General features: G+C 41.5%; 1 long non-coding RNA gene across 1 annotated transcript; it reads right to left on the bottom strand.

Moving 5' to 3' along the window:
- Positions 1-21,731: 21,731 nt before the first annotated feature.
- LOC110368866 lies at positions 21,732-79,192 on the bottom strand. Its single transcript, XR_004931976.1, has 3 exons — positions 78,587-79,192; positions 44,246-44,304; positions 21,732-26,490 (listed from the first exon to the last, which is right to left on the bottom strand). It is a non-coding gene; the product is annotated as an uncharacterized LOC110368866 (long non-coding RNA).
- Between the last annotated feature and the right edge of the window lie 29,953 nt (positions 79,193-109,145).

The following is a 109,145-nucleotide window of genomic DNA, read 5'->3' as shown; positions in this document are numbered from 1 at the left end:
GCATTATGGCCCAACAATATAGTGTTTCTGTATCAAGATTGCCTCAGATGCCTTCTGATTTATTTACATGCAACTTTACAAACTTAAGCCATGTTTCCCTGAGCCTTCCTGGCAAGCTTTTCAAACAAGTCATATACATTCAATCCCTCCATTATATTTCCTCGCCTACCCATGCAGGGGTTGCAGGGGCGGGGTTGTTTCCTATCTCCAGCAGTCATTGGGCGAGAGGCGGGGTGCCATATTTATTCAGATCTGTCCTAATCGTACTACCGTGAAATTAACTTATTTATTTTTTAAACTGAGACCTGTAGAGTCTGCTTTGACCTTCGGGGGACAACTTTTTTTGGTGAGTAATCTTTAATAATATGAAACTATGGACTTTAAACTGTGCAAAAAGGCATCTTATAATTTTTCTTCCACAGCAGTTCCTTCTCCAAACTCATTGCTGCTGTCTTGGCATTCAGGTGCGTGATTGCTCCAGTTTAGACCAGCAAAGTGCTAAAACTCCAGCTTTTACAGACCTGGTTATACCTGCTGGTGATCTGCTGGTGATCAGCTGGTCACAGAGTTAGATTCACAGCACCCGACTCCTACATCCTCTGTCATTTCAGCAGCTAGCTGTAAAAGTGGAGGCAGTTTTTCTAGAGTTGCTTCTGTGTTTTGGTAAGTACTAATTCACAGTGTTTAATATGCCATGTGGCCCTGTTCATGTGGGGCTTTATTCACCATAAATACAATTTATTTTTCCATAATATAAAACCCTTGACTTTTTAGATTGCTGCTGTGACAATAGAAGAGACCACGGGTTTCTCTGATGTACACTTTAAGTGAAATCTGACTCTCTATTTCCTCCCAGCTCAAAAAAGAGTTGTTTGTACTCATTTAATCTATTTCACACCACTGAATATTATAGTAACCCTTTAGTTCCTCTGTAGGCCTATGATCAGAGGGCTAATAGTTAAAGACTTGGAGGTGAACACAACCAAATACATTCCTCATAAAAGAGGTTCCATCGCTTTGTTCTTTCAAGGTTTCAGAAGTAAAAGTCATACTTAATGATCCAAACCCAGACCTTTTGCAGCACTGAACAGCATCGGACTCCGAAGCTGAAAGTTTGAGGATTTGTTATTTATATGAAAGCCGACTGACAAGGCTCATCATGCTGACTGTCTTGAACAGGTCTGATATTCCCAGAAGGCTCACTAGGTTTGAAAGTAAACTTAATTAGTGGAGCAGTGCCAGAAGGCTTCACAGTCAGCTGTCTGTCAGATTTACTGCAAATAAAGACATGCAGCTCCATCTGCTGCAACAGCATGTGAAGTCAGGGGGGGGGGGGAGATTTTTTTATTTATTTTTTTGACTGTGCTGTTATGGATGTAAACATATAGGAATGTTGTGCAAGATATTTCAGGAAGTGCTGATCTGCTGGGATTTTCACAATTTTCTCTCTTGTTTTCACAGAAAAGTCAAAAATTGAGGAAATGTCCAGCACATGGCATTTGTGTGGATAAAAATGCCTGGTTGATGTCAGAAGTCAAGAGAGGATGGACAGACTGGTTTCAGATGAATAAAAGGCAACAGTAGCTCAAATATAAGCATCTGAGACAACAAAGATGTGAATACCGTCTCTGATTGCATAATATATCAAACGTCAAAGCAGACTGGCTACAGCAGCAGATAACCACGCTAGCTTTCTGGTAAACAGGAAACTGAGGCTATATTCACTCAGGTTCTGAAATGACTGACTGGTCTGAAGAATCTCTATTTCAACTGCAACATTCAGCTGGTGGGGACAGAAAGTAAGCAATATAATGGATGGATCTATTCTGCCTTGACCCAGTTCCTGTCTTGTGGTTGATGTGTAATAACATAGATACTTTCTTGACACACTTTAGACCCACTGTTCCCTTGAAGCTGTGCGTTTGTGCAATTGCGCGCTGCAGCTGGATTCAGCGCGCACACAGCACCACTTACCTGACTCCGCCAGATGGATTTGCCCCGCATATCCATCTGGAAACCTTCCGTTGAAGTAATTTTGGGAAGGGGCGAAAATACTGGTTAGCTGATTGGCCTATGTTGGTGATAGACGGGCCAAATAAACCAATCAGATCAACGAAGCATATGACGTACTCGTCAACATGCTTCGTTGTCGCTCGTAACAGAGCGACGACCACAAGCCAAGCTGCTCTTGCTGCTGCAGGAAAAGGCTCGTTAGCTCAGCAAAGAAATACTCTGTAATTCCGATAAAACTTGCTCGATAGCCACGCTAACGCTAGTTACATCAGCTGAAGCCGCCATGTTCTTTAGACTGAACTGTCGCGCTTCTCGTTGCGTCACACCTCAATCCGCCTCAAAGCCAACGCTGATTGGACGTTCGTTTGGTGAACGGCTCCAAATTTTCTTTAACGGAGAGTAGCCAGACTGATCTGCAAGTGAAACCTTGAAAGCTCGCGAGATCAGGATGGTCTCACGAGGCTACAGCACCACATGCTTATGCTAAATCTCACTGCAGAAATGTAAATAATTTAATGGCAATAAAACTTGAACTGTGAAAGATGTGCATGTCTCTCAGTTCTTTAGCACGACCCCTACTCTGAAATAAAGCATACTGTACAGCTCTTAAAAAAGTCCAAGTTTTGCGTCTTTTTCATGTAATCAGGTTTAACCAGTTTTATCTAAACTAAGTAATGTAAAATAAATTATTGCTGTAACTTTATTCTTTTAGTAAGCCATGTAACTTGTTAGAATCTCAGGTTTTGGGCCATGTAGCCTCAGTGTGCACGTGTGATGTTGCTCACAGAGGTCAAGTGAATGCTCAGGGAGTTTGTGAGTTTGCTCAGACACATGAAAAATCAGGGGGGACATTTTTAGACCCCTTAAGGCCCCCACATACACGGGTGTACCTGACTCTGCGGAGGTCCGAGCGTACTCGAGGCAGCCTCGAAGCGGACGTCCGCCGGAAAGGTCCGCTCAAAGATCAATTTTTACAATCGCGTACATTTACGTGGTGTCACACAATAAACTGCCCGGCAAGAAACGGTGGTCACATCAAACTGTTTCATATGTGACACCAAGCTTGATACACTGAGCTGCTCCAAGCAGGCGGTCTCCAGGACACACAGCTTCACAGTCCCTCTCTGTTCTCACTGACAGGTGGGAACCTGCTGGACATAAACAGCTCTAAGTGCTCAGCTAGCTAATCACACATTTTACCATCCATTCCGCTGCTTCGTCCCACTGGCAGAAAGTGTGGGAATTGTAGGAATTTGCTAAAAGAAATGTAGGCAATAGTACGCTCGACTATAAAGAGTAAAATGTCTGCGGAGAATCAGTACGGAGAGTTGGCTTAGAGTCCACGCAACTCACAGTATGCGCACAGACACCTAAGTTTGTGGGAGCCTTTAGTTCCCAATTGAGGTTTCCTTAAATCTCACATTTTAATTGTTCAAGACATAACAAAGGTATGAGGAAATAGAAAAGTTGTGGAGACTCACAACCTCATTGGTGCTAGTGGTTATTGTTTGGATTTGGAACTGCAATCCCCAAACTGAGGACTACATCAGATTCTAGGAACACCCTCTGAGATCTCCGTCCAGAAGAGTGCAGGTCTAGGAACAGCTAGGGCCTCTGTTAGATGACCCAAGATCCAAGTGGAAACGTCCTGGTAGACAGGACAGCAGCAAAGTTATATAGACTTCTGTGTCAAATCTAAGAAATCTTTTTTTTTTTTCATATTTCCAGACGTTTTATAGGCGTCCATGGCCCATACAGTTTTAGGAGTTCATGTCTGATTTTAGATAGGAGTCACAATTTTAATTTCAACAACTTTTCCTTTAATTTTGTCATTCCAATTGCCCTCGCAGTAGTGGTGTGGGAATCAGACTATCAGTTACATCAAGCAGTCCCTTTCTATTGCAATGGAAGCTGGTGCTGCAAGTCAAGTCTGCCCCGTCGTATTTTTACTACGCCCGTTACTTAACGTAGGATCAGTGCAAGCTGTGCTGTGTTACTCATGTCTGTCTTTTAATCCACCATAACAAAGACAAATTGTGCTTTATTAACTCCCCTTCTAGGTTTCTTCTCGCATCATTAAATCAATAAAAGAAATCAGGTAATTTTCTATTACTCTACGTCCCACTAAAGACGTTATGAGTGGACTTATGTAGTAAGTCAGTCCTGCTCTCAGCGCCACATAGTTTTCTTTGATTTTGGATCCAGAGCTTTCATTGTGTCCCCAAAATGAAAGTTTCTGTTTACCAAAAATATGACAGTCTTTTTAAATGTCCCCTATTTTTCTTCACCTTTTTGTTGTGGAGCTCCATTTCCCCAGTCATCTGCATACTCAGCTGTAGATCCACTCTGGCTACAAAAGGTTCTTTCATGCGCAATGAACACACAACCATATTTTTTTGGATGTGTGTTCTCTCCTAATCAGAGTAGCTGTGGGCGGCAGCAGCCCTCAGTAGCGGCTGACAGGCAGAGAAACTGAAGCAATCTATAGAAACCTGTGGAGTTTATTACTGTTGTAGATAAAAATGACGTATCAAAGCATCATTTCACATGGAGGTATTCACTACTGAAACAAGACCAAACTAATTTGAGCAAATGAAATACAGGAACAATGATACGTGCAAAGGCAACAAGACTGATTCGATGTTCAGCCTATTACATCTGTCCTAATTGAAACGGATTTACTCTTAATAGCAGTCTGAATTAAGTCTGAATCTAAAATAATATGTAGAAGTATGGCAGACTGTGGATTTTTGGTTTTAATTAATTGCTGCTCAGGAATATTCCTCAGGAAAACAAAACTTGTCATAATAATCTTGATCAGTTTCCTTTGTAAAAATTAGATCTTTTTGATGGTTTTGGGGGTTTGCATTAATCAAATAGAACATGTAAAAAGTGCATAAAAAGTATTTTTCTAACAGCTAATTTTAGGGTGGGTCCTAGTTCTGTATGACACTGAAATTGTATGTACAATAAATGAAATTGTTACATTTAATTCATTGTACTTTACTTTTTTTCTTGTTTTAATCCCTCTTGTCTGTTAATTTTCCTAATAGGTATCACAATGACCAGCGCGTGGAAATTAATGAGTCTGGAAATCAAGTGAAAAAACATGTCCAAGCAGGTTGGAATGGGTGGAAAAAAGGGCCAGGTGTGTTGTGTGATCATGTCAGCAAGAATTAAAGGAAAGGTGTAGAAGACAGCGGTGAGAACAGCGATGCTGAGACAAGAGGTAGCACTGGAGGTAACAGAGATGAAGGTGATGCAGTTTTCCTTTGGGAGTGATGAGGGTAGATAGGATCAGGATTGGCTTCAGAGAAACAGCTCATGTTAGATGTTTTGGAGAGAAAGCCAGAAAGGCCAGAGTGAGATGATTTGGACATGTACAGAGGAGGGATAGTGAGTCCATCGTTAGAAGAATGCTGAGACTGGAGCTGCCAGACAGGAGGCCTAGAGGAAGACCAAAGAGGAGATTTATGAATAGAGTAAAAGATGGCATGTTGGTGGGAAAAAAGAAGATGTTGAGGATAGGGTTAGATGGAGACAGATGGCTCGATGTGGCCACCCCTGAAAGGGGGTGGCCACATCCCCTTTCAGAAAATACCTGTGAAAATGTTATAAAACTTGTAATGCAAGCATCATATATATTCAGCTATCTTTAGCTTAAATAAATGAATACAAATTAATATAAAAAATGTTTTTCATTTAAATTATTAATAATTAGTTCATACATATTTTTTACCTCAAGGACCATGTGCTGCAGACATCGTAAATTTATACAATCTCTCCACAAATACAAATCACACAGAGGAGCTAAAACTGAGATGGTAAAGTTGTTAGCCCACCAGGGCAACATAGGGAACACAGGACAAACAACCATGCCCACACTCACCCCTAAGGGCATTTTAGAGAGAGCAGTTAACTTTACAGACTGTGGGAGGAAGCCAGAGCTCCTGGAAAGAAACCACACATGCACAGGGAGAACATGCAAACTCTATGCAGAATCATCCTAGGTTGGGATTTTTGCACAGACTGTTTATTCATAACATAGTGGAAGTTAAAACCAGTAAAATGGGAGTGTGTTAAGGAATCTTATTATATAGACATTCTGTTTTGAAGCTATAGTTGGTAATCCAGTTCAGAAACACTTTTTGTTATACTGGGTAAAATCGTCCATCCATCCTGAAGGTAGTTAATACATTATGTATTCACACAAAGGAGGTTAAAAAATAGATCCCTGTGGGTGCTGCAGGCCAGTAAAAACTAATCCCTGCTCTTCTCAACAAAGAACAAACACGCAGATACATTTCCCTAACAGATTCAAACCCAGAACCTTTTTGCTGCAAGGCAGCAGTGCTCCCAACTGCGTCACTGTGGAGCTCTGCATAACAACATGTTTATCCATTGGTATTTTAATTTGTTTTTTTAAGTACTGCTTGCACCCATACAGCCATCGACTCTCCCCTTGTCCCAGTAATTCAGTATAATAAGCACTCAGGTGGTAACTTTGACATCACATTGTCTTCTAAAAGGAAACAAAGTGAAATCTAAGAAGACCTGAGCCCTCCTGGATGTAGAATATCCTCGAGCCTTTCATTCTCAAGCCCCTGCAGCAACGTAACATGTGCAGAATATAAGCCCACATGGAGACTGTGTACTTTGCTATGAATGGAAATCCCAGCCTTGCATCCCTTTCTGACTGTAAAGATGATTTAAATGAATGACAAACTCCTCCTGCTGACAGACTAGAGCTGTGTGCAGAAGCTCTGCCAAGCTGAGTATGGATTCTTGAATATACTGCCTCTCTTAGAGCTGTTCGGTCATGATTCCTGACCTTTCTGAGACTATTCATCCTTATGCTGTAAGGCTACATTCACACTGCAGGCCACCCTCATATGTGGTCCTAATATGGTTACACCTTCTCTGAATGATTTTTGCACATTTCATCCAAATTTTACATCACTGAAATGCAGAGGTGTCAAAAGTATTCACATCTATCACTCAAGTAGAAGTATAGATATTAGGGTTTAAAAATAATTTTGTAGAAGTATCAACTCAAACCTTTAAGTAAAAGTATAATAGTACCAGGTCTAAAACTATTTAAAGTATTAAAGTAGAAGTACCCCTTACTGTGATTGTATAGTATGATGTTACTATTAAAGGTCCATATAGGTGCAATACTGAGTATCAACATGGGTTTCATGTTGATGCGCCACTAAAGTATAAATAACCAACATTTTTACTTAAGTAAGGTAACAAAGGATTTGTACTTAGTTATTTGAGACCTGCTGAAATGTGACAAGCGTCACCATTTTGCAGCAGATGGGGCAAGAAATGTAAACACTGGACTAGAAATGCATGGGAGACACGGCAAAAAAATGTGAGCATTAAGACCTGCAGTGTAACTGTAGCCTTAATGTGTTAGTTCTGAGGACAGATATCTATTATTTGACATCTGCGTGGTAGCAGATCTGATAAACGTTTATTCACAGGCTGGCTGATTTACTCAGGATTCTGCATCTGTAAAACAGGTGCAAAGACGAGCGTTCTCATCTAGGCCGCAAACTGTATAGGCAGATTAATCAAATACTATATACCTGCAAAAAATGTAAAGCAGTTCCACCAGGGCAGACAGTAAGGCGGTATACAATTCAATAATGTAGCTTTTACTTTAAATGCTCTGATATTTTTGCTTCTGCTTTGGCCTTGCCCTCTCTTAGAGCAGCTCTTAGTGTCACAATGCTAAGGTATTTGATTATTATTATTTTAGGTTCTGTGGATTGTGCATCTTTCAGTTAATTTTCTGTATAGTTTCCTCTTTCAGTAAGCCCTCATTCACACATTTTCCTTTACCCGTGGGATCTCCGTTACCTCACAAATAAAAGTCATTCTAGTCAATGGGGCAGCACGGTGGAGCGATGGCATGACAGAGAACCCTCCTCCGAAGGGTCAGAAATAGGGATCGAGTCTATTTGTGACGGTTGACGAGCGAAATGCGTCAATTTCGGAAAACCAGATGAGCCAGAAGTCAGATGCAGGAAGTGCAAAATGGATCTGGTAAAATTTCAAAATAAAAAGAGGGAGGGGGCGGCCTTTATGGATGCATGGACGGATCCAGTTTGGATTGCTACGCGGCACATTTTGCAGTGAGCGGACAGTGCACACAAGGAACGAAGTAGGTATATAAATAAAATTAAACTCTGATTGTTTTTTATGTGCAGTAGACTGTGGCTCCAGCAGCAGCATCCTTCTCCATTGAGAGAGTGATAACTTATTATATCTAAAAATGTATTGGCTGATTGTGTCATGTGATGTCAAATTTGAACTAAACTTTTCCCACACAAATGCTAGCTGCTTTTGTCTGCTAACTACCAACAATGAAATGTGGTAAAATAACGGATATTTTGGCACAGCGGCAGCAAAAGTTATTGAAACTGCAGCTACTGCCACTGATGGACCCCCTAGGGAGGCCTCGAATTCAGAAGAAAGGTTAAAATGTTTATTTGAATTTTTTAGAGATTCAGTGCACCTCAATACCACAAAAAGCTTGAAAGTTTATTACTTTAAACTACTAAATAGTAATACGCAATTCTAGACCTCTGCTCTTCTGTAACAGCGCCATCTGTTTCCCGATGAGTCGTAAACTATTCAAGCTAATTAAAACACTGATTTGAGTAGTTTAGAGATCTTGTGCACCTCATACCAAACAGTTTAAAGTTTATTAAAAGATCGTTTAACACAAATACGTTATGCTGACACAAACATTATATGATATTCAGTGGGGTCTCAGACATGATAAGTTAACTGGGGCACAAAAACTCAACACCTATTAGCAGCAACTAATTTTTTTGTGATGCATACAACCTGACTTTGATCAATTTTAAATTAAACAGATAAATTAGTATAAACCAACACACTATAAAATCCATTTTATACAAGTTAAATGTAAAGGCTCACACATATTGTTCCTTCAATGAGCTAGCAAGGACAACCAACACTAGTTGCATACTATCTAGCAGAATGTGTGCATTTCCAGTATTTTGATTGGATGATCCGAGCTTGGGGCCACAGGATTTGTGCCCCGCCGCTGTCAAATGAGTATGCGCAGAGGTTCAGTATTTAAACAAACCTTGGTGGGCCGGTCCCAATATCAAGACGCTTCAAGAGGATTTAGACTACTCAGCTTGTCGGTTTTCTGGCAGACTTAGATATATAGACACAAATGTGAGCTGAGCAATCCTGTCTCACTTATTATTGCGAACATAAAGCTAGACAGCGACATATGGTGGGACCTGGCCCCAAATGGTGTGTGTGTGTGTGTGTGTGTGTGTGTGTGTGTGTGTGTGTGTGTGTGTGTGTGTGTGTGTGTGTGTGTGTGTGTGTGAACCTTCGTACCCTTCAGCTGATAGCAGGAAAGTCTGGTAGCTTTGAGATCTACAGCCTTTGTGTCTGCTCTTTCTGCACAATCATCATGAGAAATGTCAACTCTGTGCCTAAGACTGAAGGAGGTGAAGACAGTCTACATGATCATAATTCAAATTCAGCAAACGATTTTGATAAAACATGTATACACATCATTTCCATGTAGTCTTATTCACAGCTTCTACTACTTTATGAAGTTCTCTGTGACATGAATGCCAGGATGCACACTGAAACTCCTGATGTACTTTGTATTATAATAACATCACTTCATGGAATAAAGCATGACTTCAGACATGTGTCCCTGATGGATTCAGAGGGATGTGGTAGAGACACTGAGTAATCTCAGGTCATGTGCTTCATGGCACCTGGCTGGGTTAGAACATTGTGGTGGACAGCTCCTCTGTTCAATGCAGGAGAGATTTCGAAGATCCTTTTATACCTGCAGCAATCAGGCTTCCTTTTTTATCCTCATCCGGTTTGATCCCTTTTAAAATCAAAATGTAAAATCCAAATTAAATTGTTGGGTGCCTAAAAAAACGTTGAACACACTAGCTGAAACCTGAAATTTAATAATTTGTGGTTTACTTTCTTGTTAATGGCAAGCTGCTGTTCAGCATGATCATTATTTTTCTTTTATGATTTGATCCAATTATAAATTATTTTCTTAATATTTATCAGACCCAACTCTGGTACATCAAAAATTCACACTACACAGAACCCATTAAGAAAATATATGAATTTCTGGTCTGTGGTGTCCAGTTTTAAGTTTTGTTTTGAGAGTTTGAGACAAAAACAGTGAAACATTGAAGCAGTTTTAAATGTTTTATTAAAGGCCGAAATCCCACAGCAGGTATGTCTGCAGAGGGAGACAGAAAACATATCACATAACTGAAAACACAAACTGTTATGGGGTGCAGGTGAGAACCCAAACACAGAGTAAAGTTCCTGTGAGATTTTAATGGAAAAACAAATTAAACTTACAGATGGAATCCAAAACAACAAATGATGCAAAAATAACAGCAGACAGGAGGAGTAAGGAACAAAAATCAGCAACAACCTGAAAACGAAACCAGTGCCCGTATTCACAAAGAATCCTAAGACTAAAAGTAGCTCTTAGTAACGCCATTTTAGGAAACAAATCTTAGAATTTCCTGAATTGTAAAGTTTGTCTTAGAATATTTCCTCGCCAAGATAAGTTATTAACTAAGCATCTTAGGCCTTCAGAAAGTGACACAACGTTAGCAGTAGTGAGGAGGACTTTTAATGAGCCTAATGGTGTCTGAAGCAGGAAGATGGTGGAAACAGAGAGAGATGATTGGCTGATCCACAACCTAAACAGTGGAGGATATGAGCACATAAACTTCTTTAACAATCACACAATTATTATCTAGATAAGATAAACATTACCATCCCCAAAGGAGGAAATTAATCAGCTTCAGTGGCACCACAGGTTAAAGGCACGACTCTAGTAACGTAATTTTAATGAGGATAAATAAATAATAGTGATGTTGGATAATCATGAATAAAAAGGGAAGAAATTTACAAATAATAAATATAAAAGATGTGAGAAAGTATTTTTTGTATTGCATGATAATGTCAGTAGCCTAAATGCTCAAGTTCGCTTGTGTGATGCCGTCTCCTTGATTGCTGCATGGAATTGCTTCTCACTATCCAGGCTTGTGCATAAAAGCACCGGGAGACGCAGAGAAAACTGATCTGCAACAATATTCTTCAAAGTCTGTGTATTTGCTCTATGATCCAGGGCCCAATTTACCTTTCAACACTCCTGTTTTCCCCTCCCTGAGATGACTGGACAGATGTGGTACTGTTCAGTGTTTTTTTCCACCTTTTTTTCTCCATTTTATGCCGGTCGTCCTGTCAAATTCTGCCACTTTATACAAGCAGGCAATCTCAGTGAAATACTGACATGTGAGAGCATATTAATATTAAAGTGATAAAGCAGTAAAATGACTGCTGAGTAAACATTACAGTAAATAAATCAAAATAATGATGAGGATGTAAATAAGGTGCGTTCAAACATTTTCATACTGTGTTTTCATCATCAAGTCACACATTTCTTAATCCAGTCTAATCAGACTAATCTAAGACTTTTCCCTTGTACCATCAACCAATCACAAGTCTCAGAAGACAGCATCACACCTAGCAACATGGTCAACCACACCTCCTCACTAAGATAACAATTTCTGCCGTCTCCTATCTCAGAGTCGCTCTCAGCAGCATCTCAATCCCTCTGAAGCTACGACTCCTAGGTAGGAATTTTTAAGCTAAGATAGGAGATCTCTGAGACACTGAGAATCTTTGTGAGTACAGGCACATATTTGCTTAAATGCTAATAGGAGAGGGAGAGAGAAGGCATGAGGAGCAGCTGGAGTGAATCGAGAGATTAGGGCACAGGTGGAAGTGGTGAATACTGAGCAGAGAAATGAATCTAAACATAATACAAAAATCCTAATAAATATAAAGATTCAATAATAAATAAACCTACTAATGAGCTGAAGAGAAAGGCTGGAAAATAGGGATCTAAAATGAACTACTTAAATCATAATGAACAGAATACTGACTAACGATAGGAAATATATTTACAGATAATAAAAATATTAAGATGTGAAATAAAGAGATCTGCATGATCCCCAGGATCCTTAAACTAACAATAAATCAACCACCTGGGGATTGTGACAGAAACACTTTTCTTAACACGTAAACACCTAAACATTCTGGAGAACAGCGAATTCTGTACATTACCTACATACCTACCATTTCAACAGGGCTCCATTTCATCATTTGCCTCTCAATTTTTCAGCAAAACGCCTCCATTCCACTAAAATTATGAAGGCTGGACCTAACCCTAACTTACCTTAGATAAACTTTTATCGTCAATATCACCATAAATGGTGTTAAAAACTCATCACAACAAACCACAATTTAATTCTCAGATTAAAGACAACCATAGTTTGACGGTATTAAATAAACAATTGGATTTAAGTTTAATACTCACTTTCTCGTGCAAGACGAGGGGGTCTAGATCTGGATTCTCTATTAACACTACCAGATTCTGACATGTTTGCCAACCTGTCTCTGACAGTGTCAGTGTATTAAATATACTATTCTTCACGATGACTCTGCATCGCTCTTGCTGCACTTTGGATCCACAACCTTTGCAAATCATGACACTTAGCCGCTAATCTGGATTTATCGTAAACAAAGATAATGGGAGGGTTATCTACAGCAGGTCAAATATTAAGCTTTTAACAGAACATCACATTAACCTTGAATTATCTTAAAAATGTTATGTTGTTTCTTGAAACCTTAAAACTCAAAGTCAGTTTGAACAATGTTTACAGCATCTGTGGTGGTTATTCTATTTCCTGAAAGATAGGTTGCATTTTCATGACGTCAGGCACAAAAATATCATTTTTTTTGTTCATATTAAATTCACAAAGTATTCAAGTTATTTTTTTAAATTGAACAGAGACAATGAATTGTTTCCCTTAATTTGAACATTTTGATTTCAATTTTGCAGTCTTCAAAGCTTTATTTTCCCTGTTTCCAGAGTTTCTTGATAAGCTCAAATAACCTGCTGCCTCTTCCAGCTTCATATTTAACTGACAGACACAAGAGTGGGATTTGTTTTTCCCTTCCAACACCAGACGATGACCTGCGTTTTGCCTGACCAGACAGTATGTGTAAAAATCAAAGTTTTAACAAGCTACACACAACAGCAAACAGGCTTAAATAGGAGGCAACTGTATTTTCATTCAGTTCTTTCTGAAAACATTTCGACACCTATCCAGGAGTCTTTGCCAGTTGTGGTGGCTCACACTTGAGCAACCTGCAGTGGGTGCGCTGCTGTTTTTAAAGGACATGGAGGCACATTCTCAGTCAGATGCAAGTCAGTGACCCAGACGTCACTGTCCTGGATCATCACAAGCTATTGCTTGATGTGAGTGGAGTACTGGGTCCCCTGATCATGACGACACTGCCAATGTACTGGAAAAACTGAAAGCGATCAATTGCTATTATCAGCTTTACCCAGGCGAGGCCATTCTATGTATACATGGACTTCCAAAAAATACACAAAGAAGGGGTGCCACTCAGACCCATTGTGATCAGCATTAATTCTGCCACATACAACATTGCACAACATCTTGCAACAATTTTGGCTCCATTGGTTGGAAACACTCCACACCACGTACTCCACAGACTTAATTTCCAAAGTCCGACACCTGAGACTGGCATCCTGGGAAACCATTGTTTCATTTGATGTCACCTCTCCTTTCACCTGCATTCTGACATCAGAGACAGTGAGCACTGTCAGGACTCAGCTGGAACATGATGAGTCACTAAAAGACAAACCAAATTTACACCAAACCAGATTTGTGACTTGTTGGACCTCTGTCTCTCAGCCACATATTTCAGTACAGAGACAACCTTTACAGACAGAAACATGGGTGTGCCATGGGCTCCTCAGTGTCACTTATTGTGGCCAATTTGTACATGGAGGAGGTGGACAGCAGGGAACTCAGTGCTTACAAGGGAACACCACCAACTCACTGGTTTAGATACATGGATGAAACTTGGGTCAAATCCAAACCAAAGCAGTTGAGGCATTCACCAACCACATCAACTCAGTGGACAGCAACATCAGGTTTACCAGAGAGGATGCCAAGAACAACCCGTTGCCTTTTCTGGACTGTGCAGTACAGCCTGAGGAAGATGGGAGTCTCAAAATTGAGGTTTACCGGAAGCTCTCACACACATGCATAATATCGTTATTTTTATTCACATCACCCACTGGAGCACAAACTCTCTGTTATCAGAACTCTGAGTTATTGTGTGACAACATTCTCTATGCCACAGAGGAGAACGGAAAAGAATACAAGCACATCAGGAAATCACTGCAAGCTTGTGGTTACCAGAAATGGGCCTTTGTTAAATCAGCCAACAAAGCTGGCAGAAAAAACAACACCACGTTGAACACAGAGGAGAAAACAGAGAGAAGCATGAACATTGTCATGACAGATGTGTCAGGAGTTTCTAAGAAACTCGGGAGAATTTTCTCCAAACACAGCATTCCAGTAAATTTCAAACCTAATAACCCTCTCAGACAAAAATGCGTTCATCCCAAAGACAGAACACCCAAACCACAGCTGAGCGGCGTTATTATGCGGTCCAATGCAACGAGGACTGCTCAGACTCCTACTTAGGGGAAACTACACAACAGCTACATAGAATGGCACAGCACAAGAAGGTCAGCAGCTCTGGGCAAGACTCGGCAGTCCACTTGCACCTCAAGAACAGAGAGGGAGGATTTTACTTCCACCTCCCCAGTGTTTACAGTTCAGTCCTCCAACACATTCAAAGAGATTCCATCAGCAGTCTCATTATCATTTAGGTAACCAAGCAGTGTCCGAAATTAACTTTGTTATTCACCGGCCAAGTTGGCCGGTAGATGTAAAAATCAACCGGCCAGGCATATTTTTTACCGGCCAAAATATTAATTTTGACCAGACCTCAACTTTTATAAAAATTAAGAGTGAAATTATGTTAATTATGGGGGTGTGGTTGGGGGCGTGGCTGACTGGAACCTGGAAGAGAAATCTTTGTTTCCTGAATTAAAAATATATATATATTGTAGCTGATTATAAAAGACACAATATGAATTATCAGATTCACATCCAGCCGATAAAAAACACTACAGATTATCATTATTCTATCCATGTTGGCCTTATTTGTGAATGAGGCAGAGTTTCATCAAGCCTGTACGGCCAGTGGGGGTTCTAGACCAAATTTAGCAGGGTGGGTCAGGGTGGGGCCAGTGTTTTTTCACAGGGGCACAGAACAAAAGATTGGGGGAGGGGGGACTTAACAGGTCAACATTTCATCGTTTAAAATATTAAGTAAGCCAAAGAGCCAATTGTGGCTCTGGAACTGCAGGTTGCAGACCCCTGATCTTTTCTCAATACAGCGGGAGCTTAACATGAAACAGCTTGATTTTAATTATTGTTATTTTTTTTATATTTATTTTTTAATTATTTTGTTATTTTATTATTGGGTAAAACCATAAACGAAAAAAATGCAACTGATCCAAATGACCAGTCAGTCACGTTATCTTTGTCAGCATTTATCATCCTAAGAAATTTAACATCATGTTTTTAGTACAGGGGCCATAACAGGGGCCAGGAACAGTTCTACATGGGCATAGGCCCCTGTTGGCCCCTGTTCAGAACCGCCCCTGTGTATGGTTCAAAATTTTCCCCTCAGCTGCAGCACTTAAAGCACTCAGGGTTCACGCTGCGTCTTTACGCTGATCTCGCTGCTGGATTTTACCCTCGTGCGCTGCGCCCCCGATGTTACAGGTTACATGTAACGTAATTTTGCGCACCTGAATTCAAGCGCAACGCACCACGCCCACTGAAGCACCGCTGGTCCTGTGTCGTTAAAAACAAAAGAGCATGAAATACAGTTACCGACTCTCCTACTGACTTTAATTGGGACATTTTGGTACGAGTGGAAGGACATTAAACGTAGCGATTCACGTTTTGAAGGCTGGCCGCTGATAAAAGCACCTTGCTCCGAGAGGGGGCGGGGGAGGCGCAGTAAGAGCGGTGAAGCACAGAGCCGCAGCGCAGGTAGTTAAAAACAATCAGAATAAATAAGAACGAAACTTATAAACAGACTAATTGGCGTTTTAGACTGAATCTGGTTAGCAGATCTGTTTTCTGATCCAGCGTTCAGCCATGACTGGTTCTGAATGTGAAAGAAGCTGAGCCAGCACCGCAGAAGGCGGGTCTAGACTGAGCTCTGGATGGACAGAGCTGTGAACGGATCGTATGGGTTTTGTTATTTTTATGTTACTTTTATTTTATTTGGTACAAACATTTACTCGCCATGTGGCAGCTAGCCCTCTGAAATTCACTCGCCAAACGGGAAATTTACTCGCATTTGGCGACTGGCGAGTGTTAATTTCGGACCCTGTAACCAAGTACTCCACTCACACCAAGCAATAGCTTCTAATGACCCAGGACAGTGACGGGTGGGTCATTGATTTACATCTGACTTAGAATGCGCCCAGGAGGATGGTCCTCCATGTCCTTAAAACTGCTGTGCAGCAACTGCAGATTGCTCAAGTGCAAACCAGAATTGACAAAGACTCCTGGGTAGGTGTCAAAATGTTTTCAGAAAGAACTGAGCAAAAGTGTGGTTGCCTCCGATTTAAGCCTGTTTTCTGTTGAGATGACCCAGATAACTGAGGATTTGCACAGGCATGCTACACAGTTACTTACTACATGTAGCTGCCTCTTGCTGTCTTCCAGAAGCTTCTGAAGTGATGTGGGGGGGGGGGGGATTCTGTCTGTCTCTGGACCCAAAGACAGACGTGTCTGAACGTGGGAATGTCTGTCACTTCTCCTGTTTGCTTTGCCGCTTTAGGATGGTGTTCAAAGGTTTGGCAGCAGCTCAGATTTTACAGGGTTGGATTGCTTGTGTTTTCTCTCCCTAGGATGTGAAAAACTCCAACCTTTCCCACATTAGACGTTTTTAGTTCAAATATACACACAATCAGTCTGATTTACATTATTTTTATACTAGCTATGATGAGAAAGCTGAAACTGGTTATAACCATGAATGTTGAAAGTAAAAGGCAACGATGACACCATTGATGTCTGCCTAACAACCACAAGATGGTGCTAGAGGTCCTTGTGGAGTCAGAACAGCCCATCAGGTCCCCAGGTCACCATCTAACAGTGCTCTAATACTAGAAACACTGTGGACTCATTGTTCCAGGATAGATTTTGCTGTATGAAGCAGATCAACGTGTGATGAGAACATGTGCTACGCTGAACATGTGAAATCTGTTTGGACCTCTTTGCAGACTGTCACATGTGTTCTTATTTATCCTCTGGAGCGAGAGGAGCTGTCAGCCCCTTTCCCAGCCTGAAGGATACCCATCTCTGGGCTGAAGCTTGAACACAGATGATGATGAGGATGGTGATGACGATGCACTGTCTCCTTAACAGACAGAGAACATGCCAGCTCTGTCTTCTCTGTTCCAGCAGCTGATTCTAAAGCCAGATCTTCTCTTCTGCGCTCGTTGATGTCAGTGAGAAGGAGTGAAACGGCTGGGCCCTGCGTGTGAGCGCTGACGGACGCGTGTCTGACAGGTTGCTGCTGCAGCCGCAGCGCTGTCTCCAGGCACCAGTGAGCCCGTGAAGGATGGAGACATCTGTATGTCTGGGCTCCCCTCTTCTGCAACGGCTGCTCAGCGTGCATGACAGGACATGAGGAGGTACACGCTCGCCTGGCTGCGTGGCAGGCCGTGGCTGCCATCATTGTTGTGTGAGTGTGTGAAATAAAGATGAGTCAATAAACTGCAGATATACATATACATGGCTGTGCGTAAAGCAGACAGCTGGAGCACAAGCCTCAAACGCTGATCTTGGAATGGTTAAATGAGCCAGACTGAACTGATCTTCACGCCGCAGATATTTCGGCTTTCTGAAGTTTTCTGTGAAGGTTTCTTTGATCAAGAGTCCAGGCTTTGTTCCTGAGTCTTTTCACCAAGGTTTGTTTGTTCACTGGTCTTCAGTTTGATTTTTGGTCACTTCAAACACAATTTCTTTGCACTTCTGTAGCTTATCCATTGAGAAATACCAAAAATAAGAGTCACAGTCAGAAAATGGGGACTGAGCTCCTAGGTGGTGACGCCTAAAGGGCTTCAAGCTGAAAACTTAGAATACTCCATCAGTGGTTTTCAGTTCCAGACCTCAGGACCCACTGTCCTGCATGTTTTAGGTGTTCCCGTGCCTCGACACCTGACTTAAATAAATTGGTGATGAAGAGGCCTCTGCAGCCCTTGATGGCTCCTGAAGTAATGCAACCATTTGATTCAGGTGTTCTGGAGGAGAAACACATCTAAACCATACAGGACAGTGAAATGAATTAGCATTAAACCAGTTCATGATGACCACATTAATAGCACCAAGCATCTCAGTACGACTACCATAAATATATCAAGTATTAAGTCAGTCAGTTGGCTGCACTGGTCTACCACATTCTGAACAACAGCATTGCACGCAGACATCAGGACATCAGTAGCCGCTAGTTCAGACTCTGGTCAACAAAGCAAGCATGGTTGTTAGAAAACGCTTGAAAGTACGGCTCCACTTTCCAAATTGTGCTGCAGATTACGCTCACTGCAATATTTGTCGCACGTGCATGGCCAGCGGCGGGAAGATGTTTAAATCTGAGGAAGCACCCGGTCACTGCTGCTAGCCAGGGAATTTCTCATTGTATTTAGCAACTTTTTTTTTTTTTTTTTTTTTTTTTTTTTCAAAAGCGACCAGCGAAAAAATCTAGCAGCTTCTGTGTTACTGGTAAGTTCTCATGAAAGCAAAAATGCCCAGGAAGCAGTGAGTGCTGCTGTGAATTTGATTCACACACAGCTTCAATCCCTTATTCACCTCGTTCACTCTGTGTGCCTCTGATAGCTCTTGTTTTGGTGAAAATTTGTTTCATGTAGTGTGGATTCAGGCAATGTATTAAAATTCATAAATTATTTCATAAGGTTCATTTCTTGTTGAGAAATAAATATGTGGAAGAGAGATTTTATTATTAAAAATGTATTACTACATAAAGACACAAAAGTACCATAAATATGTACCACTGAGTATCGGTACCGATACCCAGTACATGGGAATCAGTATCATTAAAATGTGACAATGTGAAAGGTACCCATCCCTACTGTGGAAAGTTTCTGTTGACTCTCACCTTTCCTTTGTTTGATGTCTCCAAGTCCATCTTCATGTTTGAAAAAAGGGTTTTGCAACATTGCAGCATGTCAGCAACACACAGACGTATTTCTTAGATTTTAATTTGATGATATATTATCAAGTGCAGCCTCGTGTCCAGTGGAGCATGTGCCACTCAAGCGGACCTGTGCTTCTCCTCGTGCTGCTTTGGAACACAAGGGAACGTGTAAAATAAGCCTCTGACTTCCCGGGTTTAAAGCCGTGCCAGGCCCGTTCTGTCCAGTCTGCTGGAACGCAGCTGCTGCTCCGAGTCTCCTGCTCGCTTCCAGTCACTGATTGTTTAAACTGCAACCTTTAGCTGCTGCCAAAAACATCTCTCAAAATGTCAACAGAATTTCACCGACGATGCTGCCTCGCATCTCCAGGGGTGTAGCATTTTGCATCGGGCTCCACTTGTTCAACCACTGTTTTATTAGTGTTTTTAATCATTGATAAAACTGACAGATTAAAGAAAGTAATTAAAATAGGTTTAACAATTTGATTATGTTTTAACTGGTCGATTGTGAATATTACTGAATACAAATCATGTGGTTTTAACAGCTAAAATATGCTAATCTAAATTAGTTAAATTGCAGTTTAAAGGCTAATTCCTGTGCATGGAAAAAATAAGACTTTAAATCGTTTTCAGAACAGTTTATTCTTGTTTAGTTATGTCATTATTTACATGCTTAATGTGTTGTGTTTACATGGCCTTTATGAAAAAATTGGTTAATCAAAAATGTAAAAACCCTCCTGAAAAAAATTGGATAAAGGCAACAAAGATGACCTTGAGAAACATAGCAGCAGTAAAGCACAGAATTGACAGGCTGAATCAAATGTAAACTTTAAGTAAGTCTGGGATTTATAAAAACATTAACTGTAGCAAAGGTTAGCGTTGGATGAAAACTGACCTCCCAACAAAAAGTTGATCCAGAACACACATCCAGCAGGATAAAAGTACAGGTTAGTGAAAGTCACGTCCACAGCTGCATCATCAGGGGAGTCTTTAGAGGGAGCTGAAGACCAGAGAACGATAAAATAGCCCCGACACAGCTAACCTGAAGATCGGCACAGAGGAGCGGCCTCCAACCCCCCTGGAGATGTCCAGATACGGTTATATTAGCTGAATTTCTTCAGTCCACAATGAAAGATGTTCCCTGTCATTATTCGTAAAATTATTGTATATAGGACAAATGATAAAATAATACACAGAACTTAATAGAAACATACAGTTAAAGTTCATGATATAAAGGTCGACATCAGAGGAAATAAAGCTATTATCGTTGGTATTGTTGGTCCAGACTATCAAAATCTGCTACTTTGTCTCTTAAAGCTCCTTTGACTTTATTGACCGCATCCACGAAGAGACATGAAGCATAAATCTGAGTACCCAGAGGTCTTTGCTTTTTCTAGGAATTACAGGGAAATCCCAGCTTCTACTCACTTGAGATCAGTGGATCAGGTTTGCAGTCATTTATCTGTTCCGACATTTCACCCATCATCAGAAATAAACAACACGTGTATATGGAACACTACAATGAAATATGCAAAACATAAAAATTTACTTTCCAGAGCAAAATATTTATTCCTTTTTCACAAACTTTATTTCCATAATAACAGTGGCTACTACTTATTTTACACGTTACATACAGTTTTCACAGAAATGACTCAGCCATCTAGTCATTCAGAAACATAATAATAAATTTATAGCATTGGACACTGGAAATGGCTTCAGTCTGACTGATCTAAGCCTGCCTGTACAGTTTAGTTTTTGGTGCCACGCTGAACTTGTACTGTTGTATGTTCTGTTCCATCTGCAATAACCATTCCTCTGAATAAAGTTAAACACGTCCGTGATTCATGCAATAATTTATATATTTTATCTGTCCATGTATCTGCTACATTGCTTTTTCTGATTTAAACCTTTTTACCATAAGTAAAGATTTTACATGCAATAAATCATCGTTTAAAAATAAAGTTTCCTCTTTTATCACAATCATGGTTTCATAATTGGAGTAAATCAGAAGTAATTACTGCCACTGCCTTTCAATGATCTGAACTCTTTAATTTGCAGAGCTTTTCACACATAAATTTTGTATAAATTTCTGACTCCACCTAAATTTATCAAACCATGAGAATAGCCCGATATTAACAATAATGAAATCCAGTCCTTTGCTAAAGTATTAACACCCCTTGAACTTATTCACATTAAGAAAACCAAACATATATATACTTTTCACAACTGTGATCAAATAAAATAGAAATTCTCAATTGGCTGTATGTCTGTACTGTGATTGAGCCATTCTAATTCCAAAATATGTCTGTATCCAAACCACGCAGTGGTCGCTGTGGCTCTATGTTTAGGGTCATCCTGCTGAAAAGTGACCTTCCTCTCAAGCCCTTCCAGATCATCAGGTTTTCTACCAGGAGTGCCGTGTATCTACTCCCCCCTAATTAACTCTGAACAGGTTCCCTGTCCTTTAAAAAAAAAAAAAAAAAGAATTCCCTCAGTGTGGTGCTGCCACAGCCATGTTTCAACATGGGACAGGGTTTTCAGAATGATGTAAAGTGTTCGTTTTCCTCCTCACTTTGTTTTATTTATAGTCCAGAAAGCTTCATTTTGGGCTCATCTGACCAGATGAACTTTGTTCACATGCATTCTCTGACAAAATTCTGAGGCCTTCACTGAACAGCTGTATTTATACTGAGATAAAATCAAAAGAGATCTCTGGTAATTCGTCTGCTAATTAGGGAGCCTCCGAAGGCAAGGGATTTTATTTATTGGTTTCTCCTGAGTAAAAAGGGGGCTTTTAAATTTATAAAAAATGTTGAAAAATCATTGTCTTTCTACTCCACAGTTACAGTTAAGCCCAGAATTTTTCCTCTCACCAGAAGATTTAGGTCAGAAGCAATTTTACCAACGTGTTTGTCCTGACTGGAAATAATCCTGAAGTTTTGGAGCGGCCCAGTCAAATCCCAACTTGTCTCTGCTAGAGAATCTATGAAAGGAGCTAAAAGATCGTTGTTGATGGGAAGGAGGCTTTCCGAACTCAAAGCTCCATGTCTCACATCAATCTTTAAGATATCAGAAAGCAGGTCTGTAACTGTAAGCGTTTGATTAAAATTGTTCACATTGTTTTAGTACCCATTGAAAGATGTCTGTTACTGCAAATGTGCTATTTTCAATAAACTGTTTTTTTTTTTTTTTGCAGTGACGTAAAACACATGGAAAAATATATTTAAAGAGAATGAAATACTTTTATAAGTATTAGGAAAAATAATGAATCTAATCTAATGGGTTTTTAACTTGTCACTTTTTTAATCTCTGTTATTTTTCACCCAGCTAAAAGAATCTAGCTTCATGTTTTTACAGAGGTGAACAATTAAAAGCCAAAGAGCCATTTACTGAGGGGCTTCCTCCTACTCCCCCCACCCCAACCGGTTTAATACAGACACTAGACTATGTGCTCTAAAGCCTCATTTGATAACCTTGCCGTATTTTTCCCTTCCGTCAGTGTGAGATTCCCGCAGGCCACTTAGAGAGAAACCCAGTCAGCAGATTCTGATAACATGTATGAGCATGATGTTTATTCTGCTTCACAAATCAAAGTGGCCTTTGTGCTCAGCTCAGAGTTGGTTCTCAGGCTTCTGAGAAGGCGTTTAGAGCTCAGCGTAGCGTCTCCTAGCCGAGGCTGAATCACTGTCACGGGGCCTTCAACACAAACCCCTCCAGGAAGGGGAGCACCTGAACGCAGCACGGCAGGACCGCAATGTGGAAAGGTTAATTATAGAAAGGCGGCTTATTTCATGGCTGCTTTTGAAAATGCTCTTTTTTTTATTAGTAGGTGCTATTGATATTTGCAGACACATGAGCTGCGTGGTGTTTATTCTGTGGACTGGCACAGGCACGGTGGCATACAGACACCATTCCCGCTGTGTGGCATTAATCCCTCATAGGAGGATGCTGAAAGACAAAAGGCTCAAGCTGTTTTTAGTCCCATGTGAGGAAGCCAGGAAGTGACTGGTTGGTATAAACAGCGAAGACGCGTTCGTGGTGCTTTGAAGCTGCAGTGCCACGGTGACTGCAGCTGTCTGGAAACGAAGCTCTTTCACATGTGCGCTCGGTTCAGGAGTTCATGTTTTACAGCAAGTTAAACATAGAAATGTAAACCGCAAATGACAAATCCAGAGAGCTGTGAGCGCCACTGCTATTTTCTCCATGTCAGGAGAAGACTGAGGTCAGGCAGTTCTTTTTGGTTTATTTTCTTTGCCATGGATGGATCATGTGACTAAACACAGATCACCTTTTCTGAAAGAGAACTCCCAGAAAATGGCTGAACCTTAATCATGTTGCAGGCACAAAACTAGGTATTTTTATTAGGATTTTTTGTGAGACCAGGCAGCATCATTTAGAAATGTACAGAAAGATGCATGGACTGTACCCCTCGTGTTGCAAAATTACTTTAACTTATAGATCAAATGTTTGAAATTCTATTTAGAAAATATAGTTGCTTTGAGCGGTTTGTTATTGCAAACCAGAAACATATGCCTTGTTTAAATCTCATCAGTCAGTTGCTTTTAGCAAAGTTTCCCAAAAGTATACAAGTGGCATTTTTGAGTGCATTGTACACTTGCAAATAAGTGAATTCTCTTAAAATATTGTTAATGCCTCTTTATAAATCAGTAATGGCGTAAAAAACGTTTTGTACCAGGAACAAATGGAAGGTCCTGGGTTCCACAATGGTACCCGGCTCCTTGCAGCGCCTCCCACCCTACGTGTGCTGATCCCTCCTGCGTGTCCTTCTGAGCCGTTAATGCTGAGCCAAGCGTGAAAGCGGGCCTCCTCTGTGCGTCTTTGATTACAAACTTACTTTTCAAACTCCTCCAGCAGACATCCAGACCCCTCTGTAGGCCGAGAGCAACATTAGCCTGGAATGTTTGTGTGAAGAGGAGAACGAATCCCCCAGGAATCATTAAAATTGATTCTTCACATTTCTGCAGTCTCAGAAAACTTGCTGAGCCGTTCCTGAGCTTCTCCGAGCAGGAAAGAAACAAAGCTTAGCCCTGAAAATGTGTGAATCAGCTGATATGCAAGAACTGGAAAAATAAATAGAATCTAAATTAATAATGAATTAATGTCACTCTTACATAATAGACTAATCTAACTACATTACTGCTTTTGTACGTTCAAATGCATGATGGTTACTCTAGGCTGTAACTATCAAAGCCACAAACCAATCAGAAGAGTATTATTCTAAGTGAGGCATGTTGGAGGAAACTTAAATACTGTAAAATGCTTTGAAATGTGTGAAAACAGCTTTACAATAGAATTTGTCATGGCTAACAAGAAGCCGTGTAATCCCCTTAAAGATGCTTTACGAGGACCTCATCGTGAACAAACCCCACCACTCACACAAGGACGAGTCGGTGGAAGAAGCTTCTGATCTGAACTGATTTATGAAAAGATACATTTTCACATGACGTGTCCAGCCTCCCCTGTTTAAGCCCAGCGCCGTGCTTCTCTCCTCTTCTGCTGCCGTCTCGCCGCGGCCACTGGATGATGGCAGCTGATGGGAGTCGCAGGCTGCAGTGGCCCGGGCTCGGCTCTGCGCTTTGTTCCCAGATTGTGGGGTTAATGGGTTTGCGTGCTGGGTGGTGAGGGAGGAGAAGCACAGCTTTCTCCAGCCTCCTGCGTTGCAGAAAAATTAGGATGCAGCCGTCGTTGCCGGAGCTGGGGAGCTGTCTGCTGCTTTCCCAGCAGCCCCTGGGCCGGTGACAGGGAGATGGATGATATCTGCAGCCTGGCTGCACTGCTCCCCTAACGCACACGCACACCAACACAGAGAGAGCGAGAGAAGTAAAGCAAATAAACACACATCTACAGTCTTTCCTCTCTCCTTTCCTCTTCTCATCTTCTCTTTTCCTCAAACACACATACACACAAAGTATGAATATTTGTCTAATACGCCTCTGTCACTGTTGCCTTTGGCAACAAAACTCATATCCTAGATATCAGGGGGAATGAAAATCTTCCATGTGAAAACAATGAAAGTGTTTGGCGAGAAAACTGCAGAATTCCTCCTTTGTTTGCTTACATGAAGTCAAACATGATGCGTCAAAAGGACCAAACATAGACATCGTGTTCATACAGAAATGTTTATTAAATTCAGCATTTACAAGAGGAAGAACAGGACACTGAGGACTGAGCTCTACAACACCAAGACTTTCACTGGTGAGAAAGTTGAACATCACTTTGATTTTACATCTGCAGACTGAAGCGTTTGGTTTCAGAAATGATGGACAGCAGCTGAACTTTAGCTCATCTCAGCAGACAGCAGCAGGGAGACTAGTTCAGAGCATTTTAGAAAAGAACTCCATCGTTATTCCTTCCTTTGTCTCCTTCTCTGGCTCCCATTGTCCTTACCTGGTGTCCTTGTTTCCTGCACTGCTCCTGCAGTTGGGACCGACGCCAGGGGCCCTGTCACCTGAGCGACACCGTGTGCATCCTAATGCGAAGCTGGGGGTGGGGGTGGGGGGGGCGGCAGCGTCTGGGTACGCTCTGACAGGTAGGAAACACGTCTAGCGCTGGGTTTAAACCCCACCTCCTCCCCACAATTTTCCTCCAGCTCTTCCCTCTCATCACTATGGAGGAAGAGAGAAAAGGAGGTGGTGGGGGGGGGGGGTTAAGATGCAACGAATGGCAGAGAAGGGAGAAGGAGAAGGGACAAATAAGGTGAGAGTGGTGTTGAAGCGGGGTGGGGGTGGTGAGATGAGAGAGGGGGATGCGGGCGGCTGGGGAGCAGGCTGTATGGAGGGACATCCATCACTGTTCTAAGTGACTGCAGTGGGATGGAGCTGAGTAAAAGGTCGCCTGGTCTCTCCTGGTGAGCACTGGACACCTGGGCAGAGCTAAGCTGCCTTCAAATGACTCCGGGCTAATTATCTCACACAGACCGTCTGTTAGCGCAGTCTGACACTTTTACGGACTCTCAGGTCTTCTGCAAATAGGCAAACAAAATGGGACAGTGGCACAAGCCCAGCCCAGCCCCTGCCTTCATCTGCCACCAACACGGAGAGCAGCGCCGCGCCGAGGAGCAGCGCCGCGCCGAGGAGCAGCGGCTCGCCGAGGAGCAGCGCCGCGCCGAGGAGCAGCGGCTCGCCGAGGAGCAGCGGCTCAGGGAGCGTCCGTGTGCTGCTGGGGCCTGCCTTACCTCTGAGATCCACGGGACACGAGGGACAGTTACCAGAACTCCTGGACAAAAACAAATAGTGACAGCAATGTAGTCAATAATGTTATGAAGGATTTGGAAAAGTCAGTTAGCAGCAGATATTCACCAGTGGTTGGGAACACAGCAAAAACTTGATTAATTTATTTAATGCTCACATGACATTGTGTTTGGAATAAAGACACAAACAGTCGAGTCCTGCCTAACCCTGACAACTGAGATGAAGGAGCCTAGAACACGGACATAAGGAGGACCCACTGAGGTTTTAGGCCACACCAACAACTCATAATGATATTAATATTTAACAAAACTGACATTTCTTAACTTTCACCTTCCACCACCCCAACCAATGCAAACAAGGATATAAATGAGAGGTCTTTAAAAATGCAGGAATCTTCTGAAACGATCATGAGTGAAGTAAACACAGTGCTGCCTCTCTGTATCCAGACTGGTTCTGCTGAACTTCAAACAGGAACTGGAAAAGTTACCTCAGACTAAATGCTCCATCTTTGATTAAAAGATTAAAAACCAGCTACAAATGTACTGGGAGGATTTTTAGGCCAGCGATGATTTAACCACAGACATGTTTGTTTCTCTGAATTCTCACATTGGTAATCTAGTTTTTATGGCTACCTGTTGGTGCGGCTGAATTTTGGGCACCAGTTGGTTTTATTAGAAGCACAAAAGGAGTTTAAAAGCTGGGGCCTCGGTCTCTGAGCAAACTCTGTAAGAGAAACATGAAACAACCAAAAACCTTTTTTTATGCTAAACTGCAAAGAATTACTGTGATTACATCAACAACAGGATATAAATCAGTGAAAATATTTAGGAAGTCTGTTGATTCTCAGTTGAAGACATTGATGTGTGGCTTTTTCAGAAAACCTTATGGCATCATCAGGCTGAGCAGTGATCTTTACCCAGTCCCGTCCAAAACCGTGCCTTTAGGAAGGAGGAGGCCGTCCATCACCTGTAGTCGTTGGGCTCCAGCTCATGTCAGAATAAAAACACATCAGAGTTCAGTCCTGCTGTTAGACTCACTGCTGGTGAAACTAAAGTCTGGATGATTTGATTGAATTTGACTTTGTAAAGAGCCTTGAGACGACGTGTGTTGTGAATTGCTGCTTAATAAATAAAATTTAATTGAATTAATTATGCAGACTTTTTGCTTGTTTAGAAAGAAAACATTTGAAGTATTATGGGTTGTACCAGTGTGTAAGGCTTTTCTTTATTGCCATGTATCACTAAGGTTTTGTGCCGACAAAGGCTCCCATCGTCTTTGCCGTGTCGTTTCTTTCCAGTAACTACAAGATCAGCTCTACTTTTTCTACCACATGAAACATAACATTGGCTGCGTCCTTCGCAGCGCATTTTGCTGCCATTATTCATATTCCGTTCTAGTCAATGAAAATAATTTAGCATGTTAAAGTGGACGTCAGCCAGCAGTAAAAATGCTGCACTGAAATATCCAAAAAGAGGCTCACAGTGTTAACTTTGATTAGAAAACGGTCCAACTGTGAGCTGGCCGAGGGGTTAAAAAGCCTTTGGCGAGCAGTAACAATGTGAGGCCAACTATAGGTCACTTTTAAGTCCAAGCCACTGGACAGCCAACCGGCAAGATAGAGGGTAATTATCCCAGCCGGTTACAGTTCAATAACTCCATCAAGCTGTTAGCCAGATAGCAGGTTTCCCTGGTAACGCCTACAGAGTGAATCCCAGCCTGGACACAGAGGGCCAGATAACATGGGACCTCTGGAGGAAGTGGGGCCAGAGGAGACCCCCTAAAAACAACACATCTTTGCAAAGGCACACACAACAAACCGTGCCAGAGACCCTTCCATCTGGCTGTGCTGAGACCTCCGGCCTGCCGGGCTCACAGCCGGCTTCCTTTCAGCTTTACTGTTTAGTTTTCAATCATCGGCCCCATTTTCCAGGTTCCTGCTCTGTACCCACAGGCCCACTGTGACAATCCGCCTGTCTCAGCGCCTTTAAACAGACACCCCCCACCTCCCACAGCACTCCCTGTAATCTGTGAACATTAATGGAGTTTATCTCTCGTCCCCGTCGCCCCGAGAATAATAAAGAAACTTTTGTGCTTTTGATGCGCAGGGATAATTACATTACAAGTGGCACTGTGATTTATACCCCCTGATTGAATTAAAAACTAAATGAAATTGCTTGTGTATAGGCTGGGTGTGTGTGTGTGTGTGTGTGTGTGTGTGTGTGTGTGTGTGTGTGTGTGTGCGGGGGTCTGCACACGCTGCCATCAGCACACTTTCCTGCCTGTGTGTTCAGGTGACTGTCTGGCCTCCTGCCGCAGTGTCTGGAAACAGACGCCGCCCCTCCGTTCTGCACCCCAGCAGCCATACCTATACCCCCACCCCAACACCTGCGCCCCCCGCTGTGAAAACAGAGCAGCTTCAGCCGACACCACGGCCTGAAAACCCAACAGAAAAGGAAGATCCCTCGGATGTCAGCGTCAGCTCCAGCCTAAGCCCAGACCTGGTGGACAAATATTAATCTGTCCTTACGGCCTTTATCAAACAGCCCACTGTGTTGCAGGAGCACCTCTGAACAATGGAGTGCAACCTCACACACACTCTGGAGCCATTGGTGCAGCGACAGCTAAGGGGGCGCCAGATGAATCCCTACAGAAAACAGAGAGCACGGCGACTGCTGCGTATGAGCGGAAAGTCACGGTAAAAGGGCGACATTAAATGAAACGCGTTCATTTGCATCGTCACCGGATTTTCGTTTTGTCAGCTGGATCTGCTTGGGGGGAACAAGTGATTGTTGTCGGAGAGGATACAACGAATCAAAGACAGTCAGGCAGGGCAATATGGACCAAAAACAATATCTTCATATTTTTAGGCAGAAGGCTGATATACAATATTTATCTCAATATGTTTTTCTTTTCATAAATTAAATACAAAAAGGCATCTCTGAATCAAAGCTTTATCCTATATGTCTCACAGGCACATTTCTTAAACAGCTGTAGATAAATATGAGAAACACCTGAAAAATAACCTACCAGAAAACAAAAGTAGAATTCTAACGCAAAATAAACCAGCTCAATATGAACAATATAGTCTCATCTTATATCTCTATATTTTTTTTTTTTTAAATCTCGACATATTGCCCAGCCCTACTGCTCCAATCAGGCTTCTCCCAGCAGACACCAAATTCTGTTTCTTTCCTTGTTTTTCGGGGCTGATCGGTCAATAAGTTTTTTTTTCTAATGACTATAAATTATAAAACACAAAAAATGTGGGACACATTCTTTATACAATCTGCCTAACCATTAAATGATTTTTAGTAAAATCACAAAATGCATGCTAGTACGTTTGTTTTGGGATTTCCTAGTTGATGCATTTAATCAATAGTAAAACAAGACATAATTTTAAGTGCTTAACCTGCTAATGACTGATCAGTGTCAATTAAATGAAACATGGGGAGACCCGATCTCTGATTCACTGCCGCATCTCTCCAACTGTGCCGCAATGAAATCTTGGCCAGTAAATCAAGAATGACATTATTTGAATCATCATGAACCCTTCTCATGGCTTCAAGAAGCGGGTATGTCACTGAAAGAAGCCCGCACTTTGTCAGATCCGTCATCAATTAACACACTTTAATAATTAGGTCCTGCAGAAAGAGATTTGCTGTTTGTAGCGTTTCTCTGAGCAGCTGCTGATTTGATACGTCGAGCATCAGACCCAACTTGTTTGACTTTGAACAAAGTTGGTTCTCCCCATGCGCCGCAGCTTCAACCTGGCCAGAAGCTGATTTTTACAGGGTGATATTTATTGGATCCTTAGTGGATTATTCTCAGCTTGCTGCTTTGTTACTGCTCTGTGTGTGTGTGTGTGTGTGTGTGTGTGTGTGTGTGTGTGTGTGTGTGTGTGTGTGTGTGTGTGTGTGTGTGTGTGTGTCTCTGAGGATTTGATCAGTGGGCTCAGTGCGCTGCCAGACTTTGCTGCGTGTCAGACGGCCCTAATAAAACTGTCTGGCTGTTTTGTGGGCACCGGTCTCGTTCCGGTGGGTGTGGGCGCTCAGCACCGTCGGCGCGCCGTGCCGGGCTGTTTGGTATTCACGGGGCACGGCGCTCTTTCAGCTGTTGCTAGGAGCGCCGTGGCACAGCCTCACACTGATTAGTTGGCATCCGTGTTTTTCACTGTGACCCCAAACGGAGGTACAGGAAGTGGAGTGGAGGGTATTAGGGTGAACCAAGGGTTGTGAGATTCCTTCCTAAAGAAGTCATTTAGAAGCAGCTCAGTTTTCAGAAAAGCACCATGTCTTAGGAAAAACCTGCAGTTTCAGAACCAGGTCAAGGCGTTGCATTGAATGTGTTGGTGTAGGGGGCCTGCACCAGGACAACTACCACATTTATCCCCATCACACTTCTATTGTCGGTGTCACAATGGGACGGTTTGATTCTGCGTCCTCCTGCTCAGTCTCGTCTCAGAGATCCAGTGTCTGCCTGAGCTGTCCTCACCCACCAGGTTCATGCTGATTTAGGTCATGAACCAGTTCAGTTGGGATGCCTCACAACCATGACGGCACATTTGAGCAGAAAAACCGGAACGCCTGGAGGAGAAATCCAAACTTTTAAATGTACAAACACTGATTATCAGATTTAACACAGTGAGCAATTTCTGTGCTTCTGCTTTCTAAACATCTGTAAGCTTTCACTTATTCTTTAGCATCCACAGAGTAAAGATATTTGAACAATTCTAGTTATTGTGGAGAACAAATGTCTTCCCTTCAACTAGCTGCTTTTCTCTTTGTCCAACATGGATTTTTTTTAAAGCAGGACTGGTGCCTGTATTTCGGAATAAGCTCAAATCTGCATAAGCTTCCTGCAGCTGATTATCAGAAGGTAAGTCCTGATTTTAAAATCCGCATTTCACCTTTCCACAGACTACGAGTTCGCTCAGAGATGCGGCACCGAATTCAGTGGTGCGTGCGTTAAAACAAAATGAACAAGTTTAGATTTCTAAGATTGAGGAAGAGACTTATTGCAGCGCTGAGAAAAGCCACAGTGTGCATCAGGGGGCTGTGCTGAAAACAGCAGGAGATAAAGAATACGTCTCATCGCGCTCCTGAGACGGCCGCTGGTTGATCAGTACAGCGTCTGGACCGCGTGGTGTCCTGCCATTTCTAATCCGACCGCATCTTACAACAACGCCATTCAAGCACGGATGCTGACACAAAGATTAAGGTGTTATTTGACAGCACAGTGAAGCAGCCATAAGCTGCAATCATCAATTCTATCCAATGCTTGGCTGTTTTTATTTTTTTATTTTCAACAAAAAGATGTGAGGAAAATAGAAATCATGCACATTGCCTCATGTCCATGCAACAGCAGCACTGAGATGCACCTAAAGCTTCTTCAAGGTTGTAGCGTACCACACATCTGCTCTGCTGCTAATTTACTTCGGTTTTCTCATTTACGTCCGTTGCCGCTTGATTCTGACTTCACCTTTTGGAATATCTGATAGAAAGTCGATTGTGCCCTCCGCCCGCGTCCCAAGAGCCTAACCCGTGATTTTTTATCAAGAGAGCTCACAAGTTAGGGTCTCAGGGAGCAGGTGAAGTACGACAGAGTCTACTGAGGAGCTGCAGTCAGCTGCAGGGCAGTGAATGACACCTTTTTCTCCTCCTCACTCACAAATGTACACACACACGCCGCCTCTTCCCAAAGCACTGACACTTTAAAGCGCCGCCGTTTTAGCCCAGAGGCACCCAGAGCCAGAAGGTATCTGTCTGCCGTCATAAAACCAGACGGCTCAGTCCTGCCAGGAGAACGGCGCTAGATGCTCCCGGAGCCTCATTGCCTCTTCTGAATATTACTCATTTTGCTCGCAAGCCTTTATACCTGTGCACACATAAATATGCAAGGGTGGAAACATGTCCAGACGTAAGCTGACATCAGCTTAATAAAACCGCGGCAGAACGCAACAGCAGGCAGAAAGAAAAAACAGCAAATTTGTTGGACAAAGCAATAAATTGTGAGCGAGGCAGAGCGAAACGATCTGGACCACAGATGCAGCAGAACAGGCTGGAGCAAAGAGAGAAGCCCGACCTGCCTGCTCTGGGCTAACTAGCCTTTGTGCTGGAAAAGGAAAAGCCCCCTTGGTCAAGCGGCTTTGTCCCAACGAACATCTCCAGGCGACAGTTCTTCCTTCCAGGACGGTTTGAGCAGAACCCCTTCGGTGGACCGTCCCTCCCTTCCCGCTGACCGATAGACGCAGAGAGCCATGCGGCAGCTTCTGGCTCGCCAACAAAGGTGCAAATACAATCGGGTTCAGTGAGATATTCAGCAGGAAAGACCAGCCCCGCAGCTCTGCTTTACCAAGAATGCAAGTACGACTCCACGCACGGAGGCGCTTTTTAATTGACTGCTAGAAAAAATGAGCAGCCTTGTCCCCAGCGCAGGTTCACAAGCTGTCTCCTAAACCTGACCCCCCCTCCCAGTTCACTTTCCGTCACTTTCAAAGCCAGTGCCTAGCAGGCGAAGCATGCGGCGAGCTTCAGCCAGACATAAAACAGCTTCCATCTAAATAAGATGCAGCACAGCTGGAGGGAAGACTCCACACAGAAACTGCTAGAAAATGACAAATCTACATTGAAACATTTCAGTCCTTTTTTGGCTACTGTTCCCCCAAACACACCACTGTTACCCCCCCCCCCCCCCCCCCACAACACACACCACCCAACCACCTTATAACCCCTCCCCCTCAGATAGATGTCTTTGACTTCTCTCTGGGGAACGCCAGGCAAAGTGGAGGCTTCCGCACCACCTGAGGCGCTGCCGTGGCCGCTCATTCCTCCGTCTGCCGCCGAGGACTCCTTTTGTTGTCCACCTCTGAGCTGAGGATGAGGAGGAGCAGACTGAAAAAGGGCAGCAGGAGAAGAAGATGTGGAAGGAAGAGATGCAGGGGGCGCTGCTGAAGCTGATGTATCCGTGGGAAGCAGCAGCCAGGTCAAAGGCACGGGACGCCCCCCCACCCCCCACCCCCCACATCCATTCTCCTTAGTACGGAGCATTGCTCCATCCATTTGCCCTGTCAGCTCCATCTCAGCATCCTAACCCACCCCTCCTCCTTCAACACAACTCCTCCCCCCTCTCCCTGCCAGACAGGGGGACATCAGCCAATGTCGCGATACTGTCATCTACACCCTGTTCTGGTGCTCTGCACTCCTTCCTTCTACTAACGCAGCACAACGCTGTCACCGACAAACAACAACAAACAGCCAAGAACATCGCTCCATAGCAGCCGCCGCAGCTGCCTCGCTCTCACCCGATCCCCTCCTCCACCTGACCCCTGCGTCCCGAGCCCTGCCTCTGCTGCCCCCAGCCTCCACGCCCTCAGCCCACGCCCGTCCCCTCCCCTCCCACCACGCCAGGTCTGTACCTGTCTGCTTGTCTCGCTTGTCTGCAGCTGCTCGCCCAAAGTGAGATACTGCAGCAGGAGTCTGCAGCGACAGCCCGCGCTCTATCTCTCCCCTCTTTCTCTCTCTCACAGACACATATACACTCCCTCCATCCAGCCTTTGCTGGTGAACACGTTCCTCCCTGTGCTGATCAATTTCTCCCCCTTCTAGCAGCGTCCACACACACACACACACACACACACACACACACACACACACACACACACACACACACACACTGCAGTGAACTGGCTGTCCATGGCAGCAGATGCACTGTAACAATCCCAATGACTTGGACTGTACCGTCACAAACAAATGCCCTCTTGGACGCCAACGAAGCCTAACGAGCAGTCGCCCAACATTGGCGTTCAACTGAGACGGACCCAGACAACAAAAAGGATCAGCGCTACAGCTGCACCGCCCAACCATCTCACACGCACACAGTGACACGGTCAGCACAGGAGGCATTGTCACAATATTGTGACTGCGGCTGGAAAGCAGCAGTTCAGTCACACACTTCTCTTTGCACTTGAGACGACTTTCAAAGTCAAATCCCCGCGTCTGCAGACGTGGGAAGCGGTTAGAAAACAGCGGGGCTTTTGTTATGTGGACAGGGTAACTCATACTTCCAGAGATGCCACCAAGATTTGGACCTGTAGACAAATATCTGCACACTTCTAGTAAACGCATAAAATTCACAATCAAGCCGCTGAAATAATTTCTAAAGATTCACACCAGAGCCTCCCTTGGTGTCACCTTTGGTAACTAGTGCTGGCTTTGTTTTTCAGATACATACTCAGCACACATATCATATGGTTGCTTCAGTGTTAAATAATCATTATTGTTGAAGTTATGATTCCAGAGATGGAGCTAAAAAAATCATCCATAGGTTGGGACCTGCCAGTTTTTTCTTGACTGGCCCTGATCCGTTACTGGCAGGTTAAATTCATGCATTCTCTTTGTTAAACGCTTCAAAGCAAATAACTCCAACCATTTTCATTTTCAGTCTATAAACACATCAACTAGCATCTTTGTCCACTTTTGTTTAGTTTCCTAAAGAACAGACAAAGGTTGGGTACATACGTTTTGATGCAGAAATGTAAATAAGCCTTTAATTCTTTCATTTTCTGTTGGATTCAAAACTCCTTCCTATATTATGAAAACTGCAGCCATTATTTCTCTAATGTGTGAAATCAGAAATGAGAGGTCAACCTTCAAAGAAAACTAGATATGGGGATCAGTGCAAGGAATGACATAAACACAAGCAGTTGGAAACATTTTAAAAGGACATCTTCCTAACTAACCTTCTCCCACAACCAGACTTGCCCTTGGCAGCTTGTCCTAATCCCTGAGTTTAATCACCTTCAGGACCCTTAGGTAGATTAGGGTTATGACCCTGCTCCACAGACGCGGTGGGGGCAGCCGGAGAGATCTGCAAACGTTATCATTGATTGATTATTAATTCAGATGGACGTCTGGGGCTTTAGGAGGACAAGACGACGAAGCTTAAACCAGAAAACGTCTCTTTATCAAACAGTAAGAGCTTTGCTACGCTTTGGTATTGTAGAATCAAGCTGAAGCATGTCGAGTTAAGCTCTAGTTAAGGATGTGAATAAATAAATCCTGCAGCCAATGTCAAAACCGTGGCCAGGTTGAAGTCTATAGGGGGAGGGTTGGCTCAGTGATGGTGTCTGTGACGCAGAGACTGCTGGGGGTTGGGAGTCCGTCGTCTGCTGAAGCCAGCGGGGCCAGCAGGCAGCAATACAGGTGATCAATCAGCTCCATTACAGCCGTGTCACTGCGGAGTCTGGAATCGTCGCCGCATCTCACCCCTCGCCCCTCCTCATACAGCTCCACACAAACAAACACCAATCCCCCCCACCCCCATCTTGTTTCAGCTGCAGACTGAAAACCGAAGTTGCCAGAGTGCGGAAATGAGCCCACAGCCACAAACTCATCCAGGCTAGCACTAGGCTGACATCCAGTCTAGTTGTTTCTTCCTACAAGCTGCTTGTGCTGATATCCTTCTGGACTGAAAATAATACAGAACAAATGTGTCAAAGCTGAATCTATGGGACTTGATTTAAAGCATATCGAACACAGCTTTTTATAGAATCCCATAAAAAGTACCGCTTCGTTGTGACTGCTGAGCAGGATGAGGCACGGGAGTCCAGAGACGTTACTCAGCACACATCTGCAGCAACACACTGGCTTTTCTGCAACATTCTCTGCTCAGCCTCCATGCAGCCTGGCCACTGAGAACATTAGAGTTAGGAGCGAGGGAGGCGGCGGGTTTGGGGGGAGGCGAGCAGCCGGCAGAGAATATGTGATGCGCAGTGCCTCACCAGCCAGCCAGCCAGCCAGCCAGCCAGCCAGCGGGACATTAATGACGATCATGTCTTGTCACACTGGCTGTCGGGGCCAGTCAGCAGATCCTGCCCTTGTCCCTGCCCTTCCCCAATCGATGCTATTGATCTGTCCCAGGGGTCAAGGGGCAAGAGCGTATCAATAGGGGGAGAGTGGCTGATGCAGCAGGAGGAGAGGGGCTGTCTCCAGACAGATCGATGACACCCCCGTCTGCCATCGCTGTGTTATGATTATTCATTTGCCATTAAGCAGACCACACTAGAGGGGCTACGGTTCCTTGGGAAGGAATGGTGCTCGCCCCGGCCCCTTTTTTCCCAGGAGAGTAAGATTTCGTGACTTGGTGGAGCTGAGAGGGCCATTCTGGCCTGAAATGTCAGTGTTCTGATCTGGGCCAATTTGTTACTAAGGGTTCCTTCTGTCCGTGACGTCGGGTATGGGAAGCCAATCACTGTTCTAGGAACTGTTCCAGATCAAGGTGGTAAATGGCTGACTAAACATTTCTGAAATCTTTCTCGGGTACTCCCTAAAGAACATGTGGAGGTAGCACTTGTATCAAAGAGTATTTTATCTGTGATATTAGAGAAAATTGGAAAAGGCTGCTTTGTTGGAAATCTGTTTCTTTGTTTTCCTAACTATATATAATATTTAGACATTTCCCTTGGTTTTCTTTATAACATCCAAAATCACTTAAGTTCTTATGTCAATAGCAGAACAATCATTTCCAAGTTTTCTTTCCTGTCATTTTAGTCCTGTGATACACACAGGAGTTAGTACTGGACTCCATAACCATTGTTTCTGAAGACTGCAACCAAGAAACAAGGATGGTTTGATCATTTATTTTAATGACTGTATAAGCTCTGAGGCAGTACCATTTTTTATCCTTAAGTCTTTCTTTGTTCAGCTGTAAACCTTTGTTTCATCTGCTTTTGTAGGTTCTGGGTCTGACTTGTCAAATCTGGATTGTATTATCATAGACTAAATACAAGTTTGAGTAGTATGTATTTAAGACTTTTAAGGCCACTCCAGTTTAAATTTAAGACTTATAGCTAAGCTAAAAATGTATTCTTAACCTTGGCAGATTCAGATTTAAGGTAGTATTTTACTTTTACCAGTACATTCTTTCTGACAGGGAGCAACAACAACAATTTTGAGTGGCCCAGTCTAGGGCCCGACTAACATCCAACCTTCATCACAAAAGATGGATATTCCCAAATACAGGTGGAAAGATACAAAATATATCATTTTCCATAAATCATTTTCAAAATGTCATTTTTTGTTAGTATCACAGGGAAAATTATTTTGAAAATGTACACCCCTTGTCCATTGTCTTATTAGTTTCGGGTGAAACATTGGTTGAACGAAAATAACATTAAAGGGGCGGAGTCATGTACTATGAGTTTTAAAATTTTTGGCCAGTAGCTCACTCTGGTTGCATACAAAGGTTTTCCAGTTATATTATCATGCCCTGTTGGCTTATTATTTTTTATTTCTGTGTTTTCTACTTAGTTTTGCCTCTATTTGTTAGTAAAAATAATAATAAATTAGTGTACATTTACCACAACAAAACCATGTGACCGGAAGTACGATAGTATGCACATGCACAATGAGTAAACAAGGAGAGGCAATGGAGCCCACAGACATAGATATATGATGTCAGAATGACGATAGAATGAATAAATTATCACAATATGTTTATTCTTATTGGTGAAAGGTAATGCCAGTACATCTTTTTTGTAATGTGAATGGGTTGGTACAATTCCCTGCAGCACATGAATGAGACATCTGCTCCAAATTGCTCCACTATGCCGACACCAACTGAAGCGATGTTACAGATGTGCATGGTCTTTGCCCAACGCCGAGCTCTCATGTTACTGCTTCTTACAGAAGCTGCATCAACTGACATTACTGGATGGGACATCCCCTATTCACACCTACAGATGCCAGGGCTATGCATTGAGTCTTGTCAACAAAATCATGCTATTCTAGAGCTGAATAAGCATTAGAATGACTCATCTGTCAAAAACAACAGGGGTAGCACCTTTATATATTATCTGATGTTTATAAACTATGTCTCAAATTAAAGCTGAGAAAATTGCAGATGTTATGATAAATAAAATAATATGGACTCTCCCTAAACATAAGCAGTGTGGGAACTGTGCATTATAGTGTTGACAGGTATAGCTACTGTGCTGTGAAGATCGCCATGCTGTCAGTTTACTTTTTAACAGCTCAAGATGCATGATTGTATCACAGTTTGTTGGTTTCTAGTCTTTAAGCTGAAAGTTGTAAACGAATATAGGCTAATAAAGGAGGATTCATCTGAGGCAGACTGCCTATCGGGACATTTCTCGGTGTGTCCTGGTGCTCCCAATGACCCGGCCGGCTAAGATGTTGCCGAGGGATGAAACCAAAGGCTCGGTTCGGGTTCTGCTTGCTATTTTCTAAAGAAACAATCCACTAAGTCCATGTGGGTCAGTCGGGTTGGGTATCTGCCTCGTTGCATTTCCACACCCCTTCGCCCCCTGCTTGCTGTTTCTGAGGCTCAAGGCAGCAGAGACACACAGACAGCCGAACGGGAAAGGAGGAGCAGAGTGGCATCAAGATAAAAAAATAAATAAAAAAGCACCGGCCAGCTATAAACAAGCTTTATTACATTTATTTGTACCAGAGTAAGTAAGACAAACACTGGTGTTGTTAGGTCAAAACGTTGTGTAAGCTATCCTGCACAACTAGCTTAAAATGTATTTGGTTAATGCAGATTGTGTCTACCCTTTCTAAACTTCACTATACTATAAATTGTGAATATCACTTAGTTTTCCTAGAATTTCTTGCAAATTACATTTCATGTTGATTAGATTTTAATTACATTCAAGTCAAGCTTTCAAAGCAACATGTTATTCTACTTATAAAAGTTCACTGACCTTTAAAAGAAAACCTGTTCTGTGTACTTCTGACGCTGCGTCTGCAGCCGGCCAGACTTGATGCATAACAATGGCACCTATGTGTATATATTTAGAAGTTGTGTCAATTGTCCCAAATAAAGAAAATTTGGGAAGCGTCTTTGAGAGCCCCAAAAAAAGCACAAAATAAGTTTGATGTATTGTTATTATTATTATTATTATTATTATTATTATTATTATTATTATTATTATTATTATTATTATTATTATTATTATTATTATTATTATTATTATTATCATCATCATCTTGTTCACTCAAAAAGGTGAACGCTATCAGGACGAACTCTTGCCATATATTGTTTTATTTGAAGATGAATATGGTTTTTGTGTTTTCTTTTTGTGGTCAAAATACATAACTTGGCACCTTTAAATCTACATCTGCCAGAGATATGAATCATTTTTGGACACAACTGTTAAAATAAAAAACAGCGCAAGTAAACCTAATAACTTGCTGACTTAATCACATACCTGCATTTTTTGGGAGCTTAAAAATAAAACTTCAACGTCTTTCACACTGTAGCCTATTCAGTAAGCTTTATACCAAGTATTGACAAAATATTTTTAAATCTGTGGTTTTCCAGATACCATGTTAAACAGTTGAAATCTGTTGTGAATGAGTTAACTCCTAAATAAAACCAACAATATGCCATTTCACGTGCAGATTTCTTTTGCGGGTTTGTGCAAAATGCTGAATGTTGGGCAGAAAATTGCAACAGAGCAGCTTGCAGCTGTGCATCAAGGCCCCTTATAGTTTGTCACAGAGTAATAACACCCTCATTGCTTTGACAGAACTACTCTACACAGAGCAGTGATTGCTGCTGGCACACTTCTCACAAAAGAAAACTGAATAAAAATAGAGGCCCAAAGTGAATGGAAGATGAGGGATGTAGTAACTTAAAACATATGAAGGAAAACTTGCACGAGTCTTATTTTTATCATGTTAATTTCAAGAATCAGAGTTTTAACTGTGCAAATACAAGATCTTTAGAGCCGTTTGTGATCTGATCTCTTTATTCCTTCATTAAGCAGGAATAGCAATATATTGTTTAAAATCCAAATATGACCCAGTTTGAGAAACCCATAACCAGATTAAATCCCAGGTTTTAGAGCACCAGAAAAGCAGTAAATGACTCCTTTAGTCCATATTTTTGCTTTTCTAACTTATGCGGACCTGGAACCCAATTTTTCAGACTCATCAAGAGTGTTTAGAAACTGAGTGGATGACAATCCAAGTTGAAGATAACTGAACTGATTAAAAGTGTCACCTTTTCTTCACAATACACAGACCCCTGTAAGACATCTGTCACCGTTACGGCAGTGGAGACTGGAAATAATGAGATATACTGTAGCTGTCTGTTCAACAGAACAAACTAAAGTAGTTCCAATCAGTCCCTATAATTTATCTGTTTAACCAAAGCATAAATGTGGGCGCAGCTGGATCCGATGATCTGTTGGAGCAGCTGGACAGGGGAGTGCTGAGACAGCAGGGTTCGCAGCAGCAACGCTTTCTTCTACACATCTGGAGGAGCCATTGAGGTCCAGAGGTGAAGAGAGATGAAAAGTAATTGCAGGTCTTAAAATAAACACTAGCAAGGCCGCGCTTGAATCTCTTTCTGCTCTGCTAAAGAGATATTTCCATCTTTCAATCGAATCTGTGCTTAAATGATACACCATTATTGGCTTTTGAGGAAAATAATCCTTTTTGCACATTCTGGGCGGCTGCTGTTGTTTTCTGAAGTTCCTCAGACCGCTTTTGTTCATGTGAAGCCAGAGGATGTTTAGGTGACTGAGGAGGCGGATCTTCCTGACAGTGATGTTGAAAAATACTGGATAAAAGGGCTTCTTGGGTTTCTGGGAATTCACCAGGATCGTGTTCCCACACAGAAACCTGTTTAATGGCAACGCCTTGGCAATCTGAGGCTGATTTAGGTTGAAACTGTTGGTATTACTAGATTTGCTTCCTGATCTCCCAGAGATCTCTGTTTAATTTCATTCAGTGTCTGCAGGGCGTAGCAAACAGGTTTACATTTAGGGGTCTATGCCGTCAAGAACGTGCCATCCGGTCAGAGCGCTCTTCAACATTTCAACACATCCACCATTTTGAGAGTATTGTCGATCAAATCATGGACTGAATTTCAACAACTGTGAAGCCAATTCAGTTCCAACAGAGCATCAAACAACCACAAAAAATGATGCAAAGTCATCCACTTGAAACCTGAGCTAATTGTTGAAATGACTGCGTTTGGAGAGAGCCGGTCCAGTCAGCAGCGGCCCCAGACATAGCAAAAACAGTGCCATCCATCAAAGGGAAAATACTCTGTCACAATGATAAACCACTACAGCAGAAATTACAACCAGCCCTCTCTGCACAAGCTGCATTTCAGATCAAGTCACCCTGAAGAGAAACAATTTCAAGCTGATCTGCCAGGCCATTTTTCTCCTGCGCGCTGCTCCGGAGTCATTTTACGAGCCGTGGTTGAGAGCCACACTCACATGAAGTCCCAGGCAGCCGTGCCATGTTCAAATCCACAGTAAACAGAGACTCGAGTGTCGCCCAGGCACGCTTCAGCCTGAAACCAGATCTCATATCACAAATGATCATTTTTATAGAACTGTGGACAATGCATCATAAGGTGCAGAGGAAACATAAACAATCTCCTTTTCCCCCACTGAAAGGCCGATACGCTACTGAGATCCACCCGGCGGATTACTCATGGCAAACACCTTAGAATCCAGTTAGATCACTAAAAAATGCTCCTACTTAAAAGAAAGTTGCATCGTCTTTCCCTGATCATGTTTAAACTAAGCTATGTGTGAATCCTAAAACTTGACAGGCAGCTAACGTGCTGCAGACAGCCTGAGATGTGACGCTAGGCCCAGACCTTAGAGAACGGTTTAAATCTGACCCGTCTGTGGGATGGATTCCTCATATAAAGACCTAAACTGACAAAACAGAAAAAAATGTGTTGCAGTTATTTTTTAACAGGTATAATTTTACTTCAGAAATACTTAAAAGATTAAAATACTTTGGTAGTAAAAATCTGACTTGTCGTTCAACAGTAAAGCAGAAAACAAGACTTATTTAGTTATTGTGCATAGATGCAGGCCAGTGTAACTGATGCATTTCATCTAAAGCTAAAGCACATAAAAAAGTAAGACAAAGCTTGAAGAAAGGTTCTGGGCATCATCAGGTAGATCACCACACCTAAAGCACAGACGGCCAAAGATCCCAGCTTTATGAAACTGTGAGGCGCCACTAGCAGAACTATTTCTGCAAAGCTATTTTCTGTGCATTGTGATGTCATACATGTACTCCAAGGAAAGCTAGAAGGTTGTACAGTTAACTCCCAGGGTATAATTCTAAACCATACAACCTACTACCTCAACCCGGATGTACACATCTTCAACAAGGGTTCCTCCTCTCTGAATGCAAGCAACTTATCAGTGCCGTCTAATTTCATGTTTAAAGTGAACGCTCTAGAACAAGGATCTGCAACCTGCAGCTCTGGGGCTGCACAAGGCTTTCTGGACCCTCCTACAATGGCTCCAAATAACTAGATAAAATGACAAAGAATGACAGATGTAGTTTTTCCATGGACTAATTCCATTGAATTTCCAGGACAGAATGACGCTAAAAGTACTGGTAATATTATTTTACATCTACATTTCACACAAATGTCAAAGTCCCATAGAATAAAATGTATCCATCCTCTTTTTGCAAAAACATAAAATAGAAATAAAATGGTGGTCCTTTGAAAATGACAACATATTGTTTATAGTAGAAATGTATCAAGAGTTTGAAGTTGTTTTTTTTCAATTGGTCATACAAGAATTGTGGCTCTAAACAAGTTACATTTCTCTGGGGTGGAGGGTAAAAATTACTTTTTGGGTAGTAAAGGTTGCAGAGCCCTGCTCTAGAACTGGAGATGCACCGAGAATTCTGCTGCTGACCAGAATCAGACGGTTTTTCATCCCTAGCCAGTGATTGGAAACTGGAAAACTGCATCTTTTTCTGATGAGTGAATGCTTCCAGGTTGAAGAGTCAACACTACTGTTTGGTGTGGAAGTTGGTACTAAGTGAGGAATGTTCACAGGTAGTTATTTTCAGCATCAGTCAGGGGGGTTAGAAATACTATCAGAGGAGGTTCAAAGATGTAAGATGCTCTTTGAAAGAAAACTGGGTTTTCTGGGACATGTTAACGTGTGTGAAGTTAATTTAGGCTTGTGAAAGAGGACGAGAGGGAGAGAGAGAGACTTAAAACCACGGTGCTGAGTTGGCAACCCTAGCTGGCAGCTTGTTGGAAGTCTCAGAGTTCATCTACAGATCCTTATTCTCAAGGAAAGACTCGCGGAAACGAATGTTAACTATGGTAAGTGTGCTGATTGCCAATGAGATGCTCACAGTTTAAATACCAGCTCCATAATGATTAAATGTTTACAATTGTTCAGGAAATCCTGTTTTACAGTAATTGCTCTCTCACACTCTCTGCTCTCAATCTAAATAATCATTGACTGCTCAGGTAAAAGAAAAAAGAAAAGTTATTTTATCGTATATGTCTTCAGGAGAATCTGGAGGGCAGAGACACCGGAAACCGGCCACAAAATTCTGATCGATGCATCTCCATCTTGAACAATGTTAAGACAACAAAGAAGTGCTTTATGCATCCATAATGTCAAACAACCTAAACAAAAAATAAAAATAAAAAAAGTCAAAAGACGCTGTTCACACCACAGTGACAAAGACCCACAGAAACGAGCTTGTGCTGTTAGATTTGCCACAAGATCGGATCTACGGGTTTGTGCCAAATGGTCATGGGCAAAGTATCAAAATAAAGGCTTACATACTGAAGTGACACTGTCGCTGACCTCATCATCAAAAAACGTCTGGCCTAATCTTCTAGTGACTTTTTGGAAGCAAGGTCTCTCTCCAACATTCACACAGACCAGGACAGCAGAATGATCTCTCTAAAATCATGGCAAACAATCAAAGTTCCTCAGACAGAGGTCTGGGTTGACTTACCCTTCAACGTGTGCTGGTCAGGGGAGGGGCTTTCTACTCAGACCACCGAGTTCACCACCCTAAAAATAGGAGAAAAGGTTGTTTTTAGACACCACACAACAGAACCTGGGCAACAGAACCTAACTGTTGCCCAATAGCTACAGTTTTCATGCTAAACCAGAGGCTGTTGTGCCTGACAACTCTATGAGGAGTGTCTTAGTGAAAGGAATATAATATCACGTTACAAAATCTGCCGGGAACGATTCTGGCATCCGATCTACATGGGAAAAAACGTTTAAACGCAAATTACAGAACATTCTCAAGTTGCTTTGCCTCAGTTTAGGAACGATGCACGTCTCAGCAGTTAAATATGACACAGTAGTCCAAAGTCCATACCTCCTCCAAGGCTAAAAAAGAGAATCCATAGCTAAACCAATCCGAATCCAAGTTTTACAGGAATCTTACCGAAAGAAATATATCAAACAAAACCTCAGAATCCCCTCGACAGAGGATATTAATAATAATAATAACCAGTAAAGTAGTGTTGCATGTCACTTTTCCAAAGTAGGCCGCAGCATTGCCACAGTAGTCCTTTTCCTGGCCAACTGCAATGTGGTGAGAGGTTAGCTCAACTTAGCCAACACCGCAGATAGCAGAGAGGGGAGAGCAGAGCTTGAGAGAAATGCCAGTGTAATCAAGCATGCCACGGTCAGCTAACATTAACTGTGGCGCTGCCAGAGAGCCACAAGCAGCTGAATATTCCTACAGCCGCAGTGCACCAACAGAAAGTCTGAAGTGAGACTTCCCTGTTGAAGTCTTCTGTCAGTTTCAATAAAGCTACATGTCTGCAGACACAATCTGAGCCAAAAGGGTGAGCCACGAGCACAGAGCGTCACCAACGGTACGCTTCAGCAATCATCTGTCCGCCATTTTCTCCGACACACATGAGGATAAGAACAGACCAAACCAGAAAAAGGTTTTTCCTGCCCCATATTTCTAGGTTCTCCTCTTCTCTTCCCCGTGTCCTTCTGCAACATTAAAACAAGCCTGAAAGAATGCCCTGATCTGCTGCCACAGAGCCAAAGCCTTCCCACCAAGTCTTCTCCTGACACTGTGAAGACATCTTTTGTCTAAATCAAACTGTTAGCCCAGCCTGCCCCACTCCCTGAATCTGGCACCTTCTGGGGGAAGCGGTGCAAAGGGTGGCGTCATGGCAACATCTACCTGGCAGGCTGCCCAGCTCCCCGACTCCAAGAGAAGTACGGACTAATGTGTGGAGCTGGAATGCTTGACGCCTTCCAAAGTCAACTCTCCAGGCGTGCTTGTTGCTTGAGATTTCAGCACAGATGCCAGATTTCTTTCTTTTTGTAGACAGGATGCACATCAAGCTAATGACAGCTCTGTATTCCACATCTTGATTGAAATATCTGAAGTTGACTACGAGAAAGCTCACACGCACAGGCTGTATAACTCACTTTAACGCTACCGCATGAGACCTTTTAACGAAAACAAACAGTGGATCGGATAAAGAAATCATTACACTACAATAAGTGCTCACTGTATTGAAAGGGGGATAAAAACTAGGTACTCTACTTGTTTTTACAAATATATTGCATTCCTCTTAAATCTCCTCTTCTAAGAAATTCCCGCCTCTGATTTAACCATAGCCTGAGTTTAGAGACCAGAATATGGAGGATAATTCTCTTATGAATTAAGAACAGCTCCATAGGTTTTGTTTCTAAGCTGTTGACTTTAAAAGGTCAGCTGAAACAGGAGACGCCGAGGTACGTTCCGATGACTTGACAACACAAGAATAAATGCTGCGGACCTGAGGTTCACCACAGAGCCAGGAGAAATATTACCATGAACATCTCTGACTGGACCAAGCATATTTTTAACACATCCATTTTCTAATTTTCTTCTCAAGTCTGTAGAAGAGATATGAAGTGATAATTAGAGACCAGGAGATTACAGTGCAAGTACAGCAAAAGTAGAGATTTGTTTAAACCATTCTATAGATGTTAAAAAACTGAGAGCTAGTTTGTAAGTGAGTCATGTTGTTTCCAGTCTTTTTTAGCTCCAGGATATGCAGCGGGCTTTTAGAAAAGGCTCTGCACTTACACGAGCAGTTTTGACCTATTCTCCATGAACCTGGGCACACAGCACCAACAACACCACACAGCAACGCACACATGCTCGGTGAAGGGAGGTCAAAGACAGCAGGTCTGTGGATGCTCGGTCGATTAGGACCCGGTGATAAAGGACTCAGCATCAGTCAGGACCAGCGTCCTTTCTCACCCGACATTCACCGCAGACAGCTGGGATTAACAAACTGAACCATTCAGATTATCTGTCCCTCCATGTTCCTTACACCGGCCGGCCGCTCAGCTGGATCCTTAGTGAGACCTGCGGGTCATGTGCCTAGACTTACACTATTTTAAATAAACCTAATATCCATCGTTCACCATCCTCAGTATATAACAATGCTAGTTTGTTTTGCAAATTTTGCATGATTATTTTAGACTACACAGCTAGTCAGATGAAAGCAAATGTTTTCATTTATTCTTATTTAAGCACAACCCTCTCAATGATTAGCATCATAAATTGGAGATAACTGTCAAACTAGCTGTTAATGTACACTGGGTTACTATCATTTAACAGGTTTATTCTGATCTGATGCAATAAAAGAAAATTCACTTCACATAAAGATGTTATTCCATCTGGGGACTGACTTGAAAAGTGTTGTACCATGACAGTGAAAAATATAATTCCTAATTGAAAAATAAATGATTTTAAGACGCCCATTTCTGTTAAAACTGATAAAACATAGCTGTTCATCCTTCCAACATGACACTCAGTTTCACACAGACATGGAGGTGATGAGCCTGTGGTGCTGCTACTGCTGCTTCTGGTCTCTCATCATGTTGACAACACCCCATAGGTTCTCTGAGGGATTCAGGTCAGGCCAGTTTGCTGGCCAGTCAAGCCCAGTAACACCATGATCACTGAACCAGCTTTCTGTTCCTTTGGCAACACGGGCCGGTACCAAGTCCTGCTGGAAAATGAAATCAGCCTCTCCGTAAAGCTTCTCTGCAGAAGAAACAAGCAACATGGATTCTGTGCGTTATCAGACGAAGAGCAACAGTCCAGTTCTTTCTCTCCTTGACCCAGCTAAGATACTAGCAGCCCATGTATAGGATTGATCTGTAACTAGTGACTCTTGATACGGCGACTCCAGCCAGGAGCCATCGATTTTGCAGGAGAATCCTCTCAGCAATGCAGTCACACCTCTTCCTACCACACTTTTTCCTTCCACTCATCTTTCTATTAATATGCTTGGATACAACACTCCGAACAGCCAGCTTCTTCATCAGTAACATCCCTCCTTATGGAGGGTGTCGCTGAAACAGTGACCTCAAAGCAAGGCGGCCATGCTGGGGCCATCTGAGCGCCTCATCTGCTGCAGTCTGCATTAAACGGCTCAAACCAAAACAGCATCCCCACACCATGAGGCTGATTTCATATCCTGGAAGGCAGGAGGCCGGGTCAAAGTTCAAATGAGAATGGGGGTAAAGAACTCCCCTTGGGGAGAGCATCTACCGTGGAGTGCCAGACAGAGGTGGAGAAAAAAAAATCCAGACAGAATTCTGGACAAAGCAATCTATAAAATGTAATATATCATTTATCAATGGGGGAGGGAAGGGCAGAGGAGGATGAGACAACAAATTAGAAGTGAACAGACAGAAAAGGCTGAGGAACAGTACATCATGCAAAGTTTGTGAGTAAATACCCTGAAATCAGCAATGGGATCTTATGGGACAGATAAGATGGTCCCCAATGTGAAATGGCAGGAAAGGGTACACCGTTTTAAAAATGTTTAATAAAAAAAAGTCTGAAAAGTGTGGCAGGCATTTGTGTTTCAGCCCTTTTACTTCAACGTGTCTGAATAAAATCCATTTTTGGCAACTGGCCATTAAAAGTCATCTAATTAGAGGAGTCCACGTGTACAGAATTAAATCTAAAGCTGTCCAGCTGTCTTGTTTCTGGCCTCAGACGTCTGTCAGAGAACGCTGGAGAACAACTCTCCAAAAGGAACTCTGGAGGAGCTGCCTTCATCCAGCGCGCAGGTGGAGAAACATGCTGACAGAACAACCGTTAGTGTGGTATCCGTAAGTGAATCCGTAAGTGAGCCTCAAAGAAAGCCATTGTTTAAAGTTTGCCACAAGCCTGGTGAGCGACAGTAAACCTGCTAAAGAAGCCTCAGATGAGCACATAACAGATGTGGAAATGGTTACGTGACAGGAACAATGTCCCACTGCCAACCATGGTGATGGCAGCATCATGCTGCGGGAGTGCTTCTCCTTTGCAGAGATGGGGAAACAAGTCAGAGTTGATGGAAGATGGATGGAGCTAAATAGAGACCAACACTGGAAGAAAAGCTGCTAGAGGCAGGAAAAGATGTGAGACTGGGTAGAGGGTTCCCGTCACTAAGACAACCAACCTAAACATACACCCAGAGCTGCCATGCATGCTTTAGATCAAAGCAGCTTCATGTGTTCAAATAATACAATCAAAATCCAGACCTAGATTGAGAACGGTCACTTCTCATGTGCTAAACTGTAGTTAGCACATGAGAAGCTAACAATAGTTGAAACAATAGTTGAAAATCATGAATCATTTTTAGTTCACCTCCCAAATATGTACCACTTTGGTTTGGACTATCTCATGAAATCCATGATGTTCGAGGGTCTAACATGACAAAACGGGAACAGATTTAATGTGTAGAAAAACTTAAACTGCATTTAGACTTCATTTAGATATAAATTCAATCTGTAAGCAATCTGAGGAAAAGGAAAACCAAAGACTCTTTTTCCTAAACGAATGAACACGTAATGCGACAGATTCAAAGAGAAACACATGCCCCCCTTTCTTTCCCACAACCATCCACACCAACTTGGAAAACCTGCAACAGATTTTTGAGCCATTTTATTCTTCACATCCACACCAGGGTCGTTTGGCTCACAGCGCTTCTTTAATTCAATGATTCCTGAAGCCATGACAGGAAAACAGCTGGCAGCTTAATCTGGGCAGGAGTTTAACAGGACATTGTTTACCGGCACCTAAATATTTGACTAGACAATAATAAAATAATGAAGAGGAAGCCGGGAATCGTGACAGATCAGATCAAGACGGAGTGGTGCAAATTCTGTGAAACCAAACGTTTCTACCATTTGAGAGTAATTTTAATGTCGAGGCAGAAGCAGCAGAGTCTGTGTCATAAAGTAAAATCTAAGTGCGGAATAAAAACCGGCTTCGGTTACCACCAATCTGAACCCTTCCTTCTGGGTTCAGCATCCAGAGAATCTGGCTCCAGAAAGAAGCGGCGTCTGTTGTGAGAAGCACTAACCCAGCTTGTTTAGGACAATAGAGGTATTGTCAGGGAACCGTTAACCTGCGGTGATGTTGCTCTAAGAGCCAACACAGCTTTGCTAAGCTCCGGTCCACAGGTGATGACTGCCTGAGCCACCTATCTGTTAATGCTGCTGCCTAGCACCAGACTAAACACTGACACCTTCAGCACGCCCTATTGGCTGCAGATGGCTCCCCGTCAGCCAATCGCCGTGCAGGGAGGGCTGATGGGTGTGAGCTTCAGCTCATAAAAGAGCGGCAGGGAAGAAAAAGAGGCTGTGTAGAGACAACCAAACCAAACGAGATGTTAGATTTTACAACACGCACCAATCTGAGAGAAGAGATTCTGACACTGAGATATGAAGGATGCATTTGGGGGAAATATCCTGCATGGGAATTTCAGGCTGCTGGGTGTTATACATGAGGCATTTTGGCAGGGCCTAGGCATCATAGTAACAAAGACAAAAAGGATTGATTACCTGGCTTCAGACAAGGCCACCGTCTCACCGTACTGTACGCGTCGCTGTAAGGGATCAATACCTAATGAATTCCTAACGGCACAGCTTCACAAACATAAACGTATCCCCCACATGGCTGCATAAAGTAACCTCCGTGGATCGATGAATATGACATTAAGCAGAGCCAGAGGAATGCATCTTCTTAACTGACCTGAGCACTTTCAAATGGATTCAGATTGTGTGGCACCTTCATCCACTAAACTTTTACCGTGTAACGGACTGGCCTCATGATCCGGCCATGAGCTCCACTCTGTTCTATCACACTGACTCAGAAGAACATTTGCTGTGAGGGGCTATAGCCACATAATGCCATCATCAAGTTTAAGGCCATTAAAAATACAGAAAGAGTGAACAGAAATGAAGAGGCGGAGCCGCATGGCTTTGCTGCCGCTCATAGATGTACGTATTGAATGTATGTTTAGAAATTACAGTTTTACAATTTACATTTTAGACATTATAAATGTAATTATCTAGGTAATTTTTACAGCTGTAAGTCCAGCTGCTGCTTTAGTGTTTTAAATACTTTGGGTGTTTGTACAATACATATTGCATATTTTCTTCATGTTTTATAAATTGGCTACATTCCTCTATTTAACTCAAAAATAGTAATTTTTATCTGAATGTCATATTCAATAATTGCACAATACTTTTCTTTTTTTCCTGGTAAGTTCAGACTTTAGAATAGCTTGTTTTCATCACTGATGGAGTGGGCAATTCAATGTGTTTTAGTCAAACCAGAATTTCCACAGAAATGTCTAATCTAAATAAAAGCAATTGGACAAAGCTCTGCATTTTAGTTGAAAACGTCCTGTGAACCCACCATGATTACCTGGAACTCAGGGTTATTAAACTGAGGGAATCCTACACTGGCCCACGCTGTCAATAACGTTTAAACAGCCCAACAGTTGGCATTTAAAGAGAAACTTTTTGTCTCGTGATCCCAAGCTGGCTGGCAGCATGTTTTGCCTTTTGCTTTTAAAAATTAGGTCATCAACAAAGACGGATTCTTGTCAAAAGAAATTACAAATGCTTTTGACAAAACAACTGGAAAAAAACTGAATCCGCAAGATAATGCTGACATTTTGTTTTGTTATTGGTGTATTTGAAAAACATTCTTGAACACAATAAGAAAAGGAGGCAAACGTCTGTTCAATAAGCTAATTTTAGTATTAGGTGCACATGTATTAAGTCTCACTCTGCCAAATCCCTCAGGATTATCAATCCTTTTCAGAACTCTAACCCACAGCAGTAATACTATATATACACAACCAGAGGATCATTTATTGTTCCATTCTGCTGCAGATGATCAGAGACTGATTGGTGTGTACATTTCAAAGAAAAAGCGTTTCCCACAGACTGCATCTGGCTGAGCAGATTGTAATTGACGACGTTAAGGATGACTTGGCCTTTCGGAGGCCGGGTAGGCAGTTATTATGAAGGCACCTTTTCTCTGTGACACCACCGAATGCCTTCCAGAAGACAATCCTTTAGCGCAACCTCTCATTAACAAAGCAATTTTCTGACAATGCCAAGGAGAACACCAGAAATTAGCAAATTAGTGCAGGACGAAGGAGAAATGACTGCCATAATTAGGCCTTTGCAAAACAATCAGACTCAATTACGAGGTACCAGTCAATAAGCTGCTGCTCATAAGCAAGATGAAGTGAATTCAGATTCGATGGTTTCTTAATGGTTATGCGAGCTGACCTCCCGGTGTGAAATGTCACCGCCTCACACCGGGGCCGGTAAAACAGGCGACTGCCCGGTAAATCCTGCATCAGAAGGAAAATCACCATTAGGTTGTCAGCAACACGCTAAGCCCCGTCGGAGTGGACCCAGGGCTCAGAGCACAGAGGAGAAGCTGCAACGCAAAATTACAGACAGCAGGTCTGAGAGGGAAAAGTGCCCGTTTAAACATCTAAACGCAAACACAGGAGATTATTCAAAGGAAGCGTCCCCAGCTTACCTAAACAACTTTTTCACCTTGACACAGTTCTTTAATTAACAAAGAGGATGTGTCTTCATCTCTAGCTGGTTATTTAGACACTAAGCAGTTAATACTTCTTGGTAAGTCACCCATTTCTAAGAACAAGCCATTTCTGCCAGCTCAATATCTTTATTTATGTCCCCAAGAGTTAGAGCAACAGATGATAATAAAAAGCTCTGACCCCATCTGCATCTAGAACAGAAACACTCTTTTAAACCGCGACCCATTTCCCCTCAGAGCAGTGCTAATCAATTTGTTTTTATTTTAATTTCACTTTCATCGCAAAATATGGTAAGCTTTTTATAGCATCCATTAGTTATCCGATACAGTGAGAAATCCCAAGATTTCTGATTAAAAATCCCATAAAAACATTTAGCTGTTTTATTAAAACAAGGTATGAAGGAAGAGGCATATTATGTTACAGAAAGGTAATAAAATAGCAGTTCATGACTAGTGAGGAGGCACTTTGAGATTCACTTTGAGTAAAAATATCATTGTTACACACAAAAAAAGAACTGATGGTTTACAAGAAAATGTATGACATGATGTACTGACTGTTATTTAAAAGAGAAACAACAATTACGCCTACCATTTCTAAAACAATAACATTAAGACAATTTAGATTATTAGATTATTTAGGTTATTAGAATGCAGGGGTGGGCATGTGGACTTTAAATTGTATCCCAATATATTGTGGTAATGTTGTAATAACGATAAAAGTGATGATAAAAGATTATTTACAGCTTCTGCCAGTCTTTTTCAGCTAACTGTGTAGCTATGACAGCATGTCAATTATAGCCCAATAAACACAATTACTGTCCTTAAATTTATTTTAAAAAGTGTCACATATCTTTAAATAAAATTACAAAAATGTTTTATCAGGACTCTAGTTACAAAATAAATGTGATTTCTATTACCAAACTGAACACAGTAACTGCATCTAATTCTATTTGTGAATTTGTTGATGATGTTCTCAATAAACCAACAGTGGAGAAAACAGAAAATAGAAAATAATGGGAGGGGGGGTTTCAGACACCACTGGTTGGAATTTATAATTGCCAAGATAAATCCAAATTCTTATAATAAATTGTTTACGATAACAATAAAACAATATGACACATGCGCAGCCCTACCATAAGGTTTGTTATTTTGACTCACAGATAGAACTGACTCCCACTAACCTTAGGAGAGAAATTTAAAATGCAGACTAGTATTGAGGTTTGTAGATACCAGCTGCTTTGGTAGTTGGTCTATCTGTTCACGTGGCCAGGCTGCAGTCAGCTGCTTCATAACATTATGTGAAACCATAATATACCATTACCATAATATGAACCATGGTGGAGCGCCTTTAGTTCCCACACCCTGACCGCCCAGAAGTATTTCCAAACACCTCAATTAGTCTTTCTAGTAAGTGAGGGCCAGCTGCAGAACCCTGGTTAAGCAGCTGGCCAGCAGTGCACAGCCAACACCATAATGCCTGTAACCGCAAAGATCACATCTCCAGCTACTGCAACATCCTGATGCTGGTGGTACGCTGCAGAACAGTGGATGAGAACAGACCCATCAGGCTAAAAAAAGGCTATCTAAAGTTCCCATCTATCCAGCGACTGAGAAGAGTCCTGCACAACTGCGCCTGTGTGGAAAACAAGCAGCTCCTCTGAGGTGAAAGTGGTGCGGACTTGTCAGTCGTCTGTGATTGCAGGAAAAGCACGCGGGACGGGACAGCGCAGGGATTATAGGGCGGCCTGGTGTTTCCACTGGGGTCTCCCCCGCTGGGCTACATGATCCCTGCTCCCTTTGTCTGCTGTTAACCCGTTAAATCCCGCGGAAGAACCCATTCACAAATGTGTCACACACCCCGGGGGGGCTTTCTGTGTGGAATAATGATCCTAAAGGGGTTACACAGCATTGTCACTGACTCTAATGCACCCATGCCCCCCCACCACCAAATTACACAGTCAATTGTTTCACAAAGTGTCGGTGGCTTGACCTGATGCCATCTTTTTGTTTCAGTCATCCTTTAAGAGGACGCTACGGTCTAGTCAATCAACATCAGGTATTAGCCACCTTAGAACCCTTCAGGAACACAAAATGGACAAGAGGAGAACAGCCTCTGAATCCATAACGATGCGACGATTCTTTGCAATGAAGGCCAGCACGCCCCTTCTCCTCTTTGCTGATGTGCTGAGGATCCTTTGCAGTTTTCTCTAATGAAACTGCTTGGACTGGAAGCAGAGACACGACGTGCGTAGTACTTGGGGAAAGGTTGCATGCTCACTGAGAGTAAGTGTAATTATGCTGCAGTAATACCCTCCATGATTAATGATGCGGGCCTCTGAAACTGAACCATACAGCCAATGGCAAATTACCACAGCAAAAATAAACCCTGATGTGAACAGGTCAGCGAGGCCAGAGCACAAAACGTCTCTGAGTGTGTATTTATGTTCTGCGGAGCAGGGAACGGGGAACCAGCTCCAGTAACCCAATTAGTGTCCGTCCGCTTTCAGAGACGAGCTCCATCAGTGCTAAACAGCTCAGTTAGTTGGACAGAAAATGTGTTTTCTTCCTCTCTCGGCACTCGGACCACGTCTTTCACACAAAGAAAAAAAAAAAAAGCATGAAAATGTCTAATCAGAGGAAATGAAGCCGGAACATTGATCTACCTTAAAATGAGCTGAGAGGAGGATAAGAAGGAAGCTATATGTCATTTAAAATCAAAGATACACAGCAATTGCATTTCAAATATCCAAGCAAATTCTTGGTATCCTTATAGAGAGTTAAATCAGACAATGACAACACACCTCCTACTTCACACATCCTTATAAAGCTTTTATTTTGGTACAGGTATCACATATTTCTGTTCCCACACCATTTACATAGTAAAGTTCCTAACCGGAGGTGACTAGTTCTCCACCCTACTACGCACATGCACACACACCCCTCTGCATAAAGGCCACTCCAGCACCAAAATTGAACTCCTGCACTTTTTGTTGTCTAACTGCAAAAGAGCATTTTACTGAGGCACTCAGAGTAACAGTAATAGCTGTGGTTAGAAAAAATAGCATTTACTATCACCTGAAATGGTTTCATCACCATCTTTTCATTTGTTGTTGCACAAAGTTGTACGATATATATATATAAAATCTAATTAAAAAAGCTGCTGGAATCTGCGTTCCAATGAAGCTCGTTGGTCGGATTTAAAGAGTACCTTTTTAAAATAACTACCTCTAAGCAGGTACATACTTTACACTAAGCTCACATTTCTGTATTAATATGTTTATATGTTGGTTTGATGTAATATTCTAACCTTAAATGTCACGTTTTCATTACCTGGGAGCAGGCAACCATCATAATTATCGTTAAAAGGCTTTAAAACATCAGTCTGTCTAGAATTGATCTAAATATGGAAATATATTTCACTTTGTGAACTAAGTTACTGAAATAAATGAACGTAATACTCTAACTTAATGAACTTATATAGGTATGCATTGGTATGTTAGAGATGCACCGATCAGGCTTTTCTTGACCATTACCAATTTCCGGGTTTGCTTGAGGCCTGACCTGCCCATCCTGATGCTTTTTTCAGGGCTTTAGCACGTTGTGGCGAAAAATTTTCCTTAGTCTGTGTGTTTGTATGTATATATATATATATATATATATATATATATATATATATATATATATATATATATATATATATATATAAAATTAGTTTAAATATTTATCAGCCATATCCTTTTAATAAAAAAGGTGCATACATGCCTGCCGTTTATTAAGGTTTTTATAGAAATTGTGGACATTGAAATTATGACTGAAGTGAATAGGGGAGACATAGAACGGATTTTTCAGTGTTTTACCGTCTGATCACTGATCAAATCAGAGCCGATTAAAGGAAAAGTGGCCGGTTCTGATTGCTGGACTTTTTCCCAATAGCTCACATGATGGGAGGGATTTCATGGGATAATTGTCCCAGAGTTTAAACCCAAATGTGTATTGCTGCAATAGTTTTTAAATAATGACAAAGATCACAAGTTTTGTTAGTGCACGTTTGCGTGGACTTAAATACTAGTTTCACACCTGTGGGTACACTTTATCCCGTGGATTCCTACAACTGCTCTTAAACTGAAAAGAGCTGAAGACAACGCTCCAGCTCAGGTGATTCATCTCACTTAAAATGCATAATTAATGAGCCATTAAATGCACAGCACTTTGCTTCTGACGAGTGGGAACCTAAAGTGTGCATGTATCTAAGCATCGATCAGACGAAAGCCTAACAAACGGCCCTATTCTTCTCTAATAGGAATAAATCAAAGCACGCACATGGCAGCGTTTCTGAGACAGAGATAATCAAAAGCAGAGACGGCCAAACATCTTGTCTAATGTCTCAACAAAATGGTAGCAATTAAGATGACAAAGAAATCTCCAAAAGGCAGAATGAACCCATCCACCCTGTCTCCTTTTCCACTCACGAAAAATGAGGGAGGTTTATTGGTCTTAAAAAATACAGGTCTCCCTCCATTTTCTCCTCTTGAACTCTCAGGGAAAAATGCTCGGAGCCTCTTCAAAGCCTCGCCACCGCTGCCTTTATTCGCTGTAATTTCTCACTTCTTTCATTGCAGTTTAATCCAGTCACATAGGCTCCCCGAGCAGGTGAAGTCAGCCAAAGACTTTCCCACGGTCTCCGAGCAAATCCAAACGCCCCAAGCCCTTCCTGAGGGCCGGCCATCTGTCCGCTCTCTTTGGAGTGTGTTAGGGGGTAAAGCGTCAGCTGCGCCACCAAATTCAACGTTCCAGCACACCCCTCCTTCGCACAAGAAAGCCCGAGCCGTCCCATTCAAGCCGACCCACACAGGCTCACACATGCACAGCTTGTACCCAAACACAAGCAAATCAACAAACAAACAGGCAGACAGATCCGACTCGTCACCTCCAACCCAGGACGGTCCCTAGAACACTGTCTGCTATCACGGCTCCGCTGATCCACTGCACCTACATAAGAACACATACTGGAAAGGGCATTCATGCACTTCGCTCTTTTTTTACTGTTTTTTTTTTACCACTTTTAGGCAGTTTGGACAGTCTTCACCAACACGCTAAATAAAAGGAGGTCAGCACAAAACTTGACCTTTGCTCCCCTCGGGTATAAACCATTTATGCTGCAGACTAAAAGAAAACGGAACAACTTCACCACAGAAGCAGCGTCAAGACGAAAACATCGCGCGTTACAAAGCGGCTGCAGTTAGTTAAAACGGGGATTCGCGTTGACCATGTGACGTGTTTCTGCCTTTCTTTCTCAGGCACATGCTGCCGCCCCCCCACCCCTCCTGAAGCCTGACGTGCTTTCATTTGATTTCCCCCCGGTCTAAAAGAGCGACCACACCGCTGGTGGATGTGGTCCTCTGGCCAGCCTGGCGCAGCTTTAAAATGCGTGACATTGCCTCTGTGGGAGCATGAGAACGGAGCTTCCTCAATAGTGGGGTCCCCATACCCGGCCCGTAACCATGGAAGCAGATGCCTGCCCTCCCGGCCCTCCTTACCTCCTGTCGATCGCGAGCTGTGAGCTGCTCGGGCAGTGAAAAGAAGCTGCGCCCGCCTTTCTCCTCGCTCTGACCGAACTTGCCCCGCTCCTCAAAAGGAGCCATTGAACAGGTCACCGGTCTAGACTTGTTTGCACGGTCCAGGGAGCAGCCTTGATGTAACCCTTGCTCTCCTCTCTCTCCCTATCTCTCTCTGCCTGCCACACCAGCCGCCCAGCGACTGCAGACTCTGGAGGGGTGGTGGCGAAGGGGTCGGATTGGGGGGGGTGGGGGGGAGAGACATTGGAGACGTGGATTTGAAAAGGAGCCCGTCCGATTTTGCCATTGTGCCTTTTCATTCATCGATCGCATGAATATCGAACCTTCTGTCCCTGCATGTGTGAAACGGATAGCTTAGCCAGCATTTTTTTCCCTCTCAGGTCTGCGTCGGGGGCCCACAGCTATGATTTCTGTTCCCGCAGCTCATAAGAGTCGTTCCTAATTAAAACTAAAACTTCCTTGCTAAGTTTGATTGCGATGTGATAGGGGAAGTGATGCAGAAAATGACAGATTTGAACTCTCTAAACCCATCAACACGTCACGAAATAGGTTGATTTTTAGAATCAGAGAAAACAATGTATTTATTGACTCATGTGAAGCTTACGTCCTGTAAATAAAGAAAAACAAATCAAGCAGCTAGCAGCTGGGAACACTGTATATGTGAAGCACATGCATAATTACTTCATGTAATAACCACAAATCTGAAAATTACTAAGAAATATTCCCTGTAATAAAACAAAAATACTTTATTGAAAAGTGGAGTTTGGGCTGTTGTCTTTTTTTAACTATTGTCTTATTGTATTAGTAATAAATCAGCTTTGAATTAAAAGAAATGTAATTAAAATCACAACATCCCCAAAATAAGAACATTTCTCACATAAAGGATTAATGACTAAATATCAAACATACCAGGAAAAAGAAGCTATATACTGATCATTACTTTGACTCAAAAAAAATTTATATATAAACACACTGTTATGCTATAATGTTGCTATTTTATTTTACATACATATAATTTAAGTTTTTTGTAAATCTATTGCTTTAAGTGAAAGGGGCAGAAAACTAAGATTATTCTTTCTGCTCCCTTTCATTTAGGACCTCACAATATTTGATTTCATGTTTAATTGTTTTATTTGAACACTATGCATGAAAGAAAATGTATATTGTACAAGGTTATTTAAAAAAATAATGGCATGTTTGGTCTTTGCAAAAAAAAAAAAAAAACAATTATGGGTAAGGGTATTTATTAAGGCTAGATAGAGCTTTAATTGCAGCTTTGGGAAAAGGTGAGCTGATCAGTGTCAACATATCAATATTGTCCGGCAATTAAGTTCAGTTTGATTTATCTTAAAAGATTTTGTTTAATTGACACACAGTTTAATTACTATTCTCCCTCCACTTTTCACGCTCTCTTTGCGTTATTGAAGAAATATTTGGATTTGGCAAGATCACAAATCATGAAATACATGCAATTGTGTTTTTGCATTAGTAATTTTATGATAAAAATTATTATAAACTTAGTGTGTGTTTTTGAGCCTAAAAAGGATGAAAGTAGCAGACATGCGATTTAGCATGAAATGTAGGAAGCAGAAGCTGCAGGGAGGCCCAGCTGTAGCCTCCATGCTTCATGTGTTAGGTTGCTATTGGAGGGGGACGGATCAAAGGGGGCGGGGGGGCAGGGGGGGGCAAACCAGGGCAGAAAATGAGCAAATTCAAAGGCAGAGGAAGGAAAGTGAAAGGAAGCAGTGGAGTAAGAACGGCAGAGTATTGTGTTCATACAACAATCAGGGCCATTCCCAACGCCAATGAGAGGTCTGCCTTCAGAAATATTACTGCCACTAACAGCCACTTCCACACCTAAAACCTTCAGCAGGGGCTCTGGAAGTGGTTCAAAATAATAACTACCTGCTTTAGGTAGCAACGAGAAATAATCTGGAGAACAGTTCAACATTTTCCAACAGTTCAATTAAGCTTAAAATGTAAAAAAAAAAATAAAAAAAAGAATATGTGAGTTCAAATGTACAGCGAATAATTCAATTAAATACGTCAGTATCCATTCCTGAATTCAGAATCTTTGTCGTTTTATCAAATTAAACACTTTAATTTGCAAATCACAGTTTAAATTACAAAAACAAAAGCTAAATCATGGAGTCCTCTCAGGAGTAAAATAAAGGCGAGAAGGCAGCTGAAATGTTTTTTAACTGCCTTCTTATTTAAAGAAAACATTTAAATGAATGAATAAATGAATAAAATCATATCTGCTTATTTACAAATATTAAATTAAAAAGAGCAGCAGAGTATTTTTTCCCTGACCTTTCACAGACTTACTAAAAAGCTGGCTTATCTGGGCAACAACAGTGTGTGTGTGTGTGTGTGTGTGTGTGTGTGTGTGTGTGTGTGTGTGTGTGTGTGTGTGTGTGTGTGTGTGTGTGTGTGTGTGTGTGTAGTGGAGGTGCGCTGCTCCATCAGCCTTCCAGGCTCAAACCAGCAGTTACATGCCTCACGTAAATGATTTATTTAACGTGGAACAATTGAGAATATATTTCATATTTTCAGTGCAAACTGTTTGGGGTTTAATCCTAATTTTAAAATATTCTACAAAGGAATTAAGAGAGAGACTGAGTTGTTTTATGTGTTAACCATGGCTGAGTCCTCCTGAGCAGTGACTGCCAGAGAAACTTTGTACACATGGTACTAAACTGGAGGCGACTGAATGGCCAGCAGAGCATGGGTTTAGCCTGCAGTGACAAATAACAGCGCAGGCTTTGTTTGCACAGCTCAGCGTCTCGGCACCGCACGCTCCCAGAGACGCAGGGAACCGGACAGCGGCCCTGGCAGAGACTGCCCTGGATCATCATCTCGCCTGGAAACGGCGTGGGCTGCAGCTCTGCGTCTCCGTGTCAGCGCTGCTCCCGCGTCATTACGAGACAGCAAAGCAAATACCCAGGAGTTTAAAACGGATGAGAAGCTTCAACCCTGCTTTTTTTTTTTTTTTTTAACAGTGTCTGAACTGAAAGGAGACGAGGCTGCCAGCAATCTGTGACTGTGGGCAGTGGGAGCGTACAAAAAGCCTTCCTCCATCATTAAGTCATAGCTGCTTTAAATTCAAAACGTCTAAAATATCATCTGGAGCACAAGGAGAGAGGAAATCTGCACTGAAAGTGAATCTATTAAAGCTCTTTTATGGTTGTCAGGGTGAAAGGCCCCGGCAGACATTGGGCCTTTAAAAAGGTAACGTTTTCCAAAATAAGAGCTGAAGAAAAGCTGCTTGGGTTTGTGCTGTCAGAAGCTGTCCTTCTGAGGGCTACAGAGACGTGTGTGTGGGGTCGGGCCCACAGGCTGCAGCACGGAGCTCAGAGGGCAGCAGCCTCACCGTATTGGCCTAGATGGAGGCATTCTCACGTTTTAATCAGAACATTCCACCAATTTCTTTCATCTGAGACCACATTAAATAGAAAGCTACAACGGCGACTGAGGACACAAAATCCTTTAAAGAAGCACACATGAAGACTCTGAAGCCCTGATGAAGATAAATTCAGTACTTGACACCGCTGCGGCTCCCGAGCAGCCCGGCGCTGTGACCGGAGCATGAAAGGCTGCTCCGGTACCCGACAGAGTGTGGCCGGGTCTCGGGCCGCACCGCGCAGCGCAGCGCCGCTGCTGCTTCTAAAGCAGAACGTAAAGGTGGGCTGGAACAAAGGGCCCTTCAGCAGAACCGCTGTTTAAAGTGCTGTTTAATTAAGTGTAGAGCAACAAATCCTCCCCATTCAGCGCTCGGACACTTGTGGGGCTGGAGTGGAGTGCATCGGCGGTGAAAGACCCCCGTCATAACACCAGAGGAGCGCGTGTCCCCTTCACTGCCAACCACACACAGGGTGCTAACAAGCCCATCGTCTGCTGGTCTAACTCTTTGTGTCTTGAATGAGTCCAAATGGAGAGACACGACAGAACACACACACACACACACACACCTCTGCAAATTGCTCTTTTTATAGCCTGACTCTGGGTTATAAACTGAGCTCAAGCATGTCTTACCTGGCCTTAAATTACACTCTGGCTAAAGTCAGATAAAAATACCAGAATTGGTTTCGCTTGAATTTGGAAATGTTAAGAGCATTTAAACCGACACATTAAAAGTAAAACCACATCTTTTAAATTTATTTACCTAAGTGAAAACAATTGTAATATTTGTGGGAAATAAAACAGACTAAATAATTTGGGTTCAAATAATCGATGGAACAAAGATCAGAATCAGCCGGTTAATTTTTCATCAGCTGTAAATCAGGAGGTCAAACCCTGAAAAATATGTTGTTTTTTTTACCTCCGTCCGTTAAATGCATCGAAACCAAGAATTCCTACCATTTTCTGACCATAAACGAATCAACCAACAGGACAGTACATTTTCTTTAGTTTAAAAAAAATGGTTAGAGGCATCTGCTTTAAAAATCAGAATGATTTTTTTAATAAATAAAAAAAATTATATATATATATATATATATATATATATATATATATATATATATATATATATATATATATATATATATATATATATATATATATATATAATTACATAAGTGCATAATTCAAAATCAGGTTTTTCTAAATATTTTAATGCCATTAATTTGACCCTTCCTGCAGTTTTAGGTTTGTTTGTTTTTTGCTTTATCTTAAAATGTCCATGTAGTAAAAACATCCAAGTTGTGACTAATTAGAAGATTATGAAATGAAAAACGGAATGGAAAAATGTCTGACACGGTTTTGGCAGCATTGTGTGTGAGTAAAAGACAGAGGAGCTCAGGCTGGACCTGGGTTTGGGCGGTGGGCCTCTAATCCTGGAGGACAAAAAAAAAAGCCGCACATCCACCGAGACAAATCGCGTTTGATGGACGCCTGTTGTTAGATCCAAAAGCAGCGGTTCGGTCTGTGAGGCCCATTGTGTCGCAGGGACCCTGAGAAGGAAACACGCTCAAAATTTATTAGAAACGCGGCTCCTCAAATACGATATTAATTCACAGAGAGCGCAGCGAAAGCAGATGATCCTAATCCAATCGGTGGAGTTAGTCGGTGAGGATAGCGGCCTGCAACGCTGCTTTTAGCTCTTCTACCTTCTCAGAGAAAAGCAAACAGCAAACTGAACATGGGAAAACATTTTTTGTGTTTATCATTTCCCTAACAAAATGCATTTGTTCCTCTTATTTTATTATTCTTAAATTCTGTCTTTTTTTTTTTTTTAAACGTTCTTAAAAAATGTAAGAATTTAAATGGAATTATGGTTTGCCATTAAGCAATCTGAAAGCTGCATATAAGTAATTTAAATAGAATAATCTCTTATGTTCCTCACTAATAAACAGCATCATGTTGAAATATGTGAAAAACGAATCATCAAATCTTTAGGTTGTCTCTTAATTTAAGGGTGGGGCGATCCATCATTTAGTTTAGCTATTTTAGGAAATAAGAAAAAAAAATGCTATTCTGGGTGAAGGGGGAGGAAATATGCTGCAACACCGTCGTCTGACTAGGATTCAGTGTAGCTGTCTGAACTGAAAATCAGCCAGCTCGTCGTGCTGCTGAGACGGCGCTGAGATCGGGAGCGTCTCCTTTTTATCCTCAGTGTACACACGTGAGAATATTTTGGCATGCTGCGGCGGAAGATGTGCTCGGCCCTTGGCTCCGTGGTCAGATGGAGGAGGCTGGCCGCTGCATTTAAGACGGCTCAGGGTCAGCCCAAACACTGGCAGCTATTCATGGACAGATCAAGTTGATGCAGGATTCCTCTGCCCCTGATTTCCATATGAATGTAGATATGCTGAAGTTAAAAAAAAAAAAAAACTAGATCCTTGTCCCAGACCGATTGCAGGCTGAGAAAACATGCATTTGCTGGAAGGATGCTGTATCTATTCCCACGGCAAAGAAATATATCGGCAACATAAATACAATGATGAGAAAGGAGGAAAAACCTGATTTTACACATAAAACGATCCTTTGTTTTGCATCATAAATTATTCAAAGTCAACGCTGTCAGCCTAGCAGGCTCGGAGTCACAATACAAACGCATTGTAATACTTTGAGATGCAACGGCATGAATGGACGCGCACACAAGAACAGGCTCCATCCCAGCCAGGCTGTATAAAAGCTTGAGCCAGACAAAGGCTCTGCCCTGAAAGACAAACAGCAGGAAGCATGAAAACGATAATGAACGTGATGTAGAGGCGCTCGCACCAAGCAGCCCATGAAGCATGAAGCTGGTGAGCCAGCAGTGGACTGAAAACATGGAGATTTAAAAAAAAAAAAAAAAAGCTAACAAATAGTGGCGATCTGCATACCCTGATGTCCTGTATCCTGTCTGCTACCTGGCGGGGTCAGGCTGGAGGGAGCCATGTCAACAAAGCGCCACCGTGTGTTTATGTACAGGCTGGAACAGACGTGGGCCTCCGTGCACAGACCGACAATCTCAGACGTTCCTGCTGCTGCACTCCATCGTTTGGGTCAGAGACAAACCTCCGTGCCCTTTGGCTGTTTAAAGGTGGGCTCTAACCGAGAGCAGGGGGACCATCTATGACAAGGAGCGATGAGGGGAGGGGACACGCAGACCCCCGAATGGGGTGAAGCTCAGACAGCCAGGCTTATAGCTGCAGAGGAGAACCCCTGCATCCTGAGGAGCATCCTCTGGTGCAGATTTAAAATAATTAATGAACAGACTGAATGTTTCTGAACTGTGGAGTTCATCAAATCGTTTCCCAAAACAAGTAAAATGAGGCTATGTGTAAAAAAATAAATAAGCCAATTCAGCTATTTAGACACACATATTCCCAAAATAATAGTTAGGTTACCTGTCATCAAATGTTTGACTTCTAATTACAAACTCAACATAGTTGTTAAAACCTATGACTGCAGCCTGCAAAACAAAGAAAAAAATATTTTAAAGAATTCTCACCAGAGAAGTGTTAAATATAGATAAATATGTCATTGACTTAGCTTATCCTGTAAGCTAAGTCAATGATATACTGTTCCTAACAATATTCCACTCAGAATGTGGCCCTAATTTAGTTTATATGGATGCTAACTATTATCTGCTGCTACAGATATATTGTCAAGAGTTACAGTTTTATGTGGCATCATTTTCATAAGCAGATGTGATCAGACAATAAAAGCATTATGTATTAAACATGAAGCGTTGTAATGTCTGAATACAAAAATATATAATTTTGCTAGTTGGTTAACTATCATGGCAGGGTTATGATTAGAGAAGCTGCAGCATGTGTTGGATTTGTGATGAAGTACCAAAGTTCTGGTCCAAAGCTATTTATGCAATTTTCATTTAACGCTTTTATGCAGAGCGATATTTATGTAACTGTCTAAATGCACTTCCATCAAATGTTCTCTAAACGTAAAATTTAAAAACCCAAAGGAGTAAAAGGACGCAAAGACACAGAACCTAAAAGCAGGATGGAGCACCTTTAGACCAGCTTAGAACTGGTATGGTACCAATTCCAGAGGAAAGCTCAAACATCTGGACAGTAGGGCTTGATTTGCTCCTTTAGGTGTCGTGTTGTCGTTGCTGCCAAACAGACACACGTGTCTGTCTTGTTAGGAGAAAGCAGGAGCCTTTTTTCAGCCAGCTGACCGACAGTACACAGCAGCAGGTCACCACTGCGTTCCTCTACGCTCCAAACATCTGGAGAACCCTCTGGTCCATCCCGCACTTTCTCTGGCATCTCGGAAAAAAGACTTTCACCCGGAGGATCGACTGGAAATGTTTGATATTTTTCACACCGTAGCTTTGAAAACCTTGGTTGACCTTGGTCCCGGTAACAGACCCGTACCTGGTGACACATCAAACAGCAGACTTCAGCTTTTCTTTTCACTAAGTGACAGTGTGTCGCTGTCCTGAGAGCTCGCTGCTCTCTGCCAGCTACACAAACAGCCAGAGAGAACATGACGTCACCCCTCTAACATCTCCGAGGTACGCCTGTGGCTCACAGTTCAGCAGGTTCAAACGAGTGATGCAGACTCGTGGTAACGTACACTACTACTACCTATTGTTGCAGAAAAGGCCTTTGGAAGCTCTGACAAGTCATTGCACGGAGCCTCTGATACTCGTATGGTCAGAAAAGACACAGTGGGAGTAAACAGAGAGGCAATAACGTGCAATCACCACGTCATCGTTCAAATATATTTCCTTACACTTCCACAAAATCCCACCCATCACTGTACAGCTAACGTGTAGCAGGGATTCAGGATTCTGACCCCATCGTGGCAAAGATGATCGTTCTTTGGTAGATTCAGCCTTAAAAGAGGAGTCACTATCCCAACATAAATCTGGCACCTAGAACAGGAAAACCGGAGCCTCTGACACAAACATTTAGGCTTTAGTGAGAAAAATGAAGGTGAAGCAGAAGAAGCCAAACGAGGGGAAAAAAAAAAAAACAGCGGTTCACCATGTGGCCAACAATCTATTCATTGCTCCCGTTTAATTTCTTTTGGGTGCATAATCCTTTCAGTTTCAATGGCAAATTTAACAGTCCCCAAGGCCTAAGCACCAGACTGGTCAATACAAAACCAGACAACTAATTACTGAGCGCACCGCGCTCTCCTCTCCCCCCTCCTCTCCTTTTCTTCCCTTTTTCTCTCCTTGGTTCCTCCTCTCACTCCAGCAGCTGTGGGGATCATGTACACAAGAGCAGCAGTCAGCCAGTATTAGGTTTCCACTTCCCAGATCTCCCTTAAAAGCTTGTCCCATAATGGCCCTTCAGTCACACAAACACGCATAGGGTTTCATTTGAAAAACGACGCACAACGTGGCACAAGCACATGCTAGCATTCATCTTCACTTAAGATGTTTGAAATATTGTGAAAACAGAGTTCAGTTTGCTTTCCTTTGGCTTTAGCCATTTATTTATTTATTTTAAAGGAATCTCCAGCTAGGGTTTTAGGTGTTAAAAACACTTTTAGACGCCTTTTCTCTACAGCCCCACCAGTACAGAAAAGGCTTTCTGGGAGACAAAAACATAAATGCTCCTGATGTCAAGCAGTTAAGTAGCTGCTTTAAGAGCATGTAATTACCACATAATTGACACCTTGTTTTAAAGTAATAAACATGGTTACAACCTGACAAGCTGTTTGGCTCATTAAAACGAAACAAAAAAAGACACTCAAACCTGAGTGTGAGGGGCCAGATTTGCTGATTTTCTTAAAATTCATTTTAAGAATTTGCCTTTTATCAAACAGCTGCACTGTTTTGCAATGTACTGATTTTATTTGAATTAAATCATCCCAAAATTTAACTGGAATACTGTAAACCTGGAACTGGAATATCTGCAGATTTTTTTTTTTTTTTTGTGCAAGTAGGTGCTAGAATGAATTTGTTTGAATGTAATTGTGTTGAATTGTAATGAAATGGAGAACAGGACTGGATATTACCCTCCTGGTTGACAGTAGGTTAAGTTGAAAATAATTGGATCAGCTGACAATGATAATTAGCTGTGCTTTATAGCACGGCACTTAAAACAGGGTGGTTGGTTTTAGCTAAAAAAAGCCAACATTTGATTTTTTTATGCACCAATGTAATTATGTAACACAAATTACAAATTTTAAACAGCAAATGTGAGATGTTAGTGAGATGTTTATTTAATTTGGTATTTTAGCTAATCGCTATCAAGTTTAGCCTCTGCTTAAAGACATGCACTGTTTTTTTTTATTCTTTTCCGATCCTCTGAAAACAGAAGTGGGTGCATGTGGTGCAGGGACTCTTAGCGTAGCCTTGGTCACATGCGGCTGTTTTTAGTGCAGATGAGAGAGCGCTCACCCTGTGCTTCCCATGAGTAAATACCCCGGCCGTGACAATGCTAACACAGTCGTTCTAACGTGCTTGCTGGAAGCCCAGCCCCATGTTGTCGTGTTGTGACTGCTGTCCCGAGCTTTGCGGGGATCCTCTGTAAACAGACGCGCTGCTGACGCTTTGATCATGACCCAAACACACACCAGCAGCCCGGCATGGCCACTAATTTGCTGATGGGTTTAAAAACTCCCCCAGTTAAGATCATTTCCCTCAGATAATGGGAAGAGTCGGCCCCCGGTGACCTGAGTGGAGTGTCCTTTGTCTCACTCCTAATGTTTGACTTAGTTCATTGTGTCTGCATTATCCCCCCCCCCCCCCCAGCACAACAGCTTCTCTGCAACAGCCCTGCTGCACCACACTGCCATCAAAGAGGAAACACTGAATAAATGGACGCCATTTCCCTGCATGACCCCCCCCCCCCCTTTTTTTGGCTCCCAAACAGCGTTTGTGTGGCCACAAAAGGTCGGGTCATTTATGCAGCAGTTTAAAACGGTACAAAGGGAATCACGTGGGATGTACTCGTACACGACGACACGCACACACAGGCGGGTTGACGAGTGAATCCAGAAAGGCCTCGGTTTGCACAGTCAGAGGACAGACTCCTGTTGGCTCAGAGAAGCAGACAAATTGATTATGATCTCTTGACCCAAGTAGCAGGCAGCTGTCCAAAACAAACATCTCTGAGATTGCTCAAACACAAAGTGGGATAAATCCCACAGAATGCAACGCTTATTGGATTGTTCCAAAAACAAACAAAGTCAGCAGCATTTGAAATGAAATCTGGTAAATGACCTACATTTAGCAGCAAGCTTGTTCCAAGCACCTCACAGCAATCTCTGCCACAGCCGCTGCTTTGGAACAGGCAAATTCAGACAGAGGAGAGTCCTGCAGCTACTTAGCTGACCAAGGTCTAACTGGTTCAGTGTATTCTCCTCCACCGTAGGGATGGAGGCTCTGAAAGATCCAGGAATTCAGAGCACAGCTCCGTTCTCAATTACTTAAAGACCAAAGATTGAAAGCGTATGACGTCTGTTTGCACTTTGTGTTTTCTTCTATAGTTTTTTAGATGCTTATGGGTCCTGACTCTCTTTCATGTAGGTATCAAACCTTTCTTATGTTTTAGCCACCTTCTCCGTTCAATATAATAATAATAACAATAGAACAAATGCAATCACAGGAGCTTTATCGACAAGCAAGAGATAAAACGGCCTTTATCCTTTTATCTCTTTTGTTCCATATTTCTGCCTGCGTCAGAAGAAATGGATCTCGGGTAATGGGTCACACTGCCTCATTTAGAAACCTGACATCACCGTCATCATCAACCCACTCGGGGCTTTTTAGGCTAGCATTCAATTCTGTTGGTGGACTTGTGTGTGAGCAAAACAAAAGGCTCTGGCTCAACTCACCCCTTAACCAATTCCTGCCCCCATTTTATCCCAAACTATTTCCATTTCATATCCATAAACAAATGGTTTCTACACATGTACATGATGGTTTTGTATCGGTTTATTTCTTAGTTGTTAAGCATTTTGCTAAGTTACACGCAAGCCGGCAGCAGTTTTGATGGTGGCCGATGCGTTCGTTAGCCACATTTTGTGCACCTACAGCTCTTCGTACTTCTACACATAGATTTTGCGCTAATTTTTAACTTCAAATTAAAATACAGTTTTTTTAATTTTATTTTATTTGACACAAGTTGGCAAAATTGTACTTCCTAAATGTTCTCTAATCTAAATGATAGATTGTGGTTTTTCATTTAAAAAAAAAAAAATCATAGGGAAATTGCTATTTCTACTGCAAGAAAGTTGTTGCGATCATTTTTGCCCTGTCAGCCGGCCCTTCCTTGCAATATCCTCTTGAATGTTGCTTTAAGATTAAAATCGGTTTATTGTGATGAATTAGGAACAATTCAGGACACCGTCATAGATAATAAATAATCAGAGCACAGCCCAAGACTTGGCCTTAAGTCATTAAAAATGAACTTATAATTGGTCTTTGATAATTATCGTCTGTCATTAGTTTAGTGCTGAAAGCCACTTTAATTATTTTAGTCTGAAGTTCATGTGTTCTTTCACAAGGAGGTAAAACAACAGAGCATTATTACTTTGCTTTTTATCTAGAAAGTGAAGGTAAATAGCTTTCATGATTAATGACTAGCTCAATAAAACTAGATTTCGAAACAGAACATGTGAGATCATATCTTGGAAGCACTGAAATAGTGGCGCGATCTCTTTGTTTCTGCATTTTGATACTGATTGGGTTAACATTTAGCAACATTATAAAATCTGATTTATTTTACACGCCACTTTCTTTTTTGTCTTGAATAGCTCTGAGAAAGTTTTGTTTTAATACATCAAAAAAGGAAAGTAAGTCTGAGTGCATCAACAAACAGCCTGTTTTCTGGTGCAAATAAATGAAAGTTAGAGACGAGCTCTGATGCATGCACAGGAACCCTTCCTAGGACTTAAAACAACTAACTTCTAAACGGAGCTTGTAGCACATTTTTATGATTTCTGGCTCATGCTTGTTGCCTTTAATGGTCAGATTAAAATTAAAGTTTACATAAATGACACTGTCCATAGTCGTAAGAATGTGGGAATCTGCCAAAAGCTAAATCAGTAGGTCAGAAAAAATAAAAAATAAGAATTCTTGTAGAGTTGAGAAAGAATGATGAAAGATTGTGTTACCTGTATTCTCTACTTATTTTTAGAATTTTATCTCAAACTCACTAGAGCCTTATACTGACAAGATTCGTTGCAGAGGGATCACTTGGGATTTGTAATAATTGTGGAGATTTTCTGTGTTGTTAATCCTGTGCGAATCTGCAATTTGTAAAGTTCCCCCACAAATTACCCACTATATTGCGCTGAACTCTGCGGTCCTGTCACATTAATAATCAATGCAAATAGGCATCTCTGTGATTTGTACAGAAATGGGAGGGATCCAATACATGTTTTGGTAGTTAATGTTTCCTGGGTGCATTTTTTTTCGCTTTTGGAAAAGAATAGAGGGTGAATTGAAGTGTTTAGAAGACCTTTTGGGTCCCAGGCCAGCAAAACCCCATCGGCCTGGAATCATAAAGAAAAGGCTGAATAGGAGGAGCAATATCATGCATTGCAAGAATCATTTTCTTCTGTGTGTAGCCGTCTGTTACACAGCTAGCTAGCACTGGCAGTAAAACAGCACCAAACTGTAGTCATAGCCTGCAAAGCAGTGTCAACGTCAACTCCCACACTGGGTCAGGTCATTCCTCGAGTCGATTGATAAAACATGTAACCGACCAGAAGTTAAATTATGAGCAATTTGCAGCTCGCCAACATTATATCCTGGAGATGCACGTGAAATCCAGCAAAACCTCATGTGAATGTGCCACATAAAAAGCAGACTTAGAGGAGTAATTTATTTATTACATGAGGGCCCTAGATTTATAACCTGTGAATGGGGCTTAGGACTGATGATAACAAAGAAACAAAACATTATTTTGAGACAACAAGGCCACTGTTATAAGCTGTTTTTGCATTTTATTAACAAATAGATGCAATTATTGTGGTAGTTACAATATGGACAAGGACAAGTATGCTGGCCTGTCTAGTGAGTGGGTATGGGCTGTTCACCGGTAACCAGGGAACAAAAAGTCATTAAAAAGATACAAGTTCAAAAGCCCTAAAGCTTTTTCATGATATGATTATGGTTTAAAGACCCTTTTATAAGAGCTGAGAGAAGCGCCAGTCTCCTCTAACTGTGTTAAGCATATAGAAAAGCAGCACTTTCCCTGGCCCTGGCCCTCTTCCCTGCTGCTGCACTCAGCCCATCAGCTGGCTTAAATAAGGATCTTATGGTTTTACCTCGCTCACAAGAAAGATTAAACAGGCTGTTTGGGAAGTTTTCTAGTGACAGAAAAAATAACTATTATACAAACTAAAACAGCACCATGTAACCTTTAGCCACTAGGGGCGCTAGAATTGTAACTTCCAAGTTAAGCGCCCATGAAGGCCAATGGCAACAGTGCACTGTGGCAAAATTAAACAGTCTCCATCCAGGCTGTGGAATCTGATAGCAGACCACTTTGGACCAGCAGACTGAGTTCATGGACTTACTGGTAAGTCCATGAACTCAGTCTGCACACCAAGTGTGCTCAGGATGGGACCTGCACCGAGGCCATCAGAGAACCAAGAATAGGTCTGATCAGGTAAGTGTCTTATGTTTTGTTTTGTTGTTAGAGCAGTCTGAGCTCAGACTGCCATAACATAGAATGGGTCATGTGACCTAGAGTACCGCTCTAGGTCACATGACCCATTCAGTGGCGGAGCCGACACTCTGAAGTTACATAGGCCAGTTTTTGAGAAGGGCAGCACAATTTTTACCAAAAAATGTTTTTTTATATATCTCAGCTTAAGCTAATACTTGGGTCAAAACTTACACAGTACTGCTTTAAGGTTAGAACTACAGCTAACAAGTTGCAAGTGGCATGTCTATTATTACAAACTGATGGCTTCCCCAAGCAGACTGCCATAAAGAATAACAGCTACTATAAGCTTTTCATACTCAGAATGAATTGTTAGAAATTGTTAGATTAAAATGAGCAGAACAGCAAAACAAGTTAATATTCTGTGTGAAAAGTATGACTCCTGATTGCAATGGGAGTTTATTTTAGATTTTTGTAAGACTATGTAGCAAATTAAAATACTTAAATGTCAGAGATAGCACTGTTAATATATCAGTATTGTATGCTATTTAAGCAATATTATAAATAGCTGTTGCTTGTGTGTTTAAAATACAAATAATCAGTTATACATTTTTGTTTTAAATACACAATGAAATTATTGTACTTTTATTGAAAGTTATTGCATAACTTTCAGTAAAAGTAGTCAGTTTTATGAAAGGTCTAGTTAAAAACAAAGTGTACTATGTAGACTACAGCTTCTACACATTTTATTGCCCATGTTGATTAAAAAAAAGACATTAAGGTTTTCAGCCACTTAAAAGTGACTAAAACTTTGAGACGACTTTGTCGTATGAGAAGTTTGTTAACCTTAATCTAACGTCCTGACACTGCTGAACTTTTTATAGCTCCCTCTTTTAGATCCTTGCAATTATTATGGATAGTATTTCACAGAAGTATACTCCTCACATTTCTGTAAACATCTTACATCATCTTCTCCTGGGGCAACACTGAAGATATGGCACTTTGATATGATGTAACGTAGACAGTCTACAGCTTGTATAACAGTGACAATTTTCTCTCCTGTAAAAATAATTCAACACACAGCCATTAATGTCTAAGCCACTGGCAACAAAAGTGAGTAAACCCCTAAGTGAAAATATCCAAATTGTGCCCAAAGAGTCAATATGTTGTGTGGCCACCATTATTTTCCAGCCCTGCGTTAACTCTCTGGGTCATGGAGTTCACTAGAGCTTAACAGGTTGCCATGGGAATCCTCTTCCACTCCTCCATGATGACATCACGGTGCTGGTGGAGGTTAGAGACCTTAGGCTCCTCCACCTTCAGTTTGAGGATGGCCCCACAAACGCTCACTAAGGTTTAGGTTTGGAGACATCCTGGGCCGGTCCAGCTCCTTTACCCTCAGTTCCTTTAGCAAGGCAGCGGTTGTCATGGCGGTGTGTTCGGGGTCCTTGTGCTGAAAAACTGTCCTCTAGATCTGGAGAGTGTTCTTTGCCATGAGGTTCCATGTTGACCTTCCAGGGACCAGTGTGACAGAGTGTGAGAGAAATGACACCAACTTTAAGACACCTGCTTCCCATTCACAGCCGAGGCCTTAACACTAACGAGCCATATGACACCAGAGAGGGAAAAATGGCTAATTGGCCACAATTTGTATATTTTCACTTAGGGGTGTACTCATCTATGTTGTCAGCGGTTTTGACATTAATGGTTGTGTGTAGGGGCAGTAAAATGAAAAATACAATGTTTTTTTTTCCACTTGCCACAGTGGCTGGTGGGAAGGTTTTTGTACTAGTCACTCAAACATTTTACCAGCCACAAATTTTATTTTTTGTGCATAACATTTTCCTTGGCAACAAACACCCAAACTCAGTTAGATCTAATATTTTACATTATTAGATTCATTCTTAATAAATCATCCTATCTTCTAGAGAACTGCATGATAGTAGGTCCATTTTAAGGCTTTGAAGAAGGATGCATACACACAAACACCAAGGGTGACTTTTTCAAACTTACTGATAATTTAACACTGCAGTAAAATAATAACTTCATACAAGGTTCAAAATCAAAGCTTGCAGATCTGTGCATCATTCAAAAGGTAACGCCAAGAGAAAAGCATGACTTTCTTTCCTCACAAAATCAGACTGGGAACATTTAGTGTATTATGCTTAATTTACTTAGGAGTTTTTGAACCAACTTAGTGTATTGAAATTATATAATAGTGAACAACAAACCTCTTCCTCTGTCAAAGTCCACTTGCAATAATATTTTTCATAAAACTGCTGTACACTATCACAACCGCACAGAATTTATACCAAAAACCAAATTCTGCTTTTTCATCAACATCAGACGTAATTGTATTGTCACTTCCATGTTCTATATGTACCCATACACGTGTATAATCAATTATATAAAAAGGTCTGAATGTGACACAAAAGTTTAAATATTGTTGTGTTGGTAGAAAAGTGGGGAATGTGAGTTGTAGTAAAAAACGCTGAGCAAAGATCTTAATCATAAAAAACACTTAAAACCTCCAACTGAATTGTGTTCATAACAAAACTCTAATTTCTTGAATTACTCTGTCAAACAACTACAGTGTTTCAAGGTGTATATGTATCAGAAAGGTGTTAATATTAGGAATATGAGAAAAAGTAGGTCAGACTGAAATATTTATAAAAACCTATTTCCGTTGATGTGCGGTTGTAAGGAGCAAAGGGCATGCCGATCTCGGCAGGTATGTGCTTTTAGAGTGTCACACTGGCTGCTCTCATCAAAAATGAGTCAGCTCACCATTGACACGGAATTTAACTTTGGGGTTTTCTCTTGACTCTCCTGGGAAACGTTTTTGTTGTCTGCCGCCCACTTATGACGGAGTGTAACGTCACAATGCTAAAGGTACTTTTTACTAGTTTTTCTTCTTTTACTGGATGCAATTAGAACAGACTAGCAGCAACTCAGGCACACTGCTGCCCTTCAACAGGTCAGTTATGCAAATTTAACACAGTTTTTCTGTTTGAATTGCAAACCTGTCACTTCATAAAATTACCCGCATTTGACCCGTGACTACTTTACACTGCATCAAGTGGCATATCTTTAGAGCTGTCCCATGAAAAATTTGAATATGTACAAATATGTGAGAGCTTGGGCCGACTTTTGTGAGACTCAGCAGCCTTTGTTAGATCTTTTTAAAATGCATGGTAAGGGCTTGTATTTGTATTGTATTTGCTTGTATGACTTAATGATTCATAATTCAGGCCATGTTAAATAGAGGCAGTTGCTTACAACATATAGCTTTTCAATGTGCAACCATCTCTCTATCTGTAATGATTTAATGAAACTTTCAGATTTTAGACATATTCAAAATCTCTACCTCCACACACCTTATGAGGTTTTTGGTTATTAGACTTTAGATATTAGCAGGAGGATGAATGATGAATGGGGGGGAAAAAAAACAAATGTCACTTGTCTTCCTTGGTCGCTTGACACCATAATTAAAACTGTGCCAATAATCGGGGTTAGCATTATTAGGGCTTATGCGTAGTAATTTTCTTGGCTCAACAGGAGGAAAGTTGGCTACTCCCCCTGACAGTGTGAAATCCAAACTTAGGCTAGTCTCCCGTTAAGATCTTCCAACAATTTAAATAACGCCACAGTTATTAAGCAGACCATCAATGTCTGAACTTTGTGACTCACAATATGTGGTAATCAACACTTAAAAACAGGTTGTGCTTTAAGTGTATTACAGATGGCTGTGAAGGGGACAGGAGAGGCTAGAGAGCCCCACTTAATTCATTTACTTGCACTCTTGTAATGTGATCAGCGCCCGAGTAAGACAATACCCAGATTGGGACTCTCATACAAACATCCTAACACAATTATCTTAGTTGCATTATGGTTGTAATGGAAGTATGCACAACTAGATTTACAGTGATGGATACCTCATTGATTTTGTAAGACTTTTATAATACAGTATATAGAAGATAGTGTTTGGTCTTTGCAAGATATGAGAAGTTGAAACTGAAATACTCAAAACTGGAATACTTTGAATTTGTTATTATCCTTGGCTACATGTGGATCATTAGAGATCTCTGACTACCAACAACTGACAATGAGCACAATACTGTAAGGATGAAAAACTTAAAATAGGTTTAAGTACTAAGCATAGTTTGAATTAAAATGTGTCACTCCAAGCATGTTCTGTGAAAGAGAAAAAAACAACTCTGAGCAGGATTACTGAAATGTAACTACTGTTTCTCTCTTGGTTGAGTGGCAGAAAAGGAAACCACCTCCTATTTCCTGAAACCTTCCGATCCTGCCCGCTTTCTGAGTTTCTGTTTTCATCCTCAATGCCACCTGTGTCATTCAGATGTCAGCAGCAGCCTAACAACTCATAAATCACTGCTGCTAAGTGAGCTTTTCCTTTTCACTGCTTGCACACAACAACTGGGCTAATTTATAACCAGACGAGGCATGAGGCAAAGGCTAAAACTGGCTTTGGGGTCAGGGGGGTTATCTGACAAGTCTTTGCTTGGTGTGAAGGACGAAAAACTGGTACGATCTATACGTACACCTATACTCCTAAGGGTTGAAAAACATGCTTACTCCTTTTAAATGGAACAGCAGCATTGTTTTATTATGGAATTAAATTAAACCAAAAAGTGATTTCAATTTTTCCATATGGATCTGAACAGATAAGAAAATGTGACTCAGGATAAGGATGGGCATCGATCTTTATTGTGATTTTTTTTAATGGTTGTGAGAATTTAGATTTTTCTTGTGACACTGATAAACTCTATATGTTTGCACAAGCCAAACTCTAAAAGTACTGTTATTAACATTATTTTCTACTTTGTCCTCTGTTTTGCAGCAATAAATATGAGTATCTTTAAAAACATTGTAGCTTACCAGCCTTTGACTCTGGTCCATCCTACAAAATATTTTGACAAAAAAAGGCTGCAGAACATTTTAAATCACCTTTTATCAACTCTTGTTGCCATTGCAATAAACGCACCGTCATTTGGCCCATCCATAACAGAGAATCTAGTATTTCTGTGTCTAAGTGCTGAGCCAGCAATTAGTGTTTTTAGTTGGCTCAGTTGGAGCAGGGAGAGGAGCCACCTCTATTAAAAGTGCAACTTTTTGACAGCAAACTTTGTGAATCCTCATGACAACGGGCTGCTGTTCTCCTGCTTCATTATACTGTGACCTACATGCTCAAAATAGAGAACTAGATTCTGGAGTAGATAGTGTGTGTGTGTGTGTGTGTGTGTGTGTGTGTGTGTGTGTGTGTGTGTGTGTGTGTGTGTGTGTGTGTGTGTGTGTGTGTGTGTGTGTGTGTGTGTGTAAGCGTAAGAGCTGCGGTGTTGACTGAAATCCAGCACACAAAAAAAAAAAGCTCACCTGCATCCTTTAAATCAAGAAACTCAATTAGTTAAGATTAAAACTTAAAAAGCACCTTCACGAAAGAAGTATGTTCACAATTGCAAGTCAGGACACCTAATTTCCATGTTGCTGTCATGTCTAATGCAAAGAGAGAGAGAGTAAGGTACAGCATGAGTCAGAGACGGGGTCTGATTTCTTCAACGAGACAAGAGAGAGTGAGGTCAAAACCCATGAAGAGCCAACGATCCAACAAGGTGAAGCGCATAAATCACGGCACTAAAGTTCAGCAGCTGCCCCAAACCACTTCTCTCTCTCTTTGCATTCATGCAAAGTTAGAATGGTTTGTGCACTTTCTCACAGGTAAGTCTAAAAACAATACATAAGGGAACACAAAGGAATTTACAATGTTGAGATTTAGCAAAGAAAATGTTTTTGGAGGGACATAATCAGTTAAAAACTCCAGTTTTATTTTAGTTATGTTCAGTTGCAGGAAATGGGGAATATTTAGTGAATAATTTGTGAAAAAAATAAACAGTTGATTTGGGATTTTATTCATACAAAGAAACTAAATATCCATAAATACTAAATGCAATAATTCCTTGTCAAATACATTGCTGTAACCATGCTATAATGACACAGATGCACATTTATCCCACAAAAGGATCATTAAATAAGCCCGAAGAGAAAAATCTACCATTATCCTTTTTAGTATTCTATAGAAAAAAGACAGCAGCCATAATAATCTGCAACAATTAAGCTCAGCAATGCAACTAGAAAAGTCTGGAAGCCTGAAGCATTTGAACAAAGGCCGACAAAATCCAAAATGACGCTCAGCCGACCGTGGCCTTCACAACTCACACTAGCAGAGTTCTGGATTAAAACAAGTTAGCGACCAATTTGTTATTTTACAGAGCTGTAACATACATTTAGATTTTTTATAAAAAAATAAATTAATAAAAAAGAATGAGGGAAATATTCTTCTGTTATTTATAACTTAAATCCAACACATTTTAATGGGACTGGATCAATTTAATTGGGCAAATAATAATAATTTGAAAAAAACCTAATAAAATCACCTTTACTTCATGTCAAAATACAAATCATACACATCAGTGTCACAGCTGAGAAAAGTTTTTAAAGCCATCGTGCCATTCTCTTTGACCCCTCCAAATTCCCTTCCCCCATATGGCCCCTTTTTCTATCCCCCCTGCATCACTCCACCTTGACCGTCAACATTTTAAATTCAAAACCCTCGTATTGCCAAGGGAAAAGAAGCCCATTTCAACCGGTGAAGCGTAAAGTGAAAAACGAAAGTTCTGCTTAAGCTTTTTTCCTATAACAGAACACGAGTCCAACAATAACAAACCCATTCTGCTAACTACAGGGCAGAGAGAAGTCAGGCAGATGGAGAGTCTCACTGACAGAACTTCTGAAAAGTGCTTAGCTAGAAACAGAAGAGCACTTACCAAATAGTTCCCGACATCTGAGCTTGCAAATGTAAGATTCCTCTTGCTTATCTCCGATCCGCTAAAATTTTTCTGAGCTTCCATATGGCACCCCCACCCCTCCGACAGGCAAAAAGCAGAGAGAGAGCGCGGCGGAGGGAGAGTCAAACACCCCAAGAAGAGAGCGGGAGAGGGAGGGGAGCATTAGTCCTGGTGTGGAGAAGATGGAGGGGACTCCTGCAGCTGTGAACCCCCCCACCCCTCGCCCCCCACCCTGTCAGTATCTCCTCAAATTCAATCCTCCTCTCCATGTGTGTCTGCAGCACCGCGGAAAAAGGCTACGGAAACAAAGTGATCTCCTTACATACAGCCCAGAGAAGGAGGCAGAGGGAGGGGGAGGACGAGAGCGAGAGCGAGAAACATGCGCAGGCAGCGGCAGAGAAAGAAAACAAGTGAGCCGCTAGGAAGGCCGATGCAGCCGGAGGAGAGCAGGTTCAAGTTTTCAGCGTTTTCTCCACTTTGTTGTAAAACTCTTAATGTGAGCTCCCTGAGTGGGAGGGAACGAGCGCCAAGCTTCTAGGCAAGGAAATAGTCTGTAATATCTTCCAGCTTCTTCCAACCCCCCACTTCTCCCTCCCTCCCTCCCTCCCTCCGTCTTTCTCTCACTCTCTATCACTCTTTCTCTCGCTCCGGTAATAAGCCTGGCTGCTCCAGCCCCCCTCCTCCAGGCGCTGGAATGCAAAGAGAGACTTTCAAGAGGCCCAGTCAGACAAACCTTGGAGTCAGTGCACCTTGACCTTTGGGTCAGACATGGTGTGTGTGAGCGGCTTGCAGCTTTAACGGTGTCTGTATATAATTATGTGTGTGTGTGTGTGTGTGTGTGTGTGTGTGTGTGTGTGTGTGTGTGTGTGTGTGTGTGTGTGTGTGTGTGTGTGTGGAGGTTGGAGGGGAGTGGGGGCCTCATGAAATCATGTATCTGTGGCCAGAGAGCCACTTGACAGATAATTCTGTCAGACACTTCCACCCTATCACAATCAGCATTCCACCGGCTGGTGTTACCTTCACACAATAGAACACAATAATTGTATTAAAGGGTTCAGGCTGAGGCAGGAACATTGCTGCATATTACTCTTTGTTCCCTTTTTAATAACTGAATAACTCCCAGTAACAAAAACAGGTCACTTACAGAGCTATAGGTTGAGAATATACGTTCAACATCCTGTGCTGCTTCTTTGCGTCATAGAGGTTGTCAGAGTGGATAAATATTTGGTACATTAGTGGATGGATGACAGTTTCTGATGGCTCAAAGTTAAATGTTTATAAATAAAGGAGACTTTTTTGCATCATTTTATTTTGTTGTTTTATTTTAATATTTAGTTTGTATCAAAACAGGGCAGAGAACTACTTTTCTTCTGATAGAAATTCTGATGTATATACACACTATAAAAAGCAGTTTAGAAGGGTATTAAATTTCAGCCATTACATTGATTCTGATCTTAACTAAGCATGTTGGGTTCAAACTTTAAGAATAGTTACATTTATATTAGCTACTTTCTTTTAAATTTGCTTGTACATTAGCCTAAATATTCCCCAATTTCTGTTTACATAGTATTTTTTGGCCATATAATACGTTAGCACTCACGTAAGACCATCAAGGTAAGAACTAATCAAAGACTGATATAAATGCATCCTTTGTTTCCTAGATGAATTGGCAGATTTTCTTTTTTTTTCACATTTTCATTTTTATATTGTTTAATTTTATAGGTTTCTCCAATGATTTTATCAGGGGGACAAATCTATCTTTTCCCCAGATTTTGGGGGTCCTGGCTTCCCCAACCCCCGTGATTTCTCCCTATGGGCATCACTGTCAGAATGATTAGCATGTGGAACCACCAATAGATAAGGTGATATCCCCGGAACTCGAGGGGCAGAGGGGGCGTGGACAGGATGGGACATGAAGGCATCTGATTGGTTCTTTCCATTCGGACCAAATGAAAGGCTTGGCCAGTTTTTACAGGCCTACAGCTTTCACAGAGATCTAATTTTCTAACCTTTTTCTGAATACATAGTTTATTGACTACTGTCAGGATGGAAGGACCATTTCACCCAGTATAAGAATTTATTTTTTTTAAAACAGGACTTTGAACTATGTTGCTCACTCTGCAAATCACTCACTTGAAACAATGTCAAGCTGAATGTACTACAACAGATACTGAGAAAATCTGCTAAAACTCAAACAGCTACCTGTAGTATCCAATCAGCCCAAACCTGGACACGGTACAAAATGCCAGTTGGTGAAATCTCCATTGTCAAGAGCGATTTTACAAACAGATACTGTACGTATGCTGCATTCAAGTACAGCAAGTATATTTGGATGTCGGAACATCAAACACCTGATGTGATTTCAACAGGTTTTATTCTCATATTTGGGAACAGGGTCTTTTTCAAAGTTTCTAAACATTAACATTGTTTTCAAGTGGTTATATTGCTGTATAATCTATCCACGCATTGGGCCTGCTTATACTACTTTATTCACTGAGGGGGAAAAAAGCTCATGTTTAGTGGAGGCGAAGGACTGAAGCAGCAACAGGACATTGGCAGGTGCATCATAAATGATATGCTGTCAGTGAAAAAGTTACAGAAACACGGGGAACTCAGGAACAAACGGGAACATTGAAGGGACTAAAACCTGGATGTACCAAATCCCCAGTCAGTGCTATAGTTTCCACTGTTACAACACAATAAAATAAAATCATTCATTTCAGAAAATGTAAAAAGGCAGAAGTAAAAAAAATCTTTATAGTCTTAGAACTACATTGATGCAAGATTTTTGGTGTCACCTGGATAGATTTTCATTGTACTTCATGCTCACAATTAATCTAGATCTTACTGACCAAATTAAGACAGCTCATGGAGAGAGATACAGGCGTTGTAAATGATGGAAAAGAAGGGAGCAGTGAGGTGAAATTGACTTAATTGTTTTCATTTTGGTTTTTAAATTCATATCAATAACTTGGTAACTATGTGTTTGACCAGTGACTGCTAACACAATTCTGTGAGAACAGCCTTTCTGCTTTGATTGCTGTCACTAGACAAGGCTTTTTTGTAATTATTTATTTCAATCAAAATGTGGATGATGGGACAGGAGAGTAAAATGTCGTGTAGACCAGTACAAAACATTTTAAAGGCATTTTAAAAGGTGGCCACAGTGGGTGTAAATACATAGGGGGGGAATTAAAGAACAGGAGATGAAAAAACAGAGAGCCAGAAAAGACAGTTTTAGACAGAATATGCATTATTTTATAAAGGGTCAAAGTTGTTTTTCCAGTTTCATCTGGAGGTCAGCAGGAAGAGACAGTAATAGTGAGTCTCACAAGAAACAGAGCACAGAAAGAGACCTATAGCTCTCTACTTAGCCAACATTTATACTGAAACCCAAAGATAGTCTAACTACCCCCCAACTTTCCTAATGTGTCCAACATTCTCCTAAACACTGTCACTGTCCTGCATTGGTTTTCTCAGGATATTTCTACTGAAGCCATGTCAGGTCAATCGTAAGAGACAGCGCTGAGCAGGCAGTGCTCACAGCTAAAGCCGGGTTCACACAGCACGATTTTAAAATTGTCAACCCGATTTTCAAAGCCTGAGAGACCCCACACATAATGATAGAAAATCCTAGCTATAACAGTTTTGCTCGTACAGTGTGTGGTGTCCAGTCAAACGGCAAGCACAACATACCATACACACAGATTTCACTCAGGAACATTCGGCTGTCAGACGGGAAATCTCACAAAACCTCTTAAGATTACACGTGAATTCAGAGTAAACACACATGGACGACGAGGCAGTACAATAGTTTGTGGATTCATTTTAACAGAGAAAATACATAAAAACGGCATGGGTAAAAGGAGAGGAGACAGGAGCTCTATGTTTGCTGCACTGTGGTTGAGTTTATTTATTTAAAAAAGGGAAATGCATATTAATGGACATGTAAATATGCTAGATTATAGCCTATGGCTAATTTCCATCTGTAGTCCCTTCGGCAGGTTGAGTCAACAACATAAAATAGTAAAATCAATAAAACAGTAAAAACAATTAGTACAGTAAGCCATCATGGCTGTAAACAGTAAACAGGGGGAGAAATTACATAGAGAGATAACATTTCCTTGAAAACAGTAGGATACAAAATGAAAGGAAAAGCAAGAACAATCAAAATATAGTAGATGATAAAGTATACAGGCCCAGGGGAAGCTAAAATTAGATAGAAAAGGACTGATTAAAGTGCAGAGTGCTAAAGTGCGAAAGTGTTAAATGCTCAATTATATTGCAGATTGCCCGATTGCACAGTCAATATAAAGTGCCATTTTAAGTGCACAATACTGAAAACATATTACATTAATTAAGTACTAATGATTGTAATCATATGGTAAATCAGGAAAAATTATGGTTGGTACTCCAACAGTTTGCTAGTATATGATATAGTGGTGAGTTGTGTTTTTTTTTCCTTTTTTCTCTCCGTTTCTCTCACCTCGCATTCTGATTGGCTACACGTAACATTGAACAGGCGTCGCGCTCATCTGTCTTCGGGGAACACCCCACACACTAGCAAAGCTGTACATCACAGTCCAACATGTTCAATATCCCCGATTTGAGATCAGAGCGATCCAACGTCCTTCCAAACAGACTAGATCAGGCTTAACACACCACACATGGCAGGAATATCTCTTAAGATTTTCTGAAGAGCTATCCCAATAATTGGGGCATGTTGGAAAGGGGAAGATCGGGGCAAAAATATGGCTGATTATTCTGCCTTGTGAACCAGGCAGAAGCTTCGGCAGCTAGAAGCTCAGTCGATACCAGCTGGCTCACTGAGTTTTATTTTTTGTTTAATTTAAAGTGTCCCTACCCCTTTAAAAATGTAGGGCTCTTTCTCTGCACTGCTCTTTGCCTGTCACTGTCCCCCTCTATAGCAGATAACCATACATGTATCAACAGAGTGGCTATCATTAGCAGTAGCCGCGCAGCCGGAACACAGTGTGCTGAATAAACAAACAATTTAACAAACCTTTGAGCAGACAATTGTGCCAAAATGAATTTTATGAATCGAGGTCTTCAAATAATTTGATGAATAGTGACAACCCGATGCCTTTCCTTCAGAAAGTTACAGCGTTTGGAATTATTTGGGGAGAAGGCAAAGTTTGATGCCTGGCCACACCTCCAAGACATGCTCAAAAACTCACAATGTTGATTACTTATCCCCAATACTTTAAAGTTTTACTAACATTGATGACAAATTTTGAAAAATTCAACCAAAGTAGGGGGCACCAAGAGAAACTGAGGGGTGCAGCCAAATGTGGGAATGAGCGGTGAGGGTTAAGTGGTAGTGTGGTCAGGACGAGGGAAAATGACAGCTAGCTTAATTTGACATATTGAAACAGAGAGTAAGAAGAGCAGCATCGGTGGTTTTGCCACAGATCGGTCTTTTGACGTGGAGAAGTTTTCATCCCCCTTGTCACCAGAGGTTGAAGGAGGCTTTTTCGAGCTCGATGGGCCTAAGCCTTATCAGTTCGAGCTGCTGGCTCAATGTGCTGACTAAGCGCCGCCCTAAGCCGGTGATGCCGAGTCAGTAAAGCACAAAATGGGTGCAGCTTCTGAGTGGCTAAGTGATGATAGCAGCATCATTGCTAATATCCTGTAGGAAGTTTGTCAAAGTTAAGACTTAGACTAGACTTAGTCTAAATGTGTAAAATGTCAAAAACCCTCAAAAATGACCCTCTGACCCAAAATAGGTAACTTCCTGTTGGTTTTAGGAGCTACCTGCAAGAGACTTTTTCCTTGTTTTAAGGGTTCTCTGTACCAAACTTCAAATGTCTACATTATACCAGTTTAGAGCTGCTTGGTCACACCACTTTTTAATTCCATTAAGATACAAAATTTTCACTAGGGAATTTTATGCAAGACTGGCCAGACCTGTCCAGGGTGTACCCCGCCTCTTGCCCATTGACAGCTAGAGATAGGCACCAGCACCCCTCGCAACCCCACAAGGGATAGACGTGTTGAGTTTTTGAGCCACCTTATTTCATGGCAGAATAATAAACATTTGTATTCCAATAGGCCTTCACTGTTCGGGTCTATTAGAAGAGACACTGAACTGTAATGCAAGATGTATAAGGTAAGAAAACTATACAAAAATGAATAAATCACAAATGTGGATTATATGTAAAAAGGTTTTCAAATAAACTTATACATTTTATATTTGGGCCAAAACATACTAAAAAAAAATGAAAACTTGTGCAAAGAGTCCCTTTAGCAGTGATAGTCATTGAATCTAACAGCTACTGGGGAAGAATGCTCTACCATATCACTTCTTTGTGTTTCAGGATGCAGCAGCCTGTCACTAGAGGAGCACCCGAGGGCTCAAACTGTCCTAGTTGGAAGACATTGTCCAAATGATGTCATGTTTACTAGACTAGAGTTATCCTGTCTCCTCCCACCCACACTGGGTTGAAGGGGCATCCATGGTTGCGTTAGCATGCTCCAAATTAAATTCTACTTGGGGTCTAACTCAACTCTGAGCCAACTCTAAAACTGATTAACCATGAAAATAAAAGTAGGCTTTGATTTGTAGTATAAATATTAAATTGTTAACTTTGGTTTTAAATATTTTTTAAAGGAAAAGTCCGGTCAAAATCAGAATTCAAACTGCTGAAAGTACTTTAAATATAAAACTATTACATACTGTTCATTAAATGATACGTTTTTTTTTTTATTAAGAGAAATTTTCATTTAATCATGTTTATGTGGAGGCGTCCATCTTGGTCAAGAATAGTACTGTCACCTCCCAGTTTGTGACGTCACGGGACCAGCTGTGGAGCAAGTCCCAAGGCTCTATTTGTTGTGTGTCACTACGCCCTATTATCCAAGATGGCGACGACCAGTGCTCTATACGAAGCAGAGAGTGATGGATTAATTAGGGCAGCGATGGGAGTCATCATCTGACAGCGATATGGATTTTTTAGAAGAGTTTCTTGACAGCAACCGGACTTTTGACGGAATCCAGCCGTACCAGTTTGAGCCAAGGAGATCAAAAAGGGACGATGTGGGTTGAATCTGCCGGCTGCGACACCGCAACCGTCTCCTTATTAGTGCTGTCAGTTTTAACGCATTAACTTTGTTTGACCATAACGGCGCCTTTTTTAACGCGCATTAACAGCATTATTGGTTTTTTCCCCAACCACGCCCTCCGGACTTTGTTTTTTTTTTCTTTTTCCCAGGCTTACGTTGTTCCAAAATTTGCTAGAGACTTGCATAACAGACCCGTGCACACTGTTGCGAAGCCCACTTATTTTATGCGATTTTGGTCTTCTTTTTTCTAAAGTCGCTTGTTAATTTCACGACTTGGGCTTGTTTGAGAAAGTGAAGTGGATTGTTTCGGCTCTAAACTAAGTGACACTGCCGCACTTCAGACACCAGCGGAAATATCCCTCCGCCTCATAACGCACTGAAGCTCATCCTGCCATAGGAGCAGAGTTGAAATAACTAATGTTTTTTCCACTTTTACCCGATGTATTGGGACATCCGACTGCCATGCACGTGGGCATTGTTGCTTTAACAATAGCTCTCGTGAATTTCAATGGTGAAGTCCTCTGGAAATCCAAAATAATTGTTGTTGATCGCAGCTGTGTAGAATGGTTCCTATTGAGTTTGCTTGTAAAGCGCGGAGAACTGCCCTCGGCTCACCGCGATGTTACTTCACAGGATGTGATGTCAGGCAGCCGTTTTTGCCCATATTTGGGCAATAATGGCCGCCCTCAGTATCAGTGATCGCGACAACAATTTATGTTTTTATTTCTTTACTGATTAACGCTAAATTCATTAAATCACCGCAAACGTATTAGTTTTAGTTATAGCTAATGGTCCACTGATTTTTCCTTGGTGACTTGACTTCCCCTTTAATGAATTTCAACTTCCCTCACACAGGGTTATGGATGTTGTGCCATCAAGCCATGAGGAAAAATCGGGACTAAGTTGAAACATGACACTGTTGCATTCACGCAGGGACTGTCAAGCTTCCCACAGACAAATGTCCTCATTTTCCCGTTGCTTCATTGGAGCAACATTGGGGGGAAACTCTCATCGTCCTCTGCGGAGCGGAGGACCCGACAGGGTTTGGAGAACTGCCGGCTGGATCGAAGCTAAATCTGCAGTCTAACTTCTGCATAACCAGACGGCGAAGTAAAAGAATCCATCAATGGTAAAACCAGCTTTGTTTATTTTTCTCAGCTATTGCAGGAAAACCGACTCGACGATGCGGAGCAGTCTCCTTTCCTCACCAGGCAAAGCTGAGATGAGGGGCTGATCTGAAGTCACCCGCTGCAGGGCTGAGTTCACATGCCAGAGACCCGACTAAGACCCGGAGCCGCCTGCTCCCATCACCATGTTTCGGCTAGCCCATAGCGGCAGAGGCTCATGCTAGCCACTGCCTGTTGCTGTAACAATCAACCTCACCCTGCTTCCACTGCTTCCAACTGGAAGTGAACCAAACTGACAAAGGCACCGACAGGTTTGGCAGAGAAATAAACAGGGAAAGTTAAATGGTTTATTTAGAATGGTTTACTCAATGTGTATTCACTGTGTTTTTAAAACACATAGAGCTAACAGACATAGCTCCCGCTAGCTTCTTCGAAACCACACCATGCTGATATTATCTCCACAAGGGTTTTATACATTGATGTGAGATTAATGTTTGTGTTATCCGGTCCGCTCATTATGTCCAAAATAAAGCCAAAGCTTTTTAAAATTGGCGCTTAAAATCTGCTAGCCTAATTCTATTAGCTACAAAATAACACCCACTATTCCCAGATAATATACTGAACTATAGTTAATTTCAAACATAAGGTTTGTTTTGTTTCACAAATGTTCTAAAGTTGACTGATTTTTACTGAGAAAATCATTCTTTAAAATGTTATTTTATCAAATAATGTTTAACTCAGGATTTGCATTGTGAATGGGTTGAAACACATACCAAATGTTGTTCTGAATTAGTTAAACTAATTTCCATATTCTTTAAGATGAACTTTGGTTCTTTAACTCAGATCTGCAGTGAACCAGATTTTACTGAATCATTTAATGATGATCACCATAGCTCTCAACTCTCACGCATTGACCGTGTGACACACGCATTTCATCAATTGCACACGCTCACACGCATTACTTTGAAAATCTCAATCTTACAATGAAAATCTCACTCTTGAAACGCACGCGTACGGACGCTTCACGTCATGGCGGAACCAATTTGCGGTACAATGGTTTCCGCACGTCCAGTAGTAGCGGTAACACAGCTGCAAGGACCGGCGCCGCGCAAACAAGGTTCCCTCATCCAAAGTGAAACACTTCTACGGTCCGTGTTGTGTGCTAATTAAATGGTAAGTCTGCATGTGTTATTAAAGTCCGTGTGAAATAGTGACCGTCTTGAATCGAACAACAGCCCCCCCCCCCCCCCCCGTTGTACCGTCTTCAATCGACCAACAGCACCCTCCCCCCCCCCCCCCCGTCAACAATTTTAGTTAAGTTTCACTAGCCTAGTAGAGGATTTGTTGATTGAAATATAGTGTTAATTCAGACAAACAGCATTTTACAGTGATGTTCTTTGGATGTTCATTTTTTTTCTGTTAATAAATTCTTGAACTTGAAGACAAGCTGTCACTCATTTATTGTGTGGAGTTTGCTGTTAAAAGAACGTCTGTGCTCAAATCATTCCTTTCAACTATTGTCCTGATATAAGCTCTTGGGCTGATATTCACCGGACAAGTTATTTATTAAACATTAAATAACGTTAAACAATGTGTAATAGTACAACATGGAGTTATTTAGATGCTAGAAGACATTATGTATAGCTAGCAAAGTTTTTAAAATTAATATTTTTAAATTGTTTATAACATTATTTATAACATCAGTAGATCTGTATATAGCTAATATACAGTTTGCAGATCAGACTAGTAAAAAGTTACACAAAACTGACATCAGCAAAGACCAAATAAATTAAACTGTTTCCTACAAAGCTGTCAGACCAAGGATAAACTTTAAGACAACATAAGTTCTATATATTTATTAGAAATGTGTTTACACTGACTTAGCAGAAGCTCCCTTTTCAAGTTCTTTTCTGTGGGATTTTTATAGATTTTTGGTGAACACACAGCTTGGGTTAAGAATTTTGGATCCAAGTCAGTAAAGTTCTCATCATTGTAATAGGAAAACCTTGTATGTCGAAAGTTTTGTGAGTTTTTTACACTGAGCCCCACTCTGTCTGACTTTTATTGTCTGCTTGGGGATGTTTTATGACTGAATGGTTGGAAATACAAAACTGTGGGAGTGAAAAGCTTTGAAATGTCCCATCTTTAATACAGATGTAAACCTCTCTGATATTATTCTTTAAAACTCCGTCTAGGCTGATTTTGCAAATGGAACCCAGTTTCCATCCATTATGGAAGAGATACTCCCACATATCATGTAGAAATATTAATAAAGCATGCATACCCATTTTAGGCTTGACTTTTAGCTCCTGTGTGCAACAGTGGAAAAGGGAAAAAAAAAAAACCATTGGGTTTAGATTAACATCAGTGATAGCTTTTTGTTTATAAATGAAATGACACCTTTATTCCCTCCGGGTACTCGGGCCTCCATCCACAGTCCAAAAACATGACTTAGGTTAACTGGTCTCTCCAATTTGCCCATTAGTATGAGTGTGAACGTGTTTGTTTGTCCTGTGTCCCCACAGCTACGTTTCCACTGCAGGTCTTAATGCACAATTCCGATCGTTTCTAAAATAAACTATTTTTGCGACGTCGTTCACATTACCTTTAAAATGTTGCCTATATCTGACTCCAGTGCAATGTGCTTGCGGCACCAAACCGAGCCGCATGCACAAAAGAACAATAATAATGCCTTCAAGTCCAGTGCACTTTGGTCCAGGAAACCTGGAATAAATAGGTTTTATGGTTTAAAGCTCTGCTTCAACACGCCTGAGTCAAATAGTCAGGTCATAAGCAAGACTCTGGAAAACTTGACTGCCTACTACCCAAATCCGATCTTTTTGCCCATATGCGACCTATATCTGTCTTTTTAACGGCCCAATTCTGATCTTTTCACCTCCCAAAAAATCCAAATTGGGCCACTTCCATATGTGGTACTAATTTGGATATGTATCGGATTTTTTTTCAAACGTCTGCTGTCTGAACGGTCATCTTGCATTTCATCCATCTTTTATGTCACTGTCCTGTCTCTCACTACACAACCATACACAGTAGTAACAGTTAGCACTTCACAAAAGACCATTGTTAACCATAGCTGTGCAGCTTTCTTCTTACCTTATTTCGTCTTGCTATGACATGGTCTTAATATTGTCGACTCTCATTTCTCAACAGCTTTCTAATAATAAGGAGAGATGCCGGTACCCGCAGATTTTTTTTCTTTTCGATGCCCCCCCCCCCCCCAAATAACTTTACTCAACACTTCTAGAAACAATTACATTCACCATTACTTCCGCAAACATGATGTCACAGCATGTTTACTGAATGCGCTAATGGATCGGCCAACACATGCACTTATCAGCTGACAGCGATACAAGAAAAAAAAGTGTCGGCCGGCCCATATGTCTGTCAACCTCTACTTTGAACATGGCTGAGAGTCACAAGAAATGAAACGCGTTCATGTTTACGAGAAGAAGAGGAAGGACTCAGTAGAAAGAAATAAGACCAGAGTGGATTTGGGAGACCCGCAATCCCCCTGAAGAGCACGGTAAGACGGTCTTGACCATATGGAATTACTCAAAAAGGGACTGGGGAAACTTCTGGAAAAATTGCCGTAGATTTAAGAAAAACAAAGTTGCATTTCTGATTAAACTTTGAGTTCAGCAACAGATTTTTAAGTTACAATTATCTACTTTCCAGAAACAGACAAACGCTTTTCCCATTGGCAAAGGGAAATCTGAAATTAATTCAGAAAAACTGAGCGAAAGTCTGGCTGCCTCTGAATTAAGCCCGTTTGCTGTTGTGATGACCCGTATCACTAAGAATTTGCACAGGTTTTCCCCCAATCCTCTTTGCAAAACATTTTACGCTCAGGCAGGCTGGAAGGAGAAATCTGTAAAGATCATATTTCAACTCTTGCCACATCTTCTCAGCTGGATTCAGGTTTGGACTTTGACTGGGCCATCCTAATACATGAAGATGCTTGGATCTAAATCATCCATTGCAGTTCTGGCTGTATGCTTCTGGTCCTGATGCTGGAAGGTAACCCTCCACCCCAGTCTTAAAGTCTTTTGCAGCATCAAACTGTTTGCTTCCAGGATTGCCCTTTGTTTAGCTTCATCCATCTTCTGATCCATCCTGACCTGCTTCCTTGTTGCTTCATTCCAACAGCATGATGCGACCACTACCATGCTTCAAGTGGATTTACAGTGGATATTATCACCCTGGTTTATAAAGACTAGGGACGGGTACAGAACTGTGTACTTTTATGGGTACCAAGCAATTTCCATCAGTACTACCAAGTACCCATTCACGTAAAATCCATCGGTGTTATGTTTCAGTACATAAACGCATCATTGTGACACTGAGAAAGTGGAAGAGTGGGTGATTTTCCATAAACACAGCATTTGACGCAGTGTAATGATGTCAGTAGCCACTGGTCCAGTCAACGAAGTAAGCATGGCTGATAGAAAGTGCTCTAAAGTATTGGCTGCACTTTTCAAAATGTGACGCAGATTACGGTCGCTGCAATATTTGTGGCGCAAAGTGCAAGGCCAGAGGCAGGAAATACTTCTAATCTGAGGAAGCACCTGGTCACTGCTGCTAATCTAGCAACTTTGTCACTATATTTAGTACCTTTTTAGAACTCTCAAGTGACCTTTTTTCACATAAACACACATAAAAGTATAAAGAAATAGGTACCATATCGGTACCGTAACAGTTCAAATGTGATACCCTAATAAATCCCTAATTAAGTCTATTCAGTCTGGCTTTCGGTTGAACTTGATAGCAACTTATTTTTTCACTTTACTGTGAATTATATTTGTTGTTTTTTTTTTTTGCTGTTTAAGTTAATAATCATGGCTAGCACTGTTATGTTTTAACAATATTGATATTTACTATTCTAGATTGTATCATTATTCAAGTTCATAAGGTGTTATTCACTTCAGTAATTTTATAAATTTTATTTAATCATTTTATCTTTTTACTTACACAATGCATACTGTATCTCCAGTGTTTCTATACCAATCCAAGCATCACAATTGTGTTTGAAAAAGCTCCTCACTCTCTGTAATTGGTTAATTTCCCCCACTCTTAATGCCTCATTGTTTTATTACCTATAATCACATTATTTTTTTCTGTTTACTTGATTTGATCATGTCAATCCTCTCATTATCTCCCCAGTGATTAAAGCTATAGTTGGTAATCATGTTCATAAACACTTTTTGTTATACTGGATAAGATGGCCCTTCCATCCTGAAAGTAGTTAATACATTTTGTATTCACAAAAAGGAGGTTAAAAATAATTGTTCTCTGTGGGAGCTGCAGGTCTGTAAAAACTCTAACCAATCTCTGCCGTTCAGTCCAAAGGGCAGGGATTTGAGAGAGTTTTGGTCCTGCACTTACTCTCCTCTGTCCCTCAACTTCCAGGGTATCACCTTAGCTATTGGTCGTCCCACATGCCAATCATTCTGATGCGCTCACGTAACGCCAGTGTTTCCTTCCTCTAGTTTCCACTTAGGACTGGGTTATATACAGTATAATATTCAGTAATAATTCAATCAGATTTACAGACAATGTTTTTTCAGATTAATCAGAACTTTTACTAATGTCGTATAACACATTCACAAAGGCTACGTCATTTACTACGGCATTTGTAAAACAGTGCAGTCTCCTTGCTGCCACACAGCTGACTTAAGTGAACGGATGGTTAAGAGGCTTCTGCAGCACCCGGTGGCTGCAGAGGAGATCATGCAATGACTTGAATCAGGTGAGCTGGAACAGAGACAGGAGTACTTGTGGACCAGGGTTAGGAAGCACTGATCTAGTATGTTAACACGTTTCAGAAGTTGACTTACATAACTTGTTGGTCTAATTAGAAATGTAAATGAAACACTATAACAATGAATAAAGTGATTGTAACCAGATTCCAGTCATTATATTTAATTACATAAAACCCATCTGGAATAACTGCATCTAAGCGAATGAAAGGTGCAGCTGGAGATAGATTGGAATGAATGATGTTCCATAATAGGATGTACCCAACAGGACAAGGCAGTAAAAGGTATGCGGAAGGCCCTTTTTTCACAACTATTTTCTGAGCAGCTTTCAGGGACAGCTCAATATTTCAGTGGTTCAGGCTCATTTCAGTTGGCTGTAGGACCATTTTTAGCTGCACTTCTTCCTGTTCTTCCTCTTCTTTTCAATGTGACGGCACCTTTGACAGATCTCTAGCTTACTACTGCCCCCCACAGGGTATAAACAGTCACAGCTCAATTCCTACACTGTTCAGTGAATGCATTTAATTTACCTTTTTTTGGTCCAAAAACTCCATGGGCTGACGTTAGCACTTTGCTGAACTCAATGGGACCTGGAGACCACAGAGCCTGCAAGAATTATTGGTGTCATTTTGGGCCCAGATTTAAATTTGCTACATAAAACTCTGTTACCTACTGTCTTCTTAAAACCACTGCAAGAACAACAGGTTTCCTGGCAAAACAGGACACTGAAAAACTGCCGCATGCTTTTATATTCCAGCTAGACTACTGCAACAGTGCCTCGATTGGTCTCTGTAAAAAAAATAATAATAATAATAATAAATCAGGCAGCTGCAACTTATCTGAAACTGCTGGCAGAGTCCTGACCAACCCAGGAAAAGGGATCATATCACAGCAGTTCCTCAATCACTGCACCGGCTCCCTGACTGTCAGAGAACAGGTTTCCCCCTCTGCTGCTGCTCTCTGAAGAACTCCAGAGGAAAACATCTTGCTTTACAGCAGCTTTTGATCAAACACTCTGAATAATCAGCCACTGGAAACATTTGTTATTGCTATGCCTGTATGCGTTATTACGTGAAGATGCTTTTTTTTGTCTCCCCTCTGATGTCATGTAAAGTCTAGTGGATGAGTGGTGCTGTTTCAATAAACCTGCATTGCCTTTATCAAATTTTATAACACATTAAAGGTTTATATAGCTACATAGCTACTTTTTACATCAATAGCTATCAGTTAGCCCGCAGAGTGCACACCATTTTGAAACGATTGCTTTAGTCTAACAGAGACACGTAGTCAGGGCAGACTGGTGATGCCCTCCTTTTTTCCTCTGAAACTGTTGCACTAAATTAATTTCTTGAATTTAAAATCACACTGCTTCTGTTATTCACCACTTTTTGATAACTGGTCAGACTTGATGTATGCAGTGTGGGTTCAGGCAATGTGTAAAATTCATAAATTATTTCCTAACGTGAATTTGTAGTTCAAAACCTATTTGGAGTGTTATAAATCTCTTTCCTACAGCCTGTATCACAAGTACATGAAAATATATGCAAATTAGGCGATGGCGTCATCTAACGATTCCGCTTGCTGAGGAGTTGGCAACAGCGCTCTCACATGATCTGGCAACGCTGCTTACCATACTTCACTGAGCTAACTAGATCTTACCTTTGGCAGGGAAGAGGTCCATTGTTTATGTGAAATATATTGCAAAAACAATGTTTATATTGGATAAATGTTATCCAACATAAAACTGTCTCCACAAACAAATTGTTACAGTATAATTTAAACCATATGAGCAACCAGATATAATAAGCACCCTGAGGTCAAAGCTAAAGACTAATTAATGTCCCTACTTGGCAAATTATTGGTGTAATTAGCAACATTACAACAAATGTAGTTAGCTGTATATTATATACAGCTGAAAATAGTTATTTATCAATCACTGAGACACTAAAAGACGAGAAAATCATGCAAACACGGTATAGAGAATTGTGTTAACTAACCTGGAATGAGAGTAAAGAATCGCAGAGTGACAGGAAGCCTGGTATTTTCCGTCCAGTGTGGTGGTGAGCAGTTTTAAATGGGGTCAAGCTTCTTCCTGGTTCAGCCACGGTCCATGTCTCAAGTTATCATGGAGAATCTGGCGGCTAACTTTTCTCACTTTTCATATTCAGCAGCTTTTTTTCTCAGGCCAACCTGAAAGACAGCGACCCATGAAAGCTTGGGTGGGAAACCCCAATCATCAGACTTGACCCCTCCCCCTCAAAGGTGAAGTTCAGATGGTTTAAAGCTGCCCTGAGGAGCCACTAGAAAGATGATCTGCATTCTAATGAACATTAAAATGTGAATGAGAAAAAGAAACACCTCCTCAGTGGCCTACATGTTTTTTTCGCTGTCAATAGAGATGGCATCAACAACTACACCAGCTTTTTAAGTGTTCACTAAACACCGCAGAGATCAGAAATCTGTCAACAAAATGTAAAACCTTATGAATATTTAAGGCTTAGAACAGCTGTATTCTTAAAACATCAAAAAGTAATTTTTTAAATGACATCTTTGTCAGAATTAAATGACACTTTACAATTTACAGATGGCTGAGTGACTCAACGGCAACTTTATTAGGGAGACATTGGCACATCGACTCAGGATCGCTTTCTGCCTTCAGAACTCTGTAGAATCATTCATACTAATATTCAGTAAGGTGTCAGAAACGTTCCTTTGGTCCACGCCGACATAGCATCAGTTAGTTTCTGCTGATTTGCCTGTTTCATATTCATGATGCTACTCTCTTCTTCCACCACATCCCAAAGGTACTCTGTTGGATGGAGGTCAAGTGACTGGGTTACATGGAACTCATTGTCATGTTCAAGTTCTGTGAGATGTATGAAACGTTTTGGAAAGTTTAGCCTCAGTTTCCTGTTCTCAGCTGACAGTGGTGGCGCCCAGAGTGGTCTTCTGCTTTTGCATCCCACCTGCTTCAGGGTTCCTCGTGTTACACTTTCAGAAATGGCATTCTGCATATATTGAGTATAGCGAGTATGTTCTCCTCTGATGTCTGACATCAACAAGGCATTTTCATAAGACTGTTGTACAGCAACAGTGTCTTCAGTCAGAGGCTTCTCCAGATCTGCTGTAAGACAGACCGCTTCCTCCCTGCAGCATCACCATCTACAACAACTTGACGTAACCCCCATGAGTTACATCAGGATTTAATTTCCCTTTGGGATTAATAAAGTATTTTTGAATTGAATTATCCATGCAACTGCTGCTGAATGGACATTTTCTTTTCTTTTTTTTTAGCTCATTCTCTGTAAGTCATGCAGAAAGGGTAAATCCGACTTCAGAAAGTAAAAACTCTGCCGTGTTTTCCTTCATCCTGTTCTCTTAACCAGGTGATTTTAAACCAGCGGTCTCAAAGTCCAGTCCTTGAGTGCCAGTGTCAAGCAACGTTTAGATGTATTCCTTGCCTTACACGCCCGAATCAATTGGCTAAACCACCTCAGTAGCATGCAGTCCATCTCTGCAGAGCTCTGCTAATGAGCTCATATTGGGGTCAGCTGTGTTGAAGCAGAGACACGTCTAAAAGTTGCAGGACACAGGCCCTCGAGGACTGGAGTGAAATGTTAGTCCTTGCTTCTGCTGTGAAGCTGGAAATACAAATGGTTGGAACTCATCCCTGTACAGGCTTATTTTATTTTTACTTTTGGAACTAGGGTTAGCTTCATCTGATTTGATGATTCATTGTGTTAGCAGGAAATTTAACAGATGTCCCTAAAAACGTGGCCAGGAATTGTAAACATATTGGTTAATAAGCAATAGGAGCAGACATATGGTGGTGGTGCACGGTCACTAGTTACAGACATGAGCTATCATGTAGTGGAATGGTGAAAGAGTTGATTTTTTTTTTTTCTTGGAGCGCTCTCTATGACAGGGCGTCTGTAAAAAAAAAATAAAAAATAAAAAAACAAGCCCTGCTGTGTCTGCTTGTCTGCCATGAAGCCGGTGGGATGGATTGGTCATGATGGAGGGCCGTTTGTTCGTTGACCTCCTGTCCCAAACTGACTCAATTGTCTCCAGGTTCTGTCCAGTGAGTTTCTGGCCTCACTGATGACTTTATTGAGTCTGCTGGCATCTGTTGGCAGTGATGTTGCTCCCTGCAGCAGATCTCAGTATAAAAGATGGCGCCTGACAGCACAGACTGCACCCCCCTGCTTACATTAAAGGAGACAAGGTCGGTGTCTGAGCTCCTGTCCAGCCTGTTAAAATGCACACCCAAGTGCTTCTAAGGTTATAGAAAATTAACACAAAAACTCTATTAGCAACAGAGTTTCTGTAAATGGGGCTGAGGCTCAGGACATAAGCCCACCTTTACAGTTCTAATTAAAACAATACAAAACCACCCGATGTTTGACGAAACACAGAAATATGAGAGTTAGCGGTGACTGCTTTATGTGGGCAACATCTGCATGTAAATACTCTGAGAGTCTGTGCATAGTTTGCACAGCGGGGTACCCAGGAACGCCGGGGACACATGTCATCATCCCTGCATGTCAGCGTGTAGAGCTGCAGATACAGGTTACAGAGGCTGGAGGAAGGTAGGGATGGAGCTGGTCTCTGGTGCAGCAGCAGGACTGGCCCAAGCAGAAATGCTGCCTTAAGCAGAACTGCTGTGAAGACCATCACCACCAGTAACAGTGTTTCTATACAGATTTGGTGGAATCTCAAGGAGGGACAAGCTTAGGATAAGCTTAAAAAGTAATAACTGATAATTGGTTACTATTTGCTGAAATAGATCGATAGATAGATAGATAGATAGATAGATAGATAGATAGATAGATAGATAGATAGATAGATAGATAGATAGATAGATAGATTTGCTAAACAAAACTGCTTCAACAATAAAATACTTTGCAAACAATAGAAATCATCTGAATAGAAAAAACAATAAAACCGATATTGCTCAATAAAAGCTGATCCATTAAAGAGCATTGACACATTCACACATACATTTATTGAATGTTGGTTCATTCATTATTGAATGAACCAACAAAACAGACCAGCCCATAAGACCAGTGCATCAGAAGCATGACAAAATACTATATTCCTGCTTTATTTAACAATCTGATTGATGAAGGGACAAATGAGTTTTAACTCTGTTAAGTCTGCAGTTAGGAGTCTAACCCGTTTGCCAGATGGTAACAGCTGGCATTGTGAGTTGAGGATGTGAGCGGGATCAGACAGTACCCTCTGAGCAAGTCTGAGGACAGACTGTTCATAGAGGGACTGCAGGCAGGAGTCATCAGTCCTTCCTATCACCTTCATTTCAGTTTGTACCATGTGACCAAGTTTAGATTTTAGTTGCTCAGAGAGGTTGCCGTTCCACGCTGACATTCCAATACGGCCTGATAGAATAAAAACATGAGCTAACCCCAAAGACTCTGAGGCTACATAAGAAATAGTCTCTGCTGTAGATGGGATCATAACATACTGACATGAATGAGTTATCTAAGTGAATATCCAGATATCTGCAGAACAGACCTGGCTTATTTTTTGGTCATGAATGAAAAAACGCCCAATTGAGGGTGGGGGGCAGGAGTTTAGTTGGCTTTTGCCTTTAGCCGGCTCTTAGCAGCAGCGTCAAGCTGCTTCTGTAATAAAACAAAAATGGAGGAATCTATTTCCAGATGCTCTGGCCACTGGCGTGTTCCCATTCTCAAGTTTTTACAAGTTGTATTTCTAAAGTTCGACAGATTCACACTGGTAACATCTCTTCGTGGTTAAATACAATAGTTAATAATTAATAATTAATAGTTGAAACAAAGTAATATTTAAAAATCAGATTAATCACATTTCAAAGAAAACCAAACAGTTTCCAGAGCAAATTTCCTGTAACTTTCCTTCCAGGAATCAACATTTTTTAAATGTTTGGAAGCAGTCATGGTCAGTAGAGTTCGAGGCTTTTTAGAATATGTTTTATTTTAATCAGTATCTGCAGCAGATAAACAGTCGTGTCTTTAAGTCTTGACTGATCCATTTTCTTTGGCATGTAATCTTTCGGCCAGCAGGTCTTTGGAGTTAAAATGTGTTCTATTTGTATAAGAAGTAGTTTATTGATTATCCTTAATGCACATTTTATGTTTCTGCTGGTTAGAGCTAAGCTTCATGAATAAACTCATAAATAAACACAAAAATAATACTTCTACAATGGTCTGGTATTGGAGTGAAGGACAGAAAGTCACCAAAATCTAAAGACAAGCCCTAAAGGGGACATATAATGTAAAATCTACCTTTTCAGTCCTTAAATGCATTTTGTTGTGTACTTGGAGTCTCTAGGAGTGCAAAACTGTCCAGGTGCTGCGTAGCTTTATAGTTATATTCTGTTTGCATCATATTTTTCAAGCGGTTTAGTTTTCTCTGTTCTCTATAACGTTTTTTTTTATATTTAGGTCATAGTATTTGCTAAACAAGGTCATGGTCTTCTGAATTACCAATTTCACAATTTATTTTAGGTGATGTAGTCCATGCTGCAGGAGAAAGCTATAAGTGAAAATGTTTGGTTGTTTCAACACACACAATTCATTACTTTGTCCCACAGCATACTACAAAAATGGCCGATCAGGGTGAAATGGAAGACTCTGTGACCTGGAGGGGGGCAGGGTGTAAAGTGCCTATTTTAGATTTAAAGAGACAGCGCCAAAACGACTTGCTCTCAGATGCACCTCAGTACTGGGGCAGAAGACGGGTTTGTGGAGCTAAATTAACGAGGAACTCAGACCAAAGCATTGCAGTTTCACTTTATATAGACCACAACTGAATGATTTTAATGTGAAAATGAAATGATACATCCCCTTTAAAAACCTTCAGAAAACCTAGAGGACCTACTGATCAAGACTAGTTCAAAAGAAAGTCTGGTCTTAAGGTGGCGGTTTAAAACCTTTAAAGAGTACTGCGCCTTTTGGTATTGTAGGGCCAGACCATTACCAGACCATTGTAGGTATTGTAGGCCTCGTCAAATATAAGCAGCAAATTCCAGTTTATATACAGGGTTTCAATTGGAATCTGACAGACAGTATTCCCAGGAGGGTTTGATCTTTATGTGTCATGCATCCTACCACCTGTATCTAAAATAGACAAAGGCATGGAGGGATGTCTCACCTTGCTTTTCTCAGTTCTCATCACATCCGATGACACCTTCACTCCTCACACCTCTAGCATGTCTCATCTGCGCTGTATTTACACTCCTGTACCTGCTTGTTGCCAGGCATCCTCACTCTAATGAGGATTACATTTGTTCCCTAACAACACTAATTCATCAAAGTAAATGCTTTATTTACAGGCTCGTAAATGATGCCCAACTCTATTATAATCTTATGTGGAGCCAAAGTCGTCCAAAGGTGTGCAGGTTTTAAAATGTGAGGTTGTTATACATTTTGTACAGAACTTGTCAATCTTTTCCATTTCGGCTTCATCTCTGTTTAATGACAAGGTAAAGGGAAGGCCAAAATATTTACATGTTAAAACAGTGGAGCCAATAAAGGTTCTTAAAATGTGCTGTTCTAATTCCAACCCTAAAATTGCTAAATGTTCCCAAAATAGAACCCAGGTGCCAGAATAATGTCACACCCGACTTGTTCTTGTTATTTTGGCTCCAGATGTGTGTTGGAGAAGTACTGGGATTTGTGAAATACAAGGTAACTACTATTAGCAGCAGAGGATGTAATTGTCAGGTTTCTTTTGCATCCAACACCGTGGTGCATGCTCACCAGAGGTGGGTAGAGTGGTCAAAAATTGTCCTTTGGTAGGAGTAGCACTACTTCAACATATTTTTACTCAAGTAAAAGTAAAAAGTAGTCAGCCAAGTAATACTCATGTAAGAGTGAAAAAGTATTTGGTAAGCAACTCAAGAGCTGAGAAACTAATCAGAACATCTCTTATGTGTAAATTATGTTATTTTAAAGACTAAAATAAAAAAATATACAAAGACTAACATAATTAAAAAATAACAAATTCAGCTCTTTCAACATTAAACTTTAAAGCGACACCTACAGCAGTTAATGCATATACAGTATGTTTGAACAGAGCAAAGTTGTTCCAGTGTCAATATCCACTGTTTATGGTTTATTCACCCGACCTCCAAATGGCTCAATGAGCTCAGCAGATAGAAAATAACATTAAAACAACAAAGCTTTAGTACAGACAAAAAGGTTCACTTTAAGAAAAGTGTGTGTCTGATGCATTTAAGGTCAAAACAAGCCTGTTCATTCTTCAGGGAAGCTACGGTGGGTAAAGTAGCCAAACATTTGCTCAAGTCAGAGTAGCGAGACTTCTTCATAATAGTACTCAAGTAAAAGTAAAATGTACTGTGAAGTAAAACTACTCCAAAAAGTAGGCTTTGTTTAAAAGGTTAATCAAGTAAATGTAGCTATTTTCTACCCAGCTCTCATGTTCACCAACATCTTGTACAGTGCTATGTGTGCTGCTGATATAAAAAGATACTGCTGGTGTGAGATGCAGCAATGTGGACCCTCAGAAAGCTCCCGTTTGCAGACACTTCACACTCTGATCAAGACGTCTGCAGAAAGCCTTCGCCAGGACTTTGGATAGAGCTGAAATAATCAGACAGTCATTCTGCTAGATGTATGTAAACTTGTATATCTGTGTTCAGAGGAGACTGCATGAGCATTCTGCTCCCAGTCAGAAAGATATGTTTCACAGGTATTTTGCACCTGTTCATCCTGTGAAACTGAAGGTTTGGAAAAAAACTTGTTGACTCTGATCGTGTAATGTGGCTCTCACACGTTTTTGAAGCTCCTCCCTGATCAGCGACACACAAATACGTGTGTCTGTGTCATTACAGCCTGGCTTAATGTGTAGCCAGCTTCTAGTTAGCTGTGCCAACGCTAGCCTTACGTTCTGAAGTCCTGGTAAGCTGCATGTATGAAAAGGGTTATTGGAGGACAGCAACATAAAGCTTCAGTGCTGTTTATTGACTGCTTCTGAGTAACAGCCGCAGGGTTTGAAATGGAGCGACGTATGCCAAGTGAGCTGGCAGGAAGAACAATGCTCTCAGTAAGTTCCTCAGTAGTCCGTGCCACGATGTGGATGAGGAAGGGCAATTTGAAGAAGAAAACGGTGAACTGAAAGGCCTTAGGTAATGATTTATGGCCTTGGCTTGCAGTGAATTTAAAATATATTGAATGCATTAGTCTGTTTCTCCTCTATCTGGGGGCCAACAGCCTCTTTTTGCTGATTGAGAGCTGCCCTGAATGAGAAACTGAGTGCTAAGCATCAGGAGTGAATTTGGTGGGAGTTCTCACTCTGCTGCCGCTTTGCTTTCTTCACACCTTATTCTCCCCTCGTTCCTCATTGGCTGCCTCTGAAAGAAAAGCATTTATCAGTGCTTTGCTATATGCAGCCATAGGTTATTGTCTCATGTCCCATTGAAAGCGTAGAAATTGGATTCTGGAGAGTCAAAAGGGTTACTGGGTCTGATATATCTAGTTTTTCCCTGTTTCGTTCAAAATCTACTGCCTGATTAGAGCATCAGGAGAAAAAGAGAAACAGATGAAGGGATTCACTGATCAGAACACCAGCCTTGGCTTTTGACAATCAGTCAGCTGTAGATTAGGCATTTTCAAACATTTTAATTAACTGACAGTTTCAAATTCCCAAACCTTCTATCAATGGATGCATTTCTTCCTTTTTAGCATGTCTTTAGAGGAAATAACGCCAACAAGAGGTGCATGGGACTCCAGCTGTGAAAGAGTGGTACAGGGACAGAGATTCATTATAGTTTTCACAGGGTCTGACCAACAGAGTCAAGAAGTAGATCCCACCGACAATCTTTGAGATGTCATGAGGAAAACTTTGCATTATGTAAAAGTTAAGCAGAAGCTGGAGGGTGCAGGGTGGGCTGCGGGGAAATGGTCAGTAGCTATAGAAGGTGATCCAAGGAATGAAGGCTGGTGGCAGTCATGGGTTCGTTGAGGCAGTCAAGTTCAGCATATTGTGCCAATGGGTAAAAAGTTTTTTTTATTGAAAGGAACTCAGCTGATTGCGTCTAGTCACCAACTTAGCAGTAATTTTTCCTCCTGAACATGTAGCGGCAGTAGTGAGTCACTAACTCTTCAGCAATCCCTCATACTGGATGCATGTGGCGACGTTGAAAAGGAAAACTCCTTGGACCACGCAGCAAAGAAGAAGGCGGTCCGCTCTGATGATTCGTGTTTTCTTCGAGAACATCCAGATGCTGCTTGAATATGTGAACTCCTTGCATCAGAGCCACTATGGGAAGAGAGCCAGCCTGTGGATGCTTTGGACTATGTTCTTCTGGCAAAATGTGACTCCTGCCATTCATGGGGATGGTAGTTTGACAACACCATAGGCAACATCCTATTCATAATTTCTGTTCGTACAGAATGCCCGATCGTTGTTTGGCGAAGTCGGCGTGACAGCTTCGGTCTTTAGCTCAAACTTGGGTCATGCTACAGGACGGTGACCTTTAACACAGCAACAAATCTGCAAACAGAATGGCTGACGAGGGAAAATCTAGACCTCAACCTGAAGAAACAGATGTCTGTCAAAAACTCAATGAAGTGAAGCAATGCTGTAAAAAGAGATTTTCACAAAAGCATGGCTCATTAGCACATTGAACTCAAGACCAGAGATTTAGTTTGCTATAAAAACTAAACTCAGAAGTGTAATGGCAGCCTGCTGCTTCTAGTGCCGTGCTTATCCCCCCAGGCAGCCAATCCAACGGCCACAACACATCCAAGCACGTGAGAAAAGACTTGTGCTCAACAGCAGTCATTACCACTGAATGGTGATTAGCGCTGCTCCCACCGACAGCCCAGAGAAGCAGATCTCAGCACTTCAAGCTGCAGCTCCTGGGCGTCCAGTAATGAAGCAGCCTCACCTATTGTTTGGTCCAGCTGCGTCTCCATGGAAGTGGCACCTTGAGAGACTCCCCTCCTCTGTCCTTACCTCAGTCCCGCTCTCCCACCAAGTTTCTCATCACGTCCCGGTGTGCGGCAGCGGTTGCTGTGAAACGCCAGCCACTGGCACAGGGCCCAGATGGTATTGTTCTCCTCACACAACTTTGATGTGAGCATAAAACACTCCCAGAAAGCGCCTTTAAACGCTAACCGAACTGGAATCCCTTCTTTACCATCAGCTTTTCTCAAACCTCACTATAAAGAGGTCATTGTTGACGGATATTCAGTTCAAGGGGGGTTAAAGACCCACACGGAGAAAGAGGTTAAATATGTGTTCAGGAGGGGGGGAAATGCGCATGTGAAGAATGTTCTCCGCTGCTTTCCTTTCGAGGAACGGCTGCAAGTTCTCGGCCGTTTGAACTTGAATCAGTCTTTGCTCTGAGGGGCCGTCGTCTGAATCCGCCAGAGCAGCTGCAGAAGGCCGAGGTCCCGTTTGCTGATTCGTTTATTTATATTTCACATTCCCAAAGCGTGAAGACAAAAAGCTGAGTCAGCTGGAAAGTCTTTTTTTTTTCCCCGAAGGGAAAAGAAAAGATACTGTAGCGCTTATCTGAAAAGCTGAACTCATCCATGAACACAGTGGAACAGAGTAGTTCCTACTATTTCCCAAAACCTTTATTCAAATAACAATAAAGAAAAAAAAAAAGGCCCCCCCCCCCCCCCCCCCCCCACACACACACACCACACACACACACACACACACACTGGACCAGGGCTCTTACTCTGATCCCCCCTGAATAAATCCGGGCAATTAAACTGTCTAAATAAGTTGCCTAGATGGCAAACAGAACCAACTTACGCTGAGCCTCGATCCTCCCAAAAGGAACTACAGATGTAACTACAGTGAGATCTGGTTCTACAAACTATTGACTCAGGTGGTCAAAAGCACAAAACTCTCTCAAATCAAAAAAACATTAAGTCCAGTTCAGTCTTCAAACAACGCTGATCGGATCCCACAGCCTCAGCTGGCTTGTGCAGACTGTGGAGAGGAGCGACTGTCTTAACAGAGAGAAACCTGTAACAGAACCAGGCCCAAAGGACCGACTGATCAAGTGTCACCTGAGCTGAAGCTATCAAAGGAAATGTTCTGTAGGGATTAACATCTTCCTGTGAGCAACACATGACTGAAGTGCTCCAGCCTCTCAGGTGATGAATAACACTCTGCTCTTCCTATAGAAATATCTTTCATTATAACTAAAGTGTTTGTTAGTTTACAGCAAACAGAACAACTCATGGGCTTAGCAAATTGTTTTTAGGAGGCATGAAGGTGTTTTAATTAAAACTTGGCAGAACATGGTTGAATTGTCATCTTAGGGAAAGGAAAACTGGAAACCTGTCACATCTATAAAGACTGCGTTGGGAACTGTAAGGGTTCCCAGACATGGAGTCAGAACAGAGGAGAAGAAAACTATTTTGATGTTGTAGATTGCTGATTAAAGAATCAGCAATCTACAACACAGTTTGACTTCTGTCACTGTAGACATAGCTCATGTGCTCTGTAAATCAGGTGATCCTCCCATCATGCCTCATGCTCAGCCACGTCAGTCCTGGACGGGCCAGAAAGTAGGATGGAGTCATGTTGAACTCATGTTTCAGCTCCCCACAACAAATGGGATTCATCACGCAGTTTCAGTCGGTCTCTGTGTTCTCCTTAAAATCTCTATGATTGTGCCAATAATAATCTAAACCTAATGCACATCATTTATGAACCTTTAGAAACGTACATGGATGAAGTACTTGATTACAGTTTAAAATGCAATAAATGTTGCTCTCTGTTCTTTGTGTAATCAGAAAGGCCTGTGCGTCCGGACTCAGTTCTTTTTGCCCCCATTAACATGCAATCCATACGGCTTTGGGTCTGGATGTAGCCAGAAAACCAGTTCAAACCGCTCATCACGTCAGTCCATCGGTATCATTTAAACAGCCTCTGTTCCCACTCTATAATCAGCACCAAGCTTGGCTTCATGCCCCGCTTCAAGTCAATAGAAATAATGAGCGGAATTAGGAGATGCCACAGCCAAAAAAGATAATTAATGCCTCAAACATTTGCAAACCAACAACGTCCATTCAAACAGGCCTATCCATCCACAGGGGCAAGTCAAAGGTGGTTAGACACAAACCAAAAACACAGCTCAGCACATGAGAAGCCCTGCTGTTTTCTTCCCTTCTAAACAAGGGTGAAACAAGGACAACATACAGATCTCTACCTCATGTTACTAGCTGGATCTTATAGCAGTAGATAGTCTCTCTCTCTCACACGCACACACATACAGAGGTGGGTTATTGATCTGCAGATAGATGCGGCCCACCACAGGGAGGGAGTGTCGAGTGACACACAGACCCTAGATGTTCAGATAAACAGAGATCAGCTAACAAAGGCTGAATACATTCCCTTAAGCTTTGGAAAACCGCCCTGATTCACAGAAAAGCGTGATGAGATGAAAGGACGGGGAGTTCTGATGCGCCCTCACAGCAACTTATATTTAACTCTTTCATAACATATATTCATAGATAGAGGTTTAATCTTTTTTTCCTGGAGAAGAGGTTTAATTACAGGTAAGCAACAAAAGTATAGGCTGACGGCGTTTTGCTCGTGAAACAAAATATAACCAAAATGCTTTTAAAGGGTAAAGGACAACCTACCCTAACAGCTGGTGTTTCCACCTCTGGCTGAAAAAAACATCTCATAATAATCAAACATCAGCCTGAGGAAGCTTTGTCCCACTTTCAGCTCTGAGGTGGTTCAGGAGTTTTTTGAATGAACAGCCTTGTTCAAGTCATCCAACAACTTTGGGTTTCTTAACTCCCAGCCAGACCTCGGTGGATTAACGGGTACGATTTGGGTCATGGTCGTGTTGCAGGGTCCGGTTCTACTTCAGCGTAGTTTTTTTTTTTTTTTATAGATGGTCTCACACTTTAAACACCACCTGCTACAGGGAGGGGTTCATGATGGATGTCAGCTGTTCAGATCCTAGTGCAACCAAGAATCTCCATCACATAACACTTCCATCTCCATACTTCACAGTGGCCATGAGGTTCTTTTTCTGCACTGCCGTATTTGGTTAGTGGCAAACACGTTCTGTTCTGGTCCGAAAACCTTCAATTTTAGACTCATCTGTTTAAAGACCTTATACCAGATGTTGCCTTTGTCTAGTTTCTCTCTGGGAAACATCGTCCTGGCCTTTGTTTTTCTGAGACGGCAACATGTTGGTCTTTCTGATGGTAACGGTACCTTCACATCCGCAGGACTGCTTTAGGCCCTGTGAGGATATTTCAGGCGGCAGTCTTCTTTCTCAAGGTCTCACACAGCTCTCTGGATCTCAGCATGGCGCTCACTCTGACGTCAACCATCAGGAGCACCAAACTGAATGCTGGGAGTTTAAACAGTGCAAACCTCCTTCAGAACGCTGAGTAACCATCTTCAGCTGAGCGGATAGTCCTGTGTGGGATTTAAACCATTTTAAATGTGAACAAATTACTTAGGTTTATAAATGTCATTTTTACAGAATGTTGAAACGACCTATTTTTGTTTTAAGCCTCTGAGTGAATTACTTAAATCTTTCAGGATCATTAAAATTGTTACTCTTGCATACTCAAAAGTGTTTTGGTCCATTTCCCCAAACTTTATAAAAGTGTCCAGCAGTCTGACTAAATGTGCGTTTATTCAAGCAAAGAACGGATTCTGAAACAGACACACTGTGTGGATGTCTGGTGACTGATTGGGAAAAACAGGTATTTTAAAAAGACATTTATTCAAAAGTTTTTCCATAAATGGATATCATGTTTTTTCCTCTGCAGGTATCAGATTTAGTGACCCACACTGTGCTATTCATTTAGGACAGTCTAAGGCAAAAACACTGCAGCAGTGTATCACAGGCGGTCTGCTAAAGCTTAGAGTTAGGAGAAGTAGCGGCCCGATCCCGCTGATCACATCTGGATCAACTGAACATCTGCAAATACCAGCAGTTCCTCACAAAACATGACGATCTGACCCAAGGCTGCTGCAGGTCCTGGTGTGGCTCCATCACAGGAAGCGCTCTGCCTCCTCTGGAAAAGCAGCAAGAACATCAGTTGTTGAGTTGCATGCTGGGTATTGAGGCTGTCCTGCAGAAACTCCTGCTGAGCCAAAATACCCGTGGCCGTTGGGTAAAAGTGACAGGAGAGACGGCAGCATCATGAACAAGGGCTGCACAGTATATCACAGCGTTACTTATCCCAGTGGACAGCAGTAAATGGAAGACAATTATGTGCCAACCACTGAGGCTCTGTGAGCTTCTTATACATTTGTTGGAAACTATTTAATTCATAAATTAATTCTTCTAAAGTGTCTGAATATTCAGAAAAGCACTTAAATAAAATGTATTATAATTATGATTATTATGAATACAAACGTTTTATAATGGAGAAACTCTATTAAGGGAATGAAGTTGTTAAGAAAATCAAACTAAGCTCACGTAGCCCACAACAGGCTTTTCAATAAATCATTTTTTGAAAGGGAAATATAAAAAAAAATTCTGGTGAATGGAAAATTATACATTAGATTATTTCAGAATTTTTAAGCCTGGTCACAGATTATTAACTATATTTAAGTCTGGGCTTTGACTTGGCCATTAAAATACATGAAGTTTCCATGTTTATTATTTCAGCTTTTAACTTTTTGTTCTGTCTTTTTTCTCTTCATAGTAGGTACACCTGCTCTGTCTTCTCTAAGCCCCAGTGGGTGGAGGCAGATGAGCGTTCATACTGAGCCTGGTTCTGGTTCTGCTGGAGGTTCTCCTCCCTGTTAAAAGGGGAGTTTTCCTCTCCACTGTCGCTTCATGCATGCTCAGTATGAGGGATTGCTGCAAAGCCATCAACAATGCAGACGACTGTCCACTGTGGCTCTACGCTCTTTCAGGAGGAGTGAATGCTGCTTGGAGAGACTTGATGCAACCTGCTGGGTTTCCTTAGAGAGGAAACTTTCTCACCAACCTGGAGGATTTGATTGAATTTGACTTTTTAAAGTGCCTTGAGATGCTGTGTGTTGTGAATTGGTGCTATAAATGAAATTGAATTGGATCTAAACCATTTTTTTATAGTTCTCTCATTAGGAGGTGATGCTCTGCCTCTGTCCAGCCAGACATTCAGACATTCAAACCTTCAAACTTCTGATCAAGTTCTCCCTGACCTGTCTGCTGGGTTCCTTGGTCTTCATGATGCTGCTTGTTCTCTAAAGTTCTACGACAGACCTCTGAGGCCAGAAACAGAACAGAACAGCTGCATTTATACTGAGATTAAATTACTGGACTCCATTGACTAATTAGGTGATTTATGAAGGTAATTAGTTGTGATGACATTTATAAAAGGGCATCAAATTTAAAGTGGCTGAAAACAAATGATTGCATTTATATATATATTTTTTTTCTTCAATTTGACAATTATGTGCTTTTTGGTGTTTGTTAGGTAGTTTTCCAATGAAATACATTAAAGTGTGTAGTTGGATTCTGACACAATGTTAAAACGTTTAAGAGGAATGAACATTTTAACAAGGCCCTAGAAATCTATATTTGCAATCAGAATTAAA

The sequence above is a fragment of the Fundulus heteroclitus genome, chromosome 11 (assembly GCF_011125445.2).
Source record: "Fundulus heteroclitus isolate FHET01 chromosome 11, MU-UCD_Fhet_4.1, whole genome shotgun sequence".
NCBI lineage: Eukaryota > Metazoa > Chordata > Actinopteri > Cyprinodontiformes > Fundulidae > Fundulus > Fundulus heteroclitus.
The sequence above is the reverse complement of the archived record's forward strand: the minus strand, read 5'-3'. Positions and strand labels throughout refer to the sequence as shown.